The sequence below is a fragment of the Salmo salar genome, chromosome ssa01 (assembly GCF_905237065.1).
Source record: "Salmo salar chromosome ssa01, Ssal_v3.1, whole genome shotgun sequence".
In the NCBI taxonomy this organism is placed as follows: Eukaryota; Metazoa; Chordata; class Actinopteri; order Salmoniformes; family Salmonidae; genus Salmo; species Salmo salar.
In genome coordinates, this window is record NC_059442.1 from 158403074 (window position 1) to 158539079 (window position 136006).

Here is a 136006-nt window from a genome sequence, read left to right on the forward strand (position 1 = left end):
TGACTATTGATGACTGAAATGACCGTCAGCCGCCGCCTGTACTCACAGACCGACAGCGTCAGCCGCCGCCTGTACTCACAGACCGACAGCGTCAGCCGCCGCCTGTACTCACAGACCGACAGCGTCAGCCGCCGCCTGTACTCACAGACCGACAGCGTCAGCCGCCGCCTGTACTCACAGACCGACAGCGTCAGCCGCCGCCTGTACTCACAGACCGATAGCGTCAGCAGTCTGTACTCACAGAGCGATAGCGTCAGCAGTCTGTACTCACAGAGCGATAGCGTCAGCAGTCTGTACTCACAGAGCGATAGCGTCAGCAGTCTGTACTCACAGAGCGATAGCGTCAGCAGTCTGTACTCACAGAGCGATAGCGTCAGCAGTCTGTACTCACAGAGCGATAGCGTCAGCAGTCTGTACTCACAGAGCGATAGCGTCAGCAGTCTGTACTCACAGAGCGATAGCGTCAGCAGTCTGTACTCACAGACCGATAGCGTCAGCAGTCTGTACTCACAGACCGATAGCGTCAGCAGTCTGTACTCACAGACCGAAAGCGTCAGCAGTCTGTACTCACAGACCGATAGCGTCAGTAGTCGGTACTCAGTATCAGAAGGCTGTACTCACGATGCAGACACCAGTAGCTCATGCTTCTCTGCCAGATCTCTCTTCATAGACTCCACCTCCACCTTCAGCTCAATGTTCTGAGGAGGACAATCATTCAGTCAAATTCCATTCACTTTAACACAGATGTTTTACATGGAAAAACCTGCCACACCGTAGCTTAGATCCAATGGTTCATTCCTGCATTGTATTTTGTTTGGAGTGGTTCCTAAAGCACTCCAAGTATGCTCTGAGAATATGTTGAGTATGGTCCTCAACTGCATACTTCAACAATGTAATTCGCTTTGGCACTGGAAGCTATGTGTTCATATCGTAACAATGAGTAGGTGTGTACTCAAATGCAGGTGGGTCATCGCAAAATAGAATAAGACAATATTTTTCTATGAGGAAGACAGAGACTTGTCTCCGAGATCAGTGGACTAAATGTGAGATATGTTAGTTGTGCATTTAGTAAAGTAGTGAAACTGGTCTGAGATCAGTGGGCTAAATGTAAGACACCAGGTTCTCCAAAGGAGTTTTAAACAAGGTGGTGGTGGTGCTGCTGCTGCGTACGGCAGTGGGAGACTCACAAGGTGGAGCAGCGCCACTCTTACATTCTTTGGGGAGAACCCTAAGACATGGTGGATGAGTATTTAGTAAAGTAGTGAGACTGGTCTGAGAACAGTGGGCTAAACTCTGGTGGGGGTTAGCTGTGTTTTTTGGGTGGAACTAGGGCTGGGAGATATGGACAAAATATCATATCAATATATTTCAATTTTTTTACAGTATGACGGTATTTGACGACATTTTATGTTTTGGAATAATAAAAAAGTTATAAATATGCTTTCTAAGTAGTTCCTGACCCCAGGGTGGTAACACACACATTATAGGCGTTCTCCATTTATACTGTTCGATCCAACTCCAAACAAAACTAATGGCCAGCATTTTCATACATTTCCTGCACTTTTATCATCATTTCGACACTGTGCCACGCAGTATGATGAGGCAAAAAAAATCTAGGCCTAGTTCATTGGTGAACTGTTGGAGTCATGATATATAATGACTATTCTAATTCTATAGTTGGAATATAGTGGGCAGCACTGGAGGTTGGTGGCACTTTAATTGGGGAGGACGGTCTTGTGGTAAGTGGAATGAGCGGAGTAAGTGGAATGGTATCAAATACGTCAAAACATATGGTTTGCTTGTGTTTGATGCCATTCGCTCCATTCCAGCCATTATTCATGACTCTGTTCATATCCCCGGAGAAAAAGCAGCCATCCTCCCCTCAGCAGCCTCCACTGGTGGGCAGCACCTTGAATACATTGAATTTTCAATATTTGACAGAATAAACTAAAGTTATTTGACAAGTAAAGGGCAAAAATACACAACTGGCCCTCTAACACACACACACACACGGATCAATGACAGTCAATGTTTACAGAGTAAGTGGATATGCCACGGAGGAATTATTGACAGGGTAGGAACCAGTGTTGATCAGAGAGTGAATCTAGCCGCACATTTCAATTCACGAGCAATAAAGATAAAACACCATGTTAAAAACTTAGGTGTTATTTTAGACCCTGAACTAAATTTTGAATTACACATTAGGAATGTGACCAAAATAGCTTTTTACCACCTGAAACACTGCCATGCTTTTATTACAAGCAGGCTTGACTACTGTAATGCTCTCCTCTCTGGTCTACCCAAGAAAGCCATTGGTCAACTGCAAAACATACAGAATACTGCAGCACAGGTACTGACCAGGACCAGACGGAGAGCACACATTACACCGGTTTTAAGGTCTCCACACGGGCTGCCTATGAGTTTAAGAATTCATTTGGAGCTTATTCTATTGTTTTTTTAAAATCAATCCACGATTGTGCACACCAATACATGTCAGACATGCTTTTAAGTGATGTACCCAGTAGGTCCCTCAAGTCCTCTGGCACAAAGCCTAGGACCAAGAGGCATGGCGCGGCAGCCTTTATGCCCCCAGCCTCTGGAATAGCCTGAGAGAGAACCTGAGGGGGGCAGAAACTGTAGATATATTAAAGAGAGATCTTAAAACATTTTTTATATTTGCTTTTCCTTAGGGTGCTTTTTAGTTTAGTTTGTGTTGTTCTTTAGTTGTTTTATCTTATGTTTGTTGTGTAGTAAATATTTCTGCTTTTATTTTTATTGTTTAGTTTTTCCTGTAAAGCACATTCCATGTTTGAAATGTGCTGTATAAATAAAGCTTGATTTGATTTGAGTCAGTGTTTCCATGGGTCCCTAATTAGATGTTACATTACATGTTGTTTTCTTACTTCATGTAGCTAGCTAGCCAAAATATTCATGCTTCACCTACTCCTCTCTGATAAGATACCGTTGCACAAACATGCTCATCTAGGCCTACACCAGCATTGGTACCACGCAGTATTAGCTAGCTAGGTTTGCTGACTCGTATTACATTTATCAAGCTAAATAGCCAGTTAACTAGTGATTAGCATTAGCAGCTAACACAAATTATTTTAGCAACAACTTGCTAAGACAAACTAGCAGACAGTAGTTTGCTAGTTTGAAAATAAACTAATAGTGTAATTCTAGAATGCTTGTGGAAAGCAGCATGACACCAACATCTTGTTGCATCCATCTGACCATGCAGAGTGAACAGGAAGAAAGTGCTTGTAACTCTGTGGTCGGGCAACTAATCTCTCCTTGAGTGACAGGGGGCGTGGCTTGGTGTGTTTAGTAGCATGCAGGAGGAGAGGGAGATGACTAAAGTATCAAACAGAGTAAACTATAAAAATGACCAAATAAGCGGATTTGTTGAGTTGCGGATCACATTTAACAAACCAAACATTGAAATACCATTATAGAGGGTAAAGTAAAAACTCAAACCAGTCTATACATCAATACCGGTATATAATAAAATACAGTATACCTCCCAGCCCCAGGTGGAACAACGGCCTGTTGTATTCATGGCTGCTGGGGCCATGTGGTCATCGTTCCTAATTATGAATGACTGAGTCACATATTACATTATCATGGCACTGACGGGTGTGAATGACGTAACACACCGTTTTGTAGATGTCCTCTGTGGAGTCGTCGCATTTCTGCTGCATGCGCTCCTCCATGAAATAAATACGCAGCTTCAGGTTGAAGTTCTCCTTCTTCAGAGTCATGATTTGCTGAGAATAGAAGGAGATACAGAAAGAAATACAGACTTATGTAACCTCGGACTTCATTTGATTTGAAAAGGAGACACTGTAGGACAATGAAAACTAAACGTTATGACCATTAAAGCTACTACATTCTTGAAAATCAAACCACTGTATAACCAGCCGATGTATAACTGCCTATACAGTCTATAACAAGGCTACTGCAAATACAGTAAATGAGGTCAAAATAACATAGCAGCTGAGCAATTTATCCCCGGAGAAAAAGCAGTGATTTCACATGGTCCAGTGGAGAAGCACACACACAGAAAGACAGAGAAACAGAGAAAGAGGACTGGGGGTGGGGGTAGTGTAATAAGCCATGTTTGAGAGTTTATGTGGTCTGGGAAAGGGGAGAGAGGTATTCAGCTTCGGCAGACTGTGCATCATTGTGCTACAGGGCCTTTAACTGCACACATCTGGAGCGGGAGATGGAGTCCAGATGACCAATCTACCAACCTCTAATCATCCAGCATAGGGAGAAAAGAGAAATGAGCGTAAACCACTGAATTTCAGCAGGCTTCCCCTACTGTAGGCTCTCCCTCCATGCTTGGACCACGGCTAAGTGGTTGTCCTGTTCTCCTTGGTTTGACTAGACACTGGATCAGGCTTATTAAAAACCATAATATCCAACATGTCTGGCTCTGATACTGGGATAAGGCTTGGCTCCATAGTGCTTAGCCTACATGCATGCTGCAGTGGTCTATATTTCCATTCAATGGTTTACCATGAAATGATTACCATTTTAAATAGAACATATTAGGATAAATAACAAGTGTGAGACAGACAACGCTGGTTAGAGTCTCAGAGGATCCTTTTTATTTAACCTTTATTTAACTTGGCAAGTCAGTTAAGAACAAATTCTTATTTACAATGACGGCCTACACCGGCCAAACCTTAACGATGCTGGGCCAATTGTGCGCCACCCTTTGGGACTCCCAATTACGGCCGGTTGTGATACAGCCCGGAATCGAACCAGGGTCTGTAGTGACACCGCTAGCACAGATGCAGTGCCTTAGACCGCTGCACCATTTGGGATCCTGACAAATGAACAGCCCTCTTGAAATTGTATCTACAACAGTTGGAGACCTTGTCAGGTAAGGCAGAAAACATCTCCATAATAGGGATTGAACTGATGAAAATCCCTCACATTCTCGTAGTCTTTTAGGGTGAGAGCGGCCTTGACGGGGGACATCTTATCTGGAAACGTAGGGGCTGTAGAAGAACAAGAGGGAGAATTGACATTAGTTCAGTTCACATACGGTAATGACCATAGAAATAACATTTACATTTTAGTCATTTAACAGACGCTCTTTTCCAGAGCGACTTACAGTAGTGAAAATACATACATTTCATTTTCATTTCATGCATTTTTTTTTACATTTTATTTTTTTGCACTGGCCCCCCGTGGGAATCGAACCCACAACCCTGGCGTTGCACACACCATGCTGGCGTTGCACACACCATGCTGGCGTTGCACACACCATGCTCTACCAACTGAGCCACAGGGAAATAAGAATGAAAGGCTGTCTACATTCAAGTCAATGATGGCATAATGGGTGGACTGGCAGCCATTTTGAGTGTACTCATGCCATGAAGTAAAAGGAGGAAGTGCACCCTGTGCTGTAATTTGTTGAGTCAGCTTAACTTACATTACAAAAAATACATTCCACTGCATGAGCAATATCAGTTAGCATCATTTGAATTAATATTCTACATTAATCAGTTGACAGAACATTCCAAAATACCCTGGAAATTATTGCATCACAATACCAGGCAGCCATTGCAAGTGTACCCATGAATTTGCCAGTGAATTGCCAGGGTTAGAGCTTCCAAGCCCGTTCTATTCCTTCTTATTTATATGATAATGACATAGTTCATCTTAAAACCTTTGGTACAGTACCAAACTTTTATTCTGAAAAACACCAGGGTAAATCATAGTGATGATAAACACACACACAGATCAGAGGTGAAAGAGACAGAGTGTTATCTTGGAAAGCTGCCCTGTTTAGCACTCCTGAGGTCAGTGAGCCAAGCCAACCACAGACTGACTGACTGCACCACTGCTCATATAACACTAAATAAATTAACAAATTTTTACACTACACTAATAACCCGTTCACAGCCCCACTGCTTAACATTGGAACTCTCTTCAGTTTTACAGTTTATTTTGCTTCTCAAAAATGACCAGCGGACATGTTCAATCTCATATTCAGATGGGTAGTTCAGCGTCCCCGTCGCCCCCAGTCCCAGAGGAGAGTCCAGTCTGCAGCTTGGAGTCACGGTGGCGTGTCAGCTACAGGCTGCAGAGACGCTATAATTGTCTCAGGTGTCTGGTTACCTAGGGGTTTAGCACAGCTGCGCCTGACGGAAAGCCCTGCTAAAAAGGTGTCTGGATCAGCTGGCAAAAAAAAAAAAATAAAATAAAAATGCAGATTCTTACCTGGAGTCAGTAAATCAATTGATTGTAAAAAGCAGTTGCTCTGCACATACTCTGTGATTGTTTGTTCAACTGAAAATAACTCCATACAAAAATCAAGCACATGGTGAAACCATTTAGGGGTATTATTCTCTCACTTTCAAAGTCACAACACTCAAGGGTAGGTAACCTAGGTAGTGGTACCCTAGAGGAGCACACGGAAGAATGTACTGTACCTGTCATGTTGTCCATGGAGAAATCCCCGACGTCTATGGAGTCTGGGAGTTTGGACATGCTACAACTGAGGACAAAATGAATCCATTAGGGAAAAAAACAAACAGCCAATCCGAGTCTGGATCCAACATGTGAAGACTCAACATTGTAGGTAATAGGCTGTAACACACAGCCAAAGTATCAGTCAATACCACAATCAAAAACACAGAAAACCTCCTCTCTAGCACAGCCAATGCAAAATTGTGCAATCAAATGCACTGCAAAAAGATAAAAAATACAAATACAAAAAATTTCCTGATGTAGTTTAGGCATTACTCATGCTTGGCTCGCCTGCTCCCTAGCCCCTAAGGAAGCTCCATAAATAGCAGGAGAATTAGTCTCTGGTTCTTTTGATTCACTATGACAGTGCAATGCTTTTCTCTCCCAGGTCATTGTTTAGGTTATTCCTCAGTGTGCCATGCAGAGTAGACTGGACTGGAGAAGACCATGTGCCAACGGCAGGCTGGCTCTCAGGTCCAGAGCAGAGGGGACAGACTTAGAGGGCTTTCATTGCTAAACAAGCAGCTACTGTGGACCTGCTCAGCCAAACATCACTCAGACAAGAAGGGAACACAGTGGAGTCACACAGTGAGGCACACAACACAATGCACACATCTGGACAAGGCTGATGACATTGGGGAAATAATAAGATTGCGATGAAAACAGTGCTGTCAAAGCCAGTGATGGGGAAGCTCTGCTACCACTAAGCTAAGCTCACAACTAACCAATATTCGATAGCTGCCCCTACGATCGGCACCAACATCTCTCAGGCCTTCCTAACCCAAGTGAATACTACCCAACAATTTGGAGAGAGAAACCATGTCTAACACACTGTTAAAGAGTGTCCACACTCTCTCAGCCATTTAAGCTGCCCTGACTTTTGGCTCTAACAATATGACCAGTTCTGTATGACTTCCTTCCCTCTCTTCCCCTGGCAGTGCCGCTGATCCCAGAGCCCAGCAAAAACTCATGTCCACAGCAGTTGCATGGTCTACACACCCTGGATGCCTACTGCGCAGGAGCAAGATTGTATAATACTTGTCAACAGGTTTGAACTAAGACAGACAAATTACAAGTGTTAACCACAGGGCACTCATAAACTCAGTCACAGCAGCAATGACGCAAACAACTCAGGGACACCGCCACAGCAGAGAACAATTGGCACGGTTCAGTGTTTTGATAACTGATCTGACAACACTGTGGCAGGAATCACCACACAGACAGACACAGCCTTCGTGTGTCACTGAGCACTATTTAATCACAAAGTCAGTGCTTACCAAAAGTAGGAAGAGGACTAACGGGCTGGCATAGGATATAGCTATGTTGTCGTCTTGTTCACTGTGTGATGGGTGTGTGTGACATGTACAGTTATAGCTCAGTGTCTATGAAAATAAAGCATTGTAGAGTAACAGTACCAATGACTTGACACATGCCAACTCTGCTACTCAGCGTACTATGAGTCGGAATGAGGCAGCCAGTAAACATCGACTTCCTGTTTGTACATTTTAATTTTCCTGTTTAGCATTCCAATGCCAGTTACAAAGCCTAATATTACATAACGAGTAAGAATAGTTGTAGAGATCTTTGCTCTAGAGTAACCAAATTGCACTGTTTAATGGCTGATTTAAGCAAGTCAGGTTTCAGAATGAAGTCATTTACACCACTCCTGTTGCTTATGTCTTGAATTACTGTGGAGACTTACCACCTGGATGATCCCATTCAACACACGCACCCACCTTATTTATTGGTGGGATACATAGTTAAACGATTCACTGGAACACATTGAAGCTCACACAGCTACTATTTTAACCTTGGCCAGGAGTCTAAGGATAGCAATATGTCCAACAAATTACAACTAAAACCAAACAAGTAGGTTCATCTACAACTAGACTCCCTCTAGCTTACAATGGGGTAAAATGAGAGGCTCACCTACCAATATTAGACGGTGACTCACTTCATGGCAAGCATACAGGAAGAAAAAAATATCCGTATTGGCTAGCCTAAACATTACATAGTTGCAAGGAAGAAGCAATTTCACAACCACATGCATGGTTTCCGCTTTTCACGTGAGCTCTCCGAAAATTATTAGAGGGGAGGACTTTGCTGATTTGTTGTGACAGGGAACGACTCAGCCACATGTGAAGTCATCATCCGTGGTGTTTAAAAATAGGCTAGTATCACAAGCACAGACAGCAATAAACCACATGACCTTGCCAGTAAATCCATGACCAACTGTACTCAATAATAGAGCTAGCTAGTGTAGCTAAATATGAAAGAACAAATGGGGCTAGTTTGCCTGACAGACCGATACATTTTTTACATTTTTTTTTTTTTTTTTACATTTTAGTCATTTAGCAGACGCTCTTATCCAGAGCAACTTACAGTAGTGAATGCATACATTTCATACAATTACCAGATACCTCTGGTTACAGTCGAAGGTTAACGTCATACATTTGTTTGGAAATGTTCTCTACCCAAGCCAGAATGTTGAATATAATATCATTTCAATTTACTCTACCAGTTACATGCGGTCTGCGGTTATGAGGCCGGTTGGACATAATGCCACATCCTATAAAAGGACAGAGGCAGTTATGGTAGAAAAATGTACATTAAATTATCTGGCAACAGCTCTGGTGTAGAATTCTGTAGTCAGCATGCCAATTGCACGCTCCCTCAAAACTTGAGACTAGAGGTCGACCGATTAATTAGGGCCGATTTCAAGTTTTCATAATCGGTAATCGGCATTTTTGGACACAGATTGCGGCCGATTACATTGCACTCCACAAGGAGCCTGCATGGCAGGCTGACTACCTGTTACCGAGTGCAGCAAGATGCCAAGGTAAGTTGCTAGCTAGCATTAAACTTATCTTATAAAAAACAATCAATCTTAACATAGTCACTAGTTAACTACACATGGTTGATGATATTACTAGTTCATCTAGCTTGTCCTGCGTTGCATATAATCAATGCGGTGCCTGTTAATTTCTCATTGAATCACAGCCTACTTCGACAAACGGGTGATGATTTAACAAGCGCATTCGCGAAAAAAAGCACTGTCGTTGCACCAATGTGTACCGAACCATAAACATCAATGCCCTTCTTAAAATCAATACACAAGTATATATTTTTAAACCTGCATATTTAGTTAATATTGCCTGCTAACATGAATTTCTTTTAACTAGGGAAATTGTGTTACTTCTCTTGCGTTCCGTGCAAGCAGTCAGGGTATATGCAGCAGTGCCTACCTCGTTGCGAACTGTGTGAAGACCATTTATTCCTAACAAAGACCATAATTAATTTGCCAGAATTGTACGTAATTATGACATAACATTGAAGGTTGTGCAATGTAACTGAAATATTTAGACTTAGGGATGGCACCCATTAGATAAAATACGGAACGGTTCCGTATTTCACTGAAAGAATAAACGTTTTGTTTTCTAAATGATATTTTCCAGATTTTACCATATTAATGACCTAAGGCTCGTATTTCTGTGTGTTATTATGTTATAATTAAGTCTATGATTTCATATTTGATAGAGCAGTCTGACTGAGCGGTGGTAGGTAACAGCAGGCTCGTAAGCATTCATTCAAACAGCACTTTCGTGCGTTTGCCAGCAGCTCTTCGCTGTGCTTCAAGCATTGAGCTGTTTATGACTTCAAGCCTATCAACTCCCGAGATTAGGCTGGTGTAACCGATGTGAAATGGCTAGCTAGTTAGCGGGGTGCGCGCTAATAGCGGTTCAATCGGTGACGTCACTCGCTCTGAGACCTTGAAGTAGTTGTTCCCCTTGCTCAGCAAGGGCCGCGGCTTTTGTGGAGCGATGGGTAACGATGCTTCGAGGGTGGCTGTTGTTGATGTGTTCCTGGTTTGAGCCCAGGTAGGGGCGAGGAGAGGGACGGAAGCCCTACTGTTACACTGGCAATACTAAAGTGCCTATAAGAACATCCAATAGTCAAAGGTATATGAAATACAAATCGTATAGAGAAATAGTCCTATAATTCCTATAATAACTAGTCCTATAATTCCTATAATAACTACAACCTAAAACTTCTTACCTGGGAATATTTAAGACTCATGTTAAAAGGAACCACTAGCTTTCATATGTTCTCATGTTCTGAGCAAGGAACTTAAACGTTAGCTTTCTTAAATGGCACATATTGCACTTTTACTTTATTCTACAACACTTTGTTTTTGCATTATTTAAACCAAATTGAACATGTTTCATGATTTATTTGAGGCTAAATTGATTTTATTGATGTATTATATTAAGTTAAAATAAGTGTTCATTCAGTATTGTTGGAATTGTCATTATTACAAATGTTAAAAAAAAGTTTTAAAAAATATATATTTCTTTGAATAAAAAAAAAATGATTCAATAAAAAATACATTTAAAAAACCGTGGCCGATTAATCGGTACCGTCTTTTTTGGTCCTCCGATAATCGGCACGCCAATAATCGGCATCGGCGTCGAAAAGGAATAATCGGTCGACCTCTAGTGCAGTTCGTGCAGATTTAGGACTTGAGAAATAAAGTAAGAATCGTAAGCTGGAATCCCTTTTTTTAACAAAGGCCATTAAAACTGCTGTTCTGGCGATTGCGAGAAATGTTGTGCATTGACTGTGTATGTCAGAAGGAATTTTTCCTCCCCATGGCTCACATAACTAGAATAGGCAACGAGAGGAATATTTATCTTGCATAGAACAAACAAGCCGATTCAGGTAAATAGGTCAACTATTCTACTATGGGGTTTTCGGATTTTTCTATTAATTACTTGTTTTGTTTGACCAGGAAAAGTAAACGTGGACTCTTCTATCATCTTCAAAGTGCGCCCAAGCAGAAATATGTTTAAATGTTCCATATTTTTGTTTTATTGTTGCATGGCGGATATTATTTTTGCCCTGGCGCTGCACCACAGCATATGGAGCGGGAAAACACTGGTTAGTATGTGTGCATGTTCTTCCGTCTGCTTCAGGTGATGAGCAAACAAATCGTGATAGCCACACACAGACCAGTGTTTAAGTCGTTTTAATAATACTTTCCTGTGGATATGTTGTCTCATTTAAACCCACAAAAAAGTCCAAATTAGCGGACAACAGGTAGAGTAAATTCAAATTGAATTTGATTCTACATTCGCGTCAGAGGAGACATATTGGATCTCATCAATACAAATGAACGTGACTGTTGTCCAAGGGACAGCATAGGAACGTCGGGGTTAGTTAGTTATTGGAAGGCACAATACTCAACTGCCTTGTTGGTTGTTTAGTTAGTTAACATTAAGTAGCTATGAATATTTCACCACAACCGAGTGCATGAGTTGCGCAACTGTGGTGGCTTAAATCAAATTTTATGGCACCTGCTTCGCAGACAACAGGTGTAGACCATCAGTGAAATGCTTACTTAAGGGTCCATTTCCAACAATGCAGTTAAAAATAAATGACACGAGGAATAACGAAGTTAAACAAATGACATGGCTATAGTGAGTACAGTTGAAAATAACATGGCTATAATATAGAGGAAGTACCATTACCGTACCCCCTAGAAATTGAGGTAACTAGCTATGTAAGTTAGGGGTAAAGTGACTAGGCAAAAGGATAGATAAGACCGTAGCAGCAGCAGTGTATGTTGTGAGTCGTCAGTATGCACATGTTGGTGTGTCAGATTCCTGTGTGCAGTCAGTGCAGGCTCGGGTAGTCATTTGACTAACTATTTAGTAGTATTGTTTAGAAGACAATATTTGGTTTGAATGAACGTTAATGACAACACTGGCAAGAACAGAGGCTAACTAGCCAGATAACCAGTTGGCAAACAGCTACCATAAGATTTGTAACAATAACTAAGTTAACGGAAACACGTTAGCTAGCTTGTGCAAAGTCAAGTGAGGAGTTACAATACGTGGGAAGCTAGCTATTAGTTGCAGCCCTATTGTCTTACCCGTCTGAAACAAATGCCACAGACCACTTGAGCTAGTTAGCTTTAATATTAGTGAGCTAGTTAGCTTTAATCTTAGTAAGCTAATAACGTTTATCATCAATTTTGAACTAACTTTAGTTGAATAACGTTAGCTAGATATGCTAGCTAGATTTAACGTTATTGGCAGGCAAATCACGTACCTTCCATTGATGTCAAAGGGAAGCGTCTGATCATCTCCAACGACGGAGTCCATCCTGAAATGGTATTCCCTTCTAATTAATATCAATATTTACGCGTAAACTTCAATATGACACGGGTATAAAATTCAAAGAAGTCGTTACTACCGCCATTTTGATTTAACGTCATTATGGGTGTATTCATGACTTGCAACGGAAGCCGTTTAACATTTTAAATAACCAAACGAACCGGTGAGGGACGTACTTGAATTTGTCCAATAGAAACTCTGGTTTTCGTTGGAAAACGTTTTCGTTTGGAGTAAACGTTTTCTGTTGCAGAACTTTTGCAACAGAAGAGGTGTAATGAATACACCCCAATGCCACCTCGTGTGCAACCTTGGAAATTTTAGGGTGGAGCCCAAAAGCAGGCGCGCAGTGTCCGATTGGTCAAAACAAATACACTTTTCCCAATGATTGGTGGGGATGCTCATGAAAAATGTAGTGTGTGTGTGTGTGTGTGTGTGTGTGTGTGTATTTATATATAAATAATGTGTGTGTATGAAGCTGGCCTAGTTGTTTGGTACGCAAATACTTGGAAAATGAAACCTTATTCTTTCTTTTCTTATTTTTAAAATAAAAATTGAGTTAACAATTATTTCTTACATTATATTTGACCATGGATGGACACTTTTTCATAATGACACCACCAGTGATGTTATACAACTGAAATAACGTTTATGGCTTTTCTTTTCTAGTTCTCCTTGATTCCTCTTGTCGTCTCTGCTCCCTTACAAAACATGTCCTATAAAGTCCTGTGGTAGTGTTATCACAAACAGTTTTAAAATATTGATGTATTTCCCCTGTGGTAGCTAAATTTACTCAATGTTCAAATTTTAGGTTTACTAATCTCATATTCTAATGTTGTGACATTTGATGCCTCCACAGATTATAGCTGACTTTGGTTGTTGCCTGGCATGAGTGGGGGAGTTTGGTCATGATGGTTTTACCTGGGTTCATAGCACCCTCTGCTGACCATCTATGGCAGTGGTTCTCAATCCTGGTCCTGGGGACCCAAAGGGGTGCACATTTTTGTTTTTGCCCTCGCACTATACACCTCATCAGGATTTGGAGGATTTGAATCAGGTGTGTAGTGCTAGGGCAAACACAAAAATGTGCACCCCTTTGGGTCCCCAGGACCAGGATTGAGAACCACTGATCTATGGGAATGATTACTTCTTTAATTTCAGGTACAAAGCAAACCTGATTCTAATGATCACCAAATCGTCAAGTCCATTAGTTCTGGAATACATGAAACAAAATGTGGACTGGTAGGTTAGGGGTACTTCAGCAGAGTGATCTTAGTGGACTTGGTCAATCAGGTCACTTTAGGCCAGGGGTGTCCAACATCCTGCCTGTGGGTGGTTTGTGTAAAACAAGCTCAATGTACTGTAAAATGACTAAAACCAAATTGAAACCGTAGAAATTATACTAGACATTCAGGGAGCTTTAAAAAATCCCTAAACTATGGATAGAGGACTATTTTTGATGGAGTGGATATAAAGTGTATTCGGAAAGTATTCAGACCCCTTTACTTTTTCCACATTTTGTTACGTTACAGCCTTATTCTAAAATTCATGATTTTTTTCCCCCCTCATCAATCTACACACAATACCCCATAATGACAAAGCAAAAACAGGTTTAGACCTTTTTGCAAATGTATTGAAAATAAAAAAAACTTTGCACATTTACATAAGTATTCAGCACCTTTGAAAGTGATTATAGCCTTAAGTCTTATTGGGTATGACGCTACAAGCTTGGTACACCTGTATTTGGGAAATTTCTCCCATTCTTCTCTGCAGATCTTCTCAAGCTCTGTCAGGTTGGAGGGGGAGTGTCGCTACACAGCAATTTGAGGTCTCTCCAGAGATGTTCCGGGCTCTGGCTGGGCCCCTCAAGTACATTCAGAGACTTGTCCTGAAGCCACTCCTACGTTGTCTTGGCTGTGTGCGTAGGGTTATTGTCCTGTTGGAAGGTGAATTTTCACCCCAGTCTGAGGTCCTGAGTGCTCTGGAGCAGGTTTTCATCAAGGATCTCTCTGTACTTTGCTCTGTTCATCTTTCCCTCGATCATGACTAGTCTCCCAGTTCCAGCCGCTAAAGAACATCCACACAGCATGATAATGCCAATACCATGCTTCACCGTAGGGATGGTGCCAGATTTCCTCTAGACGTGACGCTTGGCATTCAGGCCAAAGAGTTCAATATTGGTTTCATCAGACCAGAGGATCTTGTTTCTCATGGTCTGAGAGTCTTTAGGTGCCTTTTGGCAAACTCTAAGCGGGCTGTCATGTGCCTTTTACTGATTGGTGGAGTGCTGCAGAGGTGGTTGTCCTTCTGGAAGGTCCCCCCTTCTCAGAGGAACTCTGGAGCTCTGTCAGAGTGACCATCAGGTTCTTGGTCACCTCCCTGACTAAGGCCCTTCTCCCCCGATTGCTCAGTTTGGCAAGGTGGCCAGCTCTAGGAATTTAATACATTTTAATTAACCTTTATTTAACTAGGCAAGTCAGTTAAGAACAAATACTTATTTACAATGACGGCCTACCCCGGCCAAACCCTAACCTGGACAACGCTGGGACAATTGTGAGCCGCCCTATGGGACTCCCAATCACAGTCGGTTGTGATACAGCCTGGAATCGAACCAGGGTCTGTTGTGACGCCTCTACCACTGAGATGCAGTGCCTTAGACAGCTGGGCCACTTGGGAGCCCATGTAGAAGAGTCTTGGTCGTTTCAAACGTCTTCCATTTAAGAATGACGGAGGCCACCATGTTCTTGGGGACCTTCAATGCTGCAGAAATGTTTTGGTACCCTTCCCCCAATCTGTGCCTCGACACAGTCCTATCTCGGAGCTCTGCAGAATTGGACAATTCCTTCGACCTCACGGCTTGGTTTTTGCTCTGACATATGGGACCTTATATAGACAGCTGTGTGCCTTTCCAAATAATGTCCAATCAATTGAATTTACCACAGGTGGACTCCAAACAAGTTGTAGAAACATCTCAAGGAGGATCAATGGAGCACAATATCGAGTCTCATAACAAAGGGTCTGAATACTTATTTAAATAAGGTATTTCTGTGTTTTTTTTAATAAATTAGCAACATTTTCGAAAAACCTGTTTTCGCTTTGTCATTATCGGTACTGTGTGCAGATTGAGGAAAAACTTTTTTTTGGTCCATTTCAGAATAAGGCTGTAATGTAACAAAGTGGAAAAAGTCAAGGGGTTTGAATACTTTACAAATGCACTGTATAACACACAGTGCAGCCCTACGGGCTTCGTTGAAGACCGAATGCGGACCCGGGACAAAATGAGTTAAGACACCCTGCTTTAGGGTTTAATTCATTAATGATCGACTGTTGTATTTGAATCACCTGAGTAATATAATGATCAAGAAATGTGGAATGGCTTGGTCACTTGAACGTGTTGCTTCTTTGGGGCGGCAGGTAGCCTAGTGGTTAGAGCGTTGGGCCAGTAACTGAAAGGTTGCTTGATCGAATCCCCGAGCTGACAAGGTAAAAATCTGTCGTTCTGCCCCTGAACAAGGCAGTTAGTCCACTGTTCCTAGGCCGTCATTGTAAATAAGAATTTGTTCTTAACTGACTTGCCTAGTTAAATAAAGGTTAAATACAAAAATTCTATCTCTTATTTACAGTTGGAGACGGAAGTTTACATACACTTAGGTCATTAAAGTCATTCAAACTCGTTTTTCAACCACTCCACAAATTTCTTGTTAACAAACTATAGTTTTGGCAAGTCGGTTAGGACATCTACTCTGTGCATGACAAGTCATTTTCCCATCAATTGTTTAGACAGATTATTTCACTTATAATTCACTGTATCACAATTCCAGTGAGTCAGAAGTTTACATACACTAAGTTGACTGTGCCTTTAAACAGCTTGGAAAATTCCGGAAATAATGTCATGGCTTTAGAAACTTCTGATAGGCTAACTGACATCATTTCAGTCAATTGGAGGTGTACCTGTGGATGTATTTCAAGGCCTACCTTCAAACTCAGTGCCTCTTTGCTTGACATCATGGGAAAATCAAAAGAAATCAGCCAAGACCTCAGAAAAAATTGTAGACCTCCACAAGTCTGGTTCATCCTTGGGAGCAATTTCCAAACGCCTGAAGGTACCGCGTTCATCTGTACAAACAATTGTACGCAAGTATAAACACCATGGGACCACGCAGCTGTCATGCCGCTCAGGAAGGAGATGTGTTCTGTCTCCTAGAGATTAACGTATTTTGGTGCGAAATGTGCAAATCAATCCCAGAACAACAGCAAAGGACCTTGTGAAGATGCTGAAGGAAATAGGTACAAAAGTATCTATATCCACAGTAAAACAAGTCCTACATCGACATAACCTGAAAGGCCGCTCAGAAATGAAGAAGCCTCTGCTCCAAAACCGTCATAAAAAAGCCACACTATGTTTTGCAACTGCACATGGGGACAAAGATCATACTTTTTGGAGAAATGTCCTCTGGTCTGATGAAAAAAAAATAGAACTGTTTGGCCATAATGAACATCGTTATGTTTGGAGGAAAAAGGGGGAGGCTTGCAAGCCGGAGAACACCATCCCAACCGTGAAGCACGGGGGTGGCAGCATCATGTTGTGAGGGTGCACTTCACAAAAAGGAAAATTGTGTGGATATATTGAAGCAACATCTCAAGACATCAGTCAGGAAGTTAAAGCTTGGTCGCAAATGGGTCTTCCAAATGGACAATGACCCCAAGCATACTTAAGCCATACAAAATGGCGTAAGGACAACAAAGTCAAGGTATGGGAGTGGCCATCACAAAGCCCTAACCTCAATCCTATATAAAATTTGTAGGCAGAACTGAAAAAGTGTGTGCGAGCAAGGAGGCCTACAAATCTGACTCAGTTACACCAGCTCTGTCTGGAGGAATGGGCCAAAATTCACCCAACTTATTGTGAGAAGCTTGTGGAAGGCTACCTGAAACATTTGACCCAAGTAAAACAATTTAAAGGCAATGCTACCAAATACTAATTGAGCGTATGTAAACTTCTGACTCACTGGGAATGTAATGAAAGAAATAAAAGCTGAAATAAATAATTCTCTCTACTATTATTCTGACATTTCACATTCTTAAAATATAGTGGTGATCCTAACTGACCTAAGACAGGGAATTTTTGTGAAAAACTGAGTTTAAATGTAGTTGGCTAAGGTGTATGTAAACTTCCGACTTCAACTGTGTGTGTGTGTGTGTGTGTGTATGTGTGTATGTATATGCATGTATGTGTGTATGCATATATGTGTATATGTATATGTATATATATATACTGCTCAAAAAATAAAGGGAACACTTAAACAACACATCCTAGATCTCAATGAAAGAAATAATCTTATTAAATACTTTTTTCTTTACATAGTTGAATGTGCTGACAACAAAATCACACAAAAATAATCAATGGAAATCCAATTTATCAACCCATGGAGGTCTGGATTTGGAGTCACACTCATAATTAAAGTGGAAAACCACACTACAGGCTGATCCAACTTTGATGGAATGTCCTTAAAACAAGTCAAAATGAGGCTCAGTAGTGTGTGTGGCCTCCACGTGCCTGTATGACCTCCCATCAGGGCATGCTCCTGATGAGGTGGCGGATGGTCTCCTGAGGGATCTCCTCCCAGACCTGGACTAAAGCATCCGCCAACTCCTGGACAGTCTGTGGTGCAATGTGGCGTTGGTGGATGGAGCGAGACATGATGTGCTCAATTGGATTCAGGTCTGGGGAACGGGCGGGCCAGTCCATAGCATCAATGCCTTCCTCTTGCAGAAACTGCTGACACACTCCAGCCACATGAGGTCTAGCATTGTCTTGCATTAGGAGGAACCCAGGGCCAACCGCACCAGCATATGGTCTCACAAGGGGTCTGAGGATCTCATCTCGGTACCTAATGGCAGTCAGGCTACCTCTGGCGAGCACATGGAGGGCTGTGCGGCCCCCCAAATAAATGCCACCCCACACCATGACTGACCCACCGCCAAACCGGTCATGCTGGAGGATGTTGCAGGCAGCCGAACGTTCTCCACGGCGTCTCCAGACTCTGTCACGTCTGTCACGTGCTCAGTGTGAACCTGCTTTCATCTGTGAAGAGCACAGGGCACCAGTGGCGAATTTGCCAATCTTGGTGTTCTCTGGCAAATGCCAAACGTCCTGCACGGTGTTGGGCTGTAAGCACAACCCCCACCTGTGGACGTCGGGCACTCATACCACCCTCATGGAGTCTGTTTCTGACCGTTTGAGCAGACACATGCACATTTGTGGCCTGCTGGAGGTCATTTTGCAGGGCTCTGGCAGTGCTTCTCCTGCTCCTCCTTGCACAAAGGCGGAGGTAGCAGTCCTGCTGCTGGGTTGTTGCCCTCCTACGGCCTCCTCCACGTCTCCTGATGTACTGGCCTGTCTCCTGGTAGCGCCTCCATGCTCTGGACACTACGCTGACAGACACAGCAAACCTTCTTGCCACAGCTCGCATTGATGTGCCATCCTGGATGAGCTGCACTACCTGAGCCACTTGTGTGGGTTGTAGACTCCGTCTCATGCTACCACTAGAGTGAAAGCACCGCCAGCATTCAAAAGTGACCAAAACATCAGCCAGGAAGCATAGGAACTGAGAAGTGGTCTGTGGTCTCCACCTGCAGAACCACTCCTTTATTGGGGGTGTCTTGCTTATTGCCTATAATTTCCACCTGTTGTCTATTCCATTTGCACAACAGCATGTGACATTTATTGTCAATCAGTGTTGCTTCCTAAATGGACAGTTTGATTTCACAGAAGTGTGATTGACTTGGAGTTACATTGTGTTGTTTAAGTGTTCCCTTTATTTTTTGGAGCAGTGTATATATATACAGTTTAAGTTGGAAGTATTTATGTATATATACAGTGAGGGGGGAAAAAGTATTTAATCCCCTGCTGATTTTGTTCGTTTGCCCACTGACAAAGAAATGATCAGTCTATAATTTTAATGGTAGGTTTATTGAACAGTGAGAGACCGAATAACAACAAAAAAATGCAGAAAAACGCATGTCAAAAATGTTATAAATTGATTTGCATTTTAATGAGGGAAATAAGTATTTGACCCCCTCTCAATCAGAAAGATTTCTGGCTCCCAGTTGTCTTTTATACAGGTAACGAGCTGAGATTAGGAGCACACTCTTAAAGGGAGTGCTCCTAACCGCAGCTTGTTACCTGTAAAAAAGACACCTGTCCACAGAAGCAATCAATCAATCAGATTCCAAACTCTCCACCATGGCCAAGACCAAAGAGCTCTCCAAGGATGTCAGGGACAAGATTGTAGACCTACACAAGGCTGGAATGGGCTACAAGACCATCGCCAAGCAGCTTGGTGAGAAGGTGACAACAGTTGGTGCGATTATTCGCAAATGGAAGAAACACAAAATATCTGTCAATCTCCCTCGGCCTGGGGCTCCATGCAAGATCTCACCTCGTGGAGTTGCAATGATCATGAGAACAGTGAGGAATCAGCCCAGAACTACATGGGAGGATCTTGTCAATGATCTCAAGGCAGCTGGCACCATTGTCACCATGAAAACAATTGGTAACACACTACGCCGTGAAGGACGCCTGCAAGGTCCTCCCTGCTCAAGAATACATATACATGCACATCTGAAGTTTGCCAATGAACATCTGAATGATTCAGAGGACAATTGGTGAAAGTGTTGTGGTTAGATGAGACCAAAATGGAGCTCTTTGGCATCAACTCAACTCGCCGTGTTTGGAGGAGGACGAATGCTGCCTATGACCCCAAGAACACCATCTCCACCGTCAAACATGGAGGTGGAAACATTATGCTTTGGGGGTGTTTTTCTGCTAAGGGGACAGGACAACTTCACCGCATAATTTGACGGGGCCATGTACTGTCAAATCTTGGGTGAGAACCTCCTTCCCTCAGCCAGGGCATTGAAAATGGGTCGTGGATGGGTATTCCAGCATGACAATGACCCAAAACACACAGCCAAGGCAACAAAGGAGTAGCTCAAGAAGAAGCACATTAAGGTCCTGGAGTGGCCTAGCCAGTCTCCAGACCTTAATCCCATAGATAATCTGTGGAGGGAGTTGAAGGTTCGAGTTGCCAAACGTCAGCCTCGAAACCTTAATGACTTGGAGAAGATCTGCAAACAGGAGTGGGAAAAAATCCCTACTGAGATGTGTGCAAACCTGGTGGCCAAATACAAGAAACGTCTGACCTCTGTGATTGCCAACAAGGGTTTTGCCACCAAGTACTAAGTCATGTTTTTCAGAGGGGTCAAATACTTATTTCCCTCATTAAAATGGAAATCATTTTATAACATTTTTGACATGCGTTTTTCTGGATTTTTTTGTTGTTATTCTGTCTCTCACTGTTCATATAAACCTACCATTAAAATTAAAGACGGATAATTTCTTTGTAAGTGGGCAAACGTACAAAATCAGCAGGGGATCAAATACTTTTTTCCTCCACTGTACCCGCACCCTACCATACCCGTCTGTACATTATGTCCTGAATCTATTCTCCCAGAAATCTGCTCCTTTTATTCTCTGTCCCCAATGCACTAGACGACCAGTTTTGATAGCCTTTAGCCGTACCCTCATCCTACTCCTCCTCTCTTCCTCGGGTGATGGAGAGGTTAACCCAGGCCCTGTGTGTCCCCAGGTGCTCTCATTTGTTGACTTCTGTAACTGTAAAAGCCTTGGTTTCATGCATGTTAACATCAGAAGCCTCCTCCCTAAGTTTGTTTTACTCACTGCTTTAGCACACTCCGCCAACCTTGATGTCCTTGCCATGTCTGAATCCTGGCTTAGAAAGGCCACCAAAAATTCGGAGATTTCCATCCCCAACTACATTTTGCGTCAAGATAGAACTGCCAAAAGGGGAGGAGTTGCAGTCTACTGCAGTTCTGTCATACTTTCCAGGTCTATGTCCAAACAGTTCAAGCGTCTAATTTTAAAATGTAATCTCTCCATAAATAAGTCTCTCACTGTTGCCGCCTGTTATAGACCCCCCCCCTCTGTTATGTGACCTAAACTGGGGTATGCTTAACACCCCGGCCGTCCTACAATCTAAACTAGATGCCCTCAATCTCACACAAATTATCAAGGAACCCACCAGGTACAACCCTAAATCCGTAAACATGGGCACCCTCATAGGTATTATCCTGACCAACTTGCCCTCCAAATATACCTCTGCTGTTTTCAATCAGGATCTCAGCGGTCACTGCCTCGTTCCCTGCATCCATTATGGGTCCGCGGTCAAACGACCAGCCCTCATCACTGTCAAACGCTCCCTAAAACACGTCTGCGAGCAGGCCTTTCTAATCGACCTGGCCCGGGTATCCTGGAAGGATATTGACCTCATCCCGTCAGTAGAGAATGCCTGGTTGTTCTTTAAAAGTAATTTGCTCACCATCTTAAATAAGCATGCCCCTTTCAAAAATTGTAGAACTAAGAACAGATATAGCCCTTGGTTCACTCCAGACCTGTCTGACCTCAACCAGCACAAAAACATCCTGTGGCGTACTGCACTAGCATGGAATAGTCCCCACGATATGCAACTTTTCAGGGAAGTCAGGAACCAATACACACAGTCAGTTAGGACAGCAAAGGCTAGCTTTTTCAAACAGAAATGTGCATCCTGTAGCTCTCACTCCAAAACATTTTGGGACACTGTAAAGTCCATGGAGAATAAGAGGACCTCCTCCCAGCTGCCCACTGCACTGAGGCTAGGAAACACTGTCACTACCGATAAATCCACGATAATCAAGAATTTCCACGATAATTGAGAATTTCAATAAGCATTTCTCTACGACTGGCCATGCTTTCCTCCTGGCTACCCCAACCCCGGCCAACAACTCCGCACCCCCTGCAGCTATTTGCCCAAGCCTCCCCAGCTTCTCCTTCACCCAAATCAGGATAGCAGATGTTCTGAAAGAGCTGCAAAACCTGGACACGTACAAATCAGCTGGACTAGACAATCTGGACCCTCTCTTTCTAAAATTATCCGCCAATTTTGCAACCCCTATTACTAGTCTGTTCACCTCTCTTTCATATCGTCCGAGATTCCTAAAGAGTGGAAAGCTGCCGTGGTCATCCCCCTCTTCAACGGGGGTGACACTCTAAACCCAAACTGTTACAGACCTATATCCTTCCTGCCCTGCCTTTCTAAAGTCTTCGAAAGCCAAGTTAACAAACAGATCACTGACCATTTCGTACCATCCCACCGTACCTTCTCCGCTGTTCAATTCGGTTTCCGAGCTGGTCATGGGTGCACCTCAGCCACACTCAAGGTACTAAACAATATCATAACCACCATCGATAAAAGACAGTACTGTGCAGCCGTCTTCATTGACCTGGCCAAGGCTTTCGACTCTGTCAATCACCATATTCTTATCGGCAGACTCAACAGCCTTGGTTTCTCAAATGACTGCCTCGCCTGGTTCACCAACTACTTCTCAGATAGAGTTCAGTGAGTCAAATTGGAGGGCCTGTTGTCCGGATCTCTGGCAGTCTCTATGGGGGTACCACAGGGTTCAATTCTCGGGCCGACTCTTTTGATCTGTATATATCAATGATGTCGCTCTTGCTGCGGGTGATTCCTTGATCCACCTCTACACAGACGACACCATTCTGTATACATCTGGCCTTTCTTTGGACACTGTTAACAAACCTCCAAATGAGCTTCGATGCTATACAACACTCCTTCAGTGGCCTCCAACTGCTCTTAAACACTAGTAAAACTAAATGCATGCTTTTCAACCGATCGCTGCACGACCCGCCCACCCGACTAGCATCACTACTCTGGATGGTTCTGACTTAGAATATGTGGACAACTACAAATACCTAGGTGTCTGGCTAGACTCAACTCTCCTTCCAGACTCATATTAAGCATCTCCAATCCAAAATTAAATTTGGAATCGGCTTCCTATTTTGCAACAAAGCCTCCTTCGCTCACGCTGCCAAACATACCCTCGTAAAACTGACTATCCTACCAATCCTCGACTTCGGCAATGTCATTTACAAAATAGCCTCCAGCACTCTACTCAGCAAAAATCGCTGAAGTTGGAGATATATCTCACTCACTAACTTTAAGCATCAGCTATCTGAGCAGCTTACCGATAGCTGCAGCTGTACACAGCCCAACTGTAAATAGCCCATCCAACTAACTACCTCATCCCCATATTGTTTTTATTTACTTTTTTTGCTCTTTTGCACGCCAGTATTTCTACTTGCACATCATCATCTGCTCATCTATCACTCCAGTGTTAATTTGCTAAATTGTAATTACTTCACTACTATGGCATATTTATTGCCTTACCTCCTTACGCCATTTGCACACACTGTATATAGATGTTTCTATTGTGTTATTGACTGTACTTTTGTTTATCCCACGTGTAACTCTGTGTTGTTTTTTGTCGCACTGCTTTGCTTTATCTTGGCCAGGTCGCAGTTGTAAATGAGAACTTGTTCTTAACTGGCCTACCTGGTTAAATAAAGGTGATATAAAAATTAAATAAAAGTGATGCAAATGAATCCAAATAGTTGAATTATGCCATACTTTTATTTTGAAGGCTAACCGCAAAGTCCACTATTGTGGCTAGCTTCACATAGATGGGTCAGACCATTAAACAAATAAGAACTGTCTTATAAATTAGGGTTATTTTAGATGACACCTAGCTATATAGTTAGCTAACTATATAGCTACTGAAAAAGATAGTAGTTTTGCTATGTTTAGCTTTTTTTTATGATCAGCACTGTAGCTGCGCGCGACAACTTTACCAGCATCATAGCATACATATCGATGAATCATTGTGACATATAAAATACGAGTGATAGTGTAATCAATGTGTAGTAACTATGTAAAACATTCATGAACGCGTTAAATTATTATGTGACGTGTAGTCATATTCAGGTCCTGATTGGTTAACAAGCTTATTTGACATGTCAAATAGTGTTAAACTGCATACTTTTTGACACGCAAAGACCCAAACGGCGTTCCATAGCAAAGACCCAAACGGCGTTCCATAGCAAAGACCCAAACGGCGTTCCATAGCAAAGACCCAAACGGCGTTCCATAGCAAAGACCCAAACGGCGTTCCATAGCAAAGACCCAAACGGCGTTCCATAGCAAAGACCCAAACGGCGTTCCATAGCAAAGACCCAAACGGCGTTCCATAGCAAAGACCCAAACGGCGTTCCATGAAATCCTGTTTGAGAATGAAACGAATGAACAAATGAACAACGAAACAGCACAGCAAGTAAGTGAAAGAAATAGGTTTTGATTATGTTTTACTGGTAATGGGGACATACGTAAATGCCAACAAAATAACCTTTTGGCCAGTGTGTGTGTGTGTAACCTTAAGAACAAATTCTTATTCACAATGACGGCCTACCCCGGCCAAACCCGGACGACGCTGGGCCAATTGTGCGCCGCCCTATGGCACTCCCAATCACGGTCGGATGTGATACAGCCAGAATTCGAACCAGGGACTGTAGTAAAGCCTCTTGCACCGAGAGATGCAGTGCCTTAGAGCGCTGTGCCACTCGCTCGGATGCCATGACACACATACATACATACACACACACATATATATATATATATATATATATATATATATATATATATATTTCCGACTTCAACTGTATATTGTGTGGCGTACAGCAGGTCAGCCACCAGGGGGAGACTCGTTGTTCTGGGATTGATTTGCACTTTTCGCACCAAAGTACGTTCATCTCTAGGAGACAGAATGCGTCTCCTTCCTGAGCGGTATGACTGCTGCTTGGTCCCATGGTGTTTATACTTGCGTACTAATGTTTGTACAGATGAATGTAGTACCTTCAGGCGTTTGGAAATTTCTCCCAAGGATGAACAATTCTTTTCTGAGCTCTTGGCTGATTTCTTTTGATTTTCCCATGATGTCAAGCAAAGAGGCACTGAGTTTGAAGGTAGGCCTTGAAATACATCCACAGGTACACCTCCAATTGACTAAAATGATGTCAATTAGCCTATCAGAAGCTTCTAAAGCCATGACATCATTTTCTGGAATTTTCCAAGCTGTTTAAAGGCACAGTCAACTTAGCTTCCGTAAACTTCTGACCCACTGGAATTGTGATACAGTGAATTATAAGTGAAATAATCTGTCTGTAAACAATTGTTGGAAAAATTACTTGTCATGCACAAAGTAGATGTCCTAACTGACTTGCCAAAACTATAGTTTGTTAACAATGTCTACACTGTATTTCTGATCAATTATAATTTATTTGAAGGGACAAAAAACGTGCTTTTCTTTCAAAAACAAGGACATTTCTAAGTGACCCCAAACTTTTGAACGGTAGTGTAGTTGTGTGGTTGTGGTCAGTAGTTGTGTGGTCAGAAGTTGTGTGGTTGTGTTCAGTAGTTGTGTGGTCAGAAGTTGTGTGGTTGTGTTCAGTAGTTGTGTGGTCAGAAGTTGTGTGGTGGTCAGTAGTTGTGTTCAGTAGTTGTCTGGTCAGAAGTTGTGTGGTTGTGGTCAGTAGTTGTGTGGTCAGAAGTTGTGTGGTTGTGGTCAGTAGTTGTGTTCAGTAGTTGTCTGGTCGGAAGCTGTGTGGCTGTGTTCAGTAGTTGTGTTCAGTAGTTGTGTGGTCAGAAGTTGTGTGGTTCTGGTCAGTAGTTGTGTTCAGTAGTTGTGTGGACAGAAGTTGTGTGGTTGTGGTCAGTAGTTGTGTTCAGTAGTTGTCTGGTCAGAGGTTGTGTGGTTGTCTTCAATAGTTGTCTGGTCAGAAGTTGTGTGGTTGTGGTCATTAGTTGTGTTCAGTAGTTGTGTGGTCAGAAGTTGTGTGGTTGTGGTCAGTAGTTGTGTTCAGTAGTTGTCTGGTCAGAAGTTGTGTGGTTGTGGTCATTAGTTGTGTTCAGTAGTTGTGTGGTCAGAAGTTGTGTGGTTGTGGTCAGTAGTTGTGTGGTCAGAAGTTGTGTGGTTGTGGTCAGTAGTTGTGTTCAGTAGTTGTGTGGTCAGAAGTTGTGTGGTTGTGGTCAGTAGTTATGGTGTCAGTAGTTTTTTATTATTATATGTAGTTCTGTCCTTGAGCTGTTCTTGTCTATTAATGTTCTGTATTATGTCATGTTTCATGTTTTGTGTGGACTACAGGAAGAGTAGCTGCTGCTTTTGCAACAGCTTACGGGGATCCAAATAAAATACACAAAAAAATACCAAACTAAATCTAAAACAAGCGTGGCAGCTGAAACTGTACTATTTCCAGGTCTAAAACTGTATTGGTGCACATTAGAAACAGAGTGAGAAGTTAAACAGTTTTTAGCTGACAGTTGGCCAGGGATTCTAAAACTGGTTCCATTGTAACAGAAGGCTTTATTTTCTGCCCTGAGTGGGGATCAAACTAGCAACTTTCTACACAACACAAAGTCAATCGTCTTAGTCAACAGAGATAGAGTCTGTCACTGTGATTGTCACCAATCTACTCAGGGGTGGAAAAAATGAGACGTTCCCAAGTACAATCCTTGAATTCAGCACATTTTTACATGTCTCTAACAATTCCAATAATTCAAAAAACAACATATGTAAGGGGAATGGGATTTCAATATACTGTAGATTGGTAGAGGTCACATCTTTTTCTTGAGGTGTGACAATTTAAAACTAGAGAGAAAACAATGGGAAACAACTGCTTACAGTTCACAGTTAACGTCTAAGAATATGTTAGGTTACATCTATTTGTGGAAGTATTTTCAAGCGAACAATTTCGCATGACAAACTTCAGCCAAAGGTGTTTTTCCATCAGACTAGACTGGAAATGATGGCATATTTTGGTTGTAATTGTCACGGCTCACTAGAGTGATGGGGGTGAAGTCAGGCGCAGGAGACCACATATACGGAGTAGGGTGTTTATTTGCCTAATTCCACACAAAAATCCAAATGTGAAAAATAAACAAGGAAAAACCGTACGACAAAAATAACAATGTCCACATAAAGCGGTTGGAGCGCAGTCCAGTAACAGAAATCACGTCCTCTACAAAAATACTGTAGAAAACTAAAACACCCCACATAAACCCCACGAAAAGCAACAAACGAACAATCCCGCACAAAAACCTAAACCCAGGCAGCAAGACTAAATACCCCGCTAATTACCTAACTCAAAACAGGTGTAACACAAAACCAGACAAAACCAAAGGAAAAGAGGATCGGTGGCAGCTAGTAGGCCGGCGACGACGACCACCGAGCGCCGCCCGAACAGGGAGAGGAGCCACCTTCGGTAGACTTCGTGACAGTAATATTTTCATCATTTGATCTGGTTGCAAGCATAGCGATGCCTGTAGCACATTAACTACAGCTGTAATAAAGATAATCTAACGTTTTACCTAATGATATATAAGGAGGGCATTTGCACAACATGTTTCACAACAGCACACAACAAAATTCCAGAGACATATTGAGCAACCAACTGATACCAATCACGACCACACCCAGAGACTGATGGCGGACTAAGCACTCACACAAAAATGTCAAGACATGAAAGCACCCTAGCCACACGAACAGACCACTGGTGTAAAGAACAACATTCCATGAATATCGCAAGCACCCAGACACGAATTACCAGAAATACACCAACACACACACACACACACACACACACACACACACACACACACACTTAGGTGTGTTGGACTCCGAGGACAAAGGACACTGCCAAGGGCCAATGGGAAGTCGACACCACCTGGAGAATGGACCGTCCCTCCACTCATCGACCAGTCAGGAGAGCGAACCTACTAGACTCAACGTCAACACACTGTTATTTCATTGTATAAATTGGATGTACACTATGTTTCGGCGCTCTCTTCTGCTAGTTCCCTATGAGCTAAACGAAGGAGTCCGTGAACGCTTTGCCAAATATCTTTGTCTCATAATAAACTGCCTTACTATAAACTGAATCCACCCGGTCCAGCGTCTTGACTTGGTCTCCTTCTCAAATAACTAATCATCAACACAGCCATCGTTTTTTTTCTCTCAATCCCCAGTATTCCACAAGGGAATGCAGGGAAGTTCTTGCTTGCACATTATCTTGCTTACACAACAGTTGGCAGGACTAGCCCAGACATGAGTAATGTGGGGGCGAAGTGAAATTGATTTGACCTTTTTGGAATCTTGAGGAAAGACGGTGGGATGTTTGTGATGAAAGAGTTTGAGTGAGAGGGATTCTCTCCAGGGTATGGCACATGGTTCTGAAATAGAAATCCATTGGTTTTGAGTGACGCAGAGAGGAAACCTGACAGAAAAAAAACAAGTTTTAACAGCATCAGCCAGTGATTTATGTTCATGATGAAAGAGTTTGAGTCACAGGGATTCTCTCCAGGGTATGACACGTGGTTCTGAAATAGAAATCCATTGGTTTTGAGTGACGCAGAGAGGAAACCTGACAGAAAAAAAACAAGTTTTAAAAGCATCAGCCAGTGATGCACTGCTGATATGTGGGTGTTATGAGGGCTGATTATAATCTGACTGATACTTTACAGGCTGGCAGTGCAGATAAAAATGGAGTGATGTACCTTTTAGAGTTGGTTAAAATGTGGGCTGCAGTTGTAGGTTTTTAATAGTGGAGTATGTCTGTGCTTACGGATGACATAACCAAGGCCAGGGTAGCATGTATAAGGAAAATAAAAGGGGTTCTACCACAGAACCGTGAGGAATGCCAAATTCAACCTTGGAACGTTCCGATGATTTGTTACCCAGCTGAACTAATTAATAGTGCTCATAGAGGTATGATTTAAACCAGTTAAGAACCTGTCTTCGCAGAACAACTAAGCCTTCTGGTCCCTTAATAAGAATAGTATGATCAATAGTGTAAAAGGGAGAACTTAGTTCTAAAAGAACGAGAATAGAGACACGACCACGGTCTTAGGACAGCAGTAGGTCATTTAATACCTTGACAAGTGCAGTGTCAGTGCTGTGACACGGTCTAAAACCATACTGGAATGTTTCAGAGATATTGTTTGAATTTTAAAATAATGTTATCTACTGGGCTACATTATTCTCTAGTATGTTGGAAAGGGGATTGAGGTTTGGTTTCTTTAAACATGGTATAATTACAGACATTTTAAAGAACTCAGGAACAACAGTTGAAGTTGGATGTTTACATACACCTTGGCCAAATACATGTAAACTCAGTTTTTCACAATTCCTGACATTTAATCCCAGTAACAATTCCCTGTCTTAGATCAGTTAGGATCACCACTTCATTTTAAGAATGTGAAATGTCAGAAAAATAGTCGAGAGAATTATTTATTTCAGCTGTTATTTCTTTCATCACATTCCCAGTGGGTCAGAAGTTTACTTACACTCAAAACTTTTTGGGTAGCCTTCCACAAGCTTCCCACAATAAGTTTGGTGAAATTTGGCCCATTCCTTCTGACAGAACTGTTGTAACTGAGTCAGGTTTGTAGGCCTACTTGCTCGCACACGCTTTTTCAGTTCTGCCCACAAATTTTCTATAGGGTTGAAGTCAGGGCTTTGTGATGGCCACTCCAATACCTTGACTTTGTTGTCCTTAAGCCATTTTGCCACAACTTTGGAAGTATGCTTGGGGTCATTGTCCATTTGGAAGACCCATTTGCGATCAAGCTTTAACTTCCTGACTGATGTCTTGAGATGTTGCTTCAATATATCCACAATTGTCCTTACTCATGAGACCATCTATTTTGTGAAGTTCACCAGTCCATCCTGCAGCAAAGCACCCCCACAACATGATGCTGCCACCCCCGTGCTTCACAGTTGGGATGGTGTTCTTCAGCTTACAAGCCTCCCCTTTTTTCCTCCAAACATAATGATGGTCATTATGGCCAAGCTTTGTCAGACCATTGGTTAAGTAATAGTCGCATTGTACCACATGGTCTGAATCTTAGACTAACAGGACAGGTACTTGATATAATTATGCAAAACAGGCCTGTCACTTTAACAGAATGACAAGGTCCTGACTGGGGAAGGACTTTGAACTTACTGTACTAAAAAGAGATAAGAACCACACACACAAGCTCAGACTCAGTTTATACATTAGGATTCATTCAAGTTCAATCAAACGGATTTCTTTTCAAACATTGGCGGATTTGTCTGTGAGTAAATCTGAAGTTTTCTTCTATGGACTGAAGTGTTTCTGTGACATTTAATGCCCGGTGACCCTCTATCCAAAAATGATCAATATTCAACCACAATCCTATAGGCCACTTCAGTCCCGGGATTCAATCCGATCAGTGGTAGATCAGCTTTATATGATATTTAAAGCTAATTTCTGATTGAGACAATATATACAGCATTTTCCCGTGAATACAGTCTCCACAAATGTGATTACATTGCCTTTAAAAAGGTGCATATCAGACAAAACGCGATCAGATTGAATCCTGGCCTAGGTCTTATCGTAAGGCCAAATAAGGGAAGTTTTTAATTATGTTGTCTTAAAGCAACAATCCACATTTGGTGAAATAGCATCACTGTTTTCCCCAGCTCCTTTGTTATTATTTTTCATGATGAAACAGATGAGAAGCATCCGGCAGCGTGGTAAAACAAAATTGCAGTACATATTCTGCTGTTCTATCGGGCGTGCAATGATGTCCGAGGGGAAAAGAACAGTGATCTTAGTTTAAAGTAACTTCTTTGTTGTTGTAATATCCCAAACAATCATGTCGGTTTCACCAAATACAGATTCTAGCTTTAAATATGAAATATACATTTGATAATGTTTTCCTTCTCCTTCAGAAGGATGGCGTACCATCTTTGGAGCATATTCTCATGTCTTCTTGTGACATGCTTCATGGTGTCTTTGCCAGCTTGCCACAGTGGGAAGGTGCTGGTCTTTCCTCTGGAAGGAAGCCATTGGCTTCACATGGACATTCTGATCAAGGCCCTTCACGCTCAAGGACACTCCGTGACCGTGGTACGAACAAACAAAAGCTGGTACATTAAAGAAGAGTCTTCGTATTACAGCTCTATTACAGTACACATCACTGATGGAGTAGACGAGGGCTTTGTAAAGCCAATTCTCAACAAAGTCCTCGATATAGAAAGAGGTAAAAGTTCAGCTTTAAATTTCTTCAGTTTGCAGGTGGAGGCCTTGTCATTCATGTCTAAAGTTCCTAAGATGATGGCTGAAATGGTGACCAATATAATTGAAGACAAGGAGTTAATGAAGGACATAAAGGAAACCCAGTATGACCTTGTCTTGACTGACCCGGCCTGGGGAGCAGGTGTTCTGATGGCCCACTATCTTCAGCTACCTCTCGTCTACAATGTCCGCTGGGTCACCTTTGGAGAGGGACATCAGGTCATCGCACCATCCCCCATGCCTTACATTCCAATGACTGGATCTGGGCTGACGGACAAAATGACCTTCACAGAGAGAGTAAAGAATATGCTTATTAAATTGCTTGGACAAGTTCAGGACAGGTTCTTAGTGCGACCCTATTACCAAGCAGTTTGTGATGAGTATTTCCAACCGGGTGTGGACTTTAATGAGTTAATACAGGGGGCTGACTTATGGCTCATGAGAGTCGACTTTGTGTTTGAGTTCCCTCGTCCCACCATGCCTAACGTTATCTACATGGGAGGGTTTCAGTGCAAACCGGCCAAGCCCCTTCCCCAAGACCTGGAGGACTTTATTCAGAGTTCTGGAGAACACGGTGTCATTATCATGTCTTTGGGGACTTTTGTCAAGGAACTCCCGAGTGACATAACAGACGAGATAGCGACTGCTTTTGCCCAATTGCCTCAGAAGATCATCTGGAGGCACATTGGGGACAGGCCAGCGACTCTGGGCAACAACACCTTACTAGTTGACTGGATGCCGCAGAATGACCTACTAGGACATCCTAAGATGAGGCTGTTTGTAGCTCATGGAGGAACCAATGGAGTTCAAGAGGCCATCTACCATGGAGTCCCCGTTGTGGGCCTACCTCTGTTTTTCGACCAATATGACAACCTCCTTCGTCTGCAAGCAAGAGGAGGAGCAAAGATTGTGACCATAGCCACGTTAGACAATGACTTCCTCAAGGCCTTACAGGAAGCTCTTCAGGAGCCGTCCTACAGGGAGAACATGCAGAGGCTCTCCAAGCTGCACAGGGATCAGCCAATGAACCCCCTGGACCTCGCCATGTTCTGGATCGAGTATGTCATGAGACACAAAGGTACTGCTCACCTGCGTACAGAGTCCTACAGAATGCCCTGGTACTCCTACCACTCTCTGGATGTCATGACGTTCCTTCTAGCTTCTGTGCTACTGATTCTGCTGACTACTGTTGCTTTCATCAGGTGTTTATGCTTCAGAATGTGTTGTAGACGGAAAATGAAACACGAGTAACTGAAAATAGGTTTTGTGGAGGGGGGTTAGAGCATTGGGCTAGTACCCAAAGGTTTCTGGTTTGTATTTATCCAATGGATTAAAGTGAGCAAATAAGAAATTCATCACTTTTGTTGTGGGCTTCAAATCCTTACAGCCTCGAATTAGTAATTTTTTATTGTTAAACCCTTTTGTTTAATGAAATAAAACTGTTACACATGTAGGATGGAGTAACCAGCCAGCACGGCCCTGTTTCTCTAGCGGTATCAGGTCCCATTTTTAGAGTCTTTGGTACGACTCGACCGGGAATCTGACCCCCAACGTGCCAATCTCAGGGCAGACACTGTCTATCCCTATGTATTACCCTGTCTGTGTGTAACTCTGAGGCTGCATTAATTCCTCAATCTGGGTAAGGTTCCAGTGAGTCACAGATCATCCCACTGTCTTTTAAAAACATTACATGTGACCTAGGTTGGTCTAGCAGTCTAAGCCCCTGCCTCCGCTGAAACATGGGTTTGAATCTGGTCCACTTCTATTTCAGTATACTCTTTCCTACATCTATCCAATAAACACAAAATATCAGAGGAGTGGGTCTGCCTCATCACAAAAAAAACAATGTTGAAATGTACATTTTTATTCAGTTGTACGATGTTATAAATAAAAAGTTGTTTTGTTTTAATGAGTCAGATTATCCAGTGCTTATTTTTTTATCAGTTTAAACAAGCTGTCGTTTATTTTCTTCAAGTTCCATTCATACAATAATCATACAACAGCATATTGGTCACACTGACAGGAGGAAATGTTGAGGGGTTCAGGGAGAGATGGCGACCCACACAGGGGTAAAGGGAGATCAGGGAGGAAAGGAAACCACAGGTCTGAACTTATTACATACAACTACACCCATTTCAAAACATCTACAAATTCAAAAAGACAAACATTAAGACCTGATAGCTAGTAAAACACACCCGAAACTCGACAAACATCCTGGAGAAAAATACACATTTTTCAGCAACCAGAGTGGATAAACAAAGACAAAAATGACACGCAAACATCAACAACAGACCAACCCACTGAGAGAGCAACTCAATTCTTTGATTTGCATAAACCTTTGTTAGTTTAATAAAGTTACCATGGTTTTGTCCTTTTCCTCACAAATAGGGCAAAATATGGGGGAAACACTCTCAAAAAAGTAAAACAGTGATACCTAAGAAAAAAAAGCCACAGTATGTACATAAACAGAATGCAACCAGTCAGAAAACATAAGAACTGAAATTCAACTATTCCTCTAGTCTTTCATCACCCGTTTATGACTCAGTCAATATGAGTCACCTTCTGTTAGCATACTGTACAGCGGTCTCTTTCTATCAAGATTCATTTTTTATGTTGTGATAGCTAATGGCTAATAACACCCTGGATTATGTTTGCATTACAGGCCTACAGCTGGGGGATTTTATTGGCTATTTAACTTCTTTTTTTCATGGCTTTGAAATGTCAAAGTAATGGTGACTAACTATGACTAAATTAGCTTGGTTGAAAAACTAAATAAAACAAGAAGGACCTTTCCTCTATATATTGAGAGTCCAAACCCGGTCTATTATATACACTATTGTCACGTCCTGACCAGTAGAGGGTGTAGTTGGGTCAGGACGTGGCAGAAGGGAGTGTGTGTTTTATTGTTTCATTGATTTTGGCCGTGTGACTTCCAATCAGGCACAGCTGTAGAGGGTTGTGGTTGATTGGGAGTCACACATAAGTTGCCTACGTTTCCTTTGTGTTTCGTGGGTAATTGTGCTTGTCACTGTGGTTGCACCTGACAGGACTGTGTTGGCTGTCAGTTTTGTTGTTTTTGTAAATTGCGTAGTGTTCGTTTAATGAAATATGACGAACCCTAACTCCGCCGCATTTTGGTCCACTTCTTCCATAGACAGCCGTTACAACTATATACCCAGATATGCCACCTTATTCGAGCAGCTCCTGTCATTTCTCAATGAGAAAGATAGAGCATGCAAGGTGGATGGATTCCAAATAGCTAGTGGAAAAGAGCAACTATAGAGCTAGAATATAGACTATTCACTGTATTTTTACGACTGTTCCCCTTCTGATGCGCTATAGATCCATACTCATTTAGCTTTTGAATCCTTTTGCATATGCGTTTGAATTGGCCAGAGACCAAATAAGTGTGTTGCGCACCATGAGACAGCAGAGGCTGCTGAGGGGAAGACGGCTCATAATAATGGTTGGAATGGACTAAATGGAATGGCATCTTTCCATGTTTGATACCATTCTACTTACTCCACTCCAGCCATTACCACAAGCCCATCCTCCTCAGTTAAGGTGCCACCAACCTCCTGTGCCATGAGACCATAGAGTAGAGGCATGTGTGCGTGTGTGTGTGTGTGTGTGTGCGCGTTTGAGGACGTGTGTGTCCCTACATGGGTCCATCTAGCTCAGCAACTCCAGGTAGGTGACGGGCACCTTGCCCTTCTGGTTGCCCCGCTCTCCCACGAGCCAGTCTGGGTCCATGCCTGGCACTGTGTAGACAGTGATGAGCTGAAACAGAGCAGGCATCACATCAGAGGGGTAATACTACAAAGTAGGATCAAGTAGTTAGCCAGCTAACTTGCCTAAATATTCTGAAATAACTTTTTTATTACTTAGAAAGATAAGCTTGAAAATGGCATGGTCTAATGACTCAAACCAAAAACACCAGTTTAGACCTTTATTTTAATTAGATTTTTTTACCCCTTTTTTCTCCCCAATTTCATGGTATCCAATTGGTAGTAGTTAGTCTTGTCTCATCACTGCAACTCCTGTATGGACTCGGGAGAGGCAAAAGTCGAGAGCCATGCGTCCTCCGAAACACATTCAAACCTAGTCGCACTGCTTCTTGACACAATGCACATTCAACCCAGAAGCCAGCCGCACCAATGTGTCAGAGGAAACACCGTACACCTGGCGACCTGGTCAGCATGCACTGCGCCTGGCCCGCCACAGGAGTCGCTAGTGCGCGATGAGACAAGGATAACCCTCCCTAACCCGGATGAAGCTGGGCCAATTGTGCGCCGCCCCATGGGCCTCCCAGTCGTGGCCGGCTGCGACAGAGCCTGGGCTCAAACCCAGAATCTCTGGTGGCACAGCTAGCACTGCGATGCAGTGCCTTAGACCACTGCGCCACCCGGGAGGCTCAGTTTAGACTTCTTATGGAGTAAGAAAATCAACAGTTATCGAAGTTCGCTAGCTAACTCAGTGAACCTGCTTTGTAGTATAACCCTCAGGCCTGGGCAAGGCCTCATGTGCACACACTTACAACAAATCACTCACCAACACACAACTCCTTAGATATCATATGCTACAGAGATCGACAGGGCTGTAACGAGTTCAGGGTTTTCATATGTTCTTATTGAATTTAAATCACATTCATTTGTTTTCTGAAACAATTCAATTTCCATTAAAAGGGAAATCAGCAGTTCGAACAATAACAAAGTGAACACCCCACCACTGATTTGGTAAACAGCTGAGGGATGGGGCTGGAGAAATGTAACCACTCCCAAACTCATGGACAGAGCTATGGATACAAGGACAGACCATCAATGATATAACATTTATAGTTTTAACTAGGATTTGAGGCTATAGTGTTTGTTTACAAAACAGTAAAACAAGCTTATATTTTAGATTCTGATGGGGTAGGCTCATGAGGCATCGATAAGTGATATTCTTCAAGAATCAATTGGGTATACAGTACCAGTTAAAAGTTTTGACACACCTACTCATTCCAGGGTTTTTCTTTATTTGTACTATTTTCTACATTGTAGAATAATAGTGAATAGATCAAAACTATGAAATAACACATATGGAATCATGTAGTAACTAAAAAAAGTTACATAAATCAAAATATATTTTATATTTGAGATTCTTCAAAGTAGCCACCCTTTGCCTTGATGAAAGCTTTGCACTCTTGGCATTGTGTTTGTTTACAGTGAGCTTCAACAGTGAGCTACAACTAGTGGCAATATTTCTACACACTCCACTTTGCCATACCCTAGGGTTTAGCTGAACCGACGCCAATGTAACAACAGTCTGAGTGCACTGAACGATACAGATGCACTGTTAACCATGTGCCAATGTACAGTTGAAGTTGGAAGGTTACATACACTTAGGTTGGAGTCATTAAAACTCGTTTTTCAACCACTCCACAAATTTCTTGTTAATGTTGTAAATGACTATTCTAGCTGTTTAATGGAATATCTACATATGCGTACGGAGGCCCATTATCAGCAACCATCACTCCTGTGTTCCAATGGCATGTTGTGTTAGCTAATCCAAGTTTATCAATTTAAAAGGCTAATTGATCATTAGAAAACCCTTTTGCAATTATGTTAGCACAGCTAAAAACTGTTGTTCTGATTGAAGAAGCAATAAAACTGGCCTTCTTTAGACTAGTTGAGTATCTGGAGCATCAGCATTTGTGGGTTCGATTACAGGTTCAAAATGGCCAGAAACAAAGAACTTTCTTCTGAAACTCATCAGTCTATTCTTGTTCTGAGAAATGAAGGCTATTCCATGCGAGAAATTTCCAAGAAACTGAAGATCTTGTACAACGCTGTGTACTACTCCCTTCACAGAACAGCGCAATCTGGCTTTAACCAGAATAGAAAAAGGAGTGGGAGGCCCCGGTGCACAACTGAGCAAGAGGACAAGTACATTAGAGTGTCTAGTTTGAGAAATGGACGCCTCACAATTCCTCAACTGGCAGCTTCATTAAACAGTACCCACAAAACACCAGTCTCAACGTCAACCGTGAAGAGGCGACTCCGCGATCCTGGCCAATAAAAATAAAATATTAAGATGGGCAAAAGTACACAGACACTGAACAGAGGAACTCTGCCTAGAAGGCCAGCATCCCGGCATCGCCTCTTCACTGTTGACTACTGACCACAACCACACAACTACAGACAAAAACCACACAACCACTGACCAAAACCACACAACTTCTGACCACAACCACACAACTTCTGACCATGGCACACAACTACTGACCACAGCTACTAACCATAACACAACTAGACCACAACCACAGAACTACTGACCACACAACTCTTTGTCCCCATGTGCAGTTGTAAACTGTAGGGGGGGGGTCACACCCATTGTAAATCTTAAGGCAGCAGACGAATCCTTTGTCCTCTCAGTGTGGAGGATTGGAATGTTTGTTTGAGCCTATGGAGAATCTACCTCAGAACAGTAACATGCATTAAATGGACTTTGGGACAATATATTTCATTAGCCAAAATGGTGGTAATAACGATAGATGTAATATGAACATTTTTGTCATGTTTGTTATGTTATTAAAAGTTAAATGACAATGTTATAACGTAAACATTGTAACTTCAAGAGTTTTCATAATATTTACTTGACGTTTGCATACTGTGCATTGTGTGGAAAATGTCCAGATCAAAGAGAATGTTTTTGTAAAAGTGAACTGTGAAATTTTGTTGTCTATTGAGATCAAAGTACATTGTGATACCTTGCCTCGTAACTAGATACACCCCAGAGAACTTGCCATGAAGAAAGAAAAGGCCCTTTCTGACCCGAAGGTATAAAACTTGTGAGTTAAGAATTTACAATTCAGACTAGATGACCACGCGCTGCAGGCAAGGTCTACGATTAGTAGCAACCCCAAAACGCAACACGAGGTTGAAGAAGACAAAGGAACCTCTTAACAATCAATGCTACGGTTGAGTAGATGTATCTGTATCTAAGAAGGTTGAGTAGATGTATCTGTATCTAAGAAGATGAATTCAAGCAGGACCACCCGGTTATTCTCTCCAAGGAATCTTGTGTCTACACTGCTTTCATTCCCACGCTGGAACCATTTACATGGCTGATTAGCCGTCCTCAGAAGACCCCTCTTACAGAACAAGGGCGAGGAAACAGACCACGAAGAGACAGGACACTGACATCGTGTGGACAATCAAAGACTTACACCCGGTGACAAAAGATGTGCCGCCATTAGAGGAGAAAAGAGACCCCAACGGAGACCTTCGACAAGTAATTATATCATTATATTCTGACCCATAAGAGCGACATTTCGGGGCAAGGTGTTAGGGCTAAACTAAGCAAAGTTTACAAATGTATCCAAGTATGCTTTTCTCTCGTGCACTCTCTCTTTCTAAATCCCCATTTTGTGTAACACGTGTCATAATGTGTTGGCCCACTAGGGACCTGTTTCATTGTACTAAGTTCTAATCAATAGCCTAGACTGTATGTTTGTGTATGGGTGTCTTATATTATCATTTAGCTTGTTAGTAAATAAATAATCAACTCAATTGGTGTGGTATGGAATTATTTAGTGAGACCCGAGTTTGTGCAGATTTATGAATTATGCGACTTTCAGGATGAGACTGTAGAGGAAATAAATTAATTAGTGACTGCTGTAAAATCGATATTCTGATATTCTTTGAGTTCATTTGGTAAATGGAAACTCATTAAAACAAACTTTACCCATGGTGCCCCAGGTTACTGAGTTAATTATTACCTGATTAATTGAATCACTTAATTATAAACATGGTTCATTATTTGATAAACAGCAGTCGTCACATTAATGATACCAACATTACGACAGTGGGCAAGACTAAATATATGTTCTCAAATTCTGGCAAAATTGTTGATGGACTACCTATTTATTAATTGAATGGTTCTCCAATCAATTGGGTTCCAGTCTATAAATATCTGGGCTTTTGGATTGACAAGGATTTAACTTTTTTTTAAACATACTGATGAGCTACTTAAAAAGATATGATTTAAAGTGGGCTTTTTTAGAAATAGGTCTTGCCTCTCCCTGAACAGCAGGAAGCAGATTGTACAGTCAACTTTCCTGCCAGTTCTTGACTATGGTGACACAATTTACCAGAATGCAGCGGCCACTACTCTTAAACCTTTGGATGCCGTCTACCATAGCGCCCTTCGCTTTATCACAGGTGACAGTTTTAATACTCGTCACTGCATCCTGTATCAAAAGGTTGGTTAATCCTCATTAAAGTCCCGTAGATCACGTCACTATTTCCTTTTTGTTTACAACGCTCTACTACACAAGCTTCCTATTTACCTATCTTCATTGTTGAAGTATAAAAATAGAGTTGGTTAACTCTTGAGGATCCTCAGGTCCCCACTGAATTAGGTAAATCCGTATTTAGTTTTAATGTGCCTCACTGCTGGAACAATTTGCAGGACTCATTACAATTAGATGTTCTGGTGCCACTCGGGCAGTTAACCTGTTTAGGATAGGGGGCAGTATTTTCACGGCCGGATAAAAAACGTACCCGATTTAATCTGGTTATTACTCCTGCCCAGAAACTAGAATATGCATATAATTATTTTATTTGGATAGAAAACACCCTAAAGTTTCTAAAACTGTTTGAATGGTGTCTGTAAGTATAACAGAACTCATATGGCAGGCCAAAACCTGAGAAGATTCCATACAGGAAGTGCCCTGTCTGACCATTTCTTGTCCTTCTATAGCCTCTTTATCGAAAATAGAGGATCTCTGCTGTAACGTGACATTTTCTAAGGCTCCCATAGGCTCCCAGAAGGCGCCAGAATGGGGAATGATGACTCTGCAGTCCCTGGCCGAAAAACAGTAGGGGTTTTGGAAAGTGGTCGATCTGAGAACAATGACACGGGTGCACGCGTGCATGTGAAGACTCCATTTTCTATTTTCAGTGTTTGAACGAAAACAAGGTCTCCCGGTCGGAATATTATCGCTATTTTATGAGAAAAATCGCATAAAAATTGATTTTAAACAGCGTTTGACATGCTTCGAAGTACGGTAATGGAATATTTGGAAATTTTTTGTCACGATACGCGCCGGCGCGTCACCCTTCGGATAGTGTCTTGAACGCAAGAACAAAACGCAGCTATTTGGATATAACTATGGATTATTTGGAACCAAAACAACATTGGGTGTTGAAGTAGAAGTCCTGGGAGTGCATTCTGACGAAGAACAGCAAAGGTAATCCAATTTTTCTTATAGTAAATCTGAGTTTGGTGAGTGCCAAACTTGGTGGGTGTCAAAATAGCTAGCCATGATGGCCGGGCTATCTACTCAGAATATTGCAAAATGTGCTTTCACCGAAAAACTATTTTAAAATCGGACACCGCGATTGCATAAAGGAGTTCTGTATCTATAATTCTTAAAATAATTGTTTTGTTTTTTGTGAACGTTTATCGTGAGTAATTTAGTAAATTCACCGGAAGTTTTCAGTGGGTATGCTAGTTCTGAACGTCACATGCTAATGTAAAAAGCTGGTTTTTGATATAAATATGAACTTGATTGAACAAAACATGCATGTATTGTATAACATAATGTCCTAGGAGTGTCATCTGATGAAGATCATCAAAGGTTAGTGCTGCATTTAGCTGTGGTTTTGGTTTTTGTGACATTATATGCTAGCTTGAAAAATGGGTGTATGATTATTTCTGGCTGGGTACTCTCCTAACATAATCTAATGTTTTGCTTTCGTTGTAAAGCCTTTTTGAAATCGGACAATGTGGTTAGATAAAGGAGAGTCTTGTCTTTAAAATGGTGTAAAATAGTCATATGTTTGAAAAATTGAAGTTTGGGGATTTTTGAGGTGTTTGTAATTCGCGCCACGCCCTATCATTGGATATTGGAGCAGGTGTTCTGCTAGCGGAACATCTAGATGTAAGAGGTTTTAAGGGTGTTAATTGAGGACCTAGTAGCTGTGGACTGTAAATGTTTTTCATAAATGTTGTTGTTTTGTTTTACATTGTATTGTTGTGATCAGGGCACCCTTTGGAATAAGACCATGCTCTCAATGTTGTTGTCCCCTGAATAAATAAAGAATAATAAAAAACACCAACAATTAAGACCCTGCCCGGCCGCGGAGGTTCAGAGGAATAGGAGGACGTCAAAGAGCGGTGAATGTAGTGGAGGTGAAACAATAGCGTGTTGGCTAGAGTACATCAGTGATATCAACTTCCCTGAGATCTTAAGCCAACTGTCGTTCGCGGCATTGAGTTGCAGTGTTATTGCAGAAAGTTGTTAGTCTAGCTTTCTCTATAAGACTAATAGTCACAAGGTGCTGCTGACATTCTTAACTGTGCATATATCAAACCATTATGTCAGCAATGACTGATGAGAATTAAGAGATGATGTTGTCTGTAGCGACCTAGTGTGCTGTACACCAGAGGGGAACACCCTTTTCCATGCTGGAGTAGAGACACAGGCAGACATACCTGCCCACCAGCGTGTCTTCACCCACGCAACCCTGTTATAACCACACTGGGCTATTTTTAACAACAAGGCTCTTCATTTGCCTTCCGCGTTAATTATTTAACACTGGGAAAGGTATGATGGTCAGATGTCAGCCAACTGTCACTTCCTTTGGACAACTGTGGCTAAGTTAATTAAACAGTATTTTTCCATCACACTACGATCATTAATAACAATCACCTCTGACGTTGTCCACTTCAACTGGTCCTTAGGGTGTAGTTAAGATTCACGTTTGGAACGGCAAGTGCTGTTTGTATTTCCATTGTACAAGTGATGTCATTAGTTCAAATTCCCTTTTGACATACAGAGTTATTATTAAAGTGAAATATACAGATAGATACATATATTTACTGTATGTTTTTCTTTGCTACTATGATCCAGATAAAGATATATGATCTGATACCCAGCCAGCTGGCCCAGGCAAAACTCAATATGCAACCGATTTAGCAAAACTCTAGTCTAGAATATAACTGGCTTACAGAAATAGATGTACAAAATTAAACATGTTTTTAGATAACTTTAGATAACACATAAAAAATGAAACCCATTTTAGTTTGACAATCCTGTGACAAGGATATGGATTTCATAGCATAGGGGTCCAAAATGGGTCACCTTTGTCTATAAATGGTTTTTCATACAGGTCTAAAAATCACATTCACATGAACCATTTCTCTACACATGAAATGTTTTTAAAATGAAAAGGGGTTGTGTGGGAATGTGGCTCAGTGGTAGCTAGCACTATAGTCCAATAAGCACACATTGTTATTCTCCTTAAAGTCTAAATTATCCTTTTTTGCATACAGAATGCAATGACCCTGGCCAGCAGCATCCCACCCTGCATCCCACTGCTGGCTTGCTTCTGAAGCTAAGCAGGGTTGGTCCTGGTCAGTCACTGGATGGGAGACTAGATGCTGCTGGAAGTGGTGTTGGAGGGCCAGAAGGAGGCAACCTTTTCTCTAGTCTAAAAATAATATCCCAAAGCCCCAGGTCAGTGATTGGGATATTGCCCTGTGTATGGTGCTGTCTTTTGGATGGGATGTTAAATGGGTGTCCTGACTCTCTGTGGTTACTAAAGATCCCATGTCACTTATTGTAAGAGTAGGGGTGTTAACCCTGGTGTCCTGGCTAAATTCCTGATCTGGCTTTCATGCTACTGCATCATCCCCAGCTTACAATTGGCTCTTTCCTCTCCTCTCACCTGTAACTATTCCCCAGGTTGTTGCTGTAAATGAGAATGTGTTCTCAGTCAACTTACCAGGTTAAATAAAAGACCCTACAGCAAACTAAACAGCAAGGAACCTACTAAAAAGAACAACATTTGAATCACACCGATACAAAAGCTGGAAAACATAAGTGACATAAAATGTTAATACTAAATCAAATAGCATAAACCAGGATGACACCTTTGGCTATTGCGTCACCCATTCCCTAACGTAGGAGTTAAACAAATTCCCAAACCGGTACTAGGTAGCTGTTTAAACAGATATCTTTCTCCCACACAACCACACACTCTCCTTATAACCACAAACAGAAGATATTCATTGACACAACATGCAGGCTACATTCACACCCACATAAAACCTCCATGTAAACACTTTCTCTTGCCATGGGTACTGTGATCAGTAGGTGGAGGAAATCAGTTATTTGCTTGTGTCTCAGGAGCTGTCATCGAACAAAACATGAAATATATTGAGTTGCCATGTGTGTACATTTCCCTTACGAAACAGCCCAACGATTTACTTCTGTTTTCTATACCCAATTACCTTAGTAGACCACTAACCTTTTTGCTCCTAGTATTCAACGCCACTGATCAGAAATATTGATAAAATGTTGCACAGTGCAATAACATACAATTAGGTTAAACCCAGTAGCTCTTTTGCCATGGTCAAATAAAATCCCAGTTGGTTTTGGGTACTGTAAAAACCTACCACCACAACCTGGACTCAGGGGTAGACATAACATAGTAAACATAAATCCGGGACACTCCAATTAGAATATGTTACGTTTGGTAAGGTATGCATTCATTTGTGGAAGTCCATCATCCATTTCATATGATATGTTCCGAATTACATTTCATACATTATGTTCCGAATTTACAAAGCGTTTGATATGTTACGAATTCCAATTTGTTGTGGCTAACGTTAGCTAGGTTAAGGTTAGGCTTAGGAGATAGGTTAAGGTTAGAGTTGGGGAAAGGTTTAGCTAACATGTTAAGTAGTTGCAAAGTAACTAAAAAGTAGTAAGTAGTTGCTAATTAGCTAAAATGACAAGGTTGTCCGTGATGAGATTCGAACACTCAACCGTTATATTCTACAAGACTCAATGGGTATATATCACTAATTTAAAAGTCCAAAAATGGATGAAGCAATAGCAGATTTCCCATTTTAGAGCTTATCATCAAGGGGAGACCAGAGGGGTATACTACAAAGCAGGATAAAGGAGTTTGCCAGCTAACTTGCCTAAATATTCTGATATAACTTTAAAGATAAGCTTGAAATGGGCATAGTCTAATTGTTTCAACAAGCAAGAACACATACCGAAGTCTAGCTGTTTTAATGAACCAGAAAATCTATAGTTATTTCTGGTTGCTTATCAAAGTTAGCTGGCTAACTTGTTGATCATGCTTTGTAATATACCCCTCAGTAGTTAGGTAAACCATGTGGAGTGATTCATTATGTTTAAGATCAGAGGGGAAAGAGTAATCCATTTAACTGCAGTGTAGAAACATCTTTCCATTACACACACTGTGACCACATCCACTGACAAAGAAATAGAAAACTTCCAGGGATAATGACACAACCTTTTTAGGCCAGGATTCACACTTAGGAACCCACGCACAGGGATAGTTCAATTGTCATCTATCCAACTTTCACTGCTTTACCTCAGGTTTCTCTTTCATTCAAGGAAGAATCCCAAAGTAGAAATCTGTTTTTTACAGAAATTAAATACTTTATTCACAGAAAGGCCAATATAAAGTATATGTTACTTGGTAACATATTTAAAAGGATAGTTCACCTAAATTACAAAATGACATATTGGTGTCCTTACCATGTAAGCAGTCTATGGACAAGGTAAGATTGCCTACAGGGGAAGGAAACGAATGTGCAATTTTGTAATTTGGGTGAACTATCCCTTTGAGGAGCAGTTTTAACATAAAATCTACCAAATGGTGCATCCAGACAGAATAACATAAAACCTATGAAGTGGTGCTTCCAGACAGAATAACATACAGTAAATGGAGTGTAATACCTTTCCCTAGGGCTACGGCCACACAGAGATTTTGTGTTAGAAAATTGCTTATTGAGCCAATGGGTTTGTATGGGAGTAATCCATTGACAGGTGATGGACAACAGAGAAGTGTATGCAACTCGTCTGAAAATTATTTACTTGAGTTTTTGAGGGACACAAAAATAAAAACAACATATGCCTGTAGCGGCTGTAGCCCAAGGGTCAATGTCACGTACGTCGTAGGAAGGAGACCAAAGCACAGTGTGCGTATCATTCCACATCTTTATTATATTGTGAAACTTATCCAAACAAACAATAAATTACAAACAAACCACAACAAAAGCGGTGCACCATGCACTAACTCAAAATAATCTCCCACCAACACAGGTGGGGAAAACAAGTACTTAAATATGATCCCCAATTAGAGACAACGATGACCAGCTGCTTCTAATTGGGCATTATACAAAAAAACCAACATAGAAAAAAGAAACTAGAACCCAACATAGAAAAATGTAAGTAGATAAAACCCCCCCAGTCATGACCTGACCTACTCTACCATAGAAAATAAGAGCACTCAATGGTCAGGACGTGACAGTCAAATCCTACCTTGACTCTTGCACAAAACTCATGCGTTAAAGAATTAGGCAAATGTTTGAGTTAGGAATTGACCCCACTCTATAAAATCATAATAAGTTATTTCATTTAACAACAATTATTGAACAACAATTGAATTCATTTTGATCAAGAAAGGAATGTGTAGCAAACAGTACATACTATGAAATTAATGTATGAATACATTCATATTGTACCTTTATTTAACTAGGCAAGTCAGCTAAGAACAAATTCTTACTTACAATGACAGCCTACGAACAGTGGGTTAACTGCCTTGTTCAGGAGCAGAACAACAGATTTTTACCTTGACAGCTTTGGGATTTGATCTAGCAACCTTTCAGTTACTGGTCCAATGGTCTAACCACTAGGCTACCTGCCACCCTGAAATAAGGTCAGCTTTGTCAGAAGGAAAGCCTTAACTAATACCTGCATGTTACAGGAGTATTGTATCCACAAGGATTTTAAAATGTGCCTTGAAACATGCACTGGTCCTACTAAAAGTAAGCATGGAAATAAATAATATAAATCCACACAGACTGCATATTTTTGGAATAGACACGTACTCCTTGTCTAGAGGAGAAAAGCACCAATATACATGGTAGTCTCTGTTGAACAGTCAATCAGTTCATAATTGTCTTCATTAATGGACACCCTCAGGAGGTCCCCTTCCTCCAGAGCAACCACCTGTCCCGTGTACACAGTCCTCGCTCCTCTCCTATTGTCTGGTATGCTATCCTTGACTTCCATGATAAGACAATTATCTTGGTAGCTATTGGAGAATTTCAGGACTTTCAGGCTAAGAAAATGGATCTCGCCAGATACCTTGTCTTTATCCGGCATTCGAAAGTTGACCCCTACGTAGACAAAGTATCGGCCTCCCTGAGGGACAACCAGAGCATGCTTTTTCTCATCATAGGTGAAATTTTGCATGTGCACCAAGCCAATGGCCTTGTGTTCCCATTGGATGTAATCTTCAGGCACTGAGTTGCACCTTGATGATGCTGGAGGTAGGAGAAGATGGAGAGGATCAGAGGAAATATATCCACTTGATATTCAACACACAAAAAGCCAACATTCCTGACAGCTGCCCTTGCACAATATTACCACAGCTCAATGTGCACAATATAGCCTATTTGCAAACTAAGCAGGAAGTTTGATTAGGCATGTGAATAACACCATACCCATACACTTGGGATTTCTCAGTGATATCCAAAAAGCATGTGGTTCCTTAAAGAGAATCATAAAGGCACATCTAGGCTACATGAGATAATACAATTGTATAACAATATAACATTTCTTTTTACAAAGTTGCAAACCTACACATCCGGTCCATTCACACGCAGGCATATATATATATATATATATATATATATATATATATATATATATATATATATATATATATATATATATAAAAACAGGCTTTACTAAGACATACTTGTCAGGTGAGCGCTTGGCTTCAGGTTCTGTCCTTGCCGATCTGGTAGGAAAAAGAAAAAAACGATCAGCGCATGCTTGCTTTACGCTGCTGATAGACGCGCCTCTCGAGGCTTAAATCATGAAATCAAAGGAATGTACTATGGAAGACATATCATACGAAATAGTTACATACCTATAGCTTGCTGTCGTGAGTATTCTGCAGGTTTGAGTGAATGCTACAAACACAAGTTAATTATTAATGGTCACCCACAGTAATGAAAGTTAAAGTTCCATTAAAATCTAATGCTAAAGCTCTCCGGCATCTGTCTGCCCCGTTAAAAACATATGGATGTCGCATTGCTTACCTTCTCATTACAGTCTCTATTCACACGCTGGGTAAAGACAAATACAGCTGCACAACCCAGAACCAAGAATAACGTGACAAGACGCAAGCGACTCTCCTGTCGCTTCATTTCTTGACAGTGTTTGACCAAAAGAACAACAGACTCTTGCTGCGCCATTGAAATCACGGTATCGTGAGGAATCTCGCTGTTCCTTGCGCACTTATCCATATCAAACCACCACTACGAAGTCTAAAGTAACGTTTTATCTTCTTAATGAAATACATCCGAATTTATAGTTCTGCTACCGCCTACGCGACTCGGCTCTCAGTGCCTTTCCCTGCACATGTGCCCCGGGAAAATCCCAGTCTTGCATTAACAGACTATCCCTCATGCTGGTATAAATGACCACTCTCAAATTAATCGACAGAGCTGTGGGTGTGAAGGTAGTATTTTATCATGCGCAAATGAAGGCAGTTCAATGTAGACAAAAGATGAATGACGCTCTTTTATCTTCTATTAATAGAGAGTTTCCTGATAAAAATACCTGTATGCCTATGGATGCGTAGCTAGCTATGTAGCCGATCTGTGTAGGACCCTAAACGTTTGATATACATATTAGTTCAGAACCTAGCTATGAACCTCAGCTATCATAGCCAGTTGTATCAACTTCAAAACAGTCTGAATGACATTAATGAAGCCTATGGATTGAGTAGAATGTAATATAACTTTGTGCCAAGGATGCAAGTCGCATATACACAGAGGTGTGAACTCAGTCACAAATATGATGACTTGCAACTCAACTTTAACATCAATAACTCGCGACTTAACTTGGACTTGAGCCTTTTGACTCGAACTGACTTGATACCCTCCCCAAGCCCAGATATTAAAAATGATGTTATTAAAAAATAGGGTGAATTCAGATGGAGCCCTTGGAAAGATGATACCCCAAATGATTATTTTCGGATATAAAGACTACGCTTTATAAACAAAAAAACGGATTGCAACTTGCAAAACATGCGCGAAGAAAATGACCGGCTTCCAATTTTGTAGCTCAATCTTGGGTGCAATGTTCACGTTCCCGCACTGACTGACTGTGTGGAGGCTCATTGATTTAACGTTACGTTAGCCTACATGCTACACTAGCAAATATATAAATTATATAGCTCTCGGCTGTATTAGCCACGATTTACCATTCTTTGTGCAGCTTCAAATGTCGAACAAAATTGGAAGTCTGTCATTTTCTTCGCGCATGTTTTGCAAGTTGCAATCCGTTTTTTGTCAGGTTTTTACAGTACCCAAAACCAACTGGGATTTTATTTGACCATGGCAAAAGAGCTACTGGGTTTAACCTAATTGTATGTTATTGCACTGTGCAACATTTTATCAATATTTCTGATCAGTGTCGTTGAATACTAGGAGCAAAAAGGTTAGTGGTCTACTAAGGTAATTGGGTATAGAAAACAGAAGTAAATCGTTGGGCTGTTTCGTAAGGGAAATATACACACATGGCAACTCAATATATTTCATGTTTTGTTCGATGACAGCTCCTGAGACACAAGCAAATAACTGATTTCCTCCACCTACTGATCACAGTACCCATGGCAAGAGAAAGTGTTTACATGGAGGTTTTATGTGGGTGTGAATGTAGCCTGCATGTTGTGTCAATGAATATCTTCTGTTTGTGGTTATAAGGAGGTTGTGTGGGAGAAAGATATCTGTTTAAACAGCTACCTAGTACCGGTTTGGGAATTTGTTTAACTCCTACGTTAGGGAATGGGTGACGCAATAGCCAAAGGTGTCATCCTGGTTTATGCTATTTGATTTAGTATTAACATTTTATGTCACTTATGTTTTCCAGCTTTTGTATCAGTGTGATTCAAATGTTGTTCTTTTTAGTAGGTTCCTTGCTGTTTAGTTTGCTGTAGGGTCTTTTATTTAACCTGGTAAGTTGACTGAGAACACATTCTCATTTACAGCAACAACCTGGGGAATAGTTACAGGTGAGAGGAGAGGAAAGAGCCAATTGTAAGCTGGGGATGATGCAGTAGCATGAAAGCCAGATCAGGAATTTAGCCAGGACACCAGGGTTAACACCCCTACTCTTACAATAAGTGACATGGGATCTTTAGTAACCACAGAGAGTCAGGACACCCATTTAACATCCCATCCAAAAGACAGCACCATACACAGGGCAATATCCCAATCACTGACCTGGGGCTTTGGGATATTATTTTTAGACTAGAGAAAAGGTTGCCTCCTTCTGGCCCTCCAACACCACTTCCAGCAGCATCTAGTCTCCCATCCAGTGACTGACCAGGACCAACCCTGCTTAGCTTCAGAAGCAAGCCAGCAGTGGGATGCAGGGTGGGATGCTGCTGGCCAGGGTCATTCCATTCTGTATGCAAAAAAAGGATCATTTAGACTTTAAGGAGAATAACAATGTGTGCTTATTGGACTACAGTGCTACCACTGAGCCACATTCCCACACAACCCCTGTTCATTTTAAAAACATTTAATGTGTAGAGAAATGGTTCATGTGAATGTGATTTTTAGACCTGTATGAAAAACCATTTATAGACAAAGGTGACCCATTTTGGACCCCTATGCTATGAAATCCATATCCTTGTCACAGGATTGTCAAACTAAAATGGGTTGCATTTTTTATGTGTTATCTAAAGTTATCTAAAAACATGTTTAATTTTGTACATCTTTTTCTGTAAGCCAGTTATATTCTAGACTAGAGTTTTGCTAAATCGGTTGCATATTGAGTTTTGCCTGGGCCAGCTGGCTGGGTATCAGATCATATATCTTTATCTGGGTCATAGTAGCAAAGAAAAACATACAGTAAATACATGTATCTATCTGTATATTTCACTTTAATAATAACTCTGTATGTCAAAAGGGAATTTGAACTAATGACATCACTTGTACAATGGAAATACAAACAGCACTTGCCGTTCCAAACGTGAATCTTAACTACACCCTAAGGACCAGTTGAAGTGGACAACGTCAGAGGTGATTGTTATTAATGATCGTAGTGTGATGGAAAAATACTGTTTAATTAACTTAGCCACAGTTGTCCAAAGGAAGTGACAGTTGGCTGACATCTGACCATTATACCTTTCCCAGTGTTAAATAATTAACACGGAAGGCAAATGAAGAGCCTTGTTGTTAAAAATAGCCCAGTGTGGTTATAACAGGGTTGCGTGGGTGAAGACACGCTGGTGGGCAGGTATGTCTGCCTGTGTCTCTACTCCAGCATGGAAAAGGGTGTTCCCCTCTGGTGTACAGCACACTAGGTCGCTACAGACAACATCATCTCTTAATTCTCATCAGTCATTGCTGACATAATGGTTTGATATATGCACAGTTAAGAATGTCAGCAGCACCTTGTGACTATTAGTCTTATAGAGAAAGCTAGACTAACAACTTTCTGCAATAACACTGCAACTCAATGCCGCGAACGACAGTTGGCTTAAGATCTCAGGGAAGTTGATATCACTGATGTACTCTAGCCAACACGCTATTGTTTCACCTCCACTACATTCACCGCTCTTTGACGTCCTCCTATTCCTCTGAACCTCCGCGGCCGGGCAGGGTCTTAATTGTTGGTGTTTTTTATTATTCTTTATTTAATCAGGGGACAACAACATTGAGAGCATGGTCTTATTCCAAAGGGTGCCCTGATCACAACAATACAATGTAAAACAAAACAACAACATTTATGAAAAACATTTACAGTCCACAGCTACTAGGTCCTCAATTAACACCCTTAAAACCTCTTACATCTAGATGTTCCGCTAGCAGAACACCTGCTCCAATATCCAATGATAGGGCGTGGCGCGAATTACAAACACCTCAAAAATCCCCAAACTTCAATTTTTCAAACATATGACTATTTTACACAATTTTAAAGACAAGACTCTCCTTTATCTAACCACATTGTCCGATTTTAAAAAGGCTTTACAACGAAAGCAAAACATTAGATTATGTTAGGAGAGTACCCAGCCAGAAATAATCATACACCCATTTTTCAAGCTAGCATATAATGTCACAAAAACCAAAACCACAGCTAAATGCAGCACTAACCTTTGATGATCTTCATCAGATGACACTCCTAGGACATTATGTTATACAATACATGCATGTTTTGTTCAATCAAGTTCATATTTATATCAAAAACCAGCTTTTTACATTAGCATGTGACGTTCAGAACTAGCATACCCACTGAAAACTTCCGGTGAATTTACTAAATTACTCACGATAAACGTTCACAAAAAACAAAACAATTATTTTAAGAATTATAGATACAGAACTCCTTTATGCAATCGCGGTGTCCGATTTTAAAATAGTTTTTCGGTGAAAGCACATTTTGCAATATTCTGAGTAGATAGCCCGGCCATCATGGCTAGCTATTTTGACACCCACCAAGTTTGGCACTCACCAAACTCAGATTTACTATAAGAAAAATTGGATTACCTTTGCTGTTCTTCGTCAGAATGCACTCCCAGGACTTCTACTTCAACACCCAATGTTGTTTTGGTTCCAAATAATCCATAGTTATATCCAAATAGCTGCGTTTTGTTCTTGCGTTCAAGACACTATCCGAAGGGGTGACGCCACGGCGCGTATCGTGACAAAAAATTTCCAAATATTCCATTACCGTACTTCGAAGCATGTCAAACGCTGTTTAAAATCAATTTTTATGCGATTTTTCTCATAAAATAGCGATAATATTCCGACCGGGAGACCTTGTTTTCGTTCAAACACTGAAAATAGAAAATGGAGTCTTCACATGCACGCGTGCACCCGTGTCATTGTTCTCAGATCGACCACTTTCCAAAACCCCTACTGTTTTTCAGCCAGGGACTGCAGAGTCATCATTCCCCATTCTGGCGCCTTCTGAGAGCCTATGGGAGCCTTAGAAAATGTCACGTTACAGCAGAGATCCTCTATTTTCGATAAAGAGGCTATAGAAGGACAAGAAATGGTCAGACAGGGCACTTCCTGTATGGAATCTTCTCAGGTTTTGGCCTGCCATATGAGTTCTGTTATACTTACAGACACCATTCAAACAGTTTTAGAAACTTTAGGGTGTTTTCTATCCAAATAAAATAATTATATGCATATTCTAGTTTCTGGGCAGGAGTAATAACCAGATTAAATCGGGTACGTTTTTTATCCGGCCGTGAAAATACTGCCCCCTATCCTAAACAGGTTAACTGCCCGAGTGGCACCAGAACATCTAATTGTAATGAGTCCTGCAAATTGTTCCAGCAGTGAGGCACATTAAAACTAAATACGGATTTACCTAATTCAGTGGGGACCTGAGGATCCTCAAGAGTTAACCAACTCTATTTTTATACTTCAACAATGAAGATAGGTAAATAGGAAGCTTGTGTAGTAGAGCGTTGTAAACAAAAAGGGAATAGTGACGTGATCTACGGGACTTTAATGAGGACTAACCAACCTTTTGATACAGGATGCAGTGACGAGTATTAAAACTGTCACCTGTGATAAAGTGAAGGGCGCTATGGTAGACGGCATCCAAAGGTTTATCAAATAATGAACCATGTTTATAATTAAGTGATTCAATTAATCAGGTAATAATTAACTCAGTAACCTGGGGCACCATGGGTAAAGTTTGTTTTAATGAGTTTCCATTTCCCAAATGAACTCAAAGAATATCAGAATATCGATTTTACAGCAGTCACTAATTAATTTATTTCCTCTACAGTCTCATCCTGAAAGTCGCATAATTCATAAATCTGCACAAACTCGGGTCTCACTAAATAATTCCATACCACACCAATTGAGTTGATTATTTATTTACTAACAAGCTAAATGATAATATAAGACACCCATACACAAACATACAGTCTAGGCTATTGATTAGAACTTAGTACAATGAAACAGGTCCCTAGTGGGCCAACACATTATGACACGTGTTACACAAAATGGGGATTTAGAAAGAGAGAGTGCACGAGAGAAAAGCATACTTGGATACATTTGTAAACTTTGCTTAGTTTAGCCCTAACACCTTGCCCCGAAATGTCGCTCTTATGGGTCAGAATATAATGATATAATTACTTGTCGAAGGTCTCCGTTGGGGTCTCTTTTCTCCTCTAATGGCGGCACATCTTTTGTCACCGGGTGTAAGTCTTTGATTGTCCACACGATGTCAGTGTCCTGTCTCTTCGTGGTCTGTTTCCTCGCCCTTGTTCTGTAAGAGGGGTCTTCTGAGGACGGCTAATCAGCCATGTAAATGGTTCCAGCGTGGGAATGAAAGCAGTGTAGACACAAGATTCCTTGGAGAGAATAACCGGGTGGTCCTGCTTGAATTCATCTTCTTAGATACAGATACATCTACTCAACCTTCTTAGATACAGATACATCTACTCAACCGTAGCATTGATTGTTAAGAGGTTCCTTTGTCTTCTTCAACCTCGTGTTGCGTTTTGGGGTTGCGACTAATCGTACACCTTGTCTGCAGCGCGTGGTCATCTAGTCTGAATTGTAAATTCTTAACTCTGTGGCGGATGAATCAGAATTAGTTTGGTAACATAGATAATTAAGATGATTTATTTGTATAATATGCTTATGTGAGATACTTGTCATTAGAATGTATCCCTTTGGACTTTGGTGTTGGCAGTTGTACTTCTTCCCTCAGCTGGGGCTCAGTCACTTGGGGCCCAGAGAGGGGAGAGGTCAGAATGGAACATTGTCTTCATATGTGAATGTGTCTTTACCTATTCTTAAACCATGTGAAGGGATGGAGTGATTAATGGGGAACCTGGCTGTGACTGTTAGCTATCGTTGCTGTTTGATGTTTTGTTTATAGTGGTTCATTTAATTCAATATTTATAATGAATCCACAACCTCCGCTGCATCTTGGTTTTCTTGCGACGACAGCCATTACAGAATTACCCACCAACAACGGACCAAGCAGCGGAGGAAGGAGAAGCGCCAGGAGAGGAGCGTTCAGGATTCATGGACTTGGGAGGATATCCCGGACGGAAAGACCATGGGCTCAAGCTGGGGATTATCGCCGCCCGCAGTGGGAGATCGAGGCGGTGAGAGCTGAGAGGCGCTGGTATGAGAAAAGGGAGCGCAGCAGACACGAGGCAGCCCCAAAACATTTTTTGGGGGGGGCACACGGGGAGATTGGCGGAGTCAGGCGGTAGACCTGAGCCAACTCCCCGTGCTTACCGGAAGCAGTGTGGTACTGGTAAGACACCGTGTTATGCTGTGGAGCGCACGGTGTCCCCAGTGCGCGTTCAAAGCCCGGTGCGCTACATACAAGCCCCCCGCAAGTGCCATGCGAGTGCAGGCATCGAGCCAGGGCGGATGGTGCCAGCTCAGTGCGTCTGGTCTCCAGTGCGCCTCCTCGGTCCAGGTTATCCTGCGCCGGCGTTGCGCACTGTGTCTCCAGAGCGCTGGGAGACCAGTTCGCCCAATGTCTCCCCAGCCTGGTGAGTCCTGTGCCTGCGCCCAGGGCCAGGCCTCCTTCATATCTCCCCAGCCTGGTGAATCCTGGGTCAGTGCCGCCGGAGCCGCCAGGGACGCCCGCCAGCCGGGCGCAGCCATCGCCGCCCGCCAGCCGGGCGCAACCAGGGTCGCCCGCCAGCCAGGCGCAACCATCACCGCCCGCCAGCTGGGCGCAACCAGGGTCGCCCGCCAGCCAGGCGCAACCATCACTGCCCGCCAGCCGGGCGCAACCAGGGTCGCCCGCCAGCCGGGCGCAGCCATCGCCGCCCGCCAGCCGGGCGCAGTCAGGGTCGCCCACCAGACCTTTGGCGCGGCCAGGTGCGCCACCTAAGAGGGTGACGCCAAGGGCGGAGCAGAGGCCACGTCCCGCACCTGAGCCGCCGCCGTAAGAAGGCCCACCCGGACCCTCCCCTTCAGAGTCAGGTTTTGCGGCCGGAGTCCGCACCTTTGGGGGGGTACTGTAACGCCCTGGCCATAGAGAGGGGTTTTTTGTTCTTTATTTTGGTTAGGCCAGGGTGTTACATTGGGTGGGCGTTCTATGTTCCTTTCTCTATGTTTTTGTATTTCTTTGTTTTGGGCCGTGTGTGGCTCCCAATCAGGCACAGCTGAAGCTCGTTGTTGCTGATTGGGAGTCACACATAAGGAGCATGTTTTTCCTTTGGGTTTTGTGGGTAATTGTTTCTGTTTAGTGTTTGCACCTGACAGGACTGTTTGGCTGTCGGTTTCTTGTTTTTGTCTAACGTGTTCTTTCTTTAATATATTCCTGAAGATGAACACATCCTCCGCTGCACCTTGGTCTCATTTGAACGACGGCCGTTACACTGTGGTTTGTCATGTCAAAGGGGGGTGGATCTTTGCTATAAAAGATCTCAGTAGCCATTGTGTTGACACTCTCAACGGTTCATTAGAAATGGTGAATTGTTGAAAGTCAAGTGCTAATGCAAAACTCTTATAATTAAAGATGTAGTTTAAGTATAACTCTGACTGGTGTGTGAAGTTTGTCTCTCCTCATTTGGTAATACAGAAATTAGCAACCACAACTCACAAGTTTTATACCCTCGGGTCAGAAAGGGCCATTTCTTTCTTCATGGCAAGTTCTCTGGGGTGTATCTAGTTACGAGGCAAGGTATCACAATGTACTTTGATCTCAATAGACAACAAAATTTCACAGTTCACTTTTACAAAAACATTCTCTTTGATCTGGACATTTTCCACACAATGCACAGTATGCAAACGTCAAGTAAATATTATGAAAACTCTTCAAGTTACAATGTTTTCGTTATAACATTGTCATTTAACTTTTAATAACATAACAAAAATGACAAAAATTTTCATATTACATCTATCGTTATTACCACCATTTTGGCTAATGAAATATATTGTCCCAAAGTCCATTTAGTGCATGTTACTGTTCTGAGGTAGATTATCCATAGGCCCACACAAACATTCCAATCCTCCACACTGAGAGGACAAAGGATTAGTCTGCTGCCTTAAGATTTACACTGGGTGTGACCCCCCCCCCCTACAGTTTACAACTGCACATGGGGACAAAGAGTTGTGTGGTCAGTAGTTCTGTGGTTGTGGTCTAGTTGTGTTATGGTTAGTAGCTGTGGTCAGTAGTTGTGTGCCATGGTCAGAAGTTGTGTGGTTGTGGTCAGAAGTTATGTGGTTGAGGTCAGTAGTTGTGTGGTTTTGGTCAGTAGTCGTGTGGTTTTTGTCTGTAGTTGTGTGGTTGTGGTCAGAAGTTGTGTGGTTGTGGTCAGAAGTTGTGTGGTTTTGGTCAGTAGTTGTGTGGTTTTTGTCTGTAGTTGTGTGGTTGTGGTCAGTAGTCAACAGTGAAGAGGTGACGCCGGGATGCTGGCCTTCTAGGCAGAGTTCCTCTGTTCAGTGTCTGTGTTCTTTTGCCCATCTTAATATTTTATTTTTATTGGCCAGCATCCCGGAGTCGCCTCTTCACGGTTGACGTTGAGACCGGGGCCTCCCACTCCTCTTTCTATTCTGGTTAAAGCCAGTTTGCGCTGTTCTGTGAAGGGAGTAGTACACAGGGTTGTACAAGATCTTCAGTTTCTTGGAAATTTCTTGCATGGAATAGCCTTCATTTCTCAGAACAAGAATAGACTGATGAGTTTCAGAAGAAAGTTCTTTGTTTCTGGCCATTTTGAACCTGTAATCGAACCCACAAATGCTGATGCTCCAGATACTCAACTAGTCTAAAGAAGGCCAGTTTTATTGCTTCTTTAATCAGAACAACAGTTTGTAGCTGTGCTAACATAATTGCAAAAGGGTTTTCTAATGATCAATTAGCCTTTTAAATTGATAAACTTGGATTAGCTAACACAATGTGCCATTGGAACACAGGAGTGATGGTTGCTGATAATGGGCCTCCGTACGCATATGTAGATATTCCATTAAACAGCTAGAATAGTCATTTACAACATTAACAATGTCTACACTGTATTTCTGATCAATTACAATTTATTTGAAGGGACAAAAAACTTGCTTTTCTTTCAAAAACAAGGACATTTCTAAGTGACCCCAAACTTTTGAACGGTAGTGTAGTTGTGTGGTTGTGGTCAGTAGTTGTGTGGTCACTAGTTGTGTCGTCGGAAGTTGTGTGGTTGTGGTCAGTAATTGTGGTCAGTAGTTGTGTGGACAGAAGTTGTGTGGTTGTGTTCAGTAGTTGTGTGGTCAGAAGTTGTGTGGCAGCTGAAACTGTACTATTTCCAGGTCTAAAACTCTATTGGTGCACATTAGAAACAGAGTGAGAAGTTAAACTGTTTTTAGCTGACAGTTGGCCAGGGATTCTAAAACTGGTTCCATTGTAACAGAAGGCTTTATTTTCTGCCCTGAGTGGGGATCAAACTAGCAACTATCTACACAACACAAAGTCAATCGTCTTAGTCAACAGAGATAGAGTCTGTCACTGTGATTGTCACCAATCTACTCAGGGGTGGAAAAAATGAGACGTTCCCAAGTACAATCCTTGAATTCAGCACATTTTTACATGTCTCTAACAATTCCAATAATTCAAAAAACAACATATGTAAGGGGAATGGGATTTCAATATACTGTAGATTGGTAGAGGTCACATCTTTTTCTTGAGGTGTGACAATTTAAAACTAGAGAGAAAACAATGGGAAACAACTGCTTACAGTTCACAGTTAACGTCTAAGAATATGTTAGGTTACATCAATTGGTGGAAGTATTTTCAAGCGAACAATTTCGCATGACAAACTTCAGCCAAAGGTGTTTTTCCATCAGACTAGACTGGAAATGATGGCATATTTTGGTTGTAATATTTTCATCATTTGATCTGGTTGCAAGCATAGCGATGCCTGTAGCACATTAACTACAGCCATCGTTTTTTTTTCTCAATCCCCAGTATTCCACAAGGGAATGCAGGGAATTTCTTGCTTGCACATTATCTTGCTTGCACAACAGTTGGCAGGACTAGCCCAGACATGAGTAATGTGGGGGCGAAGTGAAATTGCTCTGACCTTTTTGGAATCTTGAGGAAAGACCGTGGGATGTTTATGATGAAAGCGTTTGAGTGAGAGGGATCCTCTCCAGGGTATGACACATGGTTCTGAAATAGAAATCCATTGGTTTTGAGTGACGCAAAGAGAGGAAACCTGACAGAAAAAAACAGGTTTTAACAGTATCAGCCGGTGATTTATGTTCATGATGAAAGAGTTTGAGTGACAGGGATTCTCTCCAGGGTATGGCACGTGGTTCTTAAATAGAAATCCATTGGTTTTGAGTGACGCAAAGAGAGGAAACCTGATAGAAAAAAACTAGTTTTAACAGCATCAGCCAGTGATGCACTGCTGATATGTGGGTGTTATGAGGGCTGATTATATTACATGAATATTTAAAAAATCTGACTGATACTTTACATGCTGGCAGTGTAGTGCAGATAAAAATGGAGTGATGTACCTTATAGAGTTGGTTAAAATGTGGGCTGCAGTTGTAGGTTTTTAATAGTGGAGTATGTCTGTGCTTACGGATGACATAACCAAGGCCAGGGTAGCATGTATAAGGAAAATAAAAAGGGTTCTACCGCAGAACCGTGAGGAATGCCAAATTCAACCTTGGAACGTTCCGATGATTTGTTACCCAGCTGAACTAATTAATAGTGCTCATAGAGGTATGATTTAAACCAGTTAAGAACCTGTCTTCGCAGAACAACTAAGCCTTCTGGTCCCTTAATAAGAATAGTATGATCAATAGTGTAAAAGGGAGAACTTAGTTCTAAAAGAACGAGAATAGAGACACGACCACGGTCTTAGGACAGCAGTAGGTCATTTAATACCTTGACAAGTGCAGTGTCAGTGCTGTGACACGGTCTAAAACCATACTGGAATGTTTCAGAGATATTGTTTGAATTTTAAAATAATGTTATCTACTGGGCTACATTATTCTCTAGTATGTTGGAAAGGGGATTGAGGTTTGGTTTCTTTAAACATGGTATAATTACAGACATTTTAAAGAACTCAGGAACAACAGTTGAAGTTGGATGTTTACATACACCTTGGCCAAATACATGTAAACTCAGTTTTTCACAATTCCTGACATTTAATCCCAGTAACAATTCCCTGTCTTAGATCAGTTAGGATCACCACTTCATTTTAAGAATGTGAAATGTCAGAAAAATAGTCGAGAGAATTATTTATTTCAGCTGTTATTTCTTTCATCACATTCCCAGTGGGTCAGAAGTTTACTTACACTCAATTAGTATTTGGTAGCATTGCTTTTAAATTGTTTAACTTGGGTCAAACGTTTTGGGTAGCCTTCCACAAGCTTCCCACAATAGGCTGGGTGAAATTTGGCCCATTCTTCCTGACAGATCTGTTGTAACTGAGTCAGGTTTGTAGGCCTACTTGCTCACACACGCTTTTTCAGTTCTGCCCAAAAATGTTCTATAGGATTGAAGTCAGGGTTTTGTGATGGCCAGTCCAATACCTTGACTTTGTTGTCCTTAAGCCATTTTGCCACAACTTTGGAAGTATGCTTGGGGTCATTGTCCATTTGGAAGACCCATTTGCGATCAAGCTTTAACTTCCTGACTGATGTCTTGAGATGTTGCCTCTATATCCACTATTTTCCTTACTCATGAGACCATCTATTTTGTGAAGTTCACCAGTCCTTCCTGCAGCAAAGCACCCCCACAACATGATGCTGCCACCCCTGTGCTTCACGGTTGGGATGGTGTTCTTCAGCTTACAAGCCTCCCCCTTTTTCCTCCAAACACATTTTACACATTAGGATTCATTCAAGTTCAATGAAACGGATTTATTTTCAAACATTGGCGGATTTGTCTATGAGTAAATCTGAAGTTTTGTTCTATGGACTGAAGTGTTTCTGTGACATTTAATGCCCGGTGACCCTCTATCCAAAATGATCAATATTCAACCACAATCCTATAGACCACTTCAGTTCCGGGATTCAATCCGATCAGTGGTAGATCAGCTTTATATGATATTTAAAGCTAATTTGAGATTGAGACAATATATACAGCATTTACCGTGAATACAGTCTCCACAAATGTGATTACATTGCCTTTAAAAAGGTGCATATCAGACAAAACGCGATCAGATTGAATCCTGGCCTAGTTCTTATCGTAAGGCCAAATAAGGGAAGCTTTTAATTATGTTGTCTTAAAGCAACAATCCACATTTGGTGAAATAGCATCACTGTTTTCCCCAGCTCCTTTGTTATTATTTTTCATGATGAAACAGAGGAGAAGCATCCGGCAGCGTGGTAAAACAAAATTGCAGTACATATTCTGCTGTTCTATCGGGCGTGCAATGATGTCCGAGGGGAAAAGAACAGTGATCTTAGTTTAAAGTAACTTCTTTGTTGTTGTAATACCCCAAACAATCATGTCGGTTTCACCAAATACAGATTCTAGCTTTAAATATGAAATATACATTTGATAATGTTTTCCTTCTCCTTCAGAAGGATGGCGTACCATCACGCTCAAGGACACTCCGTGACCGTGGTACGAACAAACAAAAGCTGGTACATTAAAGAAGAGTCTTCGTATTACAGCTCTATTACAGTACACGTCACTGATGGAGTAGACGAGGGCTTTGTGAAGCCAATTCTCAACAAAGTCCTCGATATAGAAAGAGGTAAAAGTTCAGCTTTAAATTTCTTCAGTTTGCAGGTGGAGGCCTTGCCATTCATGTCTAAAGTTCCTAAGATGATGGCTGAAATGGTGAACAATATAATTGAAGACAAGGAGTTAATGAAGGACATAAAGGAAACCCAGTATGACCACTGGGTCACCTTTGGAGAGGGACATCAGGTCATCGCACCATCCCCCATGTCTTACATTCCAATGACTGGATCTGGGCTGACGGACAAAATTACCTTCACAGAGAGAGTGAAGAATATGCTTATTAAATTGCTTGGACAAGTTCAGGACAGGTTCTTAGTGCGACCCTATTACCAAGCAGTTTGTGATGAGTATTTCCAACCGGGTGTGGACTTTAATGAGTTAATACAGGGGGCTGACTTATGGCTCATGAGAGTCGACTTTGTGTTTGAGTTCCCTCGTCCCACCATGCCTAACGTTATCTACATGGGAGGGTTTCAGTGCAAACCGGCCAAGCCCCTTCCCCAAGACCTGGAGGACTTTATTCAGAGTTCTGGAGAACACGGTGTCATTATCATGTCTTTGGGGACTTTTGTCAAGGAACTCCCGAGTGACATAACAGATGAGATAGCGACTGCTTTTGCCCAATTGCCTCAGAAGATCATCTGGAGGCACATTGGGGACAGGCCAGCGACTCTGGGCAACAACACCTTACTAGTTGACTGGATGCCGCAGAATGACCTACTAGGACATCCTAAGATGAGGCTGTTTGTAGCTCATGGAGGAACCAATGGAGTTCAAGAGGCCATCTACCATGGAGTCCCCGTTGTGGGCCTACCTCTGTTTTTCGACCAATATGACAACCTCCTTCGTCTGCAAGCAAGAGGAGGAGCAAAGATTGTGACCATAGCCACATTAGACAATGACTTCCTCAAGGCCTTACAGGAAGTTCTTCAGGAGCCGTCCTACAGGGAGAACATGCAGAGGCTCTCCAAGCTGCACAGGGATCAGCCAATGAACCCCCTGGACCTCGCCATGTTCTGGATCGAGTATGTCATGAGACACAAAGGTACTGCTCACCTGCGTACAGAGTCCTACAGAATGCCCTGGTACTCCTACCACTCTCTGGATGTCATGACGTTCCTTCTAGCTTCTGTGCTACTGATTCTGCTGACTACTGTTGCTTTCATCAGGTGTTTATGCTTCAGAATGTGTTGTAGACGGAAAATGAAACACGAGTAACTGAAAATAGGTTTTGTGGAGGGGGGGTTAGAGCATTGGGCTAGTACCCAAAGGTTTCTGGTTTGTATTTATCCAATGGATTAAAGTGAGCAAATAAGAAATTCATCACTTTTGTTGTGGGCTTCAAATCCTTACAGCCTCGAATTAGTAATTTTTTATTGTTAAACCCTTTTGTTTAATGAAATAAAACTGTTACACATGTAGGATGGAGTAACCAGCCAGCACGGCCCTGTTTCTCTAGCGGTATCAGGTCCCATTTTTAGAGTCTTTGGTACGACTCGACCGGGAATCTGACCCCCAACGTGCCAATCTCAGGGCAGACACTGTCTATCCCTATGTATTACCCTGTCTGTGTGTAACTCTGAGGCTGCATTAATTCCTCAATCTGGGTAAGGTTCCAGTGAGTCACAGATCATCCCACTGTCTTTTAAAAACATTACATGTGACCTAGGTTGGTCTAGCAGTCTAAGCCCCTGCCTCCGCTGAAACATGGGTTTGAATCTGGTCCACTTCTATTTCAGTATACTCTTTCCTACATCTATCCAATAAACACAAAATATCAGAGGAGTGGGTCTGCCTCATCACAAAAAAAACAATGTTGAAATGTACATTTTTATTCAGTTGTACGATGTTATAAATAAAAAGTTGTTTTGTTTTAATGAGTCAGATTATCCAGTGCTTATTTTTTTATCAGTTTAAACAAGCTGTCGTTTATTTTCTTCAAGTTCCATTCATACAATAATCATACAACAGCATATTGGTCACACTGACAGGAGGAAATGTTGAGGGGTTCAGGGAGAGATGGCGACCCACACAGGGGTAAAGGGAGATCAGGGAGGAAAGGAAACCACAGGTCTGAACTTATTACATACAACTACACCCATTTCAAAACATCTACAAATTCAAAAAAGACAAACATTAAGACCTGATAGCTAGTAAAACACACCCGAAACTCGACAAACATCCTGGAGAAAAATACACATTTTTCAGCAACCAGAGTGGATAAACAAAGACAAAAATGACACGCAAACATCAACAACAGACCAACCCACAGAGAGCAACTCAATTCTTTGATTTGCATAAACCTTTGTTAGTTTAATAAAGTTACCATGGTTTTGTCCTTTTCCTCACAAATAGGGCAAAATATGGGGGAAACACTCTCAAAAAAGTAAAACAGTGATACCTAAGAAAAAAAAGCCACAGTATGTACATAAACAGAATGCAACCAGTCAGAAAACATAAGAACTGAAATTCAACTATTCCTCTAGTCTTTCATCACCCGTTTATGACTCAGTCAATATGAGTCACCTTCTGTTAGCATACTGTACAGCGGTCTCTTTCTATCAAGATTCATTTTTTATGTTGTGATAGCTAATGGCTAATAACACCCTGGATTATGTTTGCATTACAGGCCTACAGCTGGGGGATTTTATTGGCTATTTAACTTCTTTTTTTCATGGCTTTGAAATGTCAAAGTAATGGTGACTAACTATGACTAAATTAGCTTGGTTGAAAAACTAAATAAAACAAGAAGGACCTTTCCTCTATATATTGAGAGTCCAAACCCGGTCTATTATATACACTATTGTCACGTCCTGACCAGTAGAGGGTGTAGTTGGGTCAGGACGTGGCAGAAGGGAGTGTGTGTTTTATTGTTTCATTGATTTTGGCCGTGTGACTTCCAATCAGGCACAGCTGTAGAGGGTTGTGGTTGATTGGGAGTCACACATAAGTTGCCTACGTTTCCTTTGTGTTTCGTGGGTAATTGTGCTTGTCACTGTGGTTGCACCTGACAGGACTGTGTTGGCTGTCAGTTTTGTTGTTTTTGTAAATTGCGTAGTGTTCGTTTAATGAAATATGACGAACCCTAACTCCGCCGCATTTTGGTCCACTTCTTCCATAGACAGCCGTTACAACTATATACCCAGATATGCCACCTTATTCGAGCAGCTCCTGTCATTTCTCAATGAGAAAGATAGAGCATGCAAGGTGGATGGATTCCAAATAGCTAGTGGAAAAGAGCAACTATAGAGCTAGAATATAGACTATTCACTGTATTTTTACGACTGTTCCCCTTCTGATGCGCTATAGATCCATACTCATTTAGCTTTTGAATCCTTTTGCATATGCGTTTGAATTGGCCAGAGACCAAATAAGTGTGTTGCGCACCATGAGACAGCAGAGGCTGCTGAGGGGAAGACGGCTCATAATAATGGTTGGAATGGACTAAATGGAATGGCATCTTTCCATGTTTGATACCATTCTACTTACTCCACTCCAGCCATTACCACAAGCCCATCCTCCTCAGTTAAGGTGCCACCAACCTCCTGTGCCATGAGACCATAGAGTAGAGGCATGTGTGCGTGTGTGTGTGTGTGTGTGCGCGTTTGAGGACGTGTGTGTACATGTGTGTGTCCCTACATGGGTCCATCTAGCTCAGCAACTCCAGGTAGGTGACGGGCACCTTTCCCTTCTGGTTGCCCCGCTCTCCCACGAGCCAGTCTGGGTCCATGCCTGGCACTGTGTAGACAGTGATGAGCTGAAACAGAGCAGGCATTACATCAGAGGGGTAATACTACAAAGTAGGATCAAGTAGTTATCCAGCTAACTTGCCTAAATATTCTGAAATAACTTTTTTATTACTTAGAAAGATAAGCTTGAAAATGGCATGGTCTAATGACTCAAACCAAAAACACCAGTTTAGACCTTTATTTTAATTTGATTATTTACTTTTTACCCCTTTTTTCTCCCCAATTTCATACCATTACCAATTGGCATTTTGTAGACAAAAGATTGCAATGTTTGTATTTTGTGGCACGGAATTTATATTTTTTACATAATACAGCATGTTCCAAATGGTTCCCCATAGCAGATGTGGTGACCCATGGCTGCTCCTACCTCGTCGGCCAGTAGGGAGAGCTCACTAGTGTCGTGGGCGTCGTAGTCATACAGGACCTTGGCCTTGCGGTGGCCTGTGGAAGGCTGCTGCACATCCGGGATTTTCAGCGGGCCAGAAGGCTCCTGAGCAATGCCAGGGGTGGAGGAGGAGGCCAGGCATGGGGGTGAAACCCCTGGCAGGGTGGCAGAGGAGACGGGGGAGGGGCATGTGGCAGAGGTAGAGGGGTTGGCATTCGAGGCAAAAGAGTTTGGGTACCTGCGGTCGGGTTACAGGAGAGGGGAAGAAGAGGGGGTCATAAATGATAAATTAGGGTGCTAAGGTGATAAAGGAATATTATTTCCCAAGCAAGTACATATTTAGAATGTACAATACCTCCAGAAAGTATTCATACCCCTTCACTTATTCCACAATTTGTCTTACAGCCTGAATTCAAATTGGATTAAGGATGTTTTGTTTTACCCATCTATACACAATAGCCCATAATTGCAAAGTTACACTTTTTGTTGTTGAAATCTTAGCAAATGTTTTGAAAATGAAATACAGAAATATCTAATTTACCTAAGTATTCAACCCCCTGTGTAAATACTTTTTAGAAGCACCTTTGGCAGCGATTACAGCTGTGAGTCTTTCTGGGTAGGTCTAAGAGCTTTCCAAACCTGGATTGTGCAACATTTGCCATTATTCTTAAACAAATTATTCAAGCTTTGTCAAATTGGTTGTTGATTGTTGCTAGACAACCATTTTCAGGTATTGCCATAGATTTTCAAGTAGATTTAAGTCAAAACTGTAACTCAGCCACTCAGGAACATTCACTATCTTCTTAGTAAGAAACTCAAGTGTAGATTTGTCCTTGTGTTTTAGAATATTGTCCTACTGAAAGGTCAATTCATCTCCCAGTGTCTGGTGGAAAGCAGACTGATCCAGACTGACTTTTCCTCTAGGATTTTGCCTGTGCTTAGCTCTTAACTCAACATTCAATTTCTTTTTTATCCTGAAAAACTCCCCTGTCCTTAACGATTACAAGCATACCCATTACATGATGCAGCCACCACTATGCTTGAAAATAAGGAGAGTGGTACTCAGGAGTGGAGGTTCCTCCTCAGTGAATTTCAGAAATGTTTAAATAGTGAAACATAAAACAAAATATGCATTTTAGATAAAACTATGCTAAATATATTCACGTCACCAAATAATTGATGAAAACGCACTGATTTGTAATAAAGGTCATGCTATGTTACCTAGCTGGCTATGGTTATCCAACACTGGAACTCTTCCAAGTCAAGGTAACCTTTTGGTTTTATTAATTTATTGCCACCGGTGCCCGCCGGTGTAACTGCTAAACTGCTTGCTAACTATACACTGTACTGCATGATTGTAACGGGTTTACTAACACGTTAGTTCTAGTAGCTATGTTGACTTAACCTTAGCTAATATTGTGACAACGATGTAGGCTGTGTGTAACAGTTAGCCGTTATGATATGAAAGTTTGGCCACAGACAGCTTATGTGTTGTGCACTGAAGTCCATAAGTGAATGGAAAAGGTGATCGGAGGAGAGCGCATAGATGCGAGCAGGAATTATCCAATGATCAAAGGGATCATGCTGTTTGTATATGGCTGCTATGAAAGTGAACAGTGTTTGCGTGTGATCAGGGGTGTATTCATTCCCCCGATTCTGTTGAAAAACCTTTCTAAAATGGAAGCAAACGGAACGAAATGGGGATAAACATAACTGAATGTGTCCAATAGAAACTCTAATTTTGCAACTGTTGGACTAATGATTACACCCTAGATCAGCTAGATGCAGGCAATATTGTGCAAGGCGGTATTGAATGTGTGTCACCTTGATTACAAAAATGTCTCTCGACCTGTGCATCTACGTTGTAAACTTTCATTGATAGGCTAGGTTTCAGCAACCTCATGATGGGTATAGGGAACATTTTTGTATCAAGTAAATCAAATCAAAAGTTTATTTTTCACGTGCGCCGAATACGACGTAGACCTTACAGTGAAATGCTTACTTACAGGCCCTAACCACCAGTGCAATTTTTAAGTAAAAAAAAGGTATTAGGTGAACAATAGATAAGTAAAGAAATAAAAACAATAGTAAAAAGACAGTGAAAAATAACAGTAGCGAAGCTATATACAGACACCGGTTAGTCGGGCTAATTGAGGTAGTATGTACATGTAGGTATGGTTAAATTGACTATGCATATATGATAAACAGAGAGTAGCAGTAGCGTAAAAGAGGGGTTGGCGGGTGGCGGGACACAATGCAGATAGTCCGGGTAGCCAAAGTGCGTGGGCACCAGTTAGTCATGCTAATTGATGTAGTATGTACATGTAGGTATGGTTAAAGTGACTACGCATATATGATAAACAGAGAGCAGCAGCAGCGTAAAAGAGGGGTTGGGGGGGGGGCAGGACAACGCAAATAGTCCGGGTAAACACTTGATTGCCTGTTCAGGAGTCTTATGGCTTGGGGGTAAAAGCTGTTGAGAAGCCTTTTGGTCCTAGACTTGGCGCTCCGGTACCGCTTGCCATGCGGTAGTAGAGAGAACAGTCTATGACTGGGATGGCTGGGGTCTTTGACAATTTTTCGGGCCTTCCTCTGACACCACCTGGTGTAGAGGTCCTGGATGGCAGGCAGCTTAGCCCCAGTGATGTACTGGGCTGTACTCACTACCCTCTGTAGTGCCTTGCAGTCGGAGGCCAAGCAGTTGCCATTCCAGGCGGTGATGCAACCAGTCAGGATGCTCTCGATGTTGCAGCTGTAGAACCTTTTGAGGATCTAGAGGACCCATGCCAAATCTTTTTAGTTTCCTGAGGGGGAATAGGCTTTGTCGGGCCCTCTTCACAACTGTCTTGGTGTGTTTGGACCATTCTAGTTTGTTGGTGATGTGGACATCAACCTGCTCCACTGCAGCCCCATCGATGAGAATGGGGGCGTGCTTAGTCCTCCTTTTCCTGTAGTCCACAATCATCTCCTTTGTCTTGATTACGTTGAGGGATAGGTTGTTATTCTGGCCCCACCCAGCCAGGTCTCGGACCTCCCTACATGCTGTCTCGTCTGCAAACTTAATGATGGTGTTGGAGTCGTGCCTGGCCATGCAGTCATGGGTGAACAGGGAGTACAGGAGGGGACTGAGCACGCACCCCTGAGGGGCTCCAGTGTTGACGATCTCCGTGGTGGATGTGTTGCTACCTACCCTTACCACCTGGGGGCGGTCCGTCAGAAAGTCCAGGATCCAGTTGCAGAGGGAGGTGTTTACTCCCAGGGTCCTTAGCTTAGTGATGAGCTTTGATGGTACTATGGTGTTGAACGCTGAGCTGTAGTCATTGAATAGCATTCTCACGTAGGTGTTCTTTTTGTCCAGGTGGGAAAGGGCAGTGTGGAGTTCAATAGAGATTCCATCATCTGTGGATCTGTTTGGGCGGTATGCAAATTGGAGTGGCACTTCATGGCTACAAACGTGAGTGCCCCGGGTCGGTAGTCATTTAGACAGGTTGCCTTAGTGTTCTTGAGCACAGGGACTATGGTGGTCTGCTTGAAACATGTTGGTATTACAGACTCAATCAGGGACATGTTGAAAATGTCAGTGAAGACACCTGCCAGTTGGTCAGCACATGCCCGGAGCACACGTCCTGGTGATCCGTCTGGCCCCGCGGCCTTGTGATTGTTGACCAGTTTAAAGGTCTTACTCACGTCAGCTACGGAGAGTGTGATCACACAGTCGTCCGGAACAGCTGATGCTCTCATGCATGTTTCAGTGTTACTTGCATCGAAGTGAGCATAAAAGTGATTTAGCTCCTGTGGTAGGCTCGTGTCACTGGGCAGCTCACGGCTGTGCTTCCTTTTGTAGTCTGTAATAGTTTGCAAGCCCTGCCACATAAGACGAGCGTCGGAGCCGATGTAGTATGATTCAATCATAGCCCGGTATTGTCGCTTTGCCTGTTTGATGGTTCGTTGGAGGGCATAGCAGGATTTCTTATTAGCTTCTGGGTTAGAGTCCCGCACCTTGAAAGCAGCAGCTCTACCCTTTAGCTCAGTGCGAATGTTGCCTGTAATCCATGGTTTCTGGTTGGGGTATGTACGTACAGTCACTGTGGGAACGACGTCCTCGATGCACTTATTGATAAAGCCAGTGACTGATGTGGTGTACTTCTCAATGCCATGGGAAGAATCCCAGAACATGTTCCAGTCTGTGCTAGCAAAACAGTCCTGTAGTTTAGCATCTGCTTCATCTGACCACTTTCTTTTATAGACTGAGTCACTGGTGCTTCCTGCTTTCATTTTTGCTTGTAAGCAGGAATCAGGAGGATAGAATTGTGGTCAGATTTACCAAATGGAGGGCGAGGGAGAGCTTGTATGCGTCCCTGTGTGTGGATTACTGATGATCTAGAATTGTTTTCCCTCTGGTTGCGCATTTAACATGTTGATAGAAGGTTAGGTAAAGCTGATTTAAGTTTCCCTGCATTAAAGTCCCCGGCCACTAGGAGCGCCGCCTCTGGGTAAGTGGTTTCCTGTTTGCTTATATCCTTATACAGCTGAGTGAGGTCTTAGTGCCAGCATCCGTCTGTGGTGGTAAATAAACAGCCACAAAAAGTATAGATGAAAACTCTTGGCAAATAGTGTGGTCTACAACTTATCATAAATACTCTCTAGAGACTTCCTTAGATTTCATGCACCAGCTGTTGTTCATAAATATGCACAGACTGCCCCCCTCCTCTTGATGGAGTGTGCTGTTCCATCTTGCCGGTGCAGCATATATCCCACTAGCTGAATATCCATGTCATCATTCAGTCACGATTCCATGAAACATGTTACAGTTTCTGATGTCCCGTTGATAGGATATTCGTGATCGTACCTCGTCTAACTTATTGTCCAAGTAATACTGACGGTAACGGCAGCTTTCCCACTAGCCGTCTGCGGATCCTTACGAGGCACCCCGCTCTGTGTCCTCTGTATCTGCATCTCTATCTCTTGCCAATGACAGGGATGTTGGACTTATCGGTTGTTTGAAGTACATCCTGTGTGTCCTGCTTGTTGAAGAAAAAAATCTTTGTCTAATCCGAGGTGAGTGATCGCTGTCCTGATATCCATTAGCTCTTTTCTGTCGTGAGATACGGTGGCAGAAACATTTTGTACAAAATAAGTTACAAATAACGCAAATAAATACACATAATAGCACAATTGGTTAGGTGCCCGTAAAACTGCTGCCATTTCTTCCCGGCGCCATTTTATACAGGTAGTAGCCTAAACCTATAGATGTTACATTGATCTGGGTGAATGGAATATGAATGACCATAATCCAATATGCTGTAATAGAAATAAGGCCATGCTCATTAAAAAAATGATTGTCCTCCCTCATCTTAAACGGCACCGACCGCCACTGGTACTTAGTAAAGTGTTGTATTGGATTTGCCCGAAACATAACATTTTGTATTCAGGACAAAAAGTTAATTGATTTGCCACATTTTTTTCATTATTACTTTAGTGCCTTGTTGCAAACAGGATGCATGTTTTGGAATATTTTTATTCTGAATAAGCTTCCTTCTTTTCCCTCTGTTAATTAGGTTAGTATTGTGGAGTAACTACAATGGTGTTGAGCCATCCTCAGTTTTCTCCTATCACAGCCATTGAACACTAACTGTTTTAAAGTCACCATGGCCTCATGGGGAAATTCCTGAGCAGTTTCTTCTTCTCAGGCAACGGAGATAGGAAAGACGCCTGTATCTTTGTAGTGACTGGGTGTGTTAATACACCAGCCAAAGTGTAATTAATAACTTCACCATGCTCAAAGGGATATTCAATGTCTGTTTATTTTTGTATTTTTTCCCCATCTACCAAAAAGTGCCCTTCATTGCGTGGCTTTGGAAAACCTCCCTGATCTTTGTGGCTAAATCTGTGTTTGAAATTCACTGCTTGACTTGGGGACCTTACAGACAATTGTATGTGTGGTGTACAGAGATGAGGTAGTCAAAATCATATTAAACACTATTATTGCACACAGAGTGTGTCCATGCAATTTATTATGTGACATTTTTACTCCTGAACTTATTTACGCTTGCTATAACAAAGGGGTTGAATACTTAGACTAAAGACATTTCAGCTTTTCATTTTTAATTAATTTGTAAAAATGTTGAAAAATATAATTCCACTTTGACATTATGGGGGTATTGTATGTAGGCTAGTGACACATAAAAATAAAAAAAATGTAATCATTTTAAATTCAGGCTGTAACACAACAAATTTGTAGAAAAAAATCAAGGGGTGTGAATACTTTCTGAAGGCACTGTATACACAAATACGCACAAATCACTCTTAAAACACAAACTCAACACTACAAACACTATCATCAACAACAACACTAGTTACTTACGTATCGCTGTTAGCACTGCCAGCAGAGAGAAAAAAGAGAAATGTTGAAGAATTTTCCCATGTATGTAAACAAAGCCACTTTAACACACTCATAAGGGTGATGATTCATCCAACTATACCTCCGTAGTAAAGTGCTCACCTGCTCAGTTCTTTCTGCAGCTCCTGCATGTACTGGTGGCACTGGGCATAGTATGTCGCCTGGGCCTCCACAAACTCATGCAGGCAGCGAAGGTGGTTGACCTACCAGGGAAAGGGGGGACAGGGTGAAAGACAAGAAACAAGTTGTACCTCCAAAAGCCTGGTTTCACACATTCAATGGTTTTCACAATGATTGTTACTAAACCGCAACGTTACAGTTTATATTTGTTGGAGCAAAATTGTCTGAATACTTCTCCCATCTGTTTAGGCTCTAAAGATCTAATCACTCACCCATCTTAGACACATAGGTTGTGAGAACTGGTTAGAACATGCTTTTTTGTTTGTTTGACTGCTTTAATGGAGTAGTGCTACCCCTGATCTCTACCCCGATCCAGCATCCTCCCCAGACCTAGTGCTGTTTCCCTAGGTCTGGGCTTTCCGTGACTAGTGTGTGTGTGATGTCTCTGGACTCACGTGTGTACTGCTGATGCCCTCCAGTAGCAGTCGGGTGACCTCGGCCTGTCTGTCAAACTCTGTCTGAGCCACACGCAGCTCCTGCTCCGCCTATAAGAGAAGGGGGGAGAGACCACATGAACACCCACATACACTGAGTGTACAAAACATTAAACCTCTTTGGGCTAGGGGGCAGTATTTTCACATCCGGATGAAAAGTGTGCCCAAAGTAAACTGCCTGCTACTCAGGCCCAGAAGCTAGGATATCCATATTATTAGTAGATTTGGAAAAGAGAAAACACTGAAGTTTCTAAAACTGTTTGAATAATGTCTGTGAGTATAACAGAACTGATTTGGCAGGCGAAACCCCGAGCACAATCCACCCAGGGAAAATTTATTTTGAGCTCAATCTGTTTTCCATTAGTTTTCTATGGCAATCCCTTTTCAATAGAAATACGCGTGCATTTCCTATGGCTTCCACTAGATGTCAACAGTCTTTAGAAATTGGTTGATGTTTTCCCTTTGAGAAATGAAGAAGTAGCCCTGTTATTTTCATGTGTCACTAATGTTTTGGTGCGCATGACCTGGAATGTGCTTCACTTTGTTTTCATCCGGTATTGAGCACAGTATTTCCCGTCTTTAATTGTATCGATTATTTACGTTTTAGGATACATAAAATTGAACGTTGTTTGAAATGTTTGGACAAAGTTTACAGGTAACTTATTAGATACTTTGTAGGCATGTTGGGCGAGATGGAACCGGTGTTTTTCTGAATCAAACGTGCCAAATAAATGGACATTTTGGGGATATAAAGAAGCAAATGATTGAACAAAAGGTCATTGATGTCATTGATGTCATATTCAATTGAGGTGTTGCACGAAGGTTAGTTGAGTAATCTCTCGGACAGATTAAACTGGAAGTGACAACTTTTTACAATAATTTTACTTCTGAGTAACCAAGATTAGTTGAAGAGACTTGTCTGCACGTCTCAAATCATATATGGGACGGTAATGATTTAGGAAAGGTAAACTGGGGTAGGAGGGCTAATTGTGTTTAGTGCCCATCTGTGCAGAGGAGGAGGGACCCAAATGGCACCCTATTTCCTACGATGTGCACTACTTTTTACCGGAGTCCTACAGTAGACAGTGTACAAAACATTAGGAACACCTTCCTAATATTGAGTTGCACCCCCTTTTGACCTCAGAACAGCCTCAATTCGTCAGGGCGTGGACTCTACAAGGTGTCGAAAGTGTTCCACAGGGATGCTGGCCCATGTTAGCTCCAATGCATCCCACAGTTGTGTCAAGTTGGCTGGATTCTTGATACACACAGGAAACTACTGGCCCATGTTGACTCCACAGGGATGCTGGCCCATGTTGACTCCAATGCTTCCCACAGTTGTGTCAAGTAGGCTTGATGTTCATTGGGTGGTGGACCATTCTTGATACACATGGGAAACAGAGCGTGAAAAGCCCAGCAGCGTTGCAGTTCTTGACACAAACCGGTGCACCTGGCACCTACTGCACCAGGCAGCAGGCTGTTAACCAGCCTGCCAGCTTAGTGGAGTCTGCCACTAGCACAGTCAGTGTAGTCAGCTCAGCTATCCCCATTGAGACCGTGTCTGTGCCTCGACCTAGGTTTGGCAAAACTAAACATGGCGGTGTTCGCCTTAGCAATCTCACTGGAATAAAGACCTCCTCCATTCCTGCCATTATTGAAAGTAGCCCTATCTCCAAATAGGGCTACTTAATGTTAGATCCCTCACTTCCAAGGCAGTTATAGTCAATGAACTAAATCACTGATCATAATTTTGATGTGATTGGCCTGACTGAAACATGGCTTAAGCCTGATGAATTTACTGTGTTAAATGAGGCCTCACCTCCTGGTTACACTAGTGACCATATCTCCCGCGCATCCCGCAAAGGTGGAGGTGTTGCTAACGTTTATGATAACAAATTTCAATTTACAAAAAAAAAAAGACGTTTTCGTCTTTTGAGCTTCTAGTCATGAAATCTATGCAGCCTACTCAATCACTTTTTATAGCTACTGTTTACAGGCCTCCTGGGCCATATACAGCGTTCCTCACTGAGTTCCCTGAATTCCTATCGGACCTTGTAGTCATGGCAGACAATATTCAAATTTTTGGTGACTTTAATATTCACATGGAAAAGTCCACAGACCCACTCCAAAAGGCTTTCGGAGCCATCATCGACTCAGTGGGTTTTGTCCAACATGTCTCCGGACCTACTCACTGCCACAGTCATACTCTGGACCTAGTTTTGTCCTGTGGAATAAATGTTGTGGATCTTAATGTTTTTCCTCATAATCCTGGACTATCGGACCACCATTTTATTACATTTGCAATCGCAACAAATAATCTGCTCAGACCCCAACCAAGAATCATCAAAAGTCGTGCTATAAATTCTCTGACAACCCAAAGATTCCTAGACGCCCTTCCAGACACCCTCCGCCTACCCAAGGACGCCAGAGTACAAAAATCAGTTAACCACCTAACTGAGGAACTCAATTTAACCTTGCGCAATACCCTAGATGCAGTTGCACCCCTAAAAACAAAAACATTTGTCATGAGAAACTAGCTCCCTGGTATACAGAAAATACCCGAGCTAAGAAGCAAGCTTCCAGAAAATTGGAACGGCAATGGTGCCACACCAAACTGGAAATATTCCGACTAGCATGGAAAGACAATACCGTGCAGTATCGAAGAGCCCTCACTGCTGCTCGATCACCCTATTTTTCCAACTTAATTGAGGAAATTAAGAACAATTCAAAATTTATTTTTGATACTGTTGTAAAGCTAACTAAAAAGCAGCATTCCCCAAGAAAGGATGGCTTTCATTTCAGCAGTGATAAATTCATGAACTTCTTTGAGGAAAAGATCATGATCATTAGAAAGCAAATTACGGACTCCTCTTTAAATCTGCATATTCCTCCAAAGCTCAGTTGTCCTGAGTCTGCACAACTCTGCCAGGACCTAGGATCAAGGGAGACACTCAAGTGTTTTAGTACTATATCTCTTGACACAATAATGAAAATAATCATGGCCTCTAAACCTTCAAGCTGCATTCTGGACCCTATTCCAACTAAACTACCTGAAGAGCTGCTTCCTGTGCTTGGCCCTCCTATGTTGAACATAATAAACGGCTCTCTATCCACCGGATGTGTACCAAACTCACTAAAAGTGGCAGTAATAAAGCCTCTCTTGAAAAAGCCAAACCTTGACCCAGAAAATATCCAAAATACTATCAGCCTATATCGAATCTCCCATTCTTCTACAAAAATGTTAGAAAAAGCTGTTGCGCAGCAACTCACTGCCTTCCTGAAGACAAACAATGTATACGAAACACTTCAGTCTGGTTTTAGACCCCATCATAGCACTGAGACTGCACTTGTGAAGGTGGTAAATTACCTTTTAATGGCGTCAGACTGAGGCTCTGCATCTGTCCTCGTGCTCCTAGACCTTAGTGCTGCTTTTGATACCATCGATGACCACATTCTTTTGGAGAGATTGGAAACCCAAATTGGTCTACACGGACAAGTTCTGGCCTGGTTTAGATCTTATCTGTTGGAAAGATATCAGTTTGTCTCTGTGGATGGTTTGTCCTCTGACAAATCAACTGTACATTTTGGTGTTCCTCAAGGTTCCGTTTTAGGACCTCTCTCTCTCTCTCTCTCTCTCTCTCTCTCTCTCTCTCTCTCTCTCTCTCTCTCTCTCTCTCTCTCTCTCTCTCTCTCTCTCTCTCTCTCTCTCTCTCTCTCTCTCTCTCTCTCTCTCTCTCTCTCTCTCTCTCTCTCTCTCTCTCTCACTCTCTCTCTCTCTCGACCTCTCCTCTCTCGACCTCTACCTCTCTCTCTCTCTCTCTCGACCTCTCTCTCTCTCTCTCGACCTCTACTCTCTCTCTCGACCTCTCTCTCTCTCGACCTCTCTCTCTCTCGACCTCTACCTCTCTCGACCTCTCTCTCTCTCGACCTCTCTCTCTCTCTCTCTCTCTCTCTCGACCTCTCTCTCTCTCTCTCTCTCTCTCGACCTCTCTCTCTCTCTCTCGACCTCTCTCTCTCTCTCTCTCTCTCTCTCGACCTCTCTCTCTCTCGACCTCTCTCTCTCTCTCTCGACCTCTCTCTCTCTCTCGACCTTCCTCTCTCGACCTCTCTCTCTCGACCTCTCCCTCTCTCGACCTCTCTCTCGACCTCTCCTCTCTCGACCCTCTCTCTCGACCTCTCTCTCTCGACCTCTCTCTCTCTCTCTCTCTCTCTCTCTCTCTCTCTCGACCTCTCTCTCTCTCTCTCGACCTCTCTCTCTCTCTCTCGACCTCTCTCTCTCTCTCTCTCGACCTCTCTCTCTCTCTCGACCTCTCTCTCTCTCGACCTCTCCTCTCTCGACCTCTCCCTCTCTCGACCTCTCCCTCTCTCGACCTCTCCCTCTCTCGACCTCTCCCTCTCTCGACCTCTCCCTCTCTCGACCTCTCCCTCTCTCGACCTCTCTCTCTCTCGACCCCTCTCTCTCTCGACCCCTCTCTCTCTCGACCCCTCTCTCTCTCGACCCCTCTCTCTCTCTCTCTCGACCCCTCTCTCTCTCGACCCCTCTCTCTCTCGACCCCTCTCTCTCTCTCTCGACCTGAGCCCTAGGACCATGCCTCAGGACTACCTGGCCTGATGACTCCTTGCTGTCCCCAGTCCACCTGGCCGTGCTGCTGCTCCAGTTTCAACTGTTCTGCCTGCGGCTATGGAACACCGACCTGTTCACCGGACGTGCTACCTGTCCCAGACCTGCTGTTTTCAACTCTCTAGAGACAGCAAGAGCGGTAGAGATACTCTGAATGATCAGCTATGAAAAGCCAACTGACATTTACTCCTGAGGTGCTGACCTGTTGCACCCTCGACAACTACTGTGATTATTATTATTTGACCTTGCTGGTCACCTATGAACATTTGAACATCTTGGCCATTATCTGTTATAATCTCCACCCGGCACAGCCAGAAGAGGATTGGCCACCCCTCATAGTCTGGTTCCTCTCTAGGTTTCTTCCTAGGTTCTCGGCCTTTCTAGGGAGTTTTTCCTAGCCACCGTGCTTCTACACCAGCATTGCTTGCTGTTTGGGGTTTTAGGCTGGGTTTCTGTACAGCACTTTGTGACATCAGCTGATGTAAGAAGGGCTTTATAAATAAATTTGATTGATTGAAATAAATTTGACCTACTATCATTACCCGTTCAAAGGAACCTACATCTTTTGTCTTGCCCATTCACCCTCTGAATGGCACACATACACAATCCATATATCAATTGTCTCAAGGCTTAAAAATCCTTCTTTAACCCGTCTCCTCCCCTTCATCTACTGATTGAAGTGGATTTAACAAGATACTTCAATAAAGGGACCATAGCTTTCACCTGGATTCACCTTGTCAGTCTACGACATGAAAAGGGCAGATGTTCTTAATGTTTTGTCCACTCAGTGTATATGCACACACATGCATGTACAGTGAGCTCCAAAAGTATTGGAACAATTACATTTATTAAGTTTTTGGGTCTGTACTCCAGCTTTAATTTCAGGGTATTTTCATCCATATCAGGTGAACCGTTTAGAAACTACAGCACTTTTTGTACATAGTCCCCCCATTTTAGGGGACCAAAAGCATTGGGACAAATTCACTAATGTGTATTAAAGTAGTAAAAAGTTATGTATTTGGTCCCATATTCATAGCACGCAATGACTACATTAAGCTTGTGACTCTACACATTTGTTGGATGCATTTGCTGTTTGTTTTGGTTGTGTTTCAGATTTTGTGCCCAATATTAATTAATGGTAGATAATGCATTGGAGTCACTTTTATTGTAAATAAAAATAGAATATGTTTCTAAACACTCTATTCTGATTTACAATAAAAGTCACTCCAAAATGACCCAATACATTATTTAACATTCATTTAAACCTATATGGATGATAATACCCTCAAATGAAAGCTGACAGTCTGTACTTTAACCTCCGTCATTGTATTATTTCAAATCCAAAGTGTTTTAGTTGACAGAGCCAAAACAAACCAAAACATGTTTCACTGTCCAAATACTTTGAGTTCACTGGACGGACATGGACACGGACACACACACGGACACACACACACCTAAAGCAGTCTATGACATTTTTAGGCTGTGTTATTAAACACCAATCTTACTAAGTGATACTTACTTTGTCTACTTCCTCACTCCACAGCTAGAATAAGCAGCATGACAACAAGGGAGATAAGAGCAATTCTCAGAACAACAATGACAGCACACAACAGACCTTGTGGGGTTCTACATCCACATAATCATATCTCCCCAGAGCAGTCTCATGAGTCTGTCTCAGGGGCAATGGCCCCATTGCCTTTCTGACTCATTGATATGATGAAACACTAGCCATGTAGTAAGATGGGAGGAATCCCCCTATAACAATAAAAGTCTAGTCATGTCTGGAAGAGGCCAATGACTTAAAAACATGAGTAAGTAATCAGATTATTTTGTTGAAACCACTGTTAGGTAGGTGATGTGAGTCAAGAGTCACTTTTAAATGTAGCGCAGCAGTTCACACTGGACACAGGCATTAGTAACTAGCTATTCCCTAACTGCATGTACTTATCAACTGTAATAGTCCTGTTACAGGGTATTTATTACACATGTTATTAGACTGCTCCTTACTCTACGATAAGTATAGCCAAATGACATTTCTGTGGGACTGGCAGAATTAAAATGATAGGAGGACACGTAGTTTGTGTGGACAGTACACAGACGGCATGACAAAGCCCTGGGAAGTGCTCTATTGAGGGTTCAGCCAAACTGACGGGAAACATCATAGGAATATAATTCATTAGATTATATTTCTATGGGAAACATGCCCCTGGAATTCTAAGCAGCTAAGGAATTGATTCTCGAAGGAGAAATACAAATCTCAATAAGGGCAAACGTGGGAGGATGTGAACACACAGCGTTTAGGTCACGAAGAGGATTCACATTTTTTGCTTTTTCAACAACAACGGCCTACTATACACAACCATCTGTTTGACAATTACAACAACAGAATCTCTCATTATAGACAGACACACAACTATGTGACACAACAACTGACAAAACAAATAATATAGTCCAACGTGTTGGACTGAAAAGAGCATGGCCAGGCACGTCTTCGCGCTTGCATTCAGCCTAAACACGACTACCACGAACAAACCCTTCTCCTCCAATACAGACTGACGAACGTGACAGAGTTACCTAGCCAGTAGCGATAACAAAGACAGTGACAACATCAGGAGCAAAACAGACCTATGAAAGTGGAACAAGGGACCATTATTTTTGTTTGGCTAACTGCATGGTGGCAAAAATGAGGTAGATAAGAGATCCTAACACCTGCCATCTTCTGGTCAGTTGTCCACCAAAGGGCTACCTGCTATCCTGATATCTGTCTCCGGGGGGCATCCCTCAGAGACGAGGCCATCCCCCAATTCTAATTAAATAAAACTTTGTATTTGCATTCAGTCTATTGTTCATTCAGTTAGGCCTCTCCATGATTGAACTAATTAATCAAGTCTGTGGTCAGTCAAATCAGGTGCTGAAGTTTGGCTGGATTCCATCAGAGCGTTGAGGTGATTGGGGGGGGGGATCTGTCACATTTGGAGGGGGAGGGGCTCCAATACATACACACCCTGTAAGGGCCTCGAGAACAGGCGATGGGGCAAGTAACGCCCTACTATACCACAGTACCATTGAGCTAGTACCTATACTGCTGAAAATAAAAGGTGCTTCATTGCGGTTTTATATAGCCATATATAATAATATAAGCCATTTAGCAGACGCTTTTATCCAAAGCGACTTACAGTCATGCGTGCATACATTTTATGTATGGGTGGCTCCAGCAGGGATTAAACCCAATACCCTTGGTGTTGCAAGTGCCAAGCTCTACCAACTGAACCACACTGATCTGTATGAAGCAAGCCATGGAACGCTTTTTGGTTCTGTATAGCACCATTTCTTCTAGCAGTGTAGGGCGGAGGTTGTATCCCATCTAGTATTGTTGATATAGGCTATGAACAGTGTAAACCTATTTATATATACCTTCCTCTGATCCATCACATTGGCCGACTCTTTGGAATCTTCCAGATCCCAACTATCCCAGCCACCACTGCTTTGCTGTTTTTAAGTTACATTTTAGGGTTTCATTTATTTGCACCAAAGTGATAGACAACAATACAGATAAAACCAAATAAATAAAAAACAGTGTGCAGGTTGGAAGACCAAGGGCTTATATAAAAACAATACCACAAAAAAATATATACAAGTCTAAAAAATATTTTTAAAAGTTTGTTAAAACAGATAACAAAACCTAACCATAAAAGTACAAATTAACTGATCAGAAATCACAAAAAATAATAAACAGTATATGTTTTGTTTAAACATGTGTGTGGATGTGAGTGTGAGAGAGATGGGCTATATTTAAAAAAAATATATATGTATATATATATATTATTTAACTATATGGAGGAGATTACTGAATAGTTTGGTTCATCAGGCTGACCCCCAGTCTTCGCTTGAAGTTATTGAGGGACGATGGAGTTTTGGCAATGTGAAGATAAGAATTCCAGAGTATGGTACCTCTGTATCTGATAGAGAATTAGTTTGAGGATAGCTTAGTCTCTGTCTCCTTCTACATGTCTGTCTCTTCCTAACAGTCTCACCCAAGTTATTATCCACAAAGACTAGATATATTCAGAAAAGCTAACTTGTGACGTAGGCCATGAAGTGCACTAAACTTGTGTTGAAAGACTCAACTAAACCAGAATTTGTACATCTAATGCTGTGTGTTTGTGTGCGCGCGCCATTGTACATATTCTATGGAGTGTAGCCTGTGTGTTTTTGTGTGTATGCATCTCTCAACATGAGTCTCCTTCGTCTGTGGGCGTCTTACCGCAGATGCGCTCGCAGACAGAACATAATTTCGAGGCCTAGTCTCCTGAAAATCGGGCTCGGCCTACAGGCAGAGGAGGGGGTAACAAAGTCATACAGTCATGCATCGCATTAACACAAGCAGCTCCAACAAACAGCACACTGAGGAAGAAGAAGAATGAAAGGGAGAAGAAATGAGAAGAAGAAGCAAACGGTCAGTTCCCACAGGAGTCTGAGATGGAGAAGCAAAGCTGCAGTTCATGGAATATGGGGGGCTCCAATGTGTCCTCTATACAGACAGAAGCTGCCTTAGCATGCTAAGCTAATTATGGCTACATACAGCTGCTCCCAGAGTTCTACAGACCTGGCTCTGACAGTAGCATCCACTTGAGGGCATGAGCGTTCTCCCATACAGAAGGCCTCAGCTCAGGGCCTATATACATAAAGTGTCTCAGAGTAGGAGTGCTGATCTAGGATCAGTTTATCATTTTAGATCATAATGAATATGATTATATGGACAGATCCTAGATCAGCACTTCTACTCTGAGATGCTTTGTGGATATTGGCCCAGGACTGTGCAGTGCAAGTAGCAGTGCGGTGCGCAGCCTATTTGTGTTTTATGATGTTAAGAGGAACTTGGATGGTATGATTAACTTGTCTTTTGTCACGCAGAGCCAGTGATGAGAATAAAATACTACCTCCACACCATGAGGCATGAATGGATTAGAAGAGCTTAGACAAATATTTATTTGCATCAAGCGCCATGCACGTTTTCAAAGTCAAGGTCCAATATTCAGGTATCATTATAATGGTGGCAGACATCTTGGTTTTGCATTGTCTTCTGTTCAAACCTGACCATTGAACCTGTGGAATGGACAGCAGACTGGCTGGATACCCCCCATCAGTCTTCAGGATGTATGAATGTGGGAATGAGCAGGGCTTTCCAACTGAGGGGACAATGGAGTATTGTTCAAAGGGTCCAGAGGCCCCTGAATCAGCTTTCAGGGCCCCAGACAATGAGGCGGGTAGACCTTGGAGATGGTAGTGGAAACACTGAGGCCACTTAAAACAACAGTATAAAAATGTACAGTCTCAGTTCCACATCATCAACTTTGTTGCACCAGTGTACCATCCAAAACATTTTGTTTGGTGAAGTCAACTGAAAAATAAATAAAAAAATGTTCCACCTCTCATATGACCATCTCTAGATGTCATTACTGAAACAATCCCATTCAACTTTTCTTTGGGACTACACAGTATATTGTGGTGCATGGATGGTCTGAAAGAAGAGAGGGAGGATGCCCCGAACAGCACTCAATGACAAAAATAAAATGGGAGAAAAAGAGGCAAGCGAGATCGCTGAAAATACAACACTCGTCAATACTTACATCTCCCTCACACTGCGCAAATGATAACAGAGAAACATGTTAGTCCAAAGTTAGTCAACAGAGGGCACCGTTGGTCTCCAGGTGCAAAACTGAAGAGCATGAGAGAGGTTGGAGGGTGAAGGGGGATTCTAGTTTGGGAGAGACAATTGCCATGCCCCATGTAAGGTTTGCAGAGAAGGTGAGTCAAAGGTAGACCCCTAGACATTGATGAAAATCCTCCACCCCTGCCCACCCCTATGGCCATTTCTATTGGTGTAGCTGTCTTAATGGTCTATGGATTTCTGTTGATGTCCCAGTTGGAGTTGATCTAAGTTGACAGCACATTTAAGAAAGCTTGGGGGAAGGACAAACAGTGAGCTCATATTATGTGAGTTAAACTGTGTTGTGTTCATTCTCCACTTATAGACCAGAGTATCTAATCAAAAGCATACAGTGATTGGAGGTAGTAGCTGTTGAATAACTAAACTGCTTTACAATCACCTTTGAGTCAAAGTAACCCCCCCCCAGTAATACAGTCAATAGATAGACAGGGAAGTAGACAGGGAAGTAAACAGAGCCAAGAGAACTCAAATCATTTTCATCAACTCTAGAACTGTATGTCAGGAATTGTATGTCCCATGTCAGGCCTGAAATCAATCAAACTGGGACCACCAGTCATAAGGGGCGGGGTGTCTGAGGATGAGGAAGACTCACCGCCGCTTTAGCCTCGGCCTGCTTGGCTTTCTTGACACGTGCTTTACAGATGTCCAGGTCCAACCGCCGGTTCTCCAGGAGACGTCTCTCTTTCTGCACAGGGGAGGAAGACAAGGAGGAAGTGAGTGACACAAAACCAGACCACCACCACTCTCCCAATACTTCTCCTCTGTGCTACCCCAGAGCCACTTGTATCCACTTGGTAACAGCTCCACTTTGCCCTCTGATATTGCTGGGTGACATTTTTGCCCTGTTGCTTGTATTACGGACGTCATGTTGCTTGCTTAGCGAGTACCCCCCCACCAATTGGGCTCATGCCTGGCTTGAACTCAGCATGTGACCGCCCTCCTTGACAACATTACAACAGTTTGAGCCTATAAAATAACACATATGGAATCATATATTGACAAAAAAAGTGTTAAACAAATCAAAATATATTTAGATTTTTCAAAGTTGCCACCCTTCTTTGCCTTGATGACACCTTTGCATGCTCTTGGCATTCTCTTAACCAGCTTCACCTGGAATGCTTTTCCAAGAGTCTTGAAGGACTTCCCACATACGCTGAGCACTTGTTGGCTGCTTTTCCTTCACTCCGCGGTCCAACTCATCCCAAACCATCTCAATTGGGTTGAGGTCGGGTGATTGTGGAGGCCAGGACATCTGATGCAGCACGCCATCACTCTCCTTTTTGGTCAAATAGCCCTTACACAGCCTGGAGGTGTGTTTTGGGTACTGTTGAAAAACAAATGATAGTCCCACTAAGCGCAAACCACATGGGATGGAGCAAACCACATGGGATGGCTACCACAGCAGAATGCAGAATGCTGTGGTAGCCATGCTGGTTAAGTGTGCCTTGAATTCTAAATAAATCAGTGTCAGTGTCACAAGCAAAGCAACCCCACATCATCACACCCCCTCCTCCACACATGCAGAGATCATCCGTTCACTTACTCTGCGTCTCATAAAGACGGTTGGAACCAACAACCTCAAATTTGGACTCATCAGACCAAAGAACAGATTTCCACCGGTCTAATGTCCATTGCTCGTGTTTCTTGGCCCAAGCAAGTCTCTTCTTCTTATTGGAGTCCTTTAGTAGTGGTTTCTTTGCAGCAATTCGACCATGAAGGCCTGATTCAAGCAGTCTCCTCTGAACAGTTGATGACGAGATGTGTCTGTTACTTGAACTCTGAAGCATTTAGTTGTGCTGCAATTCCACAAATGAACTTTTAACAAGGCACACCTGTTAATTGAAATGCATTCCAGGTGACTACCTCATAAAGATGGTTTAGAGAATGCCAAGAGTGTGCAAAGCTGTCATCAAGGCAAAGGGTGGCTACTTTGAAGAATCTCAAATATATTTTGATTTGTTTGACACTTTGTTGGTTATTACATGATTCCATATGTGTTATTTCATCGTTTTGATGTCTTCACTATTATTCTACAATGTAGAAAATAGTAAAAAATTAAGAAAAACCCTTGAATGAGTAGGTGTGTCCAAAACTTTGACTGGTACTGTACATTAAGGCCGTCACAACAAAAAGACAGTAACAGCGGCGGAATAAATTGAACTACACATACGTTTGTGTCATCACAAACCCAAGAGCAACATCTGTCCTGTGAAAACCTCAAAGCAAATAGTTATATGACCTGCAGCATGGTCAAGCAAGTTAATGTTTGACAGTTTACTAAACTTCTATTGATATACACTGAACAAAAATATAAATGCAACATGTAAAGTGTTGGTCCCATGTTTTATGAGTTGAAATAAAAGATCCCAGAAATGTTCCATACGCACAAAAATCGTATTTCTCTCAAATGTTACATCCCTGTTAGTGAGCATTTCTCCTTTGCCAAGATAATCCATCCACCTGACAGGTGTGGCATATCAAGAAGCTGATTAAACAGCATGAGCATTACACAGGTGCACCTTGTGCTGGGGACAATAAAAGGCCACCCTAAAATGTACAGTTTTGTCACAAGACAATGACAGATGTCTCAAGTTGAGACATCTTAATTTCTCTACGATAAGCCACCTCCCAATGTTGTTTTAGAGAATAACTGTAGACTAGTTGAACGCCAATGCCATCCTTCGCTCTTTCATGTTGGCAAAACAGTATATGGTCCTGTCAAACAGTACGCTTTTAGTTTTTGTTTTCATTGGCTCCCTAGCTAAAATGCTTGCTAGCTTAACTTCCTCGTATGGGCAACAATGAACCAGATAAGTTAGCTAGCTAACGTTAGTTAATGTGAGCTTACTAGGCTACATATTGAACTTCAATCATCTGAGGCCAGTGGCACAACATAACACTGTTTTGCTAGCACAGACTGGAATATGTTCCGGGATTCTTCCGATGGCATTGAGGAGTACACCACATCAGTCACTGACTTCATCAATAAGTGCATCGATGACATCGTCCCCACAGTGACTGTACGTACATACCCCAACCAGAAGCCATGGATTACAGGCAATATTCGCACTGAGCTAAAGGGTAGAGCTGCCGCTTCAAGGAGCGGGACTCTAACCCGGAAGCTAATAAGAAATCCCACTATGCCCTCCGACGAACCATCAAACAGGCAAAGCGTCAATACAGGACTAAGATCGAATCGTACTACACCGACTCTGACGCTCGTCGGATGTGGCAGGGCTTGCAAACTATTACAGACTACAAAGGGAAAAACAGCCGAGAGCTGCCCAGTGACACGAGCCTACCAGACGAGCTAAATCCCTTCTATGCTCACTTCAGGGCAAGTAACACTGAAACATGCATGAGAGCATCAGCTATTCAGGACGACTGTGTGATCACGCTCCCCGCAGCCGATGTGAGTAAGACCTTGGAACCGGTCAACATTCACAAGGCTGCAGGGCCAGACGGATTACCAGGACGTGTACTCCGAGCATGCGCTGTCCAACTGGCAAGTGTCTTCACTGACATTTTCAACATGTCCCTGATTGAGTCTGTAATACCAACATGTTTCAAGCAGACCACCGTCCCTGTGCCCAAGAACACCATGTAACCTGTGTGGTATCCCAGGATGTCTACCCCGGGGGATGGTAATAAAGGGGAGGTACATGAGGCAACGTTGGCTCCCTCTGCTGGGAATAAGGGAGCTGGGCACCCGACACGGACAGCTAAGTGGAGGTAATTAGAGGAAAGTGCCAACCAGCCGTGGAGGCTAAATAAAAGGAGCACGATGGAACACCGCGGGAGAGAAGGGAGAGAGACGGACACCAGTTAACCTCTCTTGGGTAGGGGGCAGTATTTTCACATCCGGATGAAAAGCGTGCCCAAAGTAAACTGCCTGTTACTCAGGCCCAGAAGCTAGGATATGCACATAATTGGTAGATTTGGATAGACAACACTATATAGAAAAAACTGTTAAAATTATGTCTGTGAGTATAACAGAACTGATATGGCAGGCGAAACCCCGAGGAAAACCACCCCCCCCCAAAAAAATGGCTGTCACTTTTATTATAAGTGCAAGATCCTCCCAGATTACAGTTCCTAGGGCTTCCACTAGATGACAACAGTCTTTAGAAAGAGTTTCATGCTGGTTTTTGGAAAAATTAGCCAGAAATTGTAGTTTTTCTTGGTGGCTCCCATTTTGGCTGTAGTGTTTCCAAGCGAGTGGAAGAGAGCGCGTTCTTTGGTATTTTTCTCCAGTAAAGACAATAATGATTCTCCGTCTTAAATTTCATTGTTTATTTAAGTATTAGGGTACCTAAGGTTTGATTATAAACGTTGTTTGACTTGTTTGGAAGAGTTTATTAGTAACGTTTGGGATGCATTTTGTATGCATTTTGATGGAGGGAAACTGGGTGGATTATTGACTGAAGCGCGCCAGCGAAACAGATTTTTTATGTATATAAAGGACATTATCGACCAAAAGGACCATTTGTGATGTATCTGGGACCTTTTGGAGTGCCAACAGAAAAAGATCATCAAAGGTAAGGCATTTATTATATCGCTATTTCTGACTTTCGTGGCGCACCTGCCTGGTTGAAATATGTTTTCATGCTTTTGTATGCAGGGCGCTGTCCTCAAATAATCGCATGGTGTGCTTTCACCGTAAAGGCTTTTTGAAATCTGACACAGCGGCTGGATTAACAAGAAGTTAAGCTTTATTTTGATGTATTACACTTGTGATTTTATGAAAATTAAATATTTATAATTCTGTAGTTTGAATTTCGCGCTCTGCAATTTCACCGGATGTTGGCCAGGTGGGACGCTACCGTCCCACCTGCCCATGAGAGCGAAGGAAGACCGAGCAAAACCTAAAGTTATTTCTTTGATATATTTATTTTCTGTCTTAACCTCTATGGGCTAGGTGGGACGCTTTACAACGAAAGCAAAACATTAGATTATGTCAGCAGAGTACCGAGCCAGAAATAATCAGACACCCATTTTTCAAGATAGCATATAATGTCACATAAACCCAAACCACAGCTAAATGTAGCACTAACCTTTGATGATCTTCATCAGATGACAACCCTAGGACATTATGTTATACAATACATGCATGTTTTGTTCAATCAAGTTCATATTTATATCAAAAACCAGCTTTTTACATTAGCATGTGACTAGCATGTGACTAGCATTCCCACCGAACACTGCCGGTGAATTTACTAAATTACTCACGATAAACGTTCACAAAAAGCATAACAATTATTTTAAGAATTATAGATACAGAACTCCTCTATGCACTCGATATGTCCGATTTTAAAATAGCTTTTCGGTGAAAGCACATTTTGCAATATTCTCAGTAGATAGCCCGGCATCACAGGGCTAGCTATTTAGACACCCAGCAGGTTTAGCACTCATCAAAGTCAGATTTACTATAAGAAAAATGTTCTTACCTTTGTTGTCTTCGTCAGAATGCACTCCCAGGACTTCTACTTCAATAACAAATGTTGGTTTGGTCCAAAATAATCCATCGTTATATCCAAACAGCGGCGTTTTGTTCGTGCGTTCTAGACACTATCCTAAAGGCTAAATAAGGGTGACGAGCATGGCGCAATTCGTGACAAAAGAATTCTAAATATTCCATTACCGTACTTCGAAGCATGTCAACCGCTGTTTAAAATCAATTTTTATGCAATTTTTCTCATAAAAAAGCGATAATATTCCGACCGGGAATCTGCGTTTAGATAAACAGACAAAGGAAAACAAAGCATTCGGTCGAATGGCGGGCACGCGCCTAAGCCCATAGTACTCTGAGTGGCCACTTGCCAAAAGCGATAAAGTATTTCAGCCAGAGCCTGCCTCGATATCGTTCAACGTTTTCCCAGGCTCTGAGACCCTATGGAAGACGTAGGAAGTGTCACGTTATTGCACAGATCCTGAGTCTTCAATAAAAAGAGCCAAGATGAAACACTACTTCTCAGACAGGCCACTTCCTGCTTGAAATCTTCTCAGGTTTTGGCCTGCCATAGGAGTTCTGTTATACTCACAGACACCATTCAAACAGTTTTAGAAACTTTAGGGTGTTTTCTATCCAAAGCCAATAATTATATGCATATTCTAGTTACTGGGCAGGAGTAGTAACCAGATTAAATCGGGTACCTTTTTTATCCAGCCGTGTCAATACTGCCCCCTATCCCCAACAGTTTAAGTAAAGTTGTTTTTCGGACTAAAGCCTCCCTGTCTCTGTGTCAATCTCTGCACACTCAACCCAACACCCCACGGTTTACCACACCTGCCTAAATGACTACCGATCCATAGCACTCACGTCTGTAGCCATGAAATGCTCTGAAAGGCTGGTCATGGCTCACATTAACACAATTATCCCAGAAACCCTAGACCCCCTCCAATTTGCATACCGCCCCAACAGATCCACAGATGATGCACTCTCTATTGCACTCCACACTGCCCTTTCCCACCTGGACAAAAGGAACACCTATGTGAGAATGCTATTCATTGATTACAGCTCAGCATTCAACACCTTAGTGCCATCAAAGGTCATCACTAAGCTAAGGACCCTGGGACTAAACACCTCCCTCTGCAACTGCATCATGGAATTCCTGGTGGGCCACCCCCAGGTGGTAAGGGTAGGTAACAACACAGGGGCCCCTCAGGGGTGCGTTCTCGGTCCCCTCCTGTACTCCCTGATCACTCATGACTGCATGGCCAGGCACAACTCCAACACCGTCATTAAGTTTGCCGATAACACAACAGTGGTATGTCTGATCACCGACAACGATGAGACAGCCTATAAGGAGAAAGTCAGAGACCTGGCAGTGTGGTGCAACGTGATAAAGACAAAGGAGATGATTGTGGACTACAGGAAAAGGAGAACCGAGCACACCCCCATTCTCATCGACGGGCTGGAGTGGAGCAGGTTGAGAGCTTCAAGTTCCTTGGTGTCCACATCACCAACAAACTAACATGGTCCAAGCACACCAAGACAGTCGTGAAGAAGGCACAACAAAACCTATTCCCCCTCAGGAGACTGAAAAGATTTGGCATGGGTCCTCAGATTCTCAAAAGGTTTTACAGCTGCACCATCGAGAGCATCCTGACGGGTTGCATCACTGCCTGGTATGGCAACTGCTCGGCCTCCGACCGCAAGGCACTACAGAGGGTAACGCGTACGGCCCAGTACATCACCGGAGCCAAGCTTCCTGCCATCCAGGACCTCTATACCAGGCGGTGTCAGAGGAAGGCCCTAAACATTGTCAGAGACTCCAGCCACCCCAGTCATAGACTGTTCTCTCTAATCAAATGACTACCCAGACTATTTGCATTGCCGCCCCTTAACCCCCTCTTCGACGCTGCTACTACTCTGTTATTATCTATGTATCGTCACTTTAATAACTCTGCCTACATGTACATATTACCTCAATTACCTCGACACCGGTGCCCCCGCACATTGACTCTGTACAGGTACCACTTGTATATAGCCTCGCTATTGTTATTTACTGCTGCTCATTAATTATTTGCTATTCTTATCGTTTACGTTTTGGGGGGTATTTTCTTAAAACTGCATTGTTGGTTAAGGGCTTGATAGTAAGCATTTCAAGGTGTAATACCTGTTGAATTAGGCACATGTGACAGATAAAATCTGATTTGATTTGAAATGCTTGTTGGCATCAATCAATCAAATGCTACGGCTGCAACATGTAATACTCTTTTGTTCCAGACAGCATCAGATACATGGGCTCCACACACTGAGACAGAGGGGCGCTGTTTCTCTCGCTCGGATGATTTCTTTGGTGAGATTCAGCCCCTTGCGAATTGACAGAAAATTATGAAAACACAGAGACGAAAGCGAAATGATTTTATATATTATAATTTTTTATTGGTCAAATATTTGGGGAAGCCTGGCTTCCATGAATACACGCCACTGTCCACCTCAATATTTCAAGCTAGCTGTGGAGTGAGCTTAACCATCTAGACTCTAAGCCCTGTCTAAGCCAGGGGGTGGGCTAATGGGAGGGTTGCTAACATATGGAATTGTTTTAAGATGATCATACCAAGGATTATTTAGCTATTTGACTTTGAATTTTAAGACCCCTTACTGCTATTAGCCAACAGAAATGCATTGAATATCAGATTTTGTCCCCCAAAAAATCTAAGAAAGTTTGTTCTGAAGTGTCTGTCCTATATCTGAGAGATATAAGAAAGATAATGTATTTATCCCCTTATTTTAGGCACTAAACTATCTCAATATATACTTCTATTCATTTTTAAAACTGGTACCGGGGACCCTCAGATGAGTCTTGTGAGCGTCCTAAAGCAAAACGTAAAACACCATCGTGTTCGTGAGTGACTCAGCTTTCCTCTTGGTTCATATTAGTGTGTAGCCCAAACCGTTCGGACGCTACAGACAGAAGTTGGCAGAAGAGGCTGTAGCAACTTCAGACGAGTCTTGTGAGCGTCCTAGAGCAAAACAGAGGCCAAACCGTTCGGACGCTACATACGATTTTGTGAGAAGACCAATTTTCGGGATGTCTCATGGTCTGACAAACACCGCTCTAGCTCTGCCACCTTTCACCGCAAATGCGGAAGGGCGATATCTGCAGATGCGGTTGATTGAGGCGCAGTCCATGCAAAAAACAAATATCTCTAGCTAAAACAGACAGATTTCGATGGGGATTTTTTTAAATGTTAATTAGATTTCTGCGGTGGATGACCACTGTAGGCTAAGGGTTAAGGTACGTTCTTAACTCCGCGAACACTTACACTTATCTTCAGCTTGAAGTGCCTAAGGGGTAGGGGCTAGGGATGAGGGGCTAGGAGTTGATTTAGGATTTCACAGTATACTCACAGATATGGTTCTCCAGTCTCCCTCCAGGAAGTTGCGGAGAGGAGTGAGGAAGTTGATAGCCGAGGTCTGGAGGAACTCCCGCTCCGCCCCACCCAGTCTACTCTGGTACTCCCCGACCGTGATCAGGGTACTGCCTGTCTCACACACACACACACACACACACACACACACACACACACACACACACACACACACACACACACACACACACACACACACACACACACACACACACACACACACACACACACACACACACACACACACACACACTTAGGTTGATGACAGAAATGGATGATTAGGTTGATGACAGTGAATATGCATGACTGGGCATTAATAATATGGCCAATTCCTTTTTAGTTCCAGTCCATTCAGGAGACAAAGGGACATACCGGACCGGGACATTGAATTCCATGACATTCGTTCAGTTTCCTAAATTACCAGGGAGTTAGAATGAAACTGAGCCCAACTCATCAGATCAGAACTGCCCAGCCATTGACTCAGTGGAAGGAGGAGGAGAGAGAGAGAGGGAGCCAGGTCAGTGACTCCGTCCCCTCCACTCTCAGTGAAAAAAACCTTCCAGTACAGTAATGAAATTCAACAATGCCAATAATAATGTTTTCAATTCAACTTTTGCTTTCAAAAGCAACACAAACATAGAACATGTAAGAATGAACAACAGCCATTGAATTCTACCGTGCTGATATACTGTACGTTATAGGGATATAATGTACACTCTAGAATGCCCTTCAAGCCAATCAGAAACAAGTACTCAACAATGGTATAAACATTACAATGGTATAAACATAAATCATTATAGCCATGCATTATATCAACCTTCCCCCTTGTTAGGTTTTAAATAAACAGAGTAAAAAATACCAGACAACTAGGACAAGCTCAAACCAAGTTTATTCACCCAATGGGTCAGACAGCTGAACAGACAAAGACATGTTCCCACCATCACAAGTATATATACCCCACTTAAGAAGAAGTCTCCTCCTTTTCTCTAAACATTACATCTTTATTGTTAGGCAGGAAGTAGTAATAAATTGTTCCTTCTCCCTTAATGTGACCTGACCTCGGCCCCCATTCCTCACTAATCCACAGCTCTCCACCCTTATCAGTGACCTGACCTGACCTCGGCCCCCATTCCTCACTAATCCACAGCTCTCCACCCTTATCAGTGACCTGACCTGACCTCGGCCCCCATTCCTCACTAATCCACAGCTCTCCACCCTTATCAGTGACCTGACCTGACCTCGGCCCCCATTCCTCACTAATCCACAGCTCTCCACCCTTATCAGTGACCTGACCTCGGCCCCCATTTCTCACTAATCCACAGCTTCTCCACCCTTATCAGTGACCTGACCTGACCTCGGCCCCCATTCCTCACTAATCCACAGCTCTCCACCCTTATCAGTGACCTGACCTCGGCCCCCATTCCTCACTAATCCACAGCTATCCATCCTTATCAGTGACCTGACCTGACCTCGGCCCCCATTCCTCACTAATCCACAGCTCTCCACCCTTATCAGTGACCTGGCCTGACCTCGGCCCCCATTCCTCACTAATCCACAGCTCTCCACCCTTATCAGTGACCTGACCTGACCTCGGCCCCCATTCCTCACTAATCCACAGCTATCCACCCTTATCAGTGACCTGACCTGACCTCGGCCCCCATTCCTCACTAATCCACAGCTCTCCACCCTTATCAGTGACCTGACCTGACCTCGGCCCCCATTCCTCACTAATCCACAGCTATGCACCCTTATCAGTGACCTGACCTGACCTCGGCCCCCATTCCTCACTAATCCACAGCTCTCCACCCTTATCAGTGACCTGACCTGACCTCGGCCCCCATTCCTCACTAATCCACAGCTCTCCACCCTTATCAGTGACCTGACCTCGGCCCCCATTCCTCACTAATCCACAGCTATCCACCCTTATCAGTGACCTGACCTGACCTCGGCTCCCATTCCTCACTAATCCACAGCTATCCACCCTTATCAGTGACCGCAACCATCTGATTGCCTTTCCCTTACTCAGTAACATTCCAAGCCCCTGGCTCATATGCAACCTTAACTGACCCCACCATATACATTACTCCTACAGATAGCCATTAACTTCTGGTGGAGCAAGTATTTCAAATTACAACCCAACAACTGAAACCAGACTGTGGCCCTTCTCCTTTCCATAGGATACCTGATGTCTAACATGAACATGTTCTGACAGAATGTAAACGTTCTGCATTCCCCTCTCTCCCGCAGTGACATGAATAAGGATATTTACAAGTCAGAACTCATCATCTCTCCATCTTTACTGCTGTTATAAAGGATGGATGGATGGATAGATAGACGGACATATAATCGTTTTGAGAGACTGGGGATTTTCAGTAAGAAACTGCTGCTGGAGGGAATTTCTGGGGACCACGCACGCACGCACACACACACACACACACACGCACACACACACACACAGCGTGCTAAGCCAAGCTGCTAAGTCATGAGGCATGGTATCATCAAACCGCTGTGTAAAGAGTCAGATTGGTTGTGAGAGGAGTGGGTATCCCACCAGCTTCCTAGGTAATCAAAGTCAGCATCAGAGCTATAAAACTCTGTCTAGGCCCCTGACACTGGCTCACAGTCGCAAGCTGCATTTCCATTCAAGTTGGATTACTCCTGGGCTGCAGCACCCAAAGATCCTCATTGATATACTGACCCACAATGCTCTGTCAGGGGTTCTTAAACCTTTTCAGCTAAAGAAACAAATTACAAAATGAGCGTCCTTCCGTGACCAAATTCCTTCTCCAAAGACCCAAATTAAGAAGAAATAGTGTGTGATTATATTGTATTCTCATAACTCACGACCCACATCTCACATGCCTAGAGCAGAGTTTAAGAAACCCTACTCTAACATACAGTACAATGTGTCCAACCATTACTTAGATTGTTGAGAGAAAATCCCTTAAAAATGTGCCTAGAAAGAGAACCATTAAGAGATTCCACTTCACTGCAAGAATGCTCATATCGTGTTCAGGCTGAACACATTTAGACAACTTGAGTCACTTTGGCCATGGCCCACATCATACATTGCAGTTGGGCATCAGATTGCTATGTCATAGATGAGGATATCTGATATACTAAACACCTATTCAGGCGTTATGAGATCTGGCAAGCGACTGCAATATAGTGGGCCTGAAACGCGGCCATTATGTTCTGAATAAAATGGAGGCCTGGGCAGCTGATGGAGGCTGATGGCAGTTAGAACACTGAGTACTGCCATGTTGTTTGTTTCTGTGCCAACCACACACAGACAGCTGAGCACCTGGTACAGTGTGGGCAGCATTGCCAGCCCGCCCAGACACATTGGCATCAATACATTATGTAGATTTCAATGAATACTAAGGTTCAGGAATAATGACTTTCAAAAACAAGAGAATGTTGCAGAACAAATAGCAGAATAGAGTGTTACGGCACCTCCTGCGGCCGTCAAACGCAAGTGACAAAATGGCAAAAGACCCAGACCTCCACTAGTTCCACCTACCATATGGGGTCCCTGGGCCAAAGTCTTTAGCAGCATCCAGCATATATTGTCCCAGCAGCTCTCCATTGGTTGTCCTGGATGGGATCTTCTTATCTAACTTCTCATAGAAAAACTCCTCTATACGCGCACCTGTGTAAAAGTAAAGAATAAGATAGTTCACACACGACAGCAATTAGGTACCGCAATCAGTAAATGTAGTGCTTTTCCTTTGTGCCAAAAACCCAATAAATAAAAAAAGATGCTAGAAAAAACGACCAATTACAAGGTACAAATAGGCACAAGTAATATGATGTAACACCTCAACCCAACCCCCTCGAAAAACATGAATCACCTGTCTTCTCAGCTTTTATCTATGCCCTTTCAACAGAGGCATTCAATAATTAGCCTACATAATTTATCAGTAGAGAAAAGCCCTTCAGGTACAATGAAATGACCTAAATGTCTCTTCCATTTTCAAAGCGCTGAGTTTCAAAACCATACACCAAAACAACTACTGAGCCATAACAATTCCGAAATGTACGAGTTATTGATTATGAACGTAATAACGTACATATGGACAGACAATGAATAACAAGACTTAACAGTTGACAATTGCTATCTACAATGTTATACTGCTAGTCGTTGGGAAGTGAAAGGCAACATTGATCAATGCACTACAGAAGAAGACAGCATGGGGGTGAAATGGAGGGGGTAGCAGTTCTCTCTGGAACCTATCCAGCTTTCTACACACAACATTTAGCAGATAAACAAAGGCTTCTTTTTTACCCCATCCAAACACTTTTACAGGATACACAACGGGAAAAGCACATCAACAAGTACACACACACGATGACACACACTCCTTTGTGTATGTGCTTCTTGATGAGAATAAGGGTAGAGGAGAGGTTGGTGGTTCCTTCACAGATTTGTCCCAAATGGCACCCTATTCCCTATACACTGATTGTACAAAACACTAGGAACACCTGCTCTTCCATGACATGGACTGACCAGATCAATCCAGGTGAAAGCTATGATCCCTTATTGATGTCACTTGTTAAATCCATTTTTAAGCCTTGAGACATGTATTTTGTATGTCTGCCATTCAGAGGGTTAATGGGCAAGACAAAATATTTAAGTACCTTTGAGCGGGGTATTGGTAGTAGGTGCCAGGCGCACCGGTTTGAGTGTGTCAAGAGCTGCAACGCTGCTGGGATTCACGCTCGCAACAGTTTCCTGTGTGTACCAGCCAACTTGACACAACTGTGGGAAGCATTGGAGTTGACATGGGCCAGCATCCCTGTGGAAAGCTTTTGACACCTTGTAGAGGCCATGCCCTGAAGAATTGAGGCTGTTCTGAGGGCAACCCAATATTAGGAAGGTGTTCCTAATGTTTTGTACACTGTGTCTACTCGTAGGTCTCTGGTAAAAAAAAAGTAGTGCACTTTGTAGGAAATAGGGTGCCATTTGGGCCCATCCTCCTCTGCACAGATGGGCACTAAACACAATTGCCCTCCTACTCCAGTTTACCTTGCCTAAATCATTACCGTCGCAAATCTGATTTGAACACATAAGTCTCTTCAATTAATCTTGGTTACCCAGAAGTAAAATTCTTGCAAAAGTTGTAACTTCCCGTTTAATCTGTCCATGAGAGATTACTCAACTAACTTTCATGCAACACCTCAACTGAATTTGACATTGATGACATGATTTATGCTGAAGTTTCCCTTGTGTATGCATATCTCAAGTCAGAGCAATCAAACAGGCGTTGGACTTGGCCTTGCATGGAAAGTCACCTTAAGAATGAAAGTCCCTTACGGAGTGAAATTTTGCAGAGAAAGAAGGACCAATGGAGTTATTAGCTATCTATAACCAGCCATCATGGGCAATCATGTGAGTACAAGGGCCTAGTCCTATTTCAGCACCTAGTCCCTTCCTCTTCACAGTTCAAAGATGCTAAACGACTAAGCAAAAGTTGTGAACCATATGATAAAGTAGAGCATGGCATTGACCTATCCAGCTCCTTCAGATCTGTGATCACTGGGGGGGTGCAGTATGTTAAGGGTTTAGGTCCAAAATATAATCATCCCACACGTTCCAACTGACCCCCATAGGAAGTCTTATGGGGGTGGGGAGCCGCAAGTACACTGCTACTAAGACTGCTGCTACTGCTGCTACTACTGCTGCTACTGCTACTACTGCTACTACTGCTACTACTGCTGCTACTGCTGCTACTGCTACTACTACTGCTACTACTACTGCTACTACTACTGCTACTACTGCTACTACTGCTACTACTGCTACTACTGCTACTACTGCTTCTACTGCTACTACTGCATACTGAGAGTGGAGACAGACTTACCAGTGTGGTCAACTGTAGCATGGAGGGTCAGAAAGTCAATGGTTAGTTTTCTAACATACTAGGTTTCTTTCTCTCAAAGGGACCAATGGCACAATGTACTGTATACTTCAATAGTACTTCTTTGGACATATGCATGTAGGCAAAACACAGCCAGAGAAAAACGCTAGCTAGGGCACAGAACCCAAAACACAAACAGAATGGCATAACCATGAAGGCTCCTTTCAGCCTGGTCCCAGATCTGTTTGTGCTGTCTTGTTTGGCATTGGCAATGACCATGGGAGTTGACAGGACAGCACAAACAGGTTTGGGACCCAGCTATAGGTTGCTTTAGGACTGGGTCTTACTTGGATTGGGCTGCAACAAGACCTCTGTTTGCCTGAAGATCTTCTCAGTCCAGTTCTTGGTGCAGTCGGCCCGGGCGATCAGATTCTCCAAGTGGGCATCAAGCTCAGTCTTCTCCGCAGAGCCCAACTTCTCTTCTGTGAACTTGGAGACAAAAAGGAATAAATCATATTTACTGACAAAAACATACACCTAAATAATGTAGGCTAAGACAGCATACGTTATGACTGGCAAAAAACAACATTGTTCTGTAAGTCAGTGGCAGCTGGGCAAATTGTGACCAGCCGAAACGGTTCTGTCTGGCTCTGAAATGTTTCCGTGAAAGGCCCATTTTGAGCAGCTTGTGACTGCTAAGGCCCTCTAAGCCTAACCTCTCGAACTACAACACAAAGCTAAGCTACAAAATGAACCTAAGCTCAACCACCACCTTGTGTCTGTGGAGGGAGGGAGGGAGGGAGGGAGGGAGGGAGGGAGGGAGGGAGGGAGGGAGGGAGGGAGGGAGGGAGGGAGGGAGAGCGGAACAGACAGACAGACAGAGAACTGTGAGGATAGCAGAGCGCAGAAGCTCCCTGAGTGACTGCTGTATAATTGTGCAGCAGCCACACTGGTAGTCCATCCGGCATCACAACATGTCTTGAGCTCCCTCATTCCATCTGGCATCACAAGACATCTTGAGCTCCCTCATTATGACTCATGATTAACCAATCACTTGAGGACTTTCCCTTCTGCTCCACTGAAAAATGGCAACAAGAAGAAGCCTATCATAAGGCTATAATAAATGTACCTTTGCTTGAAATACCACCTTATCTGGCGTGAATATAACACCCAACCCATTTCATACGCAGTACATTGAAATACATGCCATATCTACTCCTAAAAAGTACTACAACCACATCCCTAATAATGTGCTGACAATATCAAGCCATTTCAAAATCGATATTTTTTTTGGCTACTAAGCGCATAATGTGGTTTGCTATCAGCCACAGAGCTAGTCTCGCAGCACAGTAGGACTACATCAGACTTTCTTTCTATGCAGTGATGCGGTAAGGTTTATTCTCACAGGGGGATTTTAGGATGTGAAGATAGGAGCTGGAAATGGTATAAAAGGGCTGTTAAAATGACTGTTCCTGGTAACCCAAATCCAAACCATCCGAACACTGGAAAATGCTTCAGTGATTACCATTCTAACGGAATGGTAATATTTGGCCATATTTTCCTGTTTTTGGATCACATGTGGTCGTCAACAGAGGACTGGTGGGAGCGAAACATCTGTTTCCTCTCGAGTGACCCTGCACTTTAGGTTGAATCACAGTTACTGATTCGTGGAGAAAGCCTGCCCCTAGCATTTCACACAGTAAAAAGACAATACTACTACTAGCCATCTAAAGTGAGCTCTAAAAGTATTGTGACATAGTTGTTTTGGCTCTGTACTCCAGCACTTTGGATTTGAAATGAAACAATGACTATGAAGTGAAGACTGTCAGCTTTAATTTGAGGGTTTTTTCATCCATATCGTGCAAAACGTTTAGAAATTACAGCCCTTTTTGTACATAGTCCCCTCATTTCAGGGGACAAAAAGTTTTGGGACCAATTAACTTATATGTGTATTAAAGTAGTCCAAAGTTTAGTATTTAGTCCCATATTCCTAGCATGCAATGACTACATCAAGCTTGTGACTCTACAAACTTGTTGGATGCATTTGCTGTTTGTTTTGGTTGCGTTACAGATTAGTTTGTGTCCAACAGAAATGAATGGTAAATAATGTATTGTGTTATTTTGGAGTCACTTTTATTGTAAATAAGAATATAATATGTTTCTAAACACTTCTACATTAATGTGGATGCTACCATGATTATGGATAGTCCTGAATGAATCGTGGATTCTACATTAATGTGGATGCTACCATGATTATGGATAGTCCTGAATGAATCGTGGATTCTACATTAATGTGGATGCTACCATGATTATGGATAGTCCTGAATGAATCGTGGATTCTACATTAATGTGGATGCTACCATGATTATGGATAGTCCTGAGTGAATCGTGGATAATGATAAGAGAGAAAGTTACAGAAGCAGAAATGGGGGGGGGGTGATATATGGCCAATATACCACAGCTAAGAGTACCTGGATACAGTTCTTAGCGTGGTATATTGGCCATATACCACAACCCTGAGGTGCCTTATTGCTATTATAAACTGGTTACCATTGTAATTAGAGCAGTAAAAATAAATGTTGTTTTCTCATACTTGTGGTATACGGTCACATGATGCTGTATTGTTCACGTGCTTTACCAAAACCTGTACAGTGTGGACTTGTTTGACCATTGAAGGCCTACATTGCAGGCTATTCAATCCATTGGCAGCCATGTAAGCCCTGTGAAAACATCCAATTCCTAGAAGCCAGAGAAACACTAAATTCCAAATAGGCCTACTTTATACCACTCCAAGTTGAAAAAGTACTGAGAGTGGTAGCATACTAGTCCCGTTGTTGATAGGCCTAATGATAATATATTTTACATTCTTTGTCATTTAACAGAGACATTTTTTTGACTTTTTTATAATCTAACTCACAACCCTGGCGCTGCAACAGCCATGCTCTACCAACTGAGCAACACAGTGGGATCGGTTTAATGGTCAATTGCACACAAGGTCCAACTGAAATTTGACTTAACCCAACCTCTCTGAAAGACACACATACACAGTGTACTAAACATTAAGAACACCTTCCTAATGTTGAGTTGCACCCCCTCCCCCTTTTGCCCCCAGAACAGCCTCAATTCGTCAGGGCATGGACTAAACAAAGTAATGTGCTGAAAACATTCCACACAGGGATGCTGGCACACACATGGAAAACTGTTGAGCGTGAACAACGCTCAAGCCTAAAAAAAAAAAAGTTTTTTAACCCGTCTCCTCCCCCTCACATAGACTGATTGAAGTGGATTTAACAATTGACATCAATAAGGGATCATTGAATTCACATGGTCAGTCTATGTCATGGAAAGAGCAGGCTTCCTTAATGTTTTGTACACTCAGTGTATATATACAGTGCATTCAGAAAGTATTCAGACACCTTGACTTTTCCACATTTTGTTACATTACAGCCTTACTCTAAAATGGATTAAATTGTTGCTTTTCCTCATCATTCTACACACAATGCCCCATAATGCCTTTTACTGAGGAGTGGTTTCAGTCTCTACCATAAAAGGCCTGATTGGTGGAGTACTGCACAGATGGTTGTCCTTCTGGAAGGTTCTGCCATCTCCGCAGAGGAACTCTGGAGCTTTATTAGAGTGACTATCAGGTTCTTGGTCACCCTTCTCCCCCCCCGATTGCTCAGTTTGGCCTGGCGGCCAGCTCTAGGAAGAGTCTTGGCGGTTCCAAACTTCTACAATTTAAGAATGATGGAGGTCTCTGTGTTCTTGGGGACCTTCAATGCTGCATAAATATTTTGGTACCCTTCCCCAGATCTGTGCCGACACAATTCTGTCTCGGCGCTCTACGGACAATTCCTTCGACCTCATGGCTTGGTGTTTGCTCTGACATGCACTGTCAACTGTGGGACCTTATATAGACAGGTATGTGCCTTTTCAAATCATGTCCAATCAATTGAATTTACCACATGTGGACTCCAATAAAGTTGTATAAACATCTCAAGGATGATCATTGAAAACAGGATGCAGCTGAGCTCAATTTCGAGTCTCATAGCAAAGGGTCTGAATACTTATGTAAATAAGGTATTTCTGTGTTCTTTTTAATAAATTTGCAACAACAAAAAAACAATGTTTTGCTTTGTCATTATGTGGTACTATGTGTAGATTGGTGAGGGAAATCCATTTAGAATAAGGCTGTAATGTAACAAAATGAGGAAAAATGGAAAGGGTCTGAATAACTACCGAATGCACACACATTCATACAGGTTTTGGAGAGGGGGCTGTTGTTGTGGGGGGGTTAAGTGCCTTGGTCAAGGGCACAATAGCAGGCAATTGCATCTAGGATTTGATACCAGCAACCCTCCGGTTGCCAGCTCACTTCCCAACAGATTTTTCCCGTCGGTCCTGGGATTCAAACTGGCAAGCCTCCGGGCTCGCGCCTCTAATCGCTAAGCTACTGTACCTGCCGGCTGACAGGGAAACAGGTCAATCCTATGATTAGAATTGGACCAATGACTGAGAAATAAGACATAGGCTGCTACACACACCATTATTAGTCCCCACTCAATACAGCATAATACAAAAATGTCGCCTTTTTTCAGTGAGGACTGCAATGACAACCAGTGGCATGGTGCATAGAAATGTATAGCAGACAGGTCTAGTAACCTAGCCCTACAATTCTCTAACAGGAGTGGAAAGTAGCGGTTAGAGGAGTCGCCGCCCCGTATCCTGGTGACCGTCACATGTACCCCTCGGCGCTACGGTCGAAAACAGACATAAATAATGGAGAAGGGCTTAACCAGAATTATCGGTTTACAATGACGTTAACGGTGAGAAAAACCTAAACGAAAAACATTCCCTATTCTTAAATATTTTTGAAGTAACCGTTTATATTTGGTGTTTGCAGCGTTATGAGAAAGACGACCCATTACAATCCGCCTCGGAATAAGATAATTACAGACTACGCACCTCGGTCAGAGCACGACAAAAACTATTATTCATGGGATTTCAAATAACACATTTACTAAATACCTGGACTGCACGGGTGAAGAAGACTCCTGCATCAGAAGTAAGCTTTTTGAGATTGAAATCCATCGTATCAGTGTATGCACCGCTTCTTCGGCTTGTTACTGTCCCCTGCAAAGGGAGTCCTGTCGCGCAGATGCGATGATGTAGTACACAAACGCACAGCCTGGTCTCAGACCAGATGTAACATAGTAAATGTAAATCCGGGATGATGCAGTACACAAACGCACAGCCTGGTCTCAAATTAGTATGATATGTTACGTTTGGTATGGTTACAGAAGACAGAAGGTTACTTAAGAAATCTTGAGTCTATTGACCGTGAATCTAACTAACAATTTTTAAAATCCCCATCAAAATCTGTCAGTTTAAACTAGAGATATCAAGTTTTTTTTTATATGGGCTGCAGCTCAATCCATTGCATCCACTTATGTCGGCCTTCTGCATCTACTGTACGGTGGGAGGTGGCTGAGCTACAGCGGTGTTTGTCAGAACATGAGACATCCCGCAAATTGGTCTTCTCACGAAAACGTCTGTAGCATCCGAGCGGCCAACAAATGACTCAATAACAAGATGGTGTTCTCCGTTTTATTCTACGTCCCCCACAAGTGTCACAGGACTTGTCTGAAGGTAGCCCATACAAACAAATGGAAGTATGGAGGTACAGTAGTTTTGTGCCAACAAAAATAAAGGGTTAAATATGTGTCCCCCACAAAAATATAAGAAAATATATATATATTTCCTGGGCTTTCTTATATCTCCTAGATATAGACCTCTTTCTGTGTTTGCAAACATTGCCGCATGAGGGGGATGCATGCAAGTTGGTGGAAGAACACAGGGGAGTTCTTATAAAACGCCAGCAGAAAAAGCCTCTATTTACATGTTGCTTATGAGTGCATTTCACACTACTTTTGGATTATAATTGGATTTTAAGGCTCATATGAATGTTCTGCTTAATATAATGTTTTTGTTATCATCGCAAATCAACTGCATTATACTTAGAAAACACTTCAACTTCAACCAGTAAAATGTCTCTTGGCTAGCTTTTGCTACATCTATGTCAATGAGTGTTAGCATTCTAGCTAACAACTGCTGCATCCAAAATAGTTATTTTGCAAAGATCACAACCAAATATAATCTTAGCGACTGTTCATGCAATAATCAGAACATCATTGTAAGCGTATGAGAACACCAAAAAGTTATTTTGTTTACAAGTAATAAAAACTTAAATCTAGGCTATGTTGAATGGGTGCAGATGGCAATGGCTTTCTTACTGTAGCCTAGAGTCTCGCCTAACGCCAGTGTGTCGTGTACTGGAAAGGGATAGACACTTCAAAACCATATTCCTTATGATGTATTTTTTACTGTATTTTTTGCCATTTATGAATGTATTAAACAATATGTTTCTATGGGCTATAGTAGTAAAGGCTAAACTCAATATTTTTATCAAATCATTTTGTGATTTTTGGGGCGGATACCTAAAGGGGTCATAAAATCTAAATCAAATAACTAAATGATCCACAGTATGACCATCTTAAAACAATTCCATATGTTAGCTTAGTACCCCCCCAACGGCTTAGACTTGGTTTAAGGTATTGTGTGGTTGGATGGGTGGGTGGCCATACAACATGAATCTCATCACGGACAACGTTAGTATTTTAGCTAATTAGCAACTTTAACCCTAACCTTAACCCCTAACCTGTAACCTAGCTAACGTTAACCACCTAGTTAACGTTAGCATTAGACACCTAGCCACCTAGCTAACACTAGCCACAACAAATTGGAATTCGTAACCAGTGCTTGACTTGGGCCGGAGCTGTCCGGAGCGTCGGACCGGCATCTCAAATGTTTTGAGGTGCATGCCGGCTCCTCTATAAAACAAAGTAGCCTATTGCCGGCCCAGGTTCACACACAGAGACAAAAAAAGTTGATCAAAGCGGAATGAAGGTGGGATCTGCATTGAATAGCAATGGAGAGTGGGCATTCATTTCCTGATTCTGCTTTGTTCAAGTTTATTTGCCGCTAGTCTGTGAATCTATGCGTGACAGTAGGCTGTTCAAGATTGCACACATTGAAAAGGTTCCAGCCTGAATGCGCATGAAGCGCTGTTCCAAATGGTCAAATTCGGGTTTGTAAGGTCATGAAAAGTTATGGAAATGAGTTTAATGAGTTTGTTAATGTAATTCATGATCATTCACATATTATCAACCACTTAAAAACCTATGTCAACCATTATCAGAATGACCCTTCAGTGCATGTCTGTGTGTGTTGCATGTGTGTCTGTAGGAGTGGGCCATTGCCCGAGGAGAGAGAGAACACTACATTTCAGCAGCAGGTATAAAATAAGTACAGACTAACTAGCAGTTATCTCGCTAGTTAACTATAGTTAACTAGATACGTATCCATTTGATCCCTGATTCATTAAATGACGGAATCATTTTATAAAGACAACAAATATTTGGTTGTAATGTTGCAATATTTTACTGTATATCAAGAGTGGCAACCATCCTCCAGGGTAGCTACTTGGTATGCAGGCTTTTGTTCAAGCCCTGGACGAACCACATTTGTATTTTGTATTTATTAAGGATCCCCATTGGCTTGGGTTCCAGCAACATTAAGGCAGTTATATACATTTGAAAACATTACATGACATTACATAGCACTTTACCCCATACATTTAGTGTGTTCCCTCAGGCCACTACTCCGCTATCACATATTTACAGTACAACATCCATGTGTACGTGTGTGTAGAGTGCGTGTCTTATCATGTGTATATGTGTCTGTGCCTGTGTGTGTGTGTCTCTTCACAGTCCCTGCTGTTCCATAAGGTGTATTTGTATCAGTTTTTTTAATCTGATTCTACTGCTAGCATCAGTTACCTGATGTAGAATAGAGTTCCATGTAGTCATGGCTCTATGTAGTACTGTGCGCCTCTCATAGTCTGTTCTTGACTTAAAGATTGTGAAGTGACCTCTGGTGGCATGTCTTCTGTGGTATGCATGGGTGTCTGAGCTGTGATAATATTTTAACCTGTTAGGGCTAGGGGGCAGTATTGACACGGCCGGATAAAAAACGTACCCGATTTAATCTGGTTACTACTCCTGCCCAGTAACTAGAATATGCATATAATTATTGGCTTTGGATAGAAAACACCCTAAAGTTTCTAAAACTGTTTGAATGGTGTCTGTGAGTATAACAGAACTCATATGGCAGGCCAAAACCTGAGAAGATTCCATGCAGGAAGTGGCCTGTCTGACAAGCTGTGTTTCATCTTGGCTCTTTTTATTGAAGACTGAGGATCTTTGCTCTAACGTGACACTTCCTACGGCTCCCATAGGCTCTCAGAACCCGGGAAAAAGCTGAACGATATCGAGGCAGCCTCTGGCTGAAACACATTATCGCTTTTGGCAAGTGGCCGATCAGAGTACTATGGGCTTAGGCGCGTGCCTGAGTCAACCGAATGCTTTATTTTCTTTCGTCTGTTTACCTAAACGCAGATTCCCGGTCGGAATATTATCGCTTTTTTATGAGAAAAATGGCATAAAAATTTATTTTAAACAGCGGTTGACATGCTTCGAAGTACGGTAATGGAATATTTAGAATTTTTTTGTCACGAATTGCGCCATGCTCGTCACCCTTATTTACCCTTTCGGATAGTGTCTTGAACGCACGAACAAAACGCCGCTGTTTGGATATAACTATGGATTATTTTGAACCAAACCAACATTTGTTATTGAAGTAGAAGTCCTGGGAGTGCATTCTGACGAAGACAGCAAAGGTAATAACATTTTTCTTATAGTAAAGGACATATCGAGTGCATAGAGGAGTTCTGTATCTATAATTCTTAAAATAATTGTTATGCTTTTTGTGAACGTTTATCGTGAGTAATTTAGTAAATTCACCGGCAGTGTTCGGTGGGAATGCTAGTCACATGCTAGTCACATGCTAATGTAAAAAGCTGGTTTTTGATATAAATATGAACTTGATTGAACAAAACATGCATGTATTGTATAACATAATGTCCTAGGGTTGTCATCTGATAAAGATCATCAAAGGTTAGGGCTGCATTTAGCTGTGGTTTGGGTTTATGTGACATTATATGCTAGCTTGAAAAATGGGTGTCTGATTATTTCTGGCTGGGTACTCTGCTGACATAATCTAATGTTTTGCTTTCGTTGTAAAGCCTTTTTGAAATCGGACAGTGTGGTTAGATTAACGAGAGTCTTGTCTTTAAAATGGTGTAAAATAGTCATATGTTTGAAAAATTGAAGTTTTTGCATTTGAGGTTTTTGAATAACGCGCCACGGGATTACACTGGCTGTTACGTAGGTGGGACGATTTGGTGCCACCTACCCTAGAGAGGTTAAACAGACACCTCGGTGCAATCAGCATGTCAACACTTCTTACAAAACAAGTAGTGATGAAGTCAATCTCTCCTCCACTTTGAGCCATGAGAGATTTACATGTATATTATTAATATTAGCTCTTCGTGTCACAGGCCGGCTCATAGCCTGTGGCAAAAAGGAGGAGACATCGACAACAGGTATAGGCCAATTCAAAAAGTTCTTTATTATAAAACAAAACTATTAACTCTAAACAAAGAAAAAGGAATGAGGTGTGGAAATGTCATAATGTAGAGTGTATGTAAAGTGCATGGATGCGTGAATATGTGTGTGTGAACATGACTGAGTGGAAACTAAATAAACCAACAAAGTAACAAACAAAACATCATCATACCTGGAGGAGCAGGGAGAGAGAGAGCAAGCCAGAAGAGAGAGAGGTTAGTGGAGCAGTTGGTTAAATACCCTGAGCCCAGGTGGCTCCAATCACACCAGCTCCAATCACTAACGACCCTCCTCTGCCTGCAGGAGGAACCGCCCCTGCACTGCAGAGGAGGAGCCGTGACAAAGGACCAGCAGTGCTGCCCTGTTCTGAGCCAATTGACATTTTCTAAGGTCCGTCTTTGTGGCACCTGACCACAAGACTGAACAGTAGTCCAGGTGCTACAAAACTAGAGCCTGTAGGACCTGTTTTGTTGATAGTGTTGTTAAAAAGGCAGAGCAACGCTTTATTATGGACAGACTTTTCCCCATCTTAGCTACTGTAGTATCAACATGTTTTGACCATGACAGTTTACAATCCAGGTTTACATCAAGCAGTTTAGTCACCTCAACTTGCTCAATTTCCACATTATTTATTACAAGATTTAGTTGAGGTTTAGGATTTTGTGAATGATTAGTCCCAAATACAATGCTTTTAGTTTTTGAAATATTTAGGACTAACTTATTACTTTCCACCCACTCTGAAACTAACTGCAGCTCTTTATTATGTACAGCAGTGATTTCACTCGCTGTTGTAGCTGACATGTATAGTGTTGAGTCATCCGCATACATAGACACATTGGCTTTACTCAAGGCCAGTGGCATGTCATTAGTGAAGATTTTAAAAAGTAAGGGGCCTAGACAGCTGCCCTGGGGAATTCCTGACTCTACCTGGATTATGTTGGAGAGGCTTCCATTAAAGAACGCCCTCTGTGTTCTGTTAGACAGGTAACTCTTTATCCACAATATAGCAGAGTGTGTAAAGCCATAACACATTTTTCCATCAGTAGACCATGATCGATAATGTCAAAAGCCGCACTTAGGTCTAACAAAACAACTCCCACAGTCTTTTTGTCATAAATTTTTCTCAGGCAATCATCAGTCATTTTGTGTAAGTGTCGTGCTTGTTGAATGTCCTTCCCTATAAGTGTTCTGACAGTATGTTGTCATTTTGTTTACAGTAAAATAGCATTGTATTTGGTCCAAAAGTTTACTAAGGGATGGTAACAGGCTGATTGGTTGGCTATTTGAGCCAGTAAAAGGGGCTTTAATATTCTTGGGTAGCGGAACTGTTTTTGCTTACCTCCAGGCCTGAGGGCACACACTTTCTAGTAGGCTTACATTGATTATGGCAAATAGAAGTGGCAATATCATCCGCTATTATCCTCAGTAATTTTCCATCGAAGTTGTCAGACCCTGGTGGCTTGTCATTGATGATAGACAAAAAAAAGAATCACTTCTTCCACACTCACTTTACGGAATTCAAAATTACAATGCTTGTCTTTCATAATTTGAGCAGTTATACTTGGATGTGTAGTGTCAGCATTTGTTGCTGGCATGTCATGCCTGTTTGCTAATCTTGCCAATGAAAAAAATCATTAAAGTAATTGGCTATATCAGTAGGTTTTGTGATGAATGAGCCATCTAATTCAATGGGTTTGCCTTTTTGCCCAGAAATTTCATTTAAGATGCTCCAAAGCTTTTTACTATCATTCTTTGTCATTTATCTTTGTTTCATAGTGTAGTTTCTTCTTCGTTTTATTCAGTTTAGTCACGTTTTCTCAATTTGCGGTACAATTGTGCAGCCAGACTTATTTGACATTCCTTTTGCCTCATCCCTCTCAACCATACCATTTTTAAATTCCACATCAATCCAAGGGAATGTAACAGTTTTTTACAGTCATTTTCTTAATGGGTGAATGCTTATTAGTAACTGAAATAAACAATTTCATAAATGTATCAAGTGCAGTGTCTGGTTGCTACTCATAGTCCCCGCGATATGCAAATTTTCAGGGAAGTCAGGAACCAATATACACAGTCAGTTAGGAAAGCAAAGGCTAGCTTTTTCAAACAGAAATTTGCATCCTTCAGCACTAATTCCAAACGTTTGGGACACTGTAAAGTCAGTGGAGAATAAGAGCACCGCCTCCCAGCTGCCCACTGCACTGAGACTAGGAAACAATGTCACCACCGATAAATCCACAATAATCGAGAATTTCAATAAGCATTTCTCTCCAGACAGCTGATGTTCTGAAAGAGCTGCAAAATCTGGATCCCTACAAATCAGCTGGGCTAGACAATCTGGACCATCTCTTCCTAAAATGATCTGCCGCCATTGTCCTATTACTAGTCTGTTCAACCTCTCTTTTGTATTGTCTGAGATTCTTAAAGATTGGAAAGCGGCCACAGTCATCCCCCTCTTCACTCTAGACCCAAACTGTTACAGACCTATAACCATCCTGCCCTGCCTTTCTAGTCTTCTAAAGCCAAGTGAACAAACAGATCAACGACCATTTCGAATCCCACCGTACCTTCTCCGCTATGCAATCCGGTTTACGAGCTGGTCATGGGTGCACCTCAGCCACGCTCAAGGTCCTAAACGATATCATAATCGGCATCGATAAAAGACAGTACTGTGCAGCTGTCTTCATCGACCTGGCCAAGGCTTTTGACTCTGTCAATCACCGTATTCTTATCGGCAGACTCAACAGCCTTGGCTTCTCTAATGACTGCCTCGCCTGGTTCACTAACTACTTCTCAGATAGAGTTCAGTATGTCAAATCAGAGGGCCTGTAGTCCGGACATCTGGCAGTCTCTATGGGGTGCCGCAGGGTTCAATTCTCGGGACGACTCTTTTCTCTGTATATGTCTATGATGTCATTCTTGCTGCGGGTGATTCTTTGATCCACCTCTACGCAGATGACACCATTCTGTACATCTGGCCTTTCTTTGGACACTGTGTTAACAAATCTCCAAACGGGCATCGACGCCATACAACTCTCCTTCCATGGCCTCCAACTGCTCTTAAATGCAAGTAAAACAAAAAGCATGCTCTTCAACCAATCGATGCCCGCACCAGCCCGCCCGACTAGCATCACTACTCTGGACGGTTCTGACTTACAATATGTGGACAACTATAAATACCTAGGTGTCTGGCTAGACTGTAAACTCGCCTTCCAGACTCATATTAAGCATCTCCAATCCCAATTTAAATCTAGAATCGGCTTCCTATTTCGCAACAATGCATCCTTCACTCATGCTGCCAAACATACCCTCGTAAAACTGACTATCCTACCGATCCTTGACTTCAACAATGTCATTTACAAAATAGCCTCCAACACTCTACTCAGCAAACTGGATACTGTCTATCACAGTACCATCCGTTTTGTCACCAAAGCCCCATATATTACCAATCACTGCGACCTGTATGCTCTCGATGGCTTGTCCTCGCTACTTATTTGTCGCCAAACCCACTGGCTCCAGGTCATCTATAAGTCTTTGCTAGGTAAAGCTCTGCCCTATCTCAGCTCACTGGTCACCATAGCAACACCCACACATAGCATGCGCTCCAGCAGGTATATTTCACTGGTCATCCCCAAAGCCAACACTTCCCTTGGCCGCTTTTCCTTCCAGTTCTCTGCTGCCAATGACTGGAACGAACTGCAAAAATCACTGAAGTTGGAGACTTATATCTCCCTCACTAACTTTAAGCGTCAGCTGTCAGAGCAGCTTACCGATCTCTGCAGCTGTACCAACCAACTTACCTACCTCATCCCCATATTTGTTTTAGTTTTTCTGCTCTTTTGCACACCAGTATTTCTACTTGCACATCCTCTTCTGCACATATATCACTCCAGTGAAAATTGCTAAATTGTAATTACTTAGCCACTATGACCTATTTATTACCTTAATTACTTACTTAATTTGCACACACTGTATACGCCTTTTTCCATTGTGTTATTGACTGTACGTTTGTTTATCCCATATGTGTTGTTGTTTTTGTCGCACTGCTTTGCTTTATCTTGGCCAGGTCACAGTTGTAAATGGCCTACCTGGTTAAATAAAGGTGAAATATTTATTTTTATTTTTAACTACACACAACAGACCAACAATTATTCTTTACATCAACAACATAGGAATCACTACAAAAATGATTGTATACACTATATTAGGCCCAGCCCTTGGAACTTTGGTTTTCCTAGATATGGCTACTATATTTTGATCACTACATCCAATGGATTTGGATACTGCTTTAAAGCAAAGTTCTGCAGCATTAACAAAGATGTGATCAATACATGTTGATGATTTAATTCCTGTGCTGTTTGTAACTACCCTGGTAGGTCGACTGATAACCTGAACCAGGTTGCAGGCACTAGTTACAGTTTGAAGCTTTTTCTTGAGTGGGCACCTTGATGAAAGCAAGTCAATATTTAAATCACCCAGAAAATATACCTCTCTGTTGATATCACATACATTGTCAAGCATTTCACACGTGATCCACATTATAGCCTAAACATCTGTGCTCAATAGGACCTTGATAAGCAGACTTGGATATTTCAGGGCTGGATCAAAAGCCAAGCCTGCACACCCAGGTGCTCTCCAGATGGAGGGTTGACAACATGTGAGTAACAGTGCAGTTCTACTTTGTGGGGGGTTAAGTGCCTTGATCAGGGGCACAACAGCATTAGATGGTTCACCTACATTGGATCAGACACAGCAGCCTTCCAGTGTCAATAATGCTTAATTTTTCATGTAGGCTATAATACTAGCCATGAAAATTTGGTTAAATTACATGGAGTCATGTGTATAAACATTTAACAGTGAATAATCAGAGGTCTCTATGGTATAGTGTCATTTGTGAATTTTGGTGAAAATACTTAGATGAAGACAGCTCCTGGATGAAGACAGCTCCTGCACTTCTTTCATCCCAAGTCAAGCACTGTTTGTAACATATCATATGTTTTGCAGATATTATACGAATTGCAATTTGTAACATATTGTACGAAATGGATGATGGACATGCAAATTAATACATACCATACGAAACCTGACATATCATGCTATTTGTAGTGTCCCGGATTTACATTTACTATGTTACATCTACTGCTGAGTCCAGGTTGAAACCCAGGACCAGGCACTAAATCCATTGGCTATGTTGTCTGAAAACCTCTACCTGTTTAGCCTTAAAGGAGTCCACCACCAATTTCCACCTCCCACACCTCTGCAAGAAGACACGATTCCATCCACCTGTCCATCATCCATTTACATATTTACATAACAGCCTACAGTCGGGTCACTACAATATGCAGATACAGATTGCACCTTCAAACAATTTTTGAGTTTTGAGTAGGTCTACACATCACCTATTGATGATCAATCGGCCTATAATGAATTGATACAATTATTCAATGCCATGTAAAAATGGTTAACAATGATTTTTTAATGCCAAAAACCCTATTGTAGCGACCCCATTAAGAGGTTCAGACTTCTTGCTATAACGGTTAAGCTGTTTGCTTGACAATCGCTTGACCCGGAGTCGTGTCCCGGTCGGGACTACCCCGCTAATTTGTTACATTGGTGTCAGAAGTGAAACAGCAGCCGTGAGGCCATCAGAGAGGCGTGTACAGGTGACAGACTTGACATATAGAATACAATATAGTGCAGTATCTGTCATAAGTTTTCACATATCAGTATGGCTTATAAAGGAACATTGATTGATACATACTGTATCTGTTTTGCAGGATATACTGTCTGAATTGGGCTACTATGCTTTTCTATTAGCCTAGTGTCATATCTGATGTGCTTCTGGTTCTGCGTCATTTGCTTTGGGGTATTAGGCTGAGTATCTCCGGATACTGGAGTGAGTAGTCGTGCTGGACTTCGCTCCGCGGATAATATTACATTTCATTACATTACAACGGAACGATTTGATTTCATTAGCTAGCTAGCTACATAGTTGTCTTTGCTGTCTTTGTATCAAGGATAAAGGTGTAGCTTTGAGAAACTAACAAGGTTAGCTAGCCAGCTGTATTCGTTCGCAGCGACGCAGTTTTCCAAACGGCGTCAACACCACAACACCACAGCCACTGCTAGCTAGCCAACTTACCAACTAGCAGTACTGTAGAAACTAAATACATTACAACGGAACGATTTGATTAGTGTAATGTTAGCTAGCTACATAGTTGTCTTTGTATCAAAGATAAAGGTAAACGCAGCCATTGCTAGCTAGCCAACTCTACCAGCTAGCAGTACTGTATCATTTTTAGTCAATAAGATTTTTGCAACGTAAGCTTAACTTTCTGAACTTTCGAGATGTGTAGCCCACTTGTGTAGCTAGCAGGACTGACTTTGTGTTACCTAGCCAACGTTTAATTACTTCTGCGTTATGAAAGGAACTAGACACGGACACGAATGATCCATTGGTAGTTTGTTGTAACCAAGTATTGGTGCGAACCGTGTGTTATTGGATGCTAGCATGCTAGTTAGCTACGGCGTCATAGGATACGGTGCACTGGGTGGGTTTCGCGGAAGAATACTGTACCAAGTTATCTAGCTGAATAAACTAAGTTTGAGCCTATTCCTGGAAACATTGAACCACTGTAGTTTACATCAATTATAATTTCTAAAGTGGAAATTGGAAAAGTTTTATATATGAGTGTTTCAGTGAATGGTTAGTGAGGGAGGCCCTGCTCTCTCGCTTCCCCAGTTGTTTAATTAATTTTCATTCCAATCTCCTTTGCATTAGCGTAGCCTCTCCTGTAGCCTGTCAACTATGTGTCTGTCTATCCCTATTCTCTCCTCTCTGCACAGGCCATACAAACGCTTCACACCGCGTGACCGCTGCCAATCTAACCTGGTGGTCCCAGCGCACACGACCCACGTGGAGTTCCAGGTCTCCGGCAGCCTCTGGAACTGCCGGTCTGCGGACAACAAGGCAGAGTTCATCTCAGCCTATGCTATCCTCCAGTCCCTCGACTTCTTGGCGCTGACGGAAACATGGATTACCACAGAAAACACTGCTACCCCTACTGCTCTCTCCTCGTCTGACCACGTGTTCTTGCACACCCCGAGAGCTTCTGGTCAGCGGGGTGGTGGCACTGGGATCCTCATCTCTCCCAAGTGGACATTCTCTCTTTCTCCCCTGACCCATCTGTCTATCTCCTCCTTTGAATTCCATGCTGTCACAGTTACCAGCCCTTTCAAGCTTAACATCCTTATCATTTATCGCCCTCCAGGTTCCCTTGGAGAGTTCCTCAATGAGCTTGACACCTTGATAAGTTCCTTTCCTGAGGATGGCTCACCCCTCACAGTTCTGGGTGACTTTAACCTCCCTACGTCTACCTTTGACTCATTTCTCTCTGCCTCCTTCTTTCCACTCCTCTCCTCTTTTGACCTCACCCTCTCACTGTCCCCCCCTACTCACAAGGCAGGCAATACGCTTGACCTCATCTTTACTAGATGCTGTTCTTCTACTAATCTCACTGCAACTCCCCTCCAAGTCTCCGACCACTACCTTGTATCCTTTTCCTTCTTGCTCTCCTCCAACACTACTCACTCTGCCCCTACAAGGATGGTATTGCGCCGTCGCAACCTTCGCTCTCTCTCTCCTGCTACTCTCTCCTCTTCCATCCTATCATCTCTTCCCTCTGCTCAATCCTTCTCCAACCAATCTCCTGATTCTGCTTCCTCAACCCTCCTCTCCTCCCTTTCTGCATCCTTTGACTGTCTATGTCCCCTATCCTCCCGGCCGGCTCGGTCCTCCCCTCCTGCTCGATGGCTTGACGACTCATTGCGAGCTCACAGAACAGGGCTCCAGGCAGCCGAGCGGAAATGGTGGAAAACTAGCCTCCCTGCGGACCTGGCATCTTTTCACTTCCTCCTCTCTACATTTTCTTCCTCTGTTTCTGCTGCTAAAGCCACTTTCTACCATTCTAAATTCCAAGCATCTGCCTCTAACCCTAGGAAGCTCTTTGCCACCTTCTCCTCCCTCCTGAATCCTCCTCCCCCTCCCCCCCTCCTCCCTCTCTGCGGATGACTTCGTCAACCATTTTGAAAAGAAGGTTGACGACATCCGATCCTCGTTTGTTAAGTCAAACGACACCGCTGGTCCTGCTCACATTGCCCTACCCTATGCTTTGACCTCTTTCTCCCCTCTCTCTCCAGATGAAATCTTGCGACTTGTGACGGCCGTCCGCCCAACAACCTGCCCGCTTGACCTTATCCCCTCCTCTCTTCTCCAGACCATTTCCGGAGACCTTCTCCCCTACCTCACCTCGCTCATCAACTCATCCTTGACCACTGGCTACGTCCCTTCCGTCTTCAAGAGAGCGAGAGTTGCACCCCTTCTCAAAAAACCTACACTCGATCCCTCCGATGTCAACAACTACAGACCAGTATCCCTTCTTTCTTTTCTCTCCAAAACTCTTGAGCGTGCCGTCCTTGGCCAGCTCTCTTGCTATCTCTCTCAGAATGACCTTCTTGATCCAAATCAGTCAGGTTTCAAGACTGGTCATTCAACTGAGACTGCTCTTCTCTGTGTCACGGAGGCTCTCCGCACTGCTAAAGCTAACTCTCTCTCCTCTGCTCTCATCCTTCTAGACCTATCTGCTGCCTTTGATACTGTGAACCATCAGATCCTCCTCTCCACCCTCTCCGAGTTGGGCATCTCCGGCATGGCTCACTCTTGGATTGCGTCCTACCTGACAGGTCGCTCCTACCAGGTGGCGTGGCGAGAATCCGTCTCCGTACCACGTGCTCTCACCACTGGTGTCCCCCAGGGCTCAGTTCTAGGCTCTCTCCTATTCTCGCTATACACCAAGTCACTTGGCTCTGTCATATCCTCACATGGTCCCTCCTATCATTGGTACACAGACGACACACAATTAATCTTCTCCTTCCCCATTCTGGCGAATCGCATCTCTACATGTCTGGCAGACATATCAGTGTGGATGACAGATCACCACCTCAAGCTGAACCTCGGCAAGACGGAGCTGCTCTTCCTCCCGGGGAAGGACTGCCCGTTCCATGATCTCGCCATCACGGTTGACAACTTCATTGTGTCCTCCTCCCAGAGTGCTAAGAGCCTTGGCGTGACCCTGGACAACACTCTGTCGTTCTCCGCTAACATCAAGGCGGTGACCCGATCCTGTAGGTTCATGCTCTACAACATTCGCAGAGTACGACCCTGCCTTACACAGGAAGCGGCGCAGTCCTAATCCAGGCACTTGTCATCTCCCGTCTGGATTACTGCAACTCGCTGCTGGCGAGGCTCCCTGCCTGTGCCATTAAACCCTTACAACTCATCCAGAACGCCGCAGCCCGTCTGGTGTTCAACCTTCCCAAGTTCGCTCACGTCACCCCGCTCCTCCACACACTCCACTGGCTTCCAGTTGAAGCTCGCATTTGCTACAAGACCATGGTGCTTGCCTACGGAGCTGTGAGGGGAACGGCACCTCCCTACCTTCAGGCTCTGATCAGTCCCTACACCCAAAGAAGGGCACTGCGTTCATCCACCTCTGGCCTGCTCGCCTCCCTACCTCTGCGGAAGCACAGTTCCCGCTCAGCCCAGTCAAAACTGTTTGCTGCTCTGGCACCCCAATGGTGGAACAAGCTCCCTCACGACGCCAGGACAGCGGAGTCAATCCCCACCTTCCATAGACACCTGAAACCCCACCTCTTTAAGGAATACCTGGGATAGGATAAAGTAATCCTTCTAACCCCCCACCCCCAAAAAAGATATAGATGTACTATTGTAAAGTGGTTGTTCGACTAGATATCATAAGGTGAATGCACCAATTTGTACGTCGCTCTGGATAAGAGCGTCTGCTAAATGACGTAAATGTAAATGTATCTGTAAAGCACTTTGTGACAACCGTTAATGTAAAAAGAGCTTTGTAAAATAAATGTGATCGTTTGACTATCAGAATTCCACACCTGAAGTTACCCCTGGATTGGTATTCTAATCTATACTATTCTATTTGAGTTCAGAAATGCAAACACTCCGTAGCCCTAACCATCACCCTTCTAAAGGTTCTCTGGTGTTACAACGACTGCAGCCGTGGCCCGCTAGCTGTCTAGAGCATATCGGACTGTTAGCTTAAGAGACCCAACGGACAAATTCTTTGGCCACTATAACTATTTTGCCAATTGGCCTCGACCCTTTTACCACACGGAGCCCTGCTGATCCACGATGACTGGTCTGCCGACGTAACAGCAAGAGGGGGCTACAACTGACTTCTTCCATCGCGACGTCCCTCTAAGGCCCTTTTGCTAGCCCGCTAGCTGCCTGAAACCCCGTGTCTCCAGCCCGCCAAGCCACTCACTGGACCCCTATGATCACCCGGCTACGCATGCCTCTCCCTAATGTCGATATGCCTTGTCCATCGCTGTTTTGGTTAGTATTTATTGCCTTATTTCACTGTAGAGCCTCTATCCCAGCTCAATACTCCTTAGTTAACCCTTTAGTTCCACCTCCCACACATGCGGTGACCTCACCTGGTTTAAATGATGTTCCTAGAGACAATATCTCTCTCATCATCACTCAATGCATAGGTCTACCTCAACTGTATTCACATCCTACCATACCTTTGTCTGTACATTATGCCTTGAATCTATTCTACCGTGCCCAGATACCTGCTCCTTTTACTCTGTTCCGAACGTACTAGACGACCAGTTCTTATAGCCTTTAGCCATACCCTTATCCTACTCCTCCTCTGGTGATGTAGAGGTTAATCCAGGCCCTGCAGTACCTAGCTCCACTTCCATTCGCAAGGCGCTCTCATTTGTTGACTTCTGTAACCGTAAAAGCCTTGGTTTCTTGCATGTTAACATTAGAAGCCTCCTCCCTAAGTTTGTTTTATTCACTGCATTAGCACAGTCAGCCAACCCAGATGTCCTAGCCGTGTCTGAATCCTGGCTTAGGAAGAACACCAAAAACCCTGAAATGTCCATCCCTAACTATGACATTTTCCGACAAGATAGAACTGCCAAAGGGGGCGGAGTTGCAATCTACTGCAGAGAGAGCCTACAGAGTTCTGTCTTACTATCCAGGTCTGTGCCCAAACAATTTGAGCTTCTACTTTTAAAAATCCACCTTTCCAGAAACAAGTCTCTCACCGTTGCTGCTTGCTATAGACCACCTTCTGCCCCCAGCTGTGCCCTAGACACCATATGTGAATTGATTGCCCCCCATCTATCTTCAGAGCTCGTGCTGTTAGGTGACCTAAACTGGGACATGCTTAACACCCCGGCAATCCTACAATCTAAGATTGATGCCCTCAATCTCACACAAATTATCAATGAACCCACCACACGGGCACCCTCATAGATATCATCCTAACCAACCTGCCCTCCAAATACACCTCTGCTGTCTTCAGCACCCCTCATCACTGTCAAACAATCCCTAAAACACTTCAGCGAGCAGGCCTTTCTAATCGACCTGGCCCGGGTATCATGGAAGGATATTGACCTCATTCTGTCAGTAGAGGATGCCTGCTTATTCTTTAAAAGTGTTTTTCTCACCATCTTAAATAAGCATACCCCATTCAAAAAATGTAGAACCAGGAACAGATATAGCCCTTGGTTCACTCCAGACCTGACTGCCCTTGACCAGCACAAAAACATCCTGTGGCGGACTGCACTAGCATCGAATAGCCCCGCAATATGCAACTTTTCAGGGAAGTTAGGAACCAATATACCCCTACCCTGGTCAACAGCCCTATGCCCCCCACAGCAACTTGCCCAAGCCTCCCCATTTCTCCTTCACCCAAATCCAGATAGCAGATGTTCTGAAAGAGCTGCAAAATTTGGACTCCTACAAATCAGCCCGGCTAGACAATCTGGACCCTCTTTCTAAAATTGTCAGCCGAAATTATTGCAACCCCTATTACTAGCCTGTTCAACCTCTCTTTCGTATCGTCTGAGATCCCCAAAGATCGGAAAGCTGCCACGGTCATCCCCCTCTTCAAAGGGGGAGACACTCTAGACCCAAACTGCTACAGACCTATATCTATCCTACCCTGCCTTTCTAAGGTCTTCGATAGCCAAGTTAACAAACAGATCACCGACCATTTCGAATCCCACCGTACCTTCTCCGCTATGCAATCTGGTTTCCGAGCTGGTCATGGGTGCACCTCAGCCACGCTCAAGGTCCTAAACAACATCATAAGCACCATCGATAAGAGACAATACTGTGCAGCTGTATTCATCGACCTGGCCAAGGCTTTCAACTCTGTCAATCACCACATTCTTATCGGCAGACTCAACAGCCTTGGTTTCTCAAATGACTGCCTCGCCTGGTTCACCAACTACTTCTCAGATAGAGTTCAGTGTGTCAAATCAGAGGGCCTGTTGTCAGGACCTCTGGCAGTCTCTATGGGGGTGCCACAGGGTTCAATCCTCGTGCCAACTCTTTTCTCTGTATACATCAATGATGTCGTTCTTGCTGCGGGTGATTCTCTGATCCACGTCTACGCAGACAACACCATTCTGTATACTTCTGGCCCTTCTTTGGACACTGTGTTAACTAACCTCCAGACGAGCTTCAATGCCATACAACTCTCCTTCCGTGGCCTCCAACTGCTCTTAAATGCAAGTAAAACTAAATCAAATCAAATCAAATCAAATGTATTTTTATATAGCCCTTCGTACATCAGCTGATATTCTCAAAGTGCTGTACAGAAACCCAGCCTAAAACCCCAAACAGCAAGCAAAGCATGTGAAAGAAGCACGGTGGCTAGGAAAAACTCCCTAGGAAAAACTCCCTAGAAAGGCCAAAAACCTAGGAAGAAACCTAGAGAGGAACCAGGCTATGAGGGGTGGCCAGTCCTCTTCTGGCTGTGCAGGGTGGATATTATAACAGAACATGGTCAAGATGTTAAAATGTTCATAAATGACCAGCATGGTCAAATAATAATAATCATAGTAGTTGTCGAGGGTGCAACAAGCACGTCCGGTGAACAGGTCAGGGTTCCATAGCCGCAGGCAGAACAGTTGAAACTGGAGCAGCAGCACGGCCAGGTGGACTGGGGACAGCATACCAGGTAGTCCTGAGGCATGGTCCTAGGGCTCAGGTCCTCCGAGAGAAAGACAGAAAGAGAGAAAGAATTAGAGAGAGCATATTTAAATACACACAAGACACCGGATAAGACAAGAGAAATACTCCAGATGTAACAGACTGACCCTAGCCCCCCGACACATAAACTACTGCAGCATAAATACTGGAGGCTGAGACAGGAGGGATCAGAAGACACTGTGGCCCCATCCGATGATACCCCCGGACAGGGCCAAACAGGCAGGATATAACCCCACCCACTTTGCCAAAGCACAGCCCCCACACCACTAGAGGGATGTCTCCAACCACCAACTTACCGTCCTAAGACAAGGCCGAGTATAGCCCACAACGATCTCCGCCATGGCACAACCCAAGGGGGGGCGCCAACCCAGACAGGAAGACCACGTCAGTGACTCAACCCACTCAAGTGACGCACCCCTCCCATGGACGGCATGGAAGAACACCAGTAGGCCAGTGACTCAGCCCCTGTAAAAGGGTTAGAGGCAGAGAATCCCAGTGGAAAGAGGGGAACCGGCAAGGCAGAGACAGCAAGGGCGGTTCGTTGCTCCAGCCTTTCCGTTCACCTTCACACTCCTGGGCCAGACTATACTTAATCATAGGACCTACTGAAGAGATAAGTCTTCAGTAAAGACTTAAAGGTTGAGACTGAGTCTGCGTCTCTCACATTGGTAGGCAGACCATTCCATAAAAATGGAGCTCTATAGGAGAAAGCCCTACCTCCAGCCGTTTGCTTAGAAATTCTAGGGACAATTAGGAGGCCTGCGTCTTGTGACCGTAGCGTACGTGTAGGTATGTACGGCAGGACCAAATCGGAAAGATAGGTAGGAGCAAGCCCATGTAATGCTTTGTAGGTTAGCAGTAAAACCTTGAAATCAGCCCTTGCCTTAACAGGAAGCCAGTGTAGGGAGGCTAGCACTGGAGTAATATGATCACATTTTTTGGTTCTAGTCAGGATTCTAGCAGCCGTATTTAGCACTAACTGAAGTTTATTTAGTGCTTTATCCGGGTAGCCGGAAAGTAGAGCATTGCAGTAGTCCAGCCTAGAAGTAACAAAAGCATGGATTAATTTTTCTGCGTCATTTTTGGACAGAAAATGTCTGATTTTTGCAATATTACGTAGATGGAAAAAAGCTGTCCTTGAAACAGTCTTGATATGTTCTTCAAAAGAGAGATCAGGGTCCAGAGTAACGCCAAGGTCCTTCACAGTTTTAAATGCATGCTCTTCAAACGATCCCTGCCCACACGTCCATTATCACTACTCTGGACGGTTCTGACTTAGAATATGTGGACAACTACAAATACCTAGGTGTCTGGTTAGACTGTAAACCCTCCTTCCAGACTCACATTAAGCATCTCCAATCCCAAATTAAATCTAGAATCGGCTTCCTATTTCGCAACAAAGCATCCTTCACTCATGCTGCCAAACATACCCTCATAAAACTGACTATCCTACCAATCTTTGACTTCGGCGATGTCATTTACAAAATAGCCTCCATTACTCTAGTCAGCAAATTGGATGCAGTCTATCACAGTGCCATCCATTTTGTCACCAAAGCCCCATATACTACCCACCACTGCGACCTGTATGCTCTCGTTGGCTGGCCCTCGCAGCATATTCGTCGCCAAACCCACTGGCTCCAGGTCATCTATAAGTCTTTGCTAGGTAAACCCCCGCCTTATCTCAGCTCACTGGTCACCATAGCAGCACCCACACGTAGCACGTGCTCCAGTAGGTATATTTCACTGGTCACCACCATAGCCAATTCCCCCTTTGGCCGCCTTTCCTTTCAGTTCTCTGCTGCCAATGACTGGAACAAACTGCAAAAATCACTGAAGCTGGAAAATAATATCTCCCTCACTAGCTTTAAGCACCAACTGTCAGAGCAGCTCACAGATCACTGCCTTTGTACTTAGCCCATCTGTAAATAGCCCATCCAACTACCTCATCCCCTCATTGCTTTATCTTGGCCAGGTTGCAGTTGTAAATGAGAACTTGTTCTCAACTAGCCTACCTGGTTAAATAAAGGTGAAAAAATAAAAATAAAAAATTGCAGTGGTTCCCAACTAGGGGTAGAATGTCCTTGAGGGGCTACTTCAGGGGTACTTCAGGGTTACAGGGAAAGCAACATTCAGTTGGTGGTACAGTAAGCAAAAAAGGTTGGGAACCACTGAACTACCTTTAGAGAGAGGGTACCTTCAGAGAGTTAGATACAAGCCAGTAAGCAAATAAGCAAAGTTCACACACACCTTAACTTAAAGTTCTTTATGCATTGACCAAAGGTGTTACGTATACAGGTATCCTGTGTGTGTATCCTGTATGTGTATTTCTTTTCTGTCCTTCTCCTCCTCACAGGTGACAATCATCACTCCCCAATCAGTCATCAATCAGTCCCCAATCAGAAGACACCTGTTCCTTTTTCCTCAACCAATCACATCCCCTTTCCCTTGGTTTAAAAACCCAGTCAGTTGTTTTCTCCCCAGATCAATCTCTCTGTAGCTCATTCTCACGCTGTGTTCAATCTCTCTCTCTCTCTCTCTCTCTCTCTCTCTCTCTCTCTCTCTCTCTCTCTCTCTCTCTCTCTCTCTCTCTCTCTCTCTCTCTCTCTCTCTCTCTCTCTCTCTCTCTCTCTCTCTCTCTCTCTCTCTCTCTCTCTCTCTCTCTCTCTCTCTCTCTCTCTCTATAACTACATGTCACATTTGTTGGGTTATCCTGTGAGTATTGTTTTTTTGGTGGGAAAAGGGGGTACCAAGACAAGTCGCCCATGGGCATATATTACCCGTAGGTAAACGTTGTCTAAATACCCTAGTTGGAACTGGGCGGACCACCCACTGTATTTTTGGTTAGTTAGCTAGCTGTTGTTGAAGTAGGCTAGTCTAGTTTAGGGGTGTTTTGGATTATTGTTTCTTTGCTTGGGTCCAGATCAGCCCCTTTTCTCACACCCCATTACCGTGTGTTTAGTAATAAACCTTTAGAGTTTGACGGTAAATTTAAGTTGTCTGTGGTTTTTGTTCTCACTGTTACTTGTCACGATTATAATTTGCATGATTTATGTTACGGGTCTCGTCTCCATCCCCACTAGACTGCAAGGCCAAAAGGGATTCGTAACATAAGTGGGGGCTCATCCGGGATCTGTCATTACTGACACCCATGCCGCTCATGCAGATTGTGATAGTGGTTAGTTCAGTGTTGAGCGTCATAGCATTAGTGTTTGTTATTGGTTGGCTCTTGTGTTTTGGTGTAGTAGTTAAAGATGGCTACTTTTGTGAAATCCTTTTTGGATAACCCGTCGTGGGAGGTGTTTGATAAATGTCGTAAGATTAATTTAATGACCTTGGCAGACCATTTTTCATTGTCTATTTCACACAGTTTAGTTAAGGCGGAGGTTAAGAAACTAGAGTTAAATATTTTGTTAAAAGAGCAGGTGCTTGTGTTACCGCTGCCTGAGCCTACTACCCCTGTTAGGGATGTTGTGGCTCCAGTAAGCCCCTCGGTGTCTGAGACCGAGGGCGAGGCTAAAGCTCCAGCCACTTTGCCTCGTTTTGATCCCCTCTCCCCACTGTCAACCGGTGATGCCAGGAAGGATGTCCGTTCAATACAGTTCCAACTGAAGGCGGAAGAGAGAGCCCAAATTAGGCGAGAGAATCTCCAGTTGGAGATGTGTAAAATTGAGGCTGAAAGAGAACAGCGGCAGTTAGAAATGTGTAAAATAGAGGCAGAAAGAGAACAGCGGCAGGTGGATTTCAACATGCGCCAGATGGAACTGGAGGCAGAGACAGCGAGGCTAGCCTTCGTTCCTGCTGTGCCTGTTAGTGAGACGTCCTCACCAGCTGTAGCTTCCAACACGTTTAACATTAGTAGGCAGATTGCCTTGGTACCTTTGTTTAGAGAGTCAGAGGTTGACTCCTATTTTTGTGTATTTGAACGTATAGCATTGAAATGGCCTGAAGAAGTATGGTGTTTATTACTTCAGTGTAAACTAACTGGTAAAGCCCAAGAGGTTTTATCAGCGCTACCTTTGGAAGACAGTTTGAACTATGATGTGGTCAAAGCTACTGTTCTTCGTGCTTATGAGCTTGTGCCTGAGGCATACCGACAGAGATTGAGGTCTCATAGAAAGTCTGCTAGTAAGACTTATGTGGAATTTGCTAGAGACAAGGGAAATCTGTTTGATTCAAAATTTATCAAACAGATTTCCCTTGTCTCTAGCAAATTCCACATAAGTCTTTTAAAAAATATTTAACTCTCTAATCAGTAAGGTAACTTATTTCAACTCTCTCCGGGAGTTAATCTTGTTGGAAGAGTTTAAAAATTGCTTACCCAAACGCATTGTAGTTTACCTAAATGAACAGAAGGTATCCTCCCTGACAGAGGCGTCTGTGTTGGCAGACGAGTTTGTGTTGACGCACACGAGCGTGTTTTCGGCTCATACTGAGAGTAGAGCCACTGAGTTGCCTACTTTTAGTCCTAGTCGGCCAGTAGTATATCAAGCACGCCAGAAAAATGAGCGTTCCTGTTTCTATTGTCATAAAGTGGGACATATGATTGCTTCCTACTAAAACGCAAACAAGGGATGCCTATTTGTGCCAAGCCGCCAACAGGTGTTGGGCTAATTCGTACGGTTGTGAGGTCTGAAACGAAACAAGTGCCTCAGGGTAAATGTAGTTTGAAAGTCTCAGTACCCGACCGCAGTTACGAACCGTTCATTTTCGAGGGGTTTGTGTCCATAGCGAATGACGAAGCATCTCAGCGCCCGGTTAAAATCCTTAGAGATACTGGTGCGGCGCAGTCGTTTATATTGTCTGATGTGTTGCCCTTATCCGAAAATACATACTGTGGTTCCAGTGTGTTAGTTCAGGGTATTGAAATGGGTTTTGTCCCAGTGCCGTTGCACTTTGTGAATGTACACTCTGAGTTAAGTGGAATATTCAGAGTGGGGGTACGTCCTATGTTGCCAGTAAAAGGTGTGACCTTTATAATGGGTAACGATATTGCCGGAGGAAAGGTAGTACCCGTATTGGAAGTGTTGGATAAAAGTGACCACTCTCTCTCCAATGAGTTGGCACAGAGTTATCCCCATGTGTTCCCCGCTTGTGCTGTCACTCGTGCTCAGGCAAGACAAGTGGGTGACGTGATAGATTTGTCGAACACTGTTCTGTTCAAAGAAGATGATCAAGAGGATGGGTTGTGTGCTACCTCTGAGAAGCTGATCACCTCTGACAAACAGCCCAGGGAAGAATCAAAGTATGTTGAACTTATTGCTGAGGCAATCATACAGTTACCGGTCACTCGTGAGCAGCTGATTGCTAACCAGAAGGTTGACAACAAGCTTGCTAAATGTTTTTCTAGTGTTGTCTCATTGGAAGAGGTAAAGAAGAAGGTGGCTTACTTCCTTGATGGTAATCTCCTCATGCGTAAATGGACATCTCATGTAGACGCGGATGCAGATTGGAATGCTGTTTACCAAATAGTGATTCCTACAGCCTTTCGACACAATGTGTTATCCCTTGCTCATGATCACCAGTGGTCTGGTCATTTAGGAATCACAAAGACTTATGATCGGATCCTTCGACATTTCTTTTGGCCAGGTTTAAAACAAGATGTGGCTCAGTTCTGTCGGACATGCCACACATGTCCGATAACAGGAAAACCAAATCAGGTTATTCCTCCAGCTCCTCTTTGTCCTATACCTGTCATAGGTGAACCATTTGAACATGTGGTGGTTGATTGTGTTGGACCGTTACCGAAGACAAAATCGGGTAACCAGTTTCTGTTAACGATAATGTGTATGGTAACAAGATACCCGAAGCCATTCCTCTGAGAAGGATTACAGCTTCGGTGGTGAGTAAAGCCTTAATTACGTTCTTCACGACATTTGGGTTACCTAAGGTGGTACAAACTGATCAAGGTACAAATTTCCTGTCAAAGCTCTTCAAGCAGGTGTTAAAATCCTTGTCAGTTACGAACCGCGTGTCAAGCGCATATCACCCAGAGTCTCAGGGTGCACTTGAACATTGGCATCAGACACTGAAGTCTATGCTACGTAAATATTGTTTGGAATCTGAGAAAGATTGGCATGAGGGAGTTCCTCTAGTTTTGTTTGCTGCTCGTGAAACTGTACAGCAGTCCCTAGGATTCAGCCCGGCTGAACTAGTGTTTGGTCACACAGTGAGAGGACCAATGAAAGTCCTTAAAGAACAATTTTTGTCCCAAGAGTTGTGTACGGGAGAAGAGAATGTGTTGGACTATGTTAGTCGCTTTCGTGAGCGCCTACACCAAGCCTGTGCTCTCGCTAAGGAAGCTCTGTCTTCCTCACAGAGGAGTATGAAAAGACACTATGATAAACAGGCGGTTTCTCGTCCACTACAGCCAGGTGACCAAGTACTGGTGTTATTGCCTTTTCCAGGATCTTCACTGTCAGCTCGTTTTTCTGGTCCTTATTTGATTGAAAATAAGTTAAGTGAAACTGACTATGTGCTTCAAACTCCTGATAGAAAACGCCAATCTCGCGTTTTCAGCACACCCCTATTATAGACAGAAGGCACAAACATGACTTTACCAGGGGTCAACAAGTTGAGCCAAGAGAGAGTATAGATGGTGGATTAGAGTTAGCCATCCACACGTTACAAAGTAGCTTACATTAGTGAATATGTTGTGAAAATGACCACATAACTTAGTCCTCCAATCAGGGTATTTTATTTCCCCAACTTTGTGTGGATGTTTTTTATGCTACATCTTACATTCAAATAGGATGTAAAGTCAATTCTATTCATGGATAGAATAGATTTCTGTTTCTAGACAACGTAAACCATGTAAATACAGTGCCTTACTTTCAAACATTCAGACCCAGACAGAGTTGTGAAAAACCCCTAAAATCAATCCTCATATTTCCCTGACTGACACAGGGTGTCGAGGGTGAGGAACAGAATGGAGCACCTCAAGAGGTTTAAAGCACATGTGTGTTATATTTTCTAACAGCAAGACTAAGTCTTTAGCCTACATTTCACCATAAAAACTAGACAGTGTGAGTAATATCTCTTGAGGCAACATGGCATTAAAGGGATAGTTCACCATTTTTTGTGTATTTTCAACTTCCCTACGGTGTTACCTAGGGTGTCCAGGTTCTTCCCTAGGTAAGTCAAAAATAAGATACAATTTCCAGAAGTGAACTTTCCCTTTAAAGAATGTGTTGGTCATCTTAAGAACCAGGCAGTCTTATAAAAGTTGTGTTACCCTGTTCAGACATTGCATGCATCAACCAATGATTGCATGCCACGTCATCGACTGTGCAGTCGGGCACCAGATTGCTATGACATATGATGTGGTTAGCTGATATGTAAAATACTTATCCAGGCATTGTAAGATCTGACATGCGTCAGCAATGTCTGAGCAGGGGAACAGAACCTTTATGACTGCCGTGAGTCATCACTTTTAAACATTAATCCTTTATACTGACCTTGCCATGACTGCACAAAGAGTACAAACAAAATAATGATATATAAAACACACTGCACAGTCATATCGGGAGAATATATTCACTTGGTCAACTGAACAGTGAAAACACAGCTTTTAAAAATACAACAAAATTGCACAGGTATAAACACTTCAAAAATGAATTGTAAAAAAAAAAAAAAAATCCATATGAGGTGGCAAATTTGTACAATTATTTTGGTTTTCAGCATTCACTTGCTAATTGAACTTCAACAATTAAAAAAACTATTATACTTTCGAAAATCAGCTAATTAATTCATAGCACTTGATTATAAATGTCGCACCTTTTTCTTTGTTTACTTAACAAAGAATATGAAAAAGAAACCCATGAATTCGCGATGGTGAATATTATATTTGTATATAATGGTTTATATTTGTTTTAGCTTTGGTCTGGAGATGTGGAAACATGAAAGTAACTGCTCCTTGATCAATCTGAAATTACAGCACTTTAAAAGTATAGCTTCATGTCTCTGGTCAGTGTCCAAGTTGCGTGCATGCAAACGGGTGTTCCTGGGCAGACAGCCTGCTACTGTGTGTGTGCAAACGGGTGTTCCTGGGCAGACAGCCTGCTACTGTGTGTGTGCAAACGGGTGTTCCTGGGCAGACAGCCTGCTACTGTGTGTGCAAACGGGTGTTCCTGGGCAGACAGCCTGCTACTGTGTGTGTGCAAACGGGTGTTCCTGGGCAGACAGCCTGCTACTGTGTGTGTGCAAACGGGTGTTCCTGGGCAGACAGCCTGCTACTGTGTGTGTGCAAACGGGTGTTCCTGGGCAGACAGCCTGCTACTGTGTGTGTGCAAACGGGTGTTCCTGGGCAGACAGCCTGCTACTGTGTGTGTGCAAACGGGTGTTCCTGGGCAGACAGCCTGCTACTGTGTGTGTGCAAACGGGTGTTCCTGGGCAGACAGCCTGCTACTGTGTGTGTGCAAACGTTTGTTCTTGGGCAGACAGCCTGCTACTGGGACTAACCATCCTCGTCCTCCCCTTTTTCTGAGTCTACTTGGTGTGGTCCTGTACCCACTGGCAGAGCCTAAGGCAGTAAGAGGTGGGGCTGACGGTGGAGAAGGCCTGCCCTGGGTGCCGCAGTCTCTTCCACCAATGCTCCAGCCTCTTCTTGAAGCTGTAGACAGTGAAGATGTCAATGATGCCCACAAAGTAGCGATGCTCCGGTCCGTCAATGACGTGTAGTGGGTTCTTGAAGTTGGGCAGCAGCCGTCGGTTCTGGGCCTGGAAGTCCCTGAGCACCATCGAATCTGTGACCGACCCGGCCGGCTGCTCAGTACAGGTTCTCCCGGAAAGGGCACTGCCCGGGTCACTTCCTCCCCGTGACTCGGCAACGCTGCAACTTCCTGTCCCGCCATCCATCTCTGACACCGACAGGGTGGAGTCTTCCTCTGGGACCACCCCTGGAACAGTGGGCATGCCCGCATGGGTGGGGCTTGAGCCAGTGATCACTGACCTGAGAGGTTAAAGAGGAGAGGGGGTAACCAGAGTTATTAGAAACCAACATGGCCATCTGAAAAGGTTAAAGAGGAGAGGGGGTAACCAGAGTTAATAGAAACCAACAGCCATCTGAAAAGGTTAAAGCGGGGAGAGGTGGTAAACATCAAGAAAGAATGAAAGAAAAATAAAATTTCCACCCACTTTTTTGTGCGCATGATAAGGGTGGCAAAGGAGAGGCCCTGGTGGCGTTCGTCCTGGTGCAGGGGCTGATGGCCCACCAGGAGGCTGTAGTCCAGCACGTTGAGTCTCTGCAAGAATGACGTGTCAATCTCCACCTGCCGGAGCAGCCACGGCCGCTGCTGGTCTATCAGCACAAGCATATATATGAAATAACTGCATGTACCACTTACTACCCTGTTACAGTGTAATAATATGGGTTATTAAAATGGATGTTACTATGCAAAAGCATGACCAGACTGGCCTCTCTCAATTACTACAATATACCTGTAAAGTCTTTTTTGTCATTGTAGTCAGTCATCTGGTACACATATGTGACATAACGCTTGCTGTAACATACTATGACAGGATTCGTTCCTCTTACCCAGAGTGATATACTGGCCCTTGAAATTCAAGTCCTTGAGGACAACAATAACCTGGCTACCCTCAGGGGCAGGGTCTGTCCACCGGCTCACCTCACAACCCTTGATGTCATACCTGCAACAACAGAGAACAAAGTCAGTATAACAGAATTGCTACCAGAGCCTGTAATATAGTCCCTACTCCAGACTTCTTGGTTTAACTCTGAAACAGGCTTACCTGGCATTGATTCGATCGTCAGGGTAAAAAACACTCTGCATCACAATAAAGTACTTCTGTGAAAAGGGTAAGACAAGGCATGAACAAAGTTGTAGATAATAAATAATGATCATTACACACAGTGTGGACTCTATGAATAATGAATAACAATCTATAATCAGTCTGTACCTTCCTCCTATGGGAAATGTTTATCCTGTGGACACCTTGAAAACAAACGAAAAGTCAGCTAAATGCAAAGCTATGGTAGCTAAGAGGACTAAAAACAGATACAATGATTTTCCATGAGATGAGAGTCCATCCTGTTAGTCTTACCTAAGAACTTGACCAGCAGTGAATGGGGATACTTCTCTAGGTGCTCCATGTAGATTCTCAGATTGGACAAGAGGAATTTCACCTCTCTCTTATTCTGGGTCTTCAGGAAAAAACACTTATCGTTCCTGGAAGAGGAAGACAGGTGCAGAGATCAGCACAAGGAGTGAGTTATAGTATATTTGTGTGTGTGTGTGTGTGTGTGTGTGTGTGTGTGCGCTTGCTTGCTTGTGTGTGTACATAAGACCTTAATGTGCTTAGTGTCTAGTGTGTTGTGTTTGGGTATAAACTTTGGCTTCAGCTGTCCCAGAACAGAGCGGCACATTTTGCTCTTCATTGTAATCAGAGGGCTGATATAAATACTATGCATACCAGTCTCTCTTGGCTAAGAGGTGAGGAGAGACTGACAGCATCACTTCTTCTTTTTATAAGAAACAATGTGTTGAAAATCCCAAATTGTTTGCATAGTCCACTTACAGAGCTCTGACGCACACACTTATCCCACCAGACATGCCACCAGGGGTCTTTTCACAGTCCCCAAATCCAGAACAAATTAAAGAAAGCGTACAGTATTCAATAGAGCCCTTATTGCATGGAACTTCCTTCCATCTCAGATTGCTCAAATAAACAGCAAACCTGATTAAAAAAAAAAACAGATAAAGCAACACCTCACGGCACAACGCCTCTCCCCTGGTTGACCTAGATAGTTTGTGTGTTTGCATTGATATGTAGGCTACGTGTGCCTTTTCAAAAAATGTATATAGTTCGGTCCTTGAGCTGTTCTTGTCTATTGATCTGAATTATGTCATTCTGTATTATGTTTCATGTTTTGTGTGGACCCCAGGAAGAGTAGCTGCTGCTTTTGCAACAGCTAATGGGGATCCTAATAAAATACCAAAATAGGAGTAACAAAGGAACTTTTCTATATTTTCACTATTGCTTTATGTCTATGTGTGGTGAGAGAGATATACACTAGCAGGAAAGTGAGAGATGACGAGAGGAGTAGAATATGCTTACGCACGTCAGAAAGAAGTCAGCCTTGCTTTTGGAGTTGCTGATGAACTGCAGGTATGAGCCATCGGAGGAGAGAGAGTGCTGATACTCCTTTTCTGTCATCCCCAGGGAGCGACGCAAGCTGGAAAACACTGGCCCTGCAAATGTCTCCATTTTAAAGTCCTACACAGAGAGAGAGAGAGAGAGAGAGTTATTTTGAGTTCAGATCTGATTGGTATCATCTTCAAACAGTAATGGAAATAAGGTGATAGATACAGCAGCAAGGTCATGGATGTAGGTCAGAAACAACCAGCCCAAGAATAGATCCTTGAGGAACTCCACAAGATATCTTGGCTCTATTAGATACCTGCTGTTTGCACAGACAAACTCCTCTGTATCAGTAAGAGATAGAGAGAGGAGAGAGATTTTTGGAAATCAGCATACCTTATGTATTTGAGTGACTTCCAATCTGTAATCATCTTCTGACAATTCATCCTATGATTAAAAAGAAGATGAAACCGGAATAATGGTTACCTGTAACATATACCAATTATGCAAATCAATAAACATTTCCAAGTGGTCTATAATCACTGTGGGTCAGATATATCTAACATTTTGCATTCTAAAAAGAAGGCATTTGTTTTATGTTTTCACTATTTTAAATGTTGTATTCACAACTAACATTCTGTGGATGTTCTACACAGATACATTTTTAAATATGAAAAAAAGACAATTAACAGCAATGACAGTCCACCAACAACAAAAAATTACAGATACCTTTCATTTACATTTACGTCATTTAGCAGAGCGACTTACAAATTGGTGCATTCACCTTATGATATCCAGTGGAACAACCACTTTACAATAGTAAATCGTTATCTTTTTTGGGGGGGGTTGGGGGGGGGGTAGAAGGATTACTATATCCTATCCCAGCTATCCCTTTCCTGTTGAACTCCTCTCAGCTTTTCATGAAATCTAAACATTGCGACACACAATTAGCTAACACGCTACAAGAGGTGGATCAACAGGGTGTGTGTGTGTGTGTGTAAGATAATACGTGAGTAAGAGACAACAGACTGGACAGTCATGTATCACACGGCTGAGTCAGCAGGCTCCATTTGTGTGTGTGTGTGTGTGTGTGTGTGTGTGTGTGTGTGTGTGTGTGTGTGTGTGTGTGTGTGTGTGTGTGTGTGTGTGTGTGTGTGTGTGTGTGTGTGTGTGTGTGTGTGTGTGTGTGTGTGTGTGTGTGTGTGTGTGTGTGTGTAAAAAGAAAAAAATAATACTCTTATTCAGCACCATAGGATCCGGCACAGCAACCAATTGCCAATGTAAAATGGTTTCTGCAAATTAGATCTCATGATTACACCCAAATCAAAGTCCCACTTGGCTCTAATATCAGCCTGGTCGCAGAGCATTTCGTATTATTCTGTATGTAAATCCAAGACAGTCCATGTTTTTTAACCTTTATTTAACTAGACAAGTCAGTTAAGAACAAATTCTTATTTTCAATGACGGCCTACTTGTAAAGCCCCTCTGGCCAAACCGTCCCCTAGCCCGGACGACGCTGGGCCAATTGTGCAATGTCATATGGGACTCCCAATCACGGCCGGTTGTGATACATCCCGGGATCGAACCGGGTCTGTAGTGACGCCTCTAGCACTGCGATGCAGTGCCTTAGACACCTGCGCCACTCGGGTGGCCATAATATTATATGTTATGATATGTTACGTTATGTTTGGTATGGTTACATTAAACAGATGATTACTTAAGCCAAAGGTTGAGAATTCTAATCTCATCACAGACAACTTTAAAATTGTAACTAATTAGCAACTTTTCAACTACTTACTACTTTTTAGCTACTTTGCATGTTAGCTAACCCTTCCCCTAACCCTTTAACCTAACTCCTACATTTTTATTTAACCCTAATTCCTAGCCTAGTTAACATTAGCCACCTATCTAGAATTCATGACATATTGTATGTTTTGCATATTCGTAACATATAATACGAATTGAATTCGTAACATATCATACCAAATGGGTGATGGGCATCCACAAATTAATACATACCATACAAAAAGTAACATATCATACTAAATGGGGTGTCTCGGTTTTACTTACAGAATAATACAAAATGCTCTGAGATCAGGTTGCTAATATAATCCTGTTTTGTCCCCCTTTTCCATTGTAGGGACAACAACAGTGTTTGTCAGTTAAACAAAGCAAATGCACAAGCTACTACTAGCCACCTCACCTAGCTCAGCCAAATACTCTGTTCCAAACCGGATACTTACCAACTTTCCATCTGACCTTGGTGCTGATGACTTTTGGTCGATCTGAGGGCACCGGATGGGTGTAAGCAATATGGTAAAGCCTCAACGCCTTCTCAGATCCGCAAGGGCAAGTTATCAGAGCAAATGGTAGGGAGCAGGTTTTCAGTTTGGAATCGAAAGACGCCTCAATGATGTAAAGTCAAAATTGGGCATACGTCTTAAACAAAACAATTGTTGCAGAGAAGGTGCCATTGTAGCTAGTAGTAAGCTAACAAGTGGCTAACAAACTATGAGAATCATAACAATTTGAGCCTTTCTTATTAGAAAAGTCCAGGTAATCACTCCCTGTTCCAGTCCATTTTCTTCCGTTTGCTGCCTAATGAACATGACCCATGGTTCTTCTGTATGGGGCCTTTAGCCATGAGTAATACAGATGGATGGAACATGGCTCTATCTGATGAGCTCCTTTTGTTCATGTTACATCCCTACCCCAGTTGACCTTCTCATGGTCCTCTGGGCGAACTTGATGGGTGATGGAGGTGGAGTGAGTCAACAATTACCCGCTACCAGGAAATCAAAATGTATCCAGTTTATAACCAAACATGAAAATGTTGACAATGGCATATGACAGGTGTATGTATGTATATTGTTGTTTGTTTGGACCATTTAAAACGTGTTTTTGACTAGTTTCAGACCACTGTACATGTTTATGCATGCTGACAACACGATGCCCAGATCAAACTGTCTATCCCTTGTGAGCCTTGTAAAACATCTTAATCTAACACGTGTTTGCACTGGGTGTGACGTTTGTAAAATACCTGTACACAGGGCATTAAACACAAAGGGTTAAAAACAAGGTGTAAGTGAAGACAGTCTCGTGTTCTAACTTTGTTTTCAGTGTTTTATCCTCCACTGAAATAAACAGGTCGGATTTTTAACATGGTGCAAACATGCTTAGTAAAATTTACTTAGAATACTTGCACCACACCTAATGTGACCGACCCATGGTTGGTGCTCACCGGTGGTGGCTTGTCGATGGTGGTCTGCACGGCTGCAGAGAGGCCTTCCTTCATCATAGAGGTGAGGCTGTAGAACTCGTGCTGCTGGTCAATCTCAAACAGGCCCAGTAGCTTCCACTGCTGCCTCAGGCCCCCCCACATCGTCCTCTTCAATGTCCCAGTCCTCCGCGTCACCCCCGCCGGACCCACAGACATCTCCATCTGGGGTGGGGATGACACACACACACCAGAATGAGTGCTCAAGCACCAGCACTTGCAACCATCTCTACAAAATGCCACATCACTAAAAGGGCTGTTTGTCTCCATTAAAATGTAATGCCATTTACAAAAAAAAGACAAGTACGCAGGTAAGACCAGTTGGACCACGCAAGTTGGTCTTCCTATCGATTGACGTGTGGTAACTCATTGCTGGGCAAACCAGAGGTTGAAAATAACAGTTGTGTCGTAGAGAGACCTGGGCTGCCTGTGGCATGCAGAAAGTGACCACGGCAACAAAAGTGCAATGGCTCGATAGGCCTCAGAGAATGGAGAGATTTTATTGGCCTGATATTGACTGACAGGGAAATCAAACAGGCCACATACATTTGACCACAGAAGCCTTTCCTGTTAGGAACAAGCGAGTAGAGGGTAACTAAGGACTGTGAATATAGGCTAGTGTAGAGGGGCGGACTGGGACCAGAAATCAGCCCTGACATTTCTAACACAGCGCCCCCATTTTTTTCCTCGAGGCCCCTACACCAGGCCATTTATTCCTTGAGGCCCCCATTATTAGCCAAATAATTAAGGACTGTGAATATAGGCTAGTGTACAGGGGCGGACTGAGACCAGAAATCACTAAGGACTGTGAATATAGGCTAGTGTACAGGGACAGACTGGAACCAGAAATCAGCCCTGACATTTCTTGCACACCTGCCCCTTCTTTTCCTTAAGGTTCCCACATCGGCCCATATTTTTCCTTGAGGCCCCTCACCAGGCCATTTTTTCCTTGAGGCACCCATTATTAGCCAAATAATTAAAGACTGTGAATATAGGCTAGTGTACAGTGGCGGACTGGGATCAGAAATCACTAAGGACTGTGAATATAGGCTAGTGTACAGGGGCGGACTGGGATCAGAAATCACTAAGGACTGTGAATATAGGCTAGTGTACAGGGGCGGACTGGAACCAGAACTCTCTAAGGACTGTGAATATACTGTAGGCTAGTGTACAGGGGCAGACTGGGACCAGAAATCAGCCCTGACATTTCTAACATACCAGCCCCTTCTTTTCCTTGAGGCTC

At 42.8% G+C, this 136006-nt stretch overlaps 5 protein-coding genes across 24 annotated transcripts in view; 1 reads left to right on the forward strand and 4 right to left on the reverse strand.

Annotated features, from left to right (window-relative positions):
* Positions 1-12809, reverse strand: part of cdk5rap2 (CDK5 regulatory subunit associated protein 2) — a 68514-nt gene extending 55705 nt beyond the window's left edge. The window contains exons 1-6 of one of the 5 annotated variants that reach the window (XM_014142090.2): positions 12598-12809; positions 6450-6514; positions 6136-6195; positions 4945-5009; positions 3657-3767; positions 622-698 (exon numbers count right to left, since the gene is read on the reverse strand). In XM_014142090.2, the coding sequence (XP_013997565.2) occupies positions 622-698; positions 3657-3767; positions 4945-5009; positions 6136-6195; positions 6450-6514; positions 12598-12650 (431 nt within the window). In that variant the 5' untranslated portion in view covers positions 12651-12809. Of the gene's footprint in view, positions 1-621; positions 699-3656; positions 3768-4944; positions 5010-6135; positions 6196-6449; positions 6515-8419; positions 8627-12597 lie in introns of those variants that run through there. The other 4 variants (XM_014142117.2, XM_014142108.2, XM_014142126.2 and 1 more) reach the window with 4 other exon arrangements.
* A 17793-nt stretch (positions 12810-30602) lies between these two features.
* Positions 30603-63342, forward strand: LOC106570023 (UDP-glucuronosyltransferase 2B31). 2 transcript variants are annotated; one of them, XM_045693109.1, is made up of 3 exons: positions 30603-30742; positions 31383-31923; positions 61625-63342. In XM_045693109.1, the coding sequence occupies exons 2-3, from the start codon at positions 31387-31389 to the stop codon at positions 62678-62680; spliced, it is 1593 nt and encodes a 530-aa protein (XP_045549065.1). In that variant the 5' UTR covers positions 30603-30742; positions 31383-31386; the 3' UTR covers positions 62681-63342. The 2 variants fall into 2 exon arrangements, with proteins under 2 accessions (XP_045549065.1, XP_045549058.1); XM_045693102.1 differs by lacking the exon at positions 61625-63342 and having other exon boundaries at positions 31383-33640.
* On the reverse strand, positions 45740-48422 carry LOC106570078 (lymphotoxin-alpha). The gene is made up of 4 exons (XM_045693132.1): positions 47872-48422; positions 47700-47742; positions 47526-47567; positions 45740-47088 (listed from the first exon to the last, which is right to left on the reverse strand). Exons 1-4 carry the CDS (start codon positions 48076-48078, stop codon positions 46658-46660), a joined length of 723 nt encoding a protein of 240 aa, XP_045549088.1. The 5' UTR covers positions 48079-48422; the 3' UTR covers positions 45740-46657.
* Positions 63343-63359: 17 nt separating the features above from the next.
* Positions 63360-102885, reverse strand: sh3glb2b (SH3-domain GRB2-like endophilin B2b). Of its 15 annotated transcripts, XM_014141938.2 has the most exons (14): positions 102726-102885; positions 98045-98186; positions 97701-97712; positions 95363-95491; positions 91820-91953; positions 83555-83647; positions 81496-81558; positions 80646-80720; positions 78751-78774; positions 72572-72661; positions 72099-72199; positions 71961-71975; positions 65579-65834; positions 63360-65219 (listed from the first exon to the last, which is right to left on the reverse strand). In XM_014141938.2, the coding sequence occupies exons 1-14, from the start codon at positions 102786-102788 to the stop codon at positions 65112-65114; spliced, it is 1305 nt and encodes a 434-aa protein (XP_013997413.1). In that variant the 5' UTR covers positions 102789-102885; the 3' UTR covers positions 63360-65111. The 15 variants fall into 15 exon arrangements, with proteins under 15 accessions (XP_013997413.1, XP_013997422.1, XP_013997442.1 ...); XM_014141947.2 differs by lacking the exon at positions 97701-97712; XM_014141967.2 differs by lacking the exon at positions 80646-80720.
* Positions 102886-127067: 24182 nt separating this feature from the next.
* Positions 127068-135378, reverse strand: pip5kl1 (phosphatidylinositol-4-phosphate 5-kinase-like 1). Its single transcript, XM_014141905.2, has 9 exons — positions 134728-135378; positions 131883-131933; positions 131467-131621; positions 130449-130573; positions 130305-130339; positions 130137-130192; positions 129922-130034; positions 129522-129684; positions 127068-129336 (listed from the first exon to the last, which is right to left on the reverse strand). The coding sequence occupies exons 1-9, from the start codon at positions 135031-135033 to the stop codon at positions 128874-128876; spliced, it is 1467 nt and encodes a 488-aa protein (XP_013997380.2). The 5' UTR covers positions 135034-135378; the 3' UTR covers positions 127068-128873.
* Between the last annotated feature and the right edge of the window lie 628 nt (positions 135379-136006).

Coding starts and splice junctions, on each gene's coding strand:
- LOC106570023 (XM_045693109.1), top strand. CDS start 31,387: ATGGCGTACCATCTTTGGAGCATATTCTCATGTCTTCTTGTGACATGC. Junction 31,924..61,624: donor TCGTCTACAATGTCCGCTGG/GTCACCTTTGGA, acceptor TATGACCACTGG/GTCACCTTTGGAGAGGGACA.
- LOC106570078 (XM_045693132.1), bottom strand. CDS start 48,078: ATGGATAAGTGCGCAAGGAACAGCGAGATTCCTCACGATACCGTGATT. Junction 47,743..47,871: donor ATAGAGACTGTAATGAGAAG/GTAAGCAATGCG, acceptor TTGTGTTTGTAG/CATTCACTCAAACCTGCAGA. Junction 47,568..47,699: donor CTCACGACAGCAAGCTATAG/GTATGTAACTAT, acceptor TTTTCCTACCAG/ATCGGCAAGGACAGAACCTG.
- sh3glb2b (XM_014141938.2), bottom strand. CDS start 102,788: ATGGATTTCAATCTCAAAAAGCTTACTTCTGATGCAGGAGTCTTCTTC. Junction 83,648..91,819: donor GAGACTGGAGAACCATATCT/GTGAGTATACTG, acceptor TCCCCTGTGCAG/AAAGAGAGACGTCTCCTGGA. Junction 72,200..72,571: donor AGGGCATCAGCAGTACACAC/GTGAGTCCAGAG, acceptor TTTCCCTGGTAG/GTCAACCACCTTCGCTGCCT.
- pip5kl1 (XM_014141905.2), bottom strand. CDS start 135,033: ATGGAGACAAACAGCCCTTTTAGTGATGTGGCATTTTGTAGAGATGGT. Junction 130,574..131,466: donor AAGGCTGACTTCTTTCTGAC/GTGCGTAAGCAT, acceptor TTCCTCTTCCAG/GAACGATAAGTGTTTTTTCC. Junction 130,035..130,136: donor GACGATCGAATCAATGCCAG/GTAAGCCTGTTT, acceptor CTGTTGTTGCAG/GTATGACATCAAGGGTTGTG.